Raw genomic sequence first — 144,179 nt, 5'->3', positions numbered from 1 at the left:
CCTGGTGCCTCCTAAAGAGGACCAGCAGGATGGCGAGCTGGCACTATGGGCAGGCACAGTGAGATGGCATGACAAGACGATGCAACAAGAGACACAAGAGGAAAAACATAGTGAGGACACAACAAAGCAAGGAACAGAGGTCGCTTAAGCAATTAGGTGCCTCCCTCCCACATCGGAGGTCCTAGGTCCAGTTCCCGGTGCCTCCTGAAGAAATAAGATGAACAGACACAGCAAGTGCAAACAATGAGGGGGTGGGAAAAGATAAATAAATAAAAATAAATCTTTAAAAAAGAGACGTGGTTCAGTTTTTTTCTTCAGAAACCATGGAGGTAAGAAGGCAGTGGTATGATATGTTACTGAAAGAGAAAAACAGCCAACCAAGAATTCTTTATCCAGCAAAACTGTCCTTCAAAGATGACAGTGAGTTTTGTTTTATTTGTTTATCTGTTTATTCACAGATAAACAGAAACTAAGAGAGTTCATAAACAAGCATCCAGTTCTGCAGGAAACATTAAAGGGAGTTCTCAAGTCGGAAAAAAAACAAGAGAGAGGGAGGCGTGGAGGAGAGTGTAGACATGAAGGCTATCAGATAGAGTAACCAACAAGTTAAAAAGATGGACAAAAATAAGATAAGATATGTGAAAGCTAAAGGATAAAGTAGCTGAAGTTAGTAATGTCTTTACAGTAATAACATATAATGTTAATGGATTAAACTCCCCAATCAAAAGACATAGTCTGACAGGATGGATAAGTAAACATGAACCGTCCATATGCTGCCTGCAAGAGACTTACCTTAGACCCAAGGTTGCAAATAGACTGAAAGTAAAAGGGTAGAAAAAGATATTTTATGCAAATAATAACCAAAGAGAGCAGGAGTAGCTATACTGGTGTCAGACAAAAAACACTTTAAATGCAAAAAAATGAGAAGAGATGCAGAAGGCCATTATATACTGATAAAAGAGAAAATCCACTAGGAAGAAATAGCAGTCATAAATATTTATGCACCTAAGCAGGGTGCTCCAAAATATATGAGGCAAACTCTGGCAACACTGAAAGAGAAACAGACATCTCTACAATAATAGTTAGGGACTTCAACATACCACTCACATCAATAGAACAATTAGACAGAAGATCAACAAGGAAACAGAGAACTTGAACAATATGATAAATAAGCTGGACCTCACAGACATGTATAGGACATTGCACCCCAAATCAGCAGGTTATACATTCTTCTCCAGTGGTCATATATCTTTCTCCAGGATAGACCACGTTGGGCCACAACATAGCTCTCAATAAAGTCAAGAAGAATAAATGATACAAAGCACCATCTCTGGGAAACGGACTTGACCCAGTGGTTAGGGCATCCGTCTACCACATGGGAGGCCCATGGTTCAAACCCTGGGCCTCCTTGAGCCGTGTGCAGCTGGCCTATGTGCAGTGCTGATGCGCGCAAGGAGTGCCCTGCCACGCAGGAGTGTCCCCCGTGTAGGGGAGCCCCACGTGCAAGGAGTGCGCCCCGTAACGAGAGCCACCCAGCAAGAAAGGAAGTGCAGCCTGCCCGGGAATGGCATCCACACATGGAGAGCTGACACAACAAGATAACTCAACAAAAAGAGACACAGATTCCCGTGCCACTAACAACCACAGAAGCGGACAAAGAAACAAGACACAGCAAACAAACAGAGAACAGATAACTGGGGTGGGGGGGGGAGGGGAGAGAAATAAATAAATAATCTTTAAAACAAACAAACAAACAAAAAACAAAAACAAAGCACCATCTCTGATCATAATGGAATAAAGCCAGAAAGCAATAATAGGCAGGTTACTGTACATACAGGACAACAGATCTTACAGTGATGAAAGGCAAAATGTCAAAAAAAAAAAAACAAAATATTTTTTATTTTTTTATTATCCCCCCAAATTTTTTATTTTTATCTTTAAATTTTTAGAAATATTTTATCTCTTATTTTTAAAACTATCATTATTTCATTCTCTTATTTAATTGTATTTGACTATTTTATTGGCTTCATTTTTTAAGGTTTTGGATCACAGAAAGGTTACAAGTGTGACAGGGGAGGATCACTGGTGTGGGCTGTCAGTGATGGGGGATACATGGGAAGATGCTCATCTAGTCATACCTATAAGGCATAAAAATGTGTTCAAATATTCATGGAACATTGTCATGGTGGGTGGAGATTCACAAAATAACCAAAATATCAAAGAGTTATGCATATGGAAACCATTGCTGAACTTAACTGTCACAATGGGGAACATAAATATTATGATTAGGGTCTATTGGCAAGGAGCCAAATTCTGAACTCTCTATCCTATCTTGTCTGGATGTCTCCATATCCCTGAGGAGCTTTGCTATTTGGGGTAGTATTTACTTTGGCTGCCAATGACATCCTGTTGAGATGTGCATAAGTGCTACTTCTGGGATGGCCTCCCGACTCACTTTGGAGTCTCTTAGCCATACAAATCACTTGTCTTTAGCTTTTCCCCCTTTTGGTCAAGTCCCGTCCCCCCCCCTCCCAGATGCATTGCTTCTTGATACTTGGTAGCAATCCCTCAGTGCCAGGGAGGCTCATCCCTGGGAGTCATGTTCCACACTGGGAGGAAGTTATTGCTTTTATATGCTGTGTTTGGCTTAGAGAGAGGCCACATTTGAGCAACAAGGAGGCTCCCTTTAGATAACTTTTAGGAATCCTATGTCACAAGGCTAAGTTTCAATTTCAAGAGCAAAGGCTCACAAACAGTCATCAATATCAAGGGTCCTTCAATGGACCATCCTCCTTTTCAAGTCATTGTCCCTGTACTTGGGGCATTCTTATTCCATTGGAGAATGTGGCAGAGCTCCCCTGGATGGGAATTTGATATTCTCTTGGTTATTGTGTGAATCTCCACCCACCGTGACAACGTCCCATGAACATTTGAACACATTTATATGCCTTATATGTATACCCAGGTGAACTTCCTCCCTTGTATCCCCCATCACTGACACCCCACACCAATGATCCTCCCCTGCCACAGTCAAAACCTATCTGTGATCTAAAACCTCTTAAAAAATGAAGCCAATAAAAGTCACATAAAATTAATAAGAAAATGAAATAGAGTTTTATATGTAAGAAGTAAAATACAGAAAAAAATTAATAAAAAGTAAAAATAAAATATTTTTAAAATAGGGGTATTAAAAATAGTGAAAAAATATTTAAAGAAAAAAACACTTTTTTGATATTTTGTCTTTCATCACTGTAAGATTGTTGACAGATATGCACAATGACATTTTCTTCCATTTATTCCCCCAGTGTCTTACTTTTTTTTTTTCTTCATTTTTTCTTCAAAGAAGTTTTAGGTCACAGTAGAGTAATATACAGAATTCAGGGGGTTCCCATACACCCAACATCCTCCTCCTTCCCCCTTTCCCCCATCAATGACATTTTATGTGTGGATGGTACATTTGTTGCAATTGATGAACAAATTTTGAAACATAGCTACTGTAGCAGTTTGATAAAGTTATGAATTCCAAAAATAGATATTGGATTAGGTTTGTAAACTGGTCTGTACCTGGCCATGATTAAATTATGATTAGGGCTTTGATTGAGCCATGTCAGTAGGGTGCTGAGCCCCCACCCCTTGGTGGGGCTCAGATAAAAGACATGGCAAAGGACAGAGTTGGAACTTTGATGCTGGAGTTAGTCTTAAGCTGGAGCCTAGGAAGTGAACACACAGGAGAACACAGAGGAATGGAGACAGCTCCTTAGACATGGCAGAAGCCCCAGAGAGAGAGACAGAGCCATTTGACTAAGAGTCTACAGCTGGTCTTGTGGACAGGCAAAGCCAAAAGAGCCCCATAGTCTACAGTTAACCTTATGGAGATAACAGAGCAACTGAGTCAAGGAAGAGACAAGCCCCGGGAAGAGAGGAGCCCAGGAAGCCTGGGCCCTGGCAGATGTTGGCAGCCATCTTACTCCAACACATGGCAAAAGACTTTGGTGAGGGAAGTAACTTATGCTTTATTGCCTGGCAACTGTAAGCTTCTACTCCAAATAAATACCCTTTATAAAAACCAACCGATTTTTGGTATTTTGCATCAGCACCCCTTTGGCCGACTAATACAGCTACTAACCATTGTCAATGGTTCACATTATGGCTCACATTTTGAACCATATGCTTTTATAAAATCTGATAAAATTTAAGATGGCCTGTATCCATTGTTGCAAGATCATGCAGAACACTTCCATCACCCCCAAAATGCTCCCTGTTCCATCTATTTTATTCCTCCCTCCCCCTTCCTTTCAGGCACATGGCGACCTCCTGGCTTCTCCTTGAAGGACAAGACTTGTAGTTACTTGCATCTTCACTGAGGGCTTGGTATGCTCATCTATCCTCCCCTATTAGGCACCACTGATGCTCTGAAGTGACTCCTGTCCCTCTGTTTGAGAACATAACAGGCCTGCCTAAGATGGGAGTCCAACACCTTCCTGCTCAGTATGTGGGTCTATCCACTGATGCAACATACTATGCCAAAATGATAACTCGCACACTCCCTAGAAGCCTGCCCCAGGTGCTCCCTGGCCCGAATGCCCCTCATCCAACACCCTAAACCATAACCCTTTCTTGTCATATTGTCAGATGAGTGTTCCCAACATTGTAATCTCAACCATGTACCAACTAACCCCCATGTTCACCTGCTTCCTCCCCCAATCCTCTGCCCAGTTCCATGGACCATCCAACCCACTCTCGCCACCCTACCCCCAATAGACTTGCACCACCCAACCCAGTATTATCACTATACCCTTGTCATGTCCTTTGCTGCACAACTACATGCTTCCATCTTGTCAAAGATTTCTCCTGTATGGGCATTGGCTCACAACCTTCTTCCTTTCTATTCTCTGTATACCTATCTTCCAGACTCTAGCACTGTGAGTCTGTTCAGTTTGCTTAATTTATATCAGTGAGGTCATGTAATATTTGTCCTTCAATGCCTGGCTTGCTTCACTCAACATAAGGTCCCCAAGTTTCATCCATGTTATCCCGTCTTTTAGTACTGTATTCCTTCTTAAACTGAGTAATATTCCATTGTATGTATATACCACATTTTGTTTATCCATTCATCTGTTGATGGGCATTTGGGTTGATTCCAACTTTTGGTAACAGCGAATGATGCCACTATAACATTGGTGTGCATATATCTGTTTATGTCCTTGCTTTCAGTTCTTCTGGGTATATATGGCATATATATATGGCAGATCTATAGTTAGTTTTTTGAGGAACCACCAAAATGTCCTCCACAATGGCTGGACCATTCTACATTCCCACCAGCAATGGATGAGGGCTCCTATTCCTCTACATCATCTCCAACACTTGTTATCCTCTGTTTTTTTAATAGCTGCCAGTCTAATGTATGTAAGATGGTATATCTCACTGTAGTTTTGATTTGCATTTCCCTAATAGCTAGCTAGTAATGCTGAGCAGCTCTGCATGTGTTTTTTAGGCATTTTTATTTCTTCTTTGGAGAAGTGTCTACTCAAATAATTTGTCCATTTTTAAAATGGGTTGTCTTTTTTATTTTTGAGGTGTAGGATTTCTTTATATATGATAATAGACTCCTATCAGATATATGGTTACCAAATATTTTCTCCCATTGGGTAGGCTGCCTTTTCATTTTCTTGACAAACTTTTTTGAGGTACATAAATTTTAATTTTCATGAGGTCCAATTTGTCTATTTTTTCTTTTGCTGCTTGTGCTTTGGGTGTGAAGTTCATGAAATCATTTTCTATTACAAGGTCCTGTAGATGTTTCCCTACATTATCTTCCAAGGTCTTTATGGTCTTGGCTCTTATATTTAGATCTTTGATCCATCTTGAATTAATTTTTGTATAAGGTGTGAGATGGTGTTCCTCTCTCATTCTTTTCAATATAGATATTCAGTTCTCCACTTGTTGAAGAGATCATTCTCTCCCAATTGAGTGGGTTTGGTGGCCTTGTTGAATATCAGATAACTGTATATATGAGGATCTATATTAGAACTCTTCATTTCATTCCATTGGTCAGTATGTCTATCCTTGTGCCAATATCATGCAGTTTGGACCACTGTAGCTTTGTAGTATGTTTTTTTAAAAAGATTCATTTGATTTATTTCTCTCCCTTTTCCCTCCATCCCACCCTGTTGTCTGCTCTCGTGTCGATTCGCTGTGTTCTTCTGTGTCTGCTTGCATTCTCAGTGGCACTGGAAATCTGTCTCTTTTTGTTGCATCATCTTGCTGCATCAGCTCTCCATGTGTGTGGCACTATTCCTGGGAGGGCTGCACTTTTTTTGCACAGGGCAGCTCTCCTTGTGGGGCACACTCCTTGCGTGTGGGCTCCCCTATGCGGAGGACACCCCTGCGTGACGGCACTCATTGTGTGTGGCAGCACTGCATGTGCGCCAGCTCACCACATGGGCCAGGAGGCCCTGGGTTTGAACCCTGGGCCTCCTATATGGTAGGCAGATGCTCTATCAGTTGAGCCACATCTGCTTTCCTGTAGTATGCTTTAAAGCCAGGCAGTGTGATTCCTCTGATTTAATTTTTCTTTTTCAATATGTCTTTGGCTATTTGGGGCTTCTTGCTCTTCCAGATAAATTTCAGTTAGTTTTTCCAATTCAGTAAAAAATGCTGTATTGAATTTTATTGGGATTGCATTAAATCTGTATATCAGTTTGGGTAGGTAGACAACTTAATGATGTTTAGTCTTCCTATCCATGAACAGGAAATATTCTTCCATTTATTTAAGTCTTCTTTGAATTCCGTTAACAATGTTGTGCAGTTTTCTGCATATAAGTCATTTACATCTTTAGTTAAATGTATTCCCTGGCATTTGATTCTTTTAGTTGCTATTGGAAATGGTATTTTTTCCCCGATTTCCTTCTCAGATTGCTCATTATTAGTGTACAGAAATTCCACTGATTTTTGTGCATTGATCTTAAAAACTGTGGTTCTACTGAACTCATTTATAAACTCTAGATTTGTTGTAGATTTCTCAGAGTTTTCTATGTATAGGATCATGTTGTCTGCAAATAGGAAGGTTTTACTTCTTCCTTTCCAATTTGGGTGCCTTTTATATCTTTTTCTTGCCTAAGTGCTCAAGCAAGTACTTTTAACACAATGTTAAATAGGACTGGTAATAGTGGGCATCCTTGTCTAGTTCCCAATCTTAGAGGGAAAGCTTTTGGGATTTCACTAATGTATATGGTGTTTGCTGTGGGTTTTTCATATATATTCTTTATCATGATGAGGAAGTTTCCTTCTATCCCTATCTTTTGTAGTGTTTTTATCAGAAAAGGGTGCTGTTTTGTCAACTGCTTTTTCTGCATCTATAGAGATGATTGTGATTTTTTTCTTTCAGTCTGTTTATGTGGTGTATAACATTGATTTTCTTTTTTTTAAGATTATTTATTTCTCTCCCCTTCCCCCCCCAGTTGTCTACTTTCTGTGTCCATTCACTTATTCTGTGTCTATGTCTTATTTTCTCTCCTCTGTGTCTCTTGTTGCATCATCTTGCTGCACCTGCTCTCTGTGTCAGCTGGCACTCCTGTGTGGGGCGTCTTTCCCATGTTGGGTGGCATTCCCATGTAGGTGGATACTCCTGCACAGAGCGGCATTCCCACGTGGGCCAGCACTCCGCTTGGGCGAGCTTTCCCTCACCAGGAGCCCCTGGGTATTGAATCCTGGACCTCCTGTATGGTATATGGGAGCCCAATTGGTTGAGTCACATGTTTCCCCCAGTGTCTTCTTAATATCCTTAATTCCTTCCTTCACTTCATTAAGTTGATTCATAATATTTGGATAGCTTTGATTAGTTTTTTCATGTTCTGTATCTCTTCTTGGTCTTTAGCTTGTTCATTGGACTGGGCATGTCTTCCTGTTTCTTAGTATGGCTTGTCTTTTTTGGTTGGTATCTACTCATCTGTTTGTGTGTTTATTCAGTTGACTGGCTTCTCTCTCTGTTCTACTGTTTTATTTTGCTGTTTTTGAGTGTGGTAAGGTTTCGCTTTGACATTTCATTCCTCTTCTTCTATTTCCTTGCTATTGTCTATGTTCCTTTGAAAAAAATATTCGTACCAGAGTAATAGGAAGAGAGAGGAAGAGAAAACGTATAATAGTAGTGATAGTAGTAAAAGGTAGGAGAGGAGGGACTGTACAGACATAAGCAACTGAATAATTAACCCGAGTAAGAAGTACAGAAGAATAAGATTAGAATAGTGGAATAGAAACAATGAAACATGAAACAGAATGGAGAAAAATATAGAATGAATTAGAAGTCCAGAATGATAAGAAGAGGGGAAAAGAAAAAGTAGAAGAGAGAAGGAAGGGGGGGGGGGTGGGAGAGAGAGAAAAAATAAAACACAGAAAAAGTAGGAGAGAAAAATGAGTACAAGAAAAATTCAAGACCAAGCCCAAAGAGGTAGAATGAAAGAACAGAAAACAGAAAATATAAGGATGAAGGAGGGAATAGAGAATATTATAAAACAAAAGAGAGAAAAAAGAAAGAGACACACAGAGCAACAAAGGAAGAGGAGATACAACAACACAAAATCAAGACAGCAGCCTCTCTTTTTTGTTACATTTTGTTTAAAGAAAAAGAGGAAGAAGGCAGGGAATGGATCAAAAAGCCAAGATAAACAGAAACACAGCCTTTTCTCTTGGACCCCTAGCGAGCTTCTCAGGCTGTTGCTATTCAACAATAAATCACCCTGCAGCCTGTACTCTGCAGGTTTTAAGCCAGGTTTTAGTGAGTAAAATAAGGAAAGTGAAAAAGGAATCTTTTTTTAAAATAAAGAGATCCAATCAGAGCTAATACAAAGAATATGTCAATATGTTCAATATGTCAAAGAATATGTCATAATGCTTGATAATCTTTTATCACTCAGAGAGGAGCCAGAGATTGATTTAGAGACCTTGTATATGCAAGGCTTTTCAGAAATCTATCAGCCTCTATTCCCTCCCTGTTATCTCTGCCTCCTTTCTGATGTAAATTCTCTCTTTACCTAGGCTGCTAGGTAGGGCAGCCTACCTGAGGAGACCCCCTCCTTCTCTATCCCTGTCACTTCAGGGTCCCTTCTGACACCCAAGAGGGGATCAGCTGGCTATAACACTTGCAAAGAAACTACTCTCCATACTCTCAGACCCCTCCTTCTCCCAGGAAGGTCACCGCTGCATTCCTTTTGGAGGAAGAAGCTAGGAGCTCCACTTAGGCTGTTTGTCCTGAGGGCGGGATATAAGTGCCACTTTCAGCCACAGATGGGAAAAATTCAAGATATTTTGACAGGTTCCTTTTCTTTCTAGCACCTTCCTAGATGACCCAGAGCACGCCCCCTCCTCCCCTGCCCCCCCCCCCCACTGTATATCTTGAGGTGCTGGCAGGGAGGAAGAAATCTATTCTCCTCTTAATCAGATACCATTTGCCAGTAGTTTTACCCTCACTTGGAATCTCAGGGATGGAGGAGAGGAGCCCTTTCCAGTGGCCCAGAGGATCAATAACTCACAGTTTGCTGTTTTGGCTTTCTCCTCTCTGCCCCCAACTCCCCTGTTAGTTGTGAAGCAGTGTCCTGGTCTGCTGTACCCTAAAATAGGTGGCCCTAGACTCCCTCTCAGTTGTTTTAGTAAGAGCTAAGCTTTATCTGTCTACCCCATTGGCCATGTTCCCACAATCCCTCAAACCTTTACTCTTGAAATTATAACTTAGCCTAGTATTGTAGGGTGCCTAGGAGTTACCTCCTGGGAGCCTCCTTGTTGCTCAAATGTTGCCTCTCTCTAAGCCAAACTCAGCATATAAATACTTTACCTTCCCCCCAGTGTGGGCCATGACTCCAGGGGATGAGCCTCCCTGGCACCTAGGGATACTACCAAGCACCACCTAGCAATGCAAATGGAAGACCTTGACCAAAAGGGGGAAAAGGTAAAGACAAATGAGTTTATATGGCTAAGAGACTTCAAAGTGAGTCAGAAGGTCATACCAGAGGTATAACTGCTTATGCATGTCTCAGCAGGATATCATTTACTGCCAAAGTAGCTACTATTCCAAATAGAGGGGTTCCTGAGGGCTCTGGAAACATCCAGACACTATAGTCAGGGCAGATAGCTCAGGAGTTAGGTGTCTTGCCAGTGGGCCCTACATTGGAATTTATGCTCCCCAGAGTGACTAGACTTGGACTAAGTTGTGGTTTCCTTGCACATGGCTCTTCTGTCCTTCTACTTGAACCTGTTAGTACTAGAATTGGTGGGTATATATCCAAGAGACTTAAATCTTTGAGCTGTCCACGTGCCAGATGGGTCCTGAATCTCAGTGGAGTCACAACACCTACTCTCCAGTTCGTTGGTCTTACCCAGGACAACTAACAAGGAAGTGATGATGGACAACCACCATACCAAGGAACCAAGAGAATCTACAACTGCAAACAAGTGAGTCCTGTCCATTGGCCCTATGGGATTGAAGGCCCCTCTCAACTGGAGGTGGAGTGGGTGTCACTGTCCCAGAGTCCTCAGGATTGGGGAATGAACTATGGACTGGTATTCTACTATAGACTTATTGTGGTTCTAGAAATGGAAGAAATTATATCATTGATGTGGAGGCCATGGCCTCTAGAGGTTCTGAAGGCAGGGAGAGGGAAAAACAGGTGTAATATGGGGGCATTTTTGGGACTTGGGAATTGTCCTGAATGCCACTGCAATGACAGAAACAAGTCATTATATATCTTGCCACAGCCTACAGAATTGGGTGAGAGAGAGTGTAAACTACAATGTAAACTGTAACCCATGCTTAGTGGCAATGCTCCAAAATGTGTTCATCAATTGCAATGAATATACCACATAATGAGGGATGTTGTTAATGTGAGAAAGTGTGGGAGATGTGGGGAGCAGGGCATGTGGGAATCCCATATATTTTTTTTAATGTAACATTTATGTAATCTAAATATCTTTTAAAAAAATAATAGGCAGGAAAGAGGGAAATTTGCAAATATATGGAGAGTAAACATATTCTTAAACAATCTGTGGGTCAAAGAAGAAATTGTAAGAGAAAGTAATAGGTATCTTGAGACACATGAAAGGAGAAAAAAACATAAAACTTACAGTACACAGCAAAAGTAGTGCTGAGAGGAAAATTTATAGCCCTAAATGCCTATATTAAAAAAGAAGAAAGAGCTAAAATCAAAGATCTAACTGAACACCTGGAGAAACTAGAAAAAGAACAGCAAGTCACTCTAAAAGCAAGCAGAAATAAAGAAATAACAAAAATTAGATCAGAAATAAATGAAATTGAGAACAAAAAAGCAATAGAGAAAATCAACAAAACCAAGAGCTGGTCCTTTGAGAAAGTCAATAAAATCGACAAACTCTTAGTAAGACTAACAAAGAAAAAGAAAGAGAAGATGCAAATAAATAAAACCAGGAATGAAAGGAGGGACATTATGACTGACCCCACAGAAATAAAAAGGATTATAAGAGGATATGATGAGAAACTGTATGCCAACCAATTAGATAATAGATAAAATAGACAAATTCCTAGAAATTCACAAATAACCTAAATTAACTCTACAAGAAATACAGGAACTTGGGAAACGGACTTGGCCCAGTGGTTAGGGCATCCGTCTACCACATGGGAGGTCCGCGGTTCAAACCCCAGGCCTCCTTGACCCGTTTGGAACTGGCCCATGCACAGTGCTGATGCGCGCAAGGAGTGCCGCCCAGCGTGAAAGAAAGTGCAGCCTGCCCAGGAATGGCGTCACCCACACTTCCCGTGCTGCTGATGACAACAGAAGTGGACAAAGAAACAAGACGCAGCAAATAGACACAGAGAACAGACAACCGGGGGAGGGGGGGAATTAAATAAATAAATAAATCTTAAAAAAAAAAAAAAAAAAGAAATACAGGAACTCAATCACATTTAAAGAGATTGAAACAGCCATCAAAAATCTCCCAATAAAGAAAAGTCCAGGACTGAATGGCTTTACAGGTAGATTTCACCAAGCATTTCAAGAAGAATTAACACCAATCCTGTTTAAGCTCTTCCAAAAAACTGAAGAAGAGGGCAAATGATCCAACATATTTTATGAAGCCAACATCACTCTAATACCAAAGCCAGATAAAAATACTACGAGAAAAGAAAAATAAAGACCAATCTCTCTAATGAACATAGATATAGAAATTCTCAAATACTTGCAAATTGAATCCAACAGCATGAAAAATTATACATCATGACCAAGTGGGATTTATTCCTGGTATGCAAGTCTGGTTCAATGTAAGAAAATCAATTAACATAATGACCATATTAACAAGTCAAAGGGAAAAAATCACATGATCATCTTGATTGTTGCAGAAAAGGCACTAGACAAAATAAAGCATCCTTTCTTGATAAAAATACTTCAAAAGACAGGAATAGAAGGGAAATTTCTCAACACGATAAAAGGCATATATGAATATCCCACAGCTAACATCATACTCCATGAGGAGAGGTTGAAAACTCCCTCTTTGATCAGGAACAAGATGAGGATATCCACTGTCAACAATTATTTAACATTGCGCTAGTTCTAGCTAGAGAAATTAGGCAAGAAAAAGAAATAAAAGACACCCAAATTGGAAGAGAGCAAGTAAAACGCTCACTATTCGTAAATGACATTATCCTATATTTACGAAATTTCAATGACAAAGCTATTTGAACTAATAAATGAGTTCAGCAAAGTGGCAGGATACAAGATCAACATGCAAAAATCAGTAGCATTTCTATACACTAGTAATGAGGAAACCAAGGAGGAAATAAAGAAAAAAAAATCTAGGAATTAATTTAACCAGGAATGTAAAGGATCTCTATTCAGTAAACTGCAAAACACTGCTAAAGGAGATCAAAGAAGACCTAAACAAATGGCAGTATACTCTATGTTCGTGGATTGGAAGACTAAACATCATCAAAATGTCAATCCTACCCAAACTGATATATAGAGTCAATGCAATACCAATCAAAATTCCAATAGCTTTTTTTTTACAGAAATAGAAAAAAGTCAATTACCAAATTTATTCAGAAGGGAAAGGGGTCTTGAATAGCCAAAAACATCCTAAAAAAGAAGACTGAAGTTGGAGGACTCTCACTCCCTGAGCCTGAAGTGTATTATAAAGCTACAGTGGCCAAAATAGCATGGTATTTGCGTAAAGATTGACACATTGATCAATGGAATCGAAATGAGAGTTCCGAAATAGACCCTCACCTCTATGGTCAACTGATTTTCGATAAGCGTACCAAGTCCACTTTTCTGAGACAGAACAGTCTCTTCAATAAATGGTCCTAGGAGAACTGGACATCCATTACCAAAAGAATGAAAGAGGACTCCTATCTCACTCCTTCTACAAGACTCAATTAAAAATTGATGAAAGACCTAAACATAAAGTCAGGGTCACAAAATTTCTACAAGATAATATAGGGAAACATCTACAAGACCTTGTACTAGGTGGGGGTCTCTTAAACCTTACATCCAAAGGATGAACAACAACAACAAAAAACACATAAATGGGACATCCTAAAAATTAAATACTTCTGCACCTGAAAGGACTTTGTGAAGAAGGTAAAAAGGCAGCCTACTCAATGGGAGAAAATACTTGGAAATCATACAACCAACAAGGGCCTAATATCCAAAATATACAGAGAGATCCTACAATTCAATAATAAAAAGACAAATGACCCATTTAAAAAATGGGCTAAAGACCTGAATAGATATTTTCATAAACAAAAAATACAAATGGTGAAAAAACACAAAAAATGCCTGGCATCACTATTAGGGAAATGCAAATAAAAGCAACAATGAGATCTCATTTCACACCTAATAGAATGGCCACTATTAACGAAACAGAAAACTACAAATGTTGGAGAGGATGTAGAGTAATAGGAACACTTATTTACTACTGGCAGCAATGCAGAATGGTAGTCTGTTTGGTGGTTCCTAAGAAATTTAGCTACAGATCTACTTTGTGACCTGTCAATACCACTACTAAGTGTATAGCCAGAAAGGCTGAGAGTAGGGACACAGACAGATATCTGCACACCGATGTTCATAGCAGCATTATTCACAATTGCCAAAAGATGGAAACAACCCAGGGGTCCATCAACTGAAAAATGGATAAACAAACTGTGGTATATACACACAATAGAATATCAAGCAGCTGTAAGAAAAAATGAAGTTGTGAAGCATATGACAACATGAATGAACCTAGAGGACATTATATTGAGTGAAGTATGCCAGGCACAAGGCGACAAATATTGCATGGCTTCCCTATTATAAACTAAATAAAATGAGCAAACCCATGGAATTAATAGCTAGAATATAAGTCACCAGAGAAAAGAATGTGGTTAGAGAATGGAAAGCTGAAGTTCATTTACTAATTTAAAGAGTTACCAGGGATTGAATCTGGGACTTCACTGTATGTGTGAAACACATGCTCAACCACGGAGATATACTTGCTCCACAGAGCTGAAGTTTAATCTGTGCAGAATTGGTAAAATATTATTTGTAAATGTTTGCAAATGAATAGAAATGGTAAAAGCACATTATAGGATATGTAATTAGCACTAACATATGGGTATGATAGTGGTTTGTTTTATGTTTTTTTGAATAATGATAATGCTCTAATATTGACTGAAGTGATGAATGCACAACTCGGTGATTATACCAAATGCCCTTGACTGTATACTTTAGATAAACTATATGGTTTATGAACAAAAGAAATAGTAGAGAAGATTGGAGGAAAAATATACGAATATAATAGATACAGAATACAGTTAATAATAATACTTTGGTGATGCTTTCCTAATTTGTTACAAATGATTTCGCAACAATGTAAGGTATTTGTGGTGAGGTGATGTATGGGAACCGTGTATGATATTATGCATGTTTGTTTTGTAAGTTCACAACTTTTACTATACACTTACTGTTTATGTATGTTTCTATATGAATGATATACTTCAATAAATTGTTTTTTTCTTTTTTGAGGTATCGGGGCTGGGGATTAAACCCAGGGACCTTGAAAGTGGGAAGCTGGTGCTCATCCACTGAGTCATATTGGCTCCCCTGAGTTGTTTTTTTTTTTTTCATTTGTTTTATTGTTGTTTTTGTTTTTAGGAATCACTAGGAACTGAACTCAGGACCTCCCATGTGGGAGGCAGGCACCAGTGAAACACATAGGCTTTGAATAACTACAGAATTACTGGAATAAGAATGTTGCTCCCAAGTGGACTATCTCGACTTTCTTTTTGAAAGGTTGCATTTCTATAAAATCAGCCTAGCTGAGACATGGTCAGGTATCTGCAGAGGAGCAATCCAATGAAGATTAAGTAGGAACAGATTTTCAGTGGGTACTTTGATTTCATCTAAACATAAAAATGAACATACACAAGTCATGAACTACCTAAAGTAGTGGCTCTGAGCCTCAGTGTTTGTGAAAACTCTGCCATGGTTTTTAAAAATCTTTTAAGCTCTTGTGCTTAGATTTATTACTTCCCAGGATCTTTAAGAGCCTCCAGTGAAAATGTCCATGAAGGTGTAATGAAATGCAGAGACTACTATCATTATATACCATAATTCTTGTGTTTCAACACTGTGGCCTCCACCCCTACCACACTCACTCATGTGGGCATGCCTAGAGTTCCTGACAGGGAATGGTGGGACTCAGAATCAAAGAAACTTACCTCCTCAAGAAAGGCTTTGTAGCAAGGAGTTTGAGGAAAACCCATTTTTCCTAGTGCTCCTCTTATTAGCCCAGAAGTACATGTGAAGTCTATTTTTTAATATTTAGGTCTTTAATTTCTTTCAGCAATGTCTTATAATTTTCAGAGTATACCTTTTATAATTCTTTTGCTAACTTTATTACTTTTTTTTATGTTGTTGTAAATGGAATTGATTCCTTAAGATTTTGTATCCTGCAAATTTGCTGAGCTCATTTATTAGTTCTAATAATTTTTGGATTTTCTAAATATGAGATCATGTCATCTGCAAATAGAGATAGTTTTAAATCTTTCTTTCAAATTTGGATGCCTTTTATTTAATTTTTGGCCTAACTGTTACTGCCATTTTTGAAAAGCATTTATTTGCTAGGTCTTTTTATCTTGAGGCTTATACACTCACTTTATATATGAGGAAACTTAGGGATAGAAAGGCATACTAACTTACCCTGGGTCCCACGGCATACCAAGACAAAAACCTAGATGTGTTTTAGTTTATGTGTCCCAGATAAATGTCCCCTCTGGGGTTCAGCAACACAGTTCTAAACAAAGAACAGCCCATGATTGTGAATTTAGCAAATTGCAATTTATTAAAAACAAAAAACAAAAAACAAGAACCAATCTTTTTTTTTTTAAGAAATTTTAAGTATTTTTTAAAAAGATTTATTTATTTCTCTACCCTCCCCACCCCACCCCCAACCCCCTACCCACCCCACCCTGGTTGTCTGTTCTCTGTGTCTATTTGCTGTGTCTTGTTTCTTTGTTCACTTCTGTTGTTGTCAGCGGCACGGGATTCTGTGTCTCTTTTCTTGTTGTGTCATCTTGTTGTGTCAGCTCTCCGTGTGGGTGGCGCCATTCTTAGGCAGGCTGCACTTTCTTAGGCGCTGGGTGGCTCTCCTTTCGGGGTGCGCTCCTTGCGTGTAGGGCTCCCCTATGCGGGGGCACCCCTGCGTGGCAGGGCACTCCTTGCGCGCATCAGCACTGCACATGGGCCAGCTCCACATGGGTCAAGGAGGCCCGGGGTTTGAACCACAGACCTCCCATGTGATAGACGGACACCCTAACCACTGGGCCATGTCCGCCGCCAGCACCAATCTTAACTCAACCTTCTGCCTGCTTTTTTTTGCTATACAGTTATCTAAATCCATGAAGTCTCATGATGCTAGAGAGGTGAACTCTAGAAATTGCACAATCAGGGGAGCCACAGTGGTGGGCTGAGATCCCATAATTCCAACCTCCAAATTGCAAAACTGAAATAAGCAGACATGAAGACAAGTCCAGGCATAATAGCTTTTACAAAATTTTGCAAGGTATCTTGACTAAATGTTTCTTTATTGGAAGACCTGTCCCTAAAACATTGTGTTTTGGTTCTCAGTTGTAAAACCATTAAGAGCAGCAACATTTTGTAAAGTGGAGCATATAGATTCAAAGGGCTACCTGGCCCATGGCTGCCTGTATGGGTAGGGAAGAAATTTTCTACCCTCTGAGGTGAGAACTTACCAAAGACAGAAGATCAGGAGACAGGACAATTAAATCAGAATGGGGAGGAAGGCAGCCTGGGCATCAGTATTTCTTAAAGCTCCCCAGCTGATTTTAATATACAACCAGGACCAGCAAAATGGTGAGAGGAGAAGGGCATAAAGGCCAGAGCATGGGAGACTCTGCAACAGCCCAAATGAGAAAAGTGATGAGGGCCTGAAGTAAGGCTGGGGCCATGAGAACAGAGGGAGAATGCTTCAGACAGGATTTGATTTGGGACATGAAGAAGAGGCTCTTTAACTTCCTCAAACTGGGGACAGTGTCTAAAAGTGTGGGATCTAGCCCAAAAAGTTCTGTGGACTTCTCTCCATGGAAAGGAAGAAGGACTTGGAGGAGGAGGAGGAAGAAGAAGAAGAGGGAGAAAGGGAAGAAGAAGAGGAAGAAGAAAAAGAACAACAGAAGTCAAAAGTTTGAACTGAGATGGAAATATCCAGTTTGGTTCAGGGATGCCTTGACCCAGCTCTGGAATCAGGAGCCCTAGAGACCTACCCAAGAAGTTCAAACAACCAAACCCAGGTTCTGGACAATTAATCCTGCATTTCCAAGGTTGCTGCTACTGTTCAGCTGGTACAGCTTTAGTTAAAGGTCAGACCCCATAATTAACCTCTTTTTGGAAGTTGAGATCACTGCGACCCCAGCCTGAGAGCTAGGGCAGAAATGTTCAGGCCCTGGCCCAACCCAGAGGAAACAGTCTTTATTTCAGGGTTGCAGGAAAGACAGGAAGGAACCTGGAGTTCCAGAGATTCTCATAAGTGTGCCTAGCTAGTTTCAACTCCCTCAGAAATAGTCTGAGTAAAGGAAGTTCAAAATAGCTCAAGGGTATACCCATGGAGAGTGTGAGCACAGAGCAGGGACACGCATACCACCCACACATTTAGCAAATTCTCTGTAATGAACTAAAGTGCAGACTTATATAAACCTGAGACCTAGGTAATAATCCTTCACAACTCTTCTTTCATCCAGACTATCATCAGGTTCTGTCTTGCGTCTGAAACAATTCTAAAATCTACTCCCTTCCCTCTAACTCCATCAACATCTGCCAGTTCAAGCTGCTCTCATCTCCCCTTTGGCCAATAACTGGGATGCTCACATCCCTTTTGTCATCCTTGAACCCATGTTCCACACAAGCACAAGAGGGAGATCCTCAACATGCAAACTCCCATGACGTCTCAGGGTCCTAAAGGTAAAGAGAAAACTTCATGTGGTTTCCATGGCCCTGCAGTTGTGCAACAGCTATTCCTCAGCCTCACTGCCACCACACTCCCATCATCCTCTGCTCTAGCTGCACATACCAGCTTTTGGTCCCTATGTGCACTATGCTCCTTCTGACCACAGGCACTTGGCCTAAGATTGTTCCCTCTGCCTGAGAACACTCTCCCTTTCCCCTATGCCCAGTTAACATCTACTCAACCTCAGGGAGGCCCTCCCTGATCATCCTGACTAGGTCAAATTCCATCACAGCATTGAGCATCTTCATGGAACTTACCAAGTTGCAACTTTACATTTGTGATTTTAAAAATTAATATCCATCATTTTGTTAGATTGTAAATTCCATGAAGGCAAGAATCATGCAACTGGGCACTGGTTTAAATGAAATGTTTAACATGGAACATCAAGTGATGTTCCATTCAGAAATGCCCATTATGAACTGGGTTCTGCCACAATGCCAAATCATAAAGTCAGGTGGGGCCAAGCAGTTCATTGTAAGATTAAAATGATATATTCAAAATCAACCCCAAGCTTGGTTTACTAAGTTAGCTCAGTATGTAGGTATAATGCAAAAATGGACAGTGGCTGCATTACAGTGACAGACATTAGAGGTAATATCTTTTCAATGGGCATTGCTTTAGTAAGCGATGCCCCTGATTTTCTACTTTGCATCAATGGAGACTGTATACAGATTCCTAGATAGTAGGTCTAGCCAGCTAGTAAAGGATTTGGAAGGAAAACATCTGGAAGATCAGAGTCAAGGAGGTCTCAGATAAAGGCATGTAGGTGGATATTTAGGAGTGGACATTGGTCATCCTGCAGCTGGCACAATAGGCACATGAATGGAATTGGTCACAGAGGCAGAAAGAGAGGCTATGAATGAGTTCAACAGCATGGACTCCCATGTACAAAGGTTGATTTAGCTGCAGGTACCTCAGAATGTCCAATCTGCCAGCAAAAAGACCAATTCTGAACCCCAGAAACGGTAATTTTCTTTGCAGGACCAACTCAGTACCTGGTAGCAAGTCAACTATATGAGGTCCCTTTCATCCTGGAAGGGCCAACAGTTCATTCTCACAGGCAGAGTTAACTATTCTGGAAATAGGTTTGCCTTTTCTGCCTACAGGGCCTCAGGCAGTACTACTACCCAGAGGCTTATAGAATACAATTGACCCACAGGTGTGGAATTCCACCCAGCACAGCATCCAACCAGAAACCCACTTCATAGTGAAGGAGGTGACAGAATGGGTCCATGATGATAGGGTTTACTGCTTATATAAAGACTGTACCATCCAGAAGCTGCCAACCTCACAGAGTACTGGAATGGCCTATTAAAGGCACCTGAAGCACTAGCCTGGAGGCAATAATCTCCAAAGATGGGGTGCCACCCTTTAGGATGCAATAGATACATTAAATCACAGACCTTTAGGTGGTGTTGTGTCCTCAGTAACAATAATATATAAGTCTAAGAGTCAAGGGTTGTAGAAGCAGGAGTGGCCACAATTTCCATCATTTCAAAGGACCCACTGGGGTGTCTTTATGTTTCCTGTCCCTGTGACTAAGTGTTCTGCAGAGTTGGAGGTGCTGGTCTCCAAAGGGGGCATATTCTTGTGAGGGGACACAGAAAGGCACCTTTGAACTGTAAGTTATTGCTGCTGCTAAAGCACTTTTAACTCCTTGTATCTGCAGTAGAGAAGAGGAATCATCATCTTGGCAGAGGTAATTGATCCTGAAAAACAAGAGGTGGTAGGACCACTTTTATACCTCAGGAATGGGTAAAATACATGTGGAAACCAGATGATCTTTTGGGTGTCTCTTGATACTCCCTTAACCAATTTTAACTGTAAGTGGACATGCGCAGCAACCCTGGTCTAAGAAAAGCATGATTAACAAGGGCTCAAATCTTTTACGAATGAATGTTTGGGTCATACCACCAGGTAAACCACCAAGACCTATTCAGCTGACAGCTGAGGGTGATGGGAGTTTAGAATAGATAATGTGAAAGGGAGAAAATAAGGTACCAACTGTGGCCCCAAGACTAACTGCATTGATGAAAACTGTTATCTGTCCCCTGTTGTGGAAAACAGGCTTACCTGTTTCTTATTGTAATGTTACACCTGTTCTATTGTAGATTTGCAGTTGTTAGATGTTGTAGTTGTTCCTTATTATTGTAGATGATGTTGCAGTTATGATAGCAAATAGTTGTTTGGTAGTTTCCAATAAATACGAGGTGGAAACTAGGGTCAAGGCTCTCAGTTCCAGAAGCTGTGAGTTCCCTGGTACCATCTTTATCTCCTCTCTTGTGTCTCTCTCTGTCCTTAATTTCTGTAAATTCTGCATCACCTTCCCTATGAGCCAACCTATCGCTGAGCTGATCTCAGCAGTCCCCCAAAACTCCATCTTCTAAATTTCCCCTTAGGAAACCACAGAAGGAAACATGGAAGAGGTGCTCCCCAAGCACGCTTGGAAAAGTGGAACTGTGCAGTGCAAGGGGTAGACTGTGTTGGCTGTGGAGATGCATCACTCAAATCTCATTCAAACAGACCTTCTGTGGGAGCATAATTAATGACAGCCTCAAGATGCTTCCCTTGTGAATGGTAAGGCCACACTCTCCCTGGGCTGCTTCTAGACAATGACTGAGCATAACAGGGTTATTAGTGCCAGCCCAGTTCTGACTGAGTGGGGTTGCTTTAATGGGCAGCTTTTGCTCAGGGACTGCTAATTAACTTGGCTAAGATTTTTCTTAGAGCTGAACTGCGGTCTGAGGCTCATCCTACACAATCTTTCTATCCCTCTTCCTTTTACAGTGTCATACCTCCTACATGATATGAAGGCTCTCCCTGTCTACTCTAGCTCCCTCCCCTTTATCCTTCATAGGTGCTAATCCTATCTCAGCATCTACTTCTCAGAGGACTCAAATAGACAGAAATGGCTATATAACCTGTCAAAAATGGCATACAACCACAAAAAATCAATGGGATGGGGAAAAGAATGAAGATAAAATGCTAAAATAATCAACTCTTTTCATAATCACAATTGGTGGTCGAAGTAGTAATATTGTTATTTTGTGTACATAATGTGGTATAAAGCAAATAATTATAGGATATTTTAATCTACCAATCTCTCTGCCCTTAATACATATAATTTCTAGAGCTTAACTATATATCTTTAAATATTCATAATTATTATATATCTTTTTCTTTAAATGTATAAATATATACAAATGTTACAAATAAATATAACCCAAGTTCTGTCTACTGAATAGGCTTAAAAACTATGAACAGCCTAGAAACACTGAATAGATGTAGAAACAATAAACAACCCAATAGTAATGAGTATCTCTAGTGCCCAATTATGGTCTTGAAATACCACTTCCCATTTAAAGAAACCAGGGTTTTTTTGAGATATGGCTGATTCCAAACCTAGGGAAGAACATGGACAAGATGAGCCTGGAATATCTTGGAACACCAGAGAGCAAAGACATTATCTAGGGTTATGTCAAAATAACTCAGAAGTCAACTTGAAGAAGCTCCCAATGGCCAAAGATGGTACACTAAAGATAATAATTCATATTATCAACAATTCATTATGGCATGAAGCCCATCAAATACATTCAAATTTGTAAATTCATGATAATGCTAAAAAATAACTAGTTACTAACCTTCTGAGGATTATAGGGAACCAGTTCATTATCTTTAAAGCTTCGTAAATGAAAGTAAATAATTAAACATTTATCCTGCCTTTCCTATATAAACTCTACCGGGAAATCAAATAGTAGATGAGAGAAGGAATCGCCTTATAAAATTATTCCATCCTAATGCAAGGTGTTTACATTAGGGTGATATATAGGAATTCTGTATTTTATGCATGATTGTTCCATAATTTCATTTCTCTAATAAATAAAAAAATTATTTCATCTAATAAATGAAAATAAAATGTTACGTTAGAAGGAAGCAGACTTGGCCCAATGGATAGGGTGTCCACCTACCACATGGGAGGTCCGCAGTTCAAACCCTGGGCCTCCTTGACCCGTGTGGAGCTGGTCCACATTCAGTGCTGATGTGCACAAGGAGTGCCATGCCACGCAGGGGTGTCCCCTGCATAGGGGAGCCCCACGCGCAAGGAATGCGCCCCATAAGGAGAGCCGCCCAGCACAAAAGAAAGTGCAGCCTGCTCAAGAATGGCACCGCACACACGGAGAGCTGACAAAGCAAGATGATGCAACAAAAAGAAACACAGATTCCCGGTGCCACTGATAAGGATAGAAGTGGTCACAGAAGAGCACACAGCGAATGGACAGAGAGAGCAGACAACGGGGGGGGGGGGAAGGGGAGAGAAATAAATTTTTTTAAGCAGCTAAAAAAGAAAAGAAGTTAGAAAATCCCTATGATGCACTCCCAGTGAATTACTGGGCATAGGCATGAGCATCAATGATTGCTAACATCAAAAAAAGTGAAAACCAGACATTTTTTGCCTCCTGGTGAATTAGCATGCCACCACCTAAAGTCTCCTTAGAGGGATGAAATCAGGGACAAATTGAGTCTTTGGATAGAGCTGCTAATTTGCAGAAAATGCAAAGAATAAAGGAACACACTGAACTGCACTACCAGATGAAATTAGCAAAATCCAGATGGTGGGAAACTACAGTTGAAAAGGCCCAGACTCTTTAACAGATAAATCAAAAGGAAAAGAAAGGGGTGGAAGAGAACCTTTAGCTTAAAGGAGACTTTAAGATGTACTTTCAAAAACACAACACAACAAAACAAAAAAACAGTAAGACTAAGACTAACCTAAGGAGTATAGGGATGCACACTTGGGTGATAATAAAGAAACTGAAGGAAAGTGATTACTATAAAAATCAGGAAGTTGGAAGGAGGGAGGCAGCTGGTTTTGGATGGGGTCCATGGAGAACTTCTGGGAGGCTGGTAAAATACTATTCTCATAGATTTGGGTGGTGGTTACAAGGGTGCTCAGTTTATAGTAATTCCCTAAATTCATGTGTTTGCTTGTTTATCAGTCCCTGAAATATAAGAGTCTGGAAAGCACTGATACAGAGCAGGCATATAAACTGACGCAGACATGGTTACTTGCTGAGCACACCAAATGTACCTAATTAGCTTAGAGCTGCTGGAGAGGCCTGGCCATGCCCTACCCAGAGTGTAGTTGAGTAGAATGTCCTTTAATTGCTGAGCTACTAGATGTGTCTGTTCTCTTACATGACACATAATTCCAAAAAGAACCTGCAGCCATTTGAAAACAAAACAGAGAAATGTGAGACATTCACAGCAGAATCAAAGCTGTTAGAAGCAGAGAAACAGATGGTCCCAGGTAAGCCCTGATTTATAAAGCATGATTCACATCCACCTTCCCATCAACAGCTGCTGGACAGGGTGCTGCTCCTGTTACTTAGGTTGCAGAGGCCACCAACGCCTCCTCTGTAGCACATAGCCAGGCCTGGACCCAGTACATGCAGAACCGTGAACCACCAGACAGTTATAAAAGTTAGGCCCATCACCACATACAAAAAGAGTCAGTTAACTCCAAATAAACTGCCTTGAACAGTGTCCCAGGCAATTAGCACCTAGAAACTGGAAGGTAGAGGGAAGATACTCTCAGGTATCTCTCATCATGGGGTGGGTATGCCCAGCAGTAAACCAAACCCTGTGGTTAAGAGCACATGTTGTCAGTGCCTTGTTCAGGCAGGCGTCTCTAAGCCAATCTCTCTGAGGTACACTGCATTTGAGGACATGGCTGGCATGCTGTTCTCACCTTATCCTACCCAGCCAACAGATGTGCTCTGACCACAGGTTTCCATTTCTCATGTCAGATGAGGAGGGCCCAGAGCAACAGTACCATGCCACATACTGGTGATATGGCTGTTTACATCATGTGTTTATTCATTTACTACATCCACATCTACTCTGCACCAACAATGATCTAGGCCCTGGGTTATCCGTCAGCCCTCCCCAATCTCAGACTCTTCTCCAAGCTTCCAAATCTGGCAGGCATTTCCCTATGCCCAAGCCTTTGCTCACACTGTTTTCTCCACACAATGTCTGCTTCTCTGACAATCCTCAGCCCTGAGCAGAACTCACTGTGGCTAATACTCCTCCTAATGTAATATTCCCCTATTGAACTTACCTTTGAGCTCATCGAGGGCAGGATCTTGAGTCTCATCTTCATATACTAGGAACAAGCACAGGGCCTGACATGGGATAATAACAACTAACATTCATCAAGCTTATTACAAATCTGACACTGTTCTAGGCATATATCTAATTTTATCCCCACAAGCTTATGAGGCAGCTATTATTATCATTCCCATTTGTAGATGGGTAAATTGGGGTTCGGGGAAGTTATGTAGTTTGCCCCAGGTCACAGTAGCAAAGATTCAACCTAAGGCTCCAGAGCCTGTGATCTTAACCACTGCCAATGAGTTCATTTATTCCACAGTTAGGTATTGGGAACTTACCATGTACCAAATGCTACTCAGTGAAATAAGTGGACCAAGTCCCTCTCTCATAAAACTTTTATTTAAGAGTTAATAAATACTTGGGGAATGTTTATAGGTACTAGTACAAAAAACAAAGAAGAATAAGGGGATTTAAAAGTGATGAGCTCTGTTGCTACTTTAGGGTGGTCTGGGTAGGTCTCTCTGACAGCATCTGAGCACAGACCTGAATCAAATGAGGGAGTAGTTGTTGATGGAAAAGTTTGGAGTGAGATAGTTTTGGTAACTGCAAACTACTAACTGTGTGGTCTTTGGCTAGTGACCAAACTCACCTATTAGGCAGGAATAGTCTATACTTGCTTGTAGGTTGTGAGGAAAGAGGGAGAGGTGTGTGTGTTAAGCACCCAGTTTAAGGTAAACTTAAGCTCAGGCCCACAACATGCATACATACAGCTGAGTTCCATGCTCCCCTTCCTGTTCCAGGGGTGCTGCCCACCTCCTCTCACACGTCCAGAACTAAGATTTCCAGCCTTCAGGCAGCCTATGCCACACAGCCCACTTCTGCCCCCTGTCGGCAGGATGTTGCACAGCTTCCCTGTCTTTTCTTCAAAAAACCCTCCCTTTAGTAGGCACTCACCACCTGACAGGCACCAGGGATCAAGATGAACAGGAGATCCATTCTGCCCAACATGAACGTGGGCAATGACAACCTAGAGAGGAGATGCCAACATCTATGAATCCACAGGAAAACAATGAGGGGGCAATTAATTCTGCACAGGAGGAATTTAGGGAAGACTTCATAGCAGGTTGACACCTAAAGTAAACTTTGAACAATGGACAGGAAATAAATGAAGTTAGGGCACTCCAGGCAGAGTGAACAGCACATGAAAAATCAGGGAAGCATAAAATTTGATTGGTATGAGTTCTGCTTTTTCTTGCTACACTTGGAGCTTCTTGCCAAAGCAGCTTGAAGAATAAAATCAAAGGAACCAAGGTCTTAGGACACTTGGAAAGCTCTACCACCTGCCAGCTCTGGAAGAGCAAACTCTCCCCTCAAGAGATTTTCTCCTCAAAGGGAAACAAAGTCTCATGGGCCCTGTGTTCCCACAACTGGTTTCCCTTACCCCCTCAAGAATTGGCCCATCCTGTCTTTGTCAAATGACAGTCTTTGCAACCTTGGTCACGTCTCATTACCTCAGTGGTCTAGGGAATGGAGAAATAACCCTTGTCCACAACCCTCTCAAATAGCCAGCTCCTGACACAGCCAGCAGAGAGAAGGACCCAGGAGACATCAGCCCTCAGGAGCATCCTGGGCAGTTTACAGTGTGAGGCAATGAGAAAGGCAATAGTACAGCTCAGTCTTCTCAGACTGGCCAAACTACACCCCCTGCTACCCACTGCTCACAAACTCCCATAAAAATCAGTGACCCACACATTTTTGTTTCAGGTGTTTTTATTAAGTGGGCCATACTGTAGCTGGTTTCTAAGTTGCAAAATAACATAAATATAATAACAATATAGCCAGTTAGACTGTGACAAGCTTTTTCTTTCCTGTAGAAAAGAAAAAAAAAAAAAAGAAAAAGACTTAAAACACACAATGGTGGGTTAAATAAATAAAATGTTAAAAAACAAACAAACCTGTTAAAACATGTTTTTGTTTATTTCTGTGCGACTATGTGCCAAGAGGAAATGTGATTTTCTGCACAGTGATAGATCCTGGCATGTCTCCTTCCCAAATAATACTGACAAAAACAGAAAAGATATGGGACTGACTCATCAGTGCTTGCTTAGAGGAACTACTAAAAATCCCTTTGATTGGCGCATGGGGCTTCTTGCTCAGCACAACTATGTGTGGCCCATGAAAGTCAAATATTCATAATAATGTTAATATAGAAAACATTAGTTTAAAAACAATGTGGAATGGCCTCATTAATACGACGGGGTGAAGAAGCAGAACTGCCCCACACACAGCGCCGCAGGCTCAGTCCAGGGAGGCCGCAGGCTCCCAGCATGTGGCTATGGTGAGGGCGGGCACCAGCTTCAAAATAAGCAGCACCAACCTCATCTCCCTCTCCCTATCATTCTTTCATGTGAAAGTGTTGTAAAAAGCAAATCAGCAAATAAACTCTAAAATAGATTATTTATTCCAAAAATCCTCTAGTTTTCTTTTTACAATGAGTATACATCTCCTCTCTGTCTCCTGCACAACTCTCCTAAGTCCCTTTCGGAAGAAGGGTCAGAGCTGCAGGTTGGGAGTCTTTCTCGGTCCTGCTGCTAGCTGGTACTGGGAGGTCAGATGTCAATGCCCTTGACAAGAGATGTCTCCAGTGTGATGTTGAACTCCTGCAATGTCTGCAGCACACGGATCAAGGAATTGACAAGTGTGTGGTCTTTGATCAGTGCCACATCCTCATACATGTGTGCGGTGATGGGGCAGTCAGCCAGCAAGGCAATCCAGTGGTGTAGGAGGTGATCTCTGGCAGAGTGGATGAGATCCAACCCAGATGGATCAGAAGGCAAGAGAAAGGGAAAAAACAGGGTTAGTGAAAGGCCATGGGGAAAACCAATTCTAACACTCCTTGAACTAAGTCTTCCTTCCTTTCCCTCCTTCGACAATCCCATCACCCACCTAGACACCAGGCTCCAGTCAGCATCACTCCATCTCAACAGCCAATCTCTCCCAGAGCATCATTTCTCCTCATAATTACCAACCACCAGGAATAACATGAATAGCTAACACCCACTTGATATGTAGTATGTGATAGGGACTTTTATAGGAGATTTAATTCTCACGACAACCTTATGATATGAAGTAGGTGCTATTACTATCCCCATTTTATAGATGAAGAAACTGAAGTAAAGAGAGGTTATTTGCCCAAGGACACACAGTAAGTGGCGGGCATGGTTCTAGAGTCTGTTTTTAACTCCTAAGCTAACTTCCTCCCCTCACAGGGTCTAAATATGGGCCTCATACTCCCCTAGGTTTACTTGGACTTGATAATCCCTCACATGACCTACTAGAATACCCCAAACAATCTTGCCCACTCTGATGTATACCACCCATGATATCAGATTATTATTTCAGCCCCCTGATTAACCAAGTTCATCGCAATATGGCAGAATTTTCCTCTGTCCAAGTTCAAGGCCCCTACCTTTCTTTTCATCTGTGTTTCCTACTACTGACCTTTCCATATCTTATGTGTTATGTCCTAACCCTACATCCTTTGATTCCTTTAGCACCTCTCTGCTAATTCCTTTTGGTTAAAACTCCCTTCTAAGTTCTACCTCTCCATTAAAACTCACCTCATATGTCCTCTCTGAAGCCATCTTTGATCTTTCTCTACATTTTCAGCAAAATTTATGAACATATACTTCTTTATTGGCCCCTCACAACTTTTTATTAATTAGGGACAAGTTAACTACTAAAAGGTAGGGATCATGCTTTATTCAGCTCTATTCCCATCACACCTTATATTAGGCCTGGAACATTCAAATATTTATTGAAAGAATGACTAAAGTTTGTTCCAATTTCCCCAATGGGGTTCAATCCTTTTCACCAAAATATGCCCTTTCACCCCCAATAACACATTCATTCTCATCTCTACCCTCACAGATACCATGCACATATATGGTACACAAAGGAAATGAAGGACCTCTAGGAAGCCCTCCAAGACTACCTGCCTAAGGACACCCAGTCATTAGCCACTCCCCACCCCCTGCACCACACCTGGCCTCCAGCACCACTTTCAAGGCTGGCTGCTGTGAGATCTGGGCCCCAATTAGTACCTGGCTCCCAAGCACACCAGCATCTGAAACTTGCCATCCTTGCCAATGTTCCGAGGGGTATTGTTGATTGCAGTGACAAATCGGCAGAAGTTCCGGGCCCTTGTCTGCCAATTTTCCTCAGGGACTTCATTCTGTTCCAATGTCTCATAATAAGTTTGTGCTTTTTCTGTGAAGAAGAGAAAGGCTTTTAAGTGACAAAGGTGCTCAACACCAAACTGTCTGCCTGTCCTGTAGGTCACTTGTAATGAACTTCTCCGAGTCCATGTGGTTAACTTTATGAAAATAACCTGAGTATTCTGACATCACTGATCTTTATGTTTCCTGTCCCTATTTTTAAAAATTTATTTATATGGCCCTTGCTATAAAGATGGTCTTTGTCCATAGTCTGAAGATAAAAAACCTCTAAGAGTGTCGCTTCTTACATAATAATTCTCCAAGTGGGCATGGTGCAAGGCCTGGGCTCCAGAGCTATTAACTGGTCTTTGGAACTACAAGGACTAAGTCCAAATTATATAATAGATGCCTAAAAACAATCTTTTCTGTCCATTTCTCAGGAAGTGAGGAGTGAGTAGGGTGGAGATAGGGGCTTCCATCATTCCTTCAAGGAAAAACAGAGCACACAATCAGCTCACATTTGAGAGAAGTCTGACTGGGTTCTGCACTGCAGATGCCAAGGCCAGTGGTCAGGACTCACATTATGTTGGCAAGTCTACCTATGCCTTTGTATGTTTTTTGCCTTCACACCCTAGCCCAACTTACCCAGGAAATCCCAAATGAACACATTTTTGAAGAGCCGGGGTGATTTAAATCCATGCTGGAAAGCCTGTTCCAGGGCTGAGACAAGACCACATTCTCCACAGAGTAGCAGTGTCAGACTGCCTCGCTACATAAAGAAACAAGTGTCAAGGACAATACCTCAGCTGAGCCACCCACCCACCACTGCACCCTCATACTCATAGCCCAGAATTGGGAAGGCAGCAAAAGAAAGTAAGAACTTGTCTGCTTTCCCCAGCACCTGGTATAGTGCTCACCATGAATAGCTGTTGAATGAATGGATGAAACGATAACGGATCACATACAAGGACATTCCCCACTAGGGGGACAAAGCCTGTGAAGTCATTGTTCAAGGAGACCCAGGCAAGTCTAGGGCTAGAATAGGCACTGTTCAATAGGAGCCGAGGAACTCCACTAGATCTTCAGTGTAGAGGGAAAACAGGGCCACCTGAAGCAGGTGCCTCCCAAGGAAGGAATCTGCTCAATTTTAAACTAATTGAGGTATACAATCTACAGAACTCTGGACTGGCGATTACACATTAGTCTGAATGAACACAAGGTAACTGGAAAAACAAGATTATTCCCCCTTACTCAACATAAGGCCCTGAATTTAGAGGCTAGGAAGGCTTACCTCTTTCTCAGGTTTATGGAAGTGCTTCACAATGCCATTAACCGCTTCCCCGATGGACTCCTGGATCTGCCCAGTATTCAACTCTATAAAAATCAAGGAGACATCCCTAACCAATCTCAGAGGCTAGTGATGCTTAGTTGACTGAGCAGAAAACTGAGGACATAGGGAAGGTCCATGGATGAAGTTGGGCAGCCTGGACCCTGGGAAATGATGGCTCATGACCAATCAGCTTTGCTGATCTAGCTCTTCCCAAAATAGCAAAAGCCAAGACCTTAGAGCTCTGTTTCTAAGACATGCCAATAAAATTCATTTTCCATTTTACTGTGGAATTTCTGGCAATCAAAAGAAGACCAAGAGTTGGCCGTGAAGCCTAGGAAGTACGAAGAACGCCAGAAAGGAGACCCACTATACACAAATAGTACAGAACACCTGTACTGGGCTGTTTAAGTTCCCTCCTTTCCTTCCAGGCCTCTAAAGAGGGTGCCAAATATCCCCAGTGACTCATGAGAGGAGTGTAACAAATGCCTGAGGCTGCTTTGTCACATTCCTGAGGCAACTGCAGAGGTGGGATCTAGGCTCACAGAAATCTGCTCATTCCCCAGGTTTTGTGGCATGAGGGCCCAGTTCTTCCTCCTGCTTACTGGGCTTATTGTTGGGTGAGATGGTAACAAGTCTCCGGATGACACTGGGGGACTGCTGCAGCGGTGGTGTCCGGCATGGCCTCTCGTCTACCTCAGGCTGAGATGTGAGCAGCTCCCCAACGAGGACCCGCTCCAGGCTTCCATCGTCCATTCCCTTTCCCAACCACCGGCCACACGGAAACCTGAAGGTCAGTCAATGGCCTGTCAGAATTGCCAACCCCTCTGGTGTCCCTCCCCTTACTGCTCAGTAAGAAACATCAACAAAGTCAATTCCTGGGGATAGGCTATGAAACAAGGCTAGGGACCCCCTCAAAAGACCTTACTCAGTGATCCCACTGTATGTCATCTGGGCAGCCACCTGAGTGGCATCAGTAGCCTGGGACCTGTGTACAACAATACCAAATATCTTCACTTGGAAAACCCTCCTGTTTCTTTTCAGGTACATAACGCAGAGCCAAACAGGAAGTAAATTCAACCTATCACAACCCACAGGGTCTCCTTGACAACTCCACATACGCGAACACGAAAGACAGTCCCTGATACACCATACCCCACTTTTTTAGGGCATAGCTGAGGGAACACTTACTTGTAGGTATGTCCTGTGATCTCATTCCTGACCATCACATACTCCACCAGCCATTTAGCATACAATCCAGAGTTATCATGGCCAATTTGTACAGTAGTAAGCTTCCCCAAGTTCTGACACTGTGGAAGAGTAGCCAAATAGAGAGGATGGAACAGGTCAGAAAAATAGGAGAAAAGAGCAGTAAAGCTGAGAGCCTGGAAGAACAGAAAACCCACACAGTTCTCAGGCTTGACCTCTTTTCTGGAAACTACACAGGCCCTCCTGGGGCTGCCTCCTCCAACCTTTGGAGGCATAAATCTGACTGAATGCCTGCAACCTGGCCCCTCATTATCTGCAGAGGCAGAGCTCATAGCTCCACCCATCTCCAGGGTTAGTGGTAGAACATTATCACACAAGTTGGGTCATTGCTGAGAAGATGTTACTACCTAGACGAAGAACAGGACATGCGAGCAGAAGGCTCTGGAAGATGAACAATAGCCTGCAGTTCATAGGTCTGTGAACTCCTGGGGTTAGCAGCTGAAGGAACTCTTGGAGATTTCTCAACACACCACAGACAGATAAGTATGCAAATTCAGATGCATAAGTGCCTTCCAGCCAGTGACTATTTAACCAAGGCAGGCTCACTACTCCTCAGGATCAATCCTTAGTTCCTATTTCAGATGATCTCAGGACAGACTGGCTGTACTGATACATAAAACTGCACAGAGCAAGGCCTTCATGAAACTTCCCAAAGCAGCCACTGCTGACTCAGATCCTCACAGAGCCTGAGTTGTGGGCCCTGGATAACACATACCTCAAAGGTCATCTCTAACATGTTCCTGGGAATCTGTAGGATCTGCGTCTCACCCAGTTCTCCTGAAATGCAGATCCACGGGTTGGCAGTAAACATGGAGCCTCCCAGCTTCTTGCTCGGTACGATCAGGATGTGGTATGGGATCACTGTGCAGGGGAAGCCACAAAGGCATGAGGTGGATCAGGAATCACTTCCATACCTGAGGAGGTCTTAATCTATCCCAGGTCTGTGGGCATGATTGTCATGTCTCCAGAACCCAGTCCCTGGTTGGCTCAGAATATCAGCCAATTCCTAGTCAGTCTTACCTCTTCCTGGATGAATCACCCAAACAGCAAAAATTCAAGTCCATCTGCAAGGCTCAGAGAAACTGTTTCTTAAAGAATATCACCATCTCCTCACACTGCATTGAATGGCTTCTCAGAGCACTTTTTAATCTATCATCTCATAGACTTCAATAACATTTTTGGAGAGAATAACATTCTTAGTAGGTATTACAATCCCAATTCCAACATTTCCAAGGTACAGAGAGGGAAATAATTGCCTCAGGTTTCCTGAATTCCAACCCAGTATGGATTGTATTATAGCCCACAGCCTTAATCTCTGAGAAAAAGGGTGTCAAATAGAAGCAAGAGTCCATGCTACTGAGACTACTGAGAAGTGGCCAAACAACCAGCCATGGGGCAAATTCAGAGACTACCCCCAAGCCACTAGGAAATCCTGGCATCAAAAATACAGTTAGACTGTATTAAACCCTCTTCATCACTCTGCAAACAGAGGGACTGAGGCTTATAACAGGGGTGGGATATGCTCACAAACACATCATGAGTTAAGGGAGAGCAGGGCCTGAACCCAAACCTCCTAATGCCATCTGGAAGCATTCTTTCTGCTACCTCAGAAAGAGCTGTTTTTCCTTTTGGCCTGGTCTGCAACATTCCATGATGCAGAGCATATCTCTCAGCCCAAGACAAAAGGGGGATTCTTTACAGGTGTGAAGGTAGAGCAGTGAACTTCACTATCCCATCTCACTCTACTTTCATCACCTTAGGATCCCAGAGATGTGCTGAGGACAGCACTGGCAATACAATGGCCAAAAGAACTGAGCTCCCCAGTTCAGAACAAGAACCAGAAGCTTCAGAGGAAAAACAATTTCTAAGGAGGGCAAGTGGACCTCATTCTCCACAAAATCAAAAAGAAAAAAAAACACAAGTAGTAATATTCTTTCTTTCAAAAGGGGACAGTGAGTTAGCCTCATGCAGGTTCATGAAAACTGGTAGTGAGAAGTCTGGTGGAGAACACAGGGCTACTCACAGATAGTTGTGAAGACATTGGTGAAGCAAAAGTAATCAACGGCATTGAAAGAGAGGAGATGATAGAGGAACTGCTCCTTCTCATCATCACAGCGCAGGAAGGCATAGCGCTTATATAACTTTCTGTAGGAGAGGAGGCAACACATCAGTTTTCCAACCAAACGGAGGTCAAGTAAGCTAGAATTATTCAGCCCTGGAAGGAGACAGCTAAGGTACAAATCTGTCAAGCCTCAAGTTCTTTAGGTCACCCTATAAAGGAACATAGCTAGTTACTCATCTCACTGAGGGCTGAAGGGTAACTACTTAATCTACAGAAGGAACAGTGAAAATCAAACATTACCTTGGTTCAGGGTTTGATGTGACTATAATGTCTAAGTGTAAAGTGGTCACGGACTCTTCTTTGCTAAACTGAAGATGGAATAGAATTCCATCAGAATTGACACAGGTCTTCTCAGGCTTCTAGCTGGGTTAGTATATGGTGTGTGAGCAAGCAATGACAAAAGAGATCTGTGATCACCATTTATTACCAGGTCTCAGCAGACCTGAAATTCATGAGTCAGACCACTACTCTGAATGTGAATGTAAACCCAGGACAACTTCAAAGACTGTCTCTGATCCAGATCACAGGGGAGGAATAGCTGTACAGATCATGTCCTTCCTCTCTTTTCAAACTTTCTCCCACCCCAACCCTTATCCCTACTGCCTATTCATCAAAGACCAACTCCTTTGCCTGACATTTTGGGTCCTATGCAACTGCACAGCATCTTCCCTATATAGAGGGGACAAAGAGAGTCAAATGCCCAGGCTCTGAACAAGAGAAATACACAGAGAACAAAAGAAGGCAAATGTACTGGTTGCCAAGACTGCAATCACTGTGGTGAGGTTTATATAGATTTCTCAGCAGATAATTCAAGGCCAATGTGTATAGGTGTTGGGGAGGGAAGCACAGATCCTCAAGTACAGAAGGTGAATAAATCAGATAAAGGCCACCGTATAAGACTGCCCATTAATGAGATGCCAATGACAGGCTCTATCTGGGAATTTAAAGTCATAAATTGCAATGGTCCTGGAAGGCTTTCTAAAATAAGTATCTGAAAGATAGCAAGAATGTAAGTGATATAGAGGAAAGAGAAGGACAGGGTATGAAAACTAGTTTGGCTGGAGTTGGGAAGTGATCAGTTATCAATGAGGCTGAAAGGTTAGGCTAGAGTCAAACAAAGGAAGGCTCTAAATATCCAGGCTAGAGTTTGCAACTTGCCCTAGAAATAATGGGTTTATGGGTTTCTGCAATTTGCCCTAAAAGTAAAGAAAGAGCCATGACCAACTTGCGCATGAGGGATTAAGGGGAATGGGGGGAGGGAGTGGATGTGGCTCAAGAAGATGGGCGCCCGCCTACCACATGGGAGGTCCCGGGTTCCGTTCCCAATGCCTCCTAAAGAAGACGAGCAAGACAGTGAGTTGATGTGATGGGCTGGCATGGCAAGCTGATGCAACTAGATGATGCAACCTAGAGATACAACGAGGAGACACAATGAATGACAAAACAAGCAGGGAGCAGAGGTGGCTCAAATGATAGGGTGCCTCCTTCCCACATGGGAGGTCTTAGGCTTGGTTCTAGGTATCTCCTAAAAAACACAGACAGCACACAACAGACAGACACAGAGAGCAGGTAGCAAGTGCAAATGACAAGGTGGGTACAGAAAGAAATAATAAATCTTTTTTAAAAAGGGGGGGAATATGGATTAAATGAAAGCAGTGGCAGTAAAAATAATTAGACAGATGGGAGCAGAGGCAAAAGGAATTGAAATGTGGATGTGGATGTGAATGGTAAAGCAAAACAAGGAGTCAAAACTGATTCCAAAGTCTGAACTAGGTAAGGTTAGGAGAAGGGTGTTTAGAGAATGGTAGTGACAAATTTAACAAAAAATAAGGGAGAAAAGTAGTTATGGTGAAGACTCTGAAGTTTGGTTTTGTTCTCTCTTAAGGTAAGATATTCACATGAAATAAATGTGGACTGGAGCTCAGAAGAAAGGTCAAAGCTAGAACTTCAGATGTGGGAGTCATCTGCTTAGAGGTGATAAAAGTAAGGAGAATGAATGAGATCACCAAGTGAGAGAGAGCAAGTGAGAGCAAATAAGAGAGTGAGAAAAAAAAGTACATGCATGCAAAGAGCTGAGGACAGTGTATATCAACATCCTGGCAAAAGTAAGGGGAGAAAGAATAGAATGGTATGGGGTCATGGCAGCCTTACAAAGTGAGTTTCAAGGTAGGGGGGAAACTACACAGTATTACTGCAAAGAGTTTGGGTTACTAGATATAGAAGCTAACCAGAACTCAAAGTTTAATGGTTCTCATCAATATATATTCCCCTTACCCTGCCTCCATCTTACCCATCTCAAAATGCAAACAGTGTTGGTGGCCAGTTGGAAACCACAGAGACTCAGAAAAATTCTATCAAGATACATTCTCCCAGGGATTCCCTCATCCTCTGGTCTATACAGTTACACATACATTTTAAATGTAGTAACTGAATATCTACTAGGTGCTAGGCAATGTGCTCAGTATTGGGAAAAGTAAATGATTCATGCTCTCAATAAAAATAAATTTTTATAAGCAACAAGCAAACAGATAATGATGATACAGGACATTCAATGGTAAAACAGGGAGGAACAAATGCTGTGGGTACCTGGAGGAAGAATGGGCCAAGTGTCTGGGAGAGTCTAGGCAAACTTTAAAAAAAGAAAACTTCTGACTAGGCTCTAAAGGAGCTTACCAGGTAGAAAGGGTGACAGTTTTAATTTGGTGAATCCCAGAAAAGATTATGTTTTTGAACTAATCCATTCCTGTGGCTCTGAAACCTTCGATTGCATTAGATTTGGTTAAGGGACCTTGATTAGATCTCTTTTGACTGGACTACATCAGTGAAGCATGACACAGGTTGGGTCTCCATCCTCTTGCTAGGTCTTACATAAACTGAGAACTCAAAGGGAGACACGGAGAAAGGAAGCAGGCACTTTGATCTTGCTGTGTGAGAAGGAGAACAGAGAAGCCCCAAGAGGCTGAGGAAAGTCCCAGAATCTGTAATCAGCAAAGCACAGAAACGTGGAAAGAGGCCTCTGAGGGGCTAGGCCCACAGAGTGGCTCAAGGTTGAGGTGATGAGCCACATGCCTGATTACTGTCCACAGTTGGGCTCAGGGAGAAGGCAGAGCAGCTGAGGCCGAGAGAGGAGGCCCATAAAGAGACAAGCCATATGCTTGATGGCCCACAGCTGACCTCCAGGAGAAAAGTAACAAGACCTGCAGACCTGTCATCTTGCCTCACCATGTGGAAGGACTACAAGATCTACCTTGGTAAGAAAGCATTTCTGATGATGCCTTGATTTGGACATTTTCACAACCTTGGAACTGTAATATTTTCCCCTGATAAATCCCTACTGTAAATGCCAACCCACATTTGGTATTTTACATTGGAAGTCTTTGACAAACTAAGACAGTCATGCAAAGTACAGACAAGATAGGACAAAAGACATCCTAAGAAGGGAGAAGAGTATGATGTGGGTAGAGCTTGTAAGCATGTTAGGGAAAAGTATGAGAGAGGGCAGGATGGAGGGGTTGGCTGGGTTTTGATGAAATGCCCCTTCTCTCTCCTTATACCCCATCCAAAACGCAATCTGTGGCAGTAAAACTCTTCATTTCCTACTTGCTGGAGTAGCCCAGGGGTCAGACTGTCAGGTGAGAAGTACCATGCACTGAGTACATTCTGAGTTTATCTCCTCTAACATAGTTACAGAAACCAAGACTAGCCTGCTCACCAACATCTGTGCCCTTAAGTTCATATACCTGGGCCTATCCACTGTCCTGGACTACATGAAGTTCTTGTGTTTGATCTCCTCTTCCTTCCTCTCTCTGTTCCATCCTACTGCTAACTTGCAGTCTCTTCTGACAGATGCTGCCCATACTGGCCCACAGGAATGACATCTGCCCTACATCAGGCCCTGATGCCAACACAGTTACAACTACAGACTCTTCCAGGGCAAACAACTGTCCTCTGGCATCAGACTTGCAAACATTACCCTTTCAAACTCTACACTTAAATGTTCACTTGTTCCCTTTTAATTGTCCTCCTAATCCTGAAATTTTATTCCTAAAGCTTGCAAACATTACCCTTCCAAACTCTACACTTAAATGCTCACTTGTTCCCTTTTAATTGTCTTCCTAATCTTGACATTTTATTCCTAAAGCTTTTTGTCCTTTTAGGGAAACAAAATCAAGTGCTTTAAAAAGTGCTATTTCTTCCTAGATTAGTGATTCCTCTAACCTATCCAAGTTTTAAAGCTGGTTTCTTATTATGGCTCACACATACCATAAACAGTCTAAAAATATATTTTCATTTACAATAAGGGAAAATCTGCAGGTTTAGTCAACTGGCTTACACAAATTTCCCCCAAGATCCACTCCTCTGCCTTATTCATAGAGAAGCCACATAATAAAGGGCATCATAAAAAGATGCCTGAGGAACCCCTAAAAAAGACAAAAAAAGAAGCCAAACAGGCTTGCCAATGATAAAAGTTCAAGCACATTATATACAGAAAACAACAAGCGGTGGTAGTTTAGAAGTAAAGAAAGGGGACAGCCCAGTCCTCCCCCTTTCTCCCATAGAAGAAGCTTATATATAGAGAGAATGAAGGGCATATCAAATCTGGAGAAGGAAACTGTAGGTTTAGTGGCTCCTAGGTATTGGAGTACTTTGAGATCTCTGCTTCCCTCTTTCTGGGTGAAAGATATCGAGGAAGAGAATCTAGGAGGGTTATCTGAAAGCTCCAGTGGCTCTAGGGGACTCAGACAGGGTCCAGAGAAAAAGAAGAAGAAATTGGTTGCATAAGACTGGCATTGGGCTCAGGAGAGAAAACAAGAAAGGGATAGCTCAGAGATATCCTCTTAATTCTCTGGTCTTTTCTTCCACAAGACAGGAAGTCTTCTATGCCCAAGAAGTACATATATTGCCTGTGTGCAGGAAAAAGATAAGGAACCTCAACGAGGATTCCATCCTTCCTACTACCTCTTAAAGAAAACTGTTTTTGGGCATGCAGATTGAGAGGAGAGAACCAATACACAGAACTATTCTATGGGCAAGGACAGAATACCAGAAAAAACGTCACATGCAGATTGTATGCATAAGGAATACAGCAGTGAAGACATATGGAATACTACCCCTTTCTCAAACAGGGATTTCTAGTTCCTTCCCACCATTCTTAGGAGCTTGATTTTACCTCAAATGTAGTGGCCTTACTTGGTAAGCTCATGCTCTGAGAGAAGCTGTTTCAGGTGTCTGGAAAGTAACTTTTTTTCCATGGACAGTCGCACCCATGCTCGGGCCTTTCCCACATCAGTCTTGATTTCCCCGATGTTCTGGATATGCCTGAAGAGGGAATGGGGAAGGGAAGTGGCAAGTGGGATGGGAGATGAAGTCAATGTCAATCCTTACCTGTAAAGCCAACAGGACTGGTGAAGCAGCCCTATCCCAACCTGGGAGAATCTCTCTCTGGTTTTCCAAATTCTGATAATGCATGAAGCTTTACCAGGTAGCCTCACCACAATTTGGAAGGGAAAAAAGTAGGCCCTCAAAAAGCCAGGCGAATCCCAGAGTCCTGAGACCTTAAACCACTCTCCTTTGTTCCTTCACTCTAATATAATTCTCCAAAAATATCAGGAAACCCAATTATTTGTACAGTTCTATAAATGCCTCTTGAAGTACAACAAGACTAATGAAGAGTGCACCCTGATTAGCTGAGATGCTGTAGCAGGCAAGCGCAATGACATCTTGCTATTTAAAGTGAATATCTAAGTAACAAGTGAAAACTGGATTTCAGTGGCTTATTACATGTGAAACTAACCTCATATCTTGAATGAGGGAGATTCTCAGGGGTGACATGACCGAGCTGGCATCAGACTTCCTCCGTTCTGAATCAAGAAGTATTCCTAGAGCACAAAAGTTGGTCATGTTTAAAGAGATTTGAATATACAAACAGCTGACAACAGTTCTTTATCTCAAATAAAAAATTGCCACAGAAAATGATTGTTTTGGTAATACTTCAATGAAACATCTCATAAATACTGAGTACCTATTAGATAGCAAATTTTATACTTTTACATATTATGTCATGTAATTCCCTAACTACTTATAAGACAGCCAATAAAGGGATCACAATATCCCCACTTAACAGAGGAGGAAACAATTTCAGAAAGGTTAGCTACTTTGCCCAGGTAATCAAGGGGCAAAATGAGGACTGGAACACAGATCTTGTGGCTCCTAATCCAGTATGCTCTCATCATAATCCACAGAAACAGTGCTTCTGCTTGGAGCTACTACTCATGTCCTGCTTTGGCATCAAAATGGGCTCCAAAAGAGCCAAGGGAAGTATAAAGAACAGGGTTCAGAATGCTTAGGACTTCTAGGGAAAGAGAAGATACCTTTATATCTCCATGTCTAGCCCACTGTTTATAATTTAGTATTTTCATCAGCTAGCCTAGAATTTTTGGGTAGCATTTATTCCCTAGTAATCACTCCATTAGCCTTCCTGAGAAAATTATTTGCTCCCACATCCAGAAAGCAGACAAAAACTTAAGCTATTTAGGGAGTTCTTGTCCCTGTTTTTCAACCAACTATTCTCCCCATGTTCAGTGCTAGCTGACTGTCAACTAGTACAAAGACAAAGACAGCACTGAGTTCATGCCTATCTTTCCTTCCCACTTAAACTCATCTTCACCATAATGATAAAAACATCTAAGAAAGACATACTCCCTGGTAGAAAAGGGAAAATTAAGGATGATGTGTGAAGGAGAGATGCTTCTAGAAAGTAAAGGAAGGTGAGACACTGCCCTGGAGGGATACTGTAGAGTGGCATAAAGGATATTGGACCAGGAGCAGGAAGAGGCCTAGTTTTCAACCTGGCTTTTTCCATTAATTTTCTGTGTGAGCTTGAGTAAATTCAAATCCTCTCTGGACCCCAGTTTCCTCCTCTTATAAGAGGGCTGGACTAGATGATCTCTGGAGTACCAACTCACATTTTTATCAAACTAGAAACAGAAAGGAAGTGTAAACGATTGCTCCAACAGTCTTGACTTTGAGGAATTCTAAGAAAGGACACTGACAAATAGGCTCTCTTGATAGTATGACAGATAATTTGAATGCCTGTGACAGAGAAATGAAACAAAAGACTCTAAAAATAGCTTGCTTCAAACAAAGAATACCAGTACCACAATAAAATCTGTATTGATCCTAAATTTAGGTCTTGCTGATATAAATCTATCTCTGTGATCAAAAGGGTATAAAAATTTATAATGAAAGCAAACCTCATGTTTTTTCTTTGCTCTGTGATTCAGAATCTGGTGGTTTCATATTTAAAACAGAAAACATTCCAGAGCAAAGGTTTCATTGACCTGCAACAGTTGGTTCAGATGATCACTCCAGTTGGGAATGGCAAGGTGGGTGGAAGGAGTTCTCTCCATTGGTGAAAAGGCCTTCTTACCTGAGGTACTGAGGCTTCCTGATGTGAGTTTTCTCTGCCGGTTTTCCTGATAATGTAACAGGTGGGACCACAGGGCTGATTTCCCCTGGAAACAACGCAAGGGAGAAATACCTATCAGTTTAGATTTCAGAGGCCAAAGCATCCAGTGAATTAAGTTAGAGAAAGATTGCACATAAAGATAGGAGCTTTTGTTAAAAAGTGTCTGTACTATTTCTTGTTTCAAGGTAGACCTAGATGCACTGTATGTAAGTACATTGTCTAACTAAAATCCAGGAGAAAAATGAGGAAAGGAAGGGAACAGACTGGAAATAGGAAGGAGATAGCCAAAGACAGCATAGGAAGGAACCAGCGGACAAGGAAAAAAAAAGCAAATGATGTGTCAACCTTTAAATGGTCTTTTGGTTAAAGGTCAGCTTGGGTAGACAGAGCAATCTAAAAGATCCTGTAATAGCTCCTGAATTTCCTAAAATATTTAAGGGCATTCCTGCCCTCAGTACAGGATGGGGAGAATAAGTCATTATTATGATGAGGGATGAGGATTTGCTACTGACAGTACAGTTTGAAGTATCTGAGATATAGAAACTCATCACTTTGCCAAGGCACAAATCTGTATAGCATTTGCAAACCTGATGCAAGAGAGCAATTTGCCTAGGTAGCAAGTGAGCCCAGCTGGCCACCCAGCAAATGCTTTTTATCTCTTTCTAATCATCCTTTAGTACTTTGTTTTTATTCATTATCACCAGATCATTGGTAAATGTTGCTATATAATCGATATAATATAAATGTTGTATATAATTTGTTTCAGTAATAGAATTTATAACAATTTTGTAAAGGATTTTAGTTTTGTATCTAATAAAATAATAATAGATGCTACCATGTCTTAACGATTGCTATGGATTAAGCCTTATGTGTTTTAAATACAATATTTTTGTTTGTTTTGGTGGGGCTTTATTTTTTATTAATAATTTTGTTTTATTAGAGAAGTTGTAGGTATACAGAAATATCATGCATAAAATATATAAAATAGAGTTCCCATATACCACCCTATTATTAGCACCTTATATTAGTGAAGTACATCTGTTATAATTCATGAAAGGACATTTTACAATTGTACTTAAAATGCAATATTTGATTTAATGTTCCTATAATCCTATTCCCGTTTTTTTAAGAGAAGAGCAAACTGAGAATCAGAAAGGTTAAGTAATTGTAAAAGGTCACACAGATAATAAGTGGATCATTAGGATTCAAGCTAAAGTCAGAACTGCTCGTAATAATAATGCTACAGGGACTCCTTCTGAAGCCATCATTTAACTTTTGAAGTTACACTTTCCTGAAGGAAATTTTATTTTCTGGGATGAATTTGAAGATTTAAAGCCTTAGGATTTATTCCTTGAGAATACTGATGATCTATTTTGTTCCCATCCACCAACTTGATGTATTTTGGGGGAAAAAATAAAGCATTTGAATGGCAGAAAACCCTCATTGATAGATTAGCAAGTTGTTAAAATAAACTTGGTATGTTTGGGTTTCCTACAACCTGTAAGCCACTTACAACCTCAATGGGAATCAAAAAACCACAAATTAAAACAAGAAAATACCAGTTTTTTATTAATCAAAATACCAAATATCTGTAACAACATACATGTTCAACACTGAGACTTAGAATTCCTATAAACTGTTACTAGGAAAGATATATACTATATATATAGAAGATAAGCCAAGAGCTTAATACTCTTCATGTTCTTTTACTTAGTAATTCAATTTCTAGGAACCCATTCAACCAAACATTTACCAAAACCATTAGAAGGTAGGCTCCTGAAAGGGCAGGAACTTAGTCTTATTCATCACTATACTCCCACCATCTAGAAGAGTGCCCAGAACATAGTGGGCACTCAAGAAGTGAATGCTGACATATTACTGAGCACTTCATGATAGCTCTATACACATACAGGGTATACAGTAATGAGTAAGTAAGATATGGCCCCTGCCTTCATGGAAATTACAGTCTAGTTTTAGAGTTACACATTAAACAAATAAAAGGAATAGAAGCAAAACAGAGGCAATGTACTAAGCTACATGTTGGTAAGGACACTGTGTTAGGCCTTTATAATTTGCTGTGTTTCTATGATTAGGCTTAGCTTACATGTTTGTAGGGTTTCCACAGTCCAGTGTGGGCTCAGTCATCCTCAATCTGTTGGCTATTTTAACAAAAGATCTCTTCAGATCTTGTTATAAAGAAGAAGACTGGTAGACCCAAGTGATAATGGGAGGCAAGATCTTGGTGCTTAGAGTTCGACAAAGGAAGAACGCAGTCCCCCTTAACAGTATAAGCAAATGCCACACATTAAATACAGCTGATTACAGAAAGCCCTCACAGGCAGTGATTCTGAAAAGTCAGAAGGCCAGAGCAAAACTAGGCCCTCCAAGTCAGAAGAAGAAAGCCCCTGGCTCATAGACATTACACTGATGAGGAAGAAGAGCAAAGGCAGGAGCTAAAGAGCAGTGGCTGGGCTGACATGGATTACTCTTACTCCTCTTTGCAAAGGGGCTGATCAAGACTGTAAGGTTCAATGAAAGTCTGACCACCCATTTATGGAGATGGTCAATGAGGAGCCAGAATCAGACTGGCCACACAATATACATTACCACATTCTTGCAGAATGTTCCATGCATGGTTAAACCATCTGCATACAAAAGAAATATTAATTATAGACCTTTTTCCACTGGGAATGTACAATCAATGAACTGCCCTCTGAGCATGTTTAGTACTTCCTAAGCTTCAACTTCTCTCAATCTCCAAAGTAGGGCTGGCTGCCAAACAGAATCTATAAGGTTGGCTTTTAACTCTATTTCCACAAAAAAAAGATGTAATTTTTAAAAAGCCTAACAAACACATAGACTTATGAAGTTTATTTTTAAGGATAAAGAGTTTGGATTACATTAATTTGTTTGTTTAATTATTTCCACAAGTACCGTGCACCATTCTTCAAAGCTAGCCAGCCGGACAGAGTATGGGAAGGCTAGAAAGTGAAAACAGGAAGGATGTTTGCTTGCAGGGAGAGGCTAGACATTACCTGTTTCACTTGTAGCCCATGACTCCAGATCCTCTCTAGGAGGTCACACAGGCTAGCAATCAAGGTGTTCTCTTCCACACCTGTGATGTTCACCTCCCCATGCCCTAGCTCCACAGCCTCTCGGCCCATCTTCTCAACCAGCATCCTTTTGGTCTACAAGGAATCAATCAACAGGATTAGATAACTGCAGTGAGCAAGGTCACATGCAACAGGAAAGAGTTGTGGCAGCCTATACAGAACATCCACCAAGCTAAGATAGACAAGATGAGTAAGTCCCAGGGACATAGAGTATATGTATTCTCCATCATATAGATCAAGTTTATAGTAAAATGCATTCCTTAAAAGTTTAATTAAGGGGGAGATTAAGAACACAACCACCGTTGTAGGACCATGGGCAAGTGACTTCATGAGAGGAAAGAGTTGAATAAAACGCTATAGTAATGCTCATCTCTGACATTCTTTGACTCTCACTGCTTAACTAATCTTACTAAACAAATCTTCAAGCATTTAATCCTAGGAATATATCAAAAGTACCTGTTAAGGGGACAAAAAAAACCCTGAGAATAATTTACTTTTACTCAATTTTGAATGCTTCAAGTAAAAAGATTAAAAAAAACAAGCTATGTAATGATAATCACAGCTTTTTTTGAGTACTTACTATGTGTAAGTCATGGTACTAAGCATTGCATTATCTCATTTAAGCCTCCTAACAACCCTTTAAGTATCATCATTAGTCCCAAATTACTGATAAGGAAATTGAGGCTAGAGAGCTAAAGTAACTTGCCCAAAATAACACAGCAAAGAAGTAGATCTGGCTTTGAACCTAAATCTGCCTGAATCTTGAGTCCAAGTTCTTAAGTAGGTTTTAGTCATGTTATAAATTCGTATGCCCCATCCTTAAGCCTACCATTCAGAAGCAACAACGTTTAACATTTTGGCAAATTTCTTTCCATATAACTTCTTAATTGTGAAATTCATCTCATACACATACAATTAAAATAAAAGTACCTGGAAAGAACTTTTTAGGAGTAATGTTTCTGTAACTTGTTGAGCTGTCTTTTTCTGTTATTTATTATTTTGATTTTGAAATAAAGTTATTGAACAAATAAAAGTTAAGTGAAAAAGTAAATCATAAAAGAAAACACAAGCAAAACTAAATTATTTTGTTTAGGGGTACAAATATAGTGATAATTATTTCCTTGCTTTTTTTTAGTTTTATCATGTAAGTCAGGATTCTAGAGTAGGAAGGTAATTGAGGAAGGGTATATATGCGGTGTTTCGAAATATAAATGGGCAGTATTTTATTTAACCTGCCCATTTATATTTCAAAACACCGCATATATACCCTTCCTCAATTACCTTCCTACTCTAGTACACTAATGTTTACAGCAGCATTATTCACAATAGCCAACAGATGGAAACAACCCAAGTGTCCATCGATCAATGAATGGACACACAAAATGTTGTATTATCCAAAAGGAATGAAGTTCTGATTCATGCAAAAACATGGATGAGCCCTGAAGACATCATGGTGAGTAAAATAAGAAACACAAAAGGACACTTACATGAAATAACTAGAATATGTAAATTCATTGACAGAAAATAGATTACAGATTACCAGGGGCTGGTGGTAGAATGGGGAATAATTGCTTAAGGAGTATAGAGTTTCAGTTTGAGGTGTTGAAAAAGTTGGTGTAATGGATATTGGTGATGGTAGGCACAACACTGTCGATGTAATTAACACTAATGAATTATACACTTGAAAGTGGTTAAAAAGGGAAAATTTTAATTGCATATATGTTACTACAATAAAAAGCTTAAAAAAAAAAAGAAAGTATTCTTTCAAGTTTCACTTTAGCAGCCCAGGGAACCAGCACATACAGAGGAGTCCTAGCTCACCTTGTTGCGGCATTCCTTCAGCAAGCCCTCCACGAACTTACAGTTGGTTTGAGCAATCACTGATGGGGAAAGGTTGGACAACTTGGGCTGGCGGATGGTGCTGCCCATATTCCTGGCTTCCTGGATGTACTTCTATAGCAAACAAGGAAAAATCAAAGACCCTTTTTGTGTCCAGACACAAAAACCACAGTCAACTGGTTGTGTTGGGTGCCTGTAGAGGGCACTATCACCCCAAACTTTCTAACCTGCTTCTTCCCTAGGCCTAGATAAAGTTGGGAAGCAGGAAAAGTTTTAAAAAGTAACTCTTTTAACAAAGGGAAAAAATGAGATTATAATGAATTCCAATTCCTCTAATATAAAGCCTTTCATAACTATATTTATAACAATTACTTTTGACTTAATTATACAAATAGGCAAAAAACACATGGCTGTAGCACGTGTAGCTTGGTGTACAAATCCATTGAGAAAATTATTTTCCCCCTCTGAGCTGGGAGGATTTTAACCCCTCCACCCATATCAAAGACATTGACCCTTTCCATAATAAAGAATAACCTTGCTAAATTAGGGCCTGGAAAATCAGATGTCACATGCAAAACAACAACTGCATTTTTTTGCTTTTCTACAATGTGCTGGTGATTATTTATATAATTAGATAGATATAGTCCCTACATCAATGCAGTAAATTGCACACTAACATGATCTCAGAGTCTTAGGTCCACAACCATCATTTTTACCCCAATCTTCTCCCTTCCCCGATATTTACTCCATTAGCACAATTCTGTCCTTCTTAACTTCTGGCCCTTCAATCTGCCACTTTTACCAATTCCCAAGGTTAGGCTTTAATTACTATCCCATGGACTACTGCTACCTGCCTCCTAACTCACTAGCTATCTAACTCTTCTTCTAAAACATTCTACCCACAGCCTCCTTTACACAGCCACCACCAAGTTTTTGATCTTGCCACTTCCTCTACTTGAAATGATCTTTTTTTCTCTCTTTCTAACACTGTTAAAGTAATCCAAGGTTTAAATATATGCTGGCTCTGCCAGACAGTCTTGTTTGAATACCCCAGGTAGAAATGACTTCTTCTTATAATCAGTGATTAATCATTGGTTTGCCTCTCTTATGGTCAATTCAAAAGACTCTTCTACTGAAGTTATTTGTGTACCTGGCTTCACTCCCATTAACTAATATCCCTTGAGGACAAGGCCATTTCATTGTCATATTTATATTTCATAGTGCTTGGTACAGTCACCTTGACCAAGAAAAAAGTGCTCAATAAACAATGCTGGAAGAAGAAATACAGAGATGAGGTGAAAGTCCCAGGGGAGACTTCGAAAATAACACCAATACCCAATACCCACTCATGCCAACCTCACACAAAAAAATCTAAGTACACCTGTATCATATAAATCAGTTTGTTTTGAGCAGTTAAAAATTCATAAGCGGGAAGCAGACTTGGCCCAGTGGTTAGGACGTCCATCTACCACACGGGAGGTCGGCGGTTCAAACCCCGGGCCGCCCTGACCCGTGTGGAGCTGGCCCATCCACAGTGCTGATGCACGCAAGGAGTGCTGTGCCACACAGGGGTGTCCCCTGTGTAGGGGGCCCCACGCGCAAGGAATGCGTCCCGAAGGAGAGCCTCCCAGCGTGAAAGAAAGTGCAGCCTGCCCAAGAATGGTGCCACACACACGGAGAGCTGACACAACAAGAAGACGCAACAAAAAGAAACACAGATTCCCAGGCCGCTGACAACAACAGAAGCAGACAAAGAAAAAGACACAGCAAAATAGACACAGAGAACAGACAACCGGGGTGGGGTGGGGGAAGGGGAGAGAAATAAATAAATAAATCTTTTAAAAAAAATTCATAAGCGTACTTGTAATTTTAATGTATTGCTTTAAAAATACCAAAGGTAAAATATGTTATTTCCCCATTCACTGAGGTGCCAGAAATACATGAAAAAAATACGCTTTATTGGGTTTTATCTGTATTATACAAATGACAAGGCCTTCTCTCAAAGAGAAGTTCCTGAAAAAGGTTTCTGAAGGTGAAACCCCTTTTTCACAACTTGCTGCAACTAAGTAAGGCTAGTTCTCCAACCTGAGGTTTATATAACTAGAAACTTTACTGGAAACAAGTTATGTAGTAGAACTGAAAAACTCATCTTACAAATAATGGGGATTTAGGAAGTAAATGCAAGAAGCACTAGTCTCCAAGCACTTGATAACATTCCTCTCCTTTGATACTCTGAGAAAAAAAAATCAAGATTGCCTTTTAAATTAAGATACAGAAAAAGCAGAAAAAAGGTTGTTTTCAGCCAGGTTCAGAGACTCACAGCACTAACCCAGATTCAGTTTTTCTTCCTTCTCAGTCTCACAGAATTAACTCCTTTACTACCATACAACATACAAAAAACCCCACAAAAACCTAACCAATGTTAAAAGGATTTCCCACCCCCCCACCCACTCCCACATACCTTCCCCCTCAGATTCTTAACTTCTGAGTTTCCTATCACAAACCCTAGGAAATAAGTGAGTTAACAAGCATGAATGAGTGAGGTAAGGATTTTCAAAGGCTCTCTTCTAAGTGGTGACTTATTCCTGAATAGGGATACAAATATGGCCTGGCTTGGGGAGAGGACCTAAATGGTTACTGGCTGGCTACCAAATGCAAAACATTCTATATCCTGTATTTGTCATAACCCAGGCCCTGGTATCAACCTTCAGAAACTAGTCCTATTACTAACCCTTCTTTATGGGAAGACATTATTGCTTGAACTCTTGAATCAAGGTCAAGGAAATAGCAAAGAGAAGGAGATGTAGCATGAAATAGGGTCATTCCCTGTCATACATAAGTAGTCTTACCTCTCTCTGGTCATTGTCTAAACGCAGGTGTTCTGTGTGTTGTTTCTGCCGATCTTTCCGCCTCCACTGGGCAGGGGCATTCCTTTTTGTCCACCTGACAGAATCAAAGCAGGCAATTCATAACATCCCACTAAGAAAGTAAGGCCAACTGACAGGAAAACACTTGAATGTCTATGAGCCAATGCTGGGCAAGACGACGACATAGATACCTCAGAGACTTTGAAGAAAAGTAGCTTAAACATCACTGACTGGGTAAGAAACAGATACCTCTCCAAGGAACACAGACATGCCTTGCTTAAAATACCTACAAAACATTTTCATGCAGATCCAAAACTATACTCATTCAATTGTCTGGGCTTTGATATACTCAACTATAAAAGTAACTAAGGGAGAGCAACACTACTACTGTTATCTACTTTCAGTTCAGACTCCAATTACTTCAACCACCACTTATTGAAGGTATAATGCTGGTTAGGTGATAAAGAGGATTCAGTAATGAGATGATTTTAACCCACATGCAGCCTGGCTTTTTGCAGGTCCTGTGCATGTGAAGTTATCGCAAGTGGAGACAGGAGCTGATAAATACTCTGTCACCTATTTCCTTATTCAAAATTCAGGGGTCTTCTGAGGATACCAGCTCAGGCCCAGACTAAGTAGCTAGGGAGCTGGATCAGGGAATCTCTGGGGTTGACTCACTTGTTGCTGACTGGCCCAGTGGAAAGCACATCAGATTGCAGCTTAGGGAAGAAGCCGGGCTCATACTTTCCTTGTCCAATCTTCATGTCAAGTAAATGGGGGTGAATTGCAGTATGGTCAATTTTTGCCAGACGCAGCTCAATTGCTTTCTCTGGTTCAGAACAAGAAAAACAAGTCAAATGTTTTTAAAAGCTGGATACTCTCCCACCTCCAGGCAAAATGGTATAACAGGGACTATCTGAAACAATGAAAAAAATCCCAAAACAGACAAAATATATTAAAAAATGGTTTTTAAGACATTGGCAACAAAGGGCAGGGATCCTTGAGTGACAGGAAACAAATGAGGTAACCCCTACTATGCCCCAGGGAAAGAAAATCCAGTCAATCTGGAAAATTCTCTGAGGTAAGGAAACAAAGATAAGAAACAGGGAAAGAAAATCTAGGCAATCTTCTCTGAGTTAAGGAAACAGAGGTAAGAGTTTTGAGAGACCTCGGCAGCTAAAGTTCAATAGGACAGAGTATAGAGAGGGGGAAGCTACACAGAGAATACCCAGGAGATCTGATGAGGGTCCTTTTTGAATATTAAGCAGAATAACTGATCAGTACATACAGGTAAACAAACTACTCAGGGCAAAATGATGGAATAGCAGATGCTCCCTTCACCAGAAAAATTAACGAGCTGGCAAAAGAGATTAGAATTAACTAGCTGGTAATCCTGAAACAGGACTAGACACTTGAAACAACCAATATTGTACAGAGTAGCAATATACTCAGTTCAATACCCACAGTCACAGCCTCTCCTCCATATAACGATGGCCACGTAACGTAGTTATGGCTTGGTAATTCCTAGGAAAGCTTTTGCTTTCCTGATACAAAGGGGGAGAGATACAGCTGGCATCGACCTTCCCCTCTTCTTGCTTTGAATGTGAACACAAAGCCTCTTGTAACCATGAGTCAGCAAGTATGAAGATAAAAGTCAACATGCTAAGGACAGCAGGGTAAAATGATAAAATCTTGGTTCCTGATTACACTGCTGAGCAGCAGAGTCAACACCAGCAAACACCAATTCTGTACTTCCTACTTTGAGAAAAATAAACCCCTATTTGTTTAACCCTCTGCTGACTGGTTTCTCTCTATTACTTAAAGAGGGACCCATTCCTAAGTGAGGCATTCTTGAAGGATAAGAAGTTTGCCAGGTAAAAATGACAGGGAAGAATATTTTGGGCACACATGCAAAGGCAGAACCAGGGAAAGAAGCTGGAACAGGGACATGTCAGTGATGCTATCCATAATGTATAGCTCCAAGGAGGCCTGACCTGCTTCATCCACAGTGGTACACTTCTGGTACATTGATGTGCGGAGCGTAGGTGTCCGAACATTTAACAGCCTGATCTTGTCTACTCGGGAATCAAATACCCGGAGCACAGGGTCTTTGTCATCATCATCGTGACACATGATTTTGTTGTCAATGAAAGAAGCAAACATCTGGGTCTCCAGGAATCTTGAGAGAAAGGGCAGGTAAGGTTCAGGCTGATCTGATAGAAAAGAAGCCTGGAGGGACCAAGAGGAAACACAATCATTGACAGGGAAGAGGGAAAGAATATGTCAGTGTTGACCAGCCAGGACAACATGCACGAGGGGTCCGTTGAGTCCATTCTTCCCAGGTCTTTATGAAAAGAAAACATTCCTTTTTGTTTTTAACATTCACATTTCAGATATACTGAAGCTGACACACTTGCCCAAATTTACCTAAGTAATCTAGATGGGCAACCTAGGTAACCAACCTTTCCAGAATCCTGATGGTCAATCTGCATCTTTACTTTAAGAGATGGCTTTTTGGATGGAGGTAATCATCTGACAGTAATAAACTACACATTGTTTAAAGCAACAATACCTTAGATTTTACCAACATTGGAAGAATCAGGACATACCATTATTAAGAGAAAACCCCATCTTCCTTTACATCTTCAAGAGGATTCTGGCATGTTTTCATTCCCTACTACCTTCCTAGCAGGACTATACTCACTTTATCAAAGTTTTGCATCTGCTCCCTGTTGGTAAACCAGGACTCCTTATCCTGGCTGGGTTGAATGACAAACACCTCATAATCCGCAAACATCTGAGTGAAACGATTTGCAAAGACTTCCCGGATCTGAATGTTTAGCTGGTAAATCCTGAGTTCTTCTTCATCACACTGAACTTTGAGATCCTTATTGCTGCTCGGGTCTTCACGCACTTCCAGCTACAAAAAGGAAACAACACTTAAGAATACTCAAGCTTTTCTTTTTTTCCCGAAAAAATGCAACTCAGTTGATTTTTTTCCAGTGGTCATTTACCAAGGAGCTAATGGGGGGAGTTGACAAAAGAGAAAAAATGGGAAGGACAAAAAACAAAGAAAGGAATTCTGACATGGAGAACAGGTAAGTGAGGGAGTTCTGGAAGCATCTAGCTCCTAAATGAAAGTAGAAATAAGATCATTAAGGGCAAAGGAAGAGCAGCACTAGAGGGAAAGATGCTAATTATCCCCAGGGTTAGGGGGAAAAGGAGAGAATCTGGAAAGTCAATAAGAAAATGATAATGCAAAGCAACAAGGTCAAACTCTGGCTCTGCCTTCTCCCCCTTATTACTTTCCTTATTTCTCCCCAAGGATTTTCCTTACTGTGTTTTTTTTTAAACCTTTTTAATCTCCCTAAATATTTCTCTATTCTATTTTAACTGGTTATAATAAAAAAAAATTTTTTAAAAAATCTGCTCTACTGATTAAATAAAGAAGGAAAATGAAATGTTTCACACTTCACTTAAAAAAACGCTCAACATGGAATATGGAAAAAGTGTGCCAAATGTATGCTGTGGACCATGGTTGGTGGTAACAGTCTGATGATATTATCTCATAATCTGCAGGAAAAGACCCACCATGGTGTGTTATGTCAGTGAAGTGGTGTTGATGGGTATATTCTACTCATTTGCATGATTGTTTTAAAGTTCACAGCTTCTGCAACAAAAATAACTTTTATTTTTTAATTTTTAATTTTTAAATTTATTTCTCTCCCCTTCCTCTGCAGTTGTCTGCTCTCTGTGTCCATTTGCTGTGTGTTCTTCTGTGACCCCTTCTATCCTTAGCAGCAGCAGCAGGAATCTGTTTCTTTTTGTTGCGTTATCTTGTGTCAGCTCTCCGTGTGTGTGGCGCCATTCTTGGGCAGGCTGCACTTTCTTTCGGGCTAGGCGGCTCTCCTTACAGAGCTCACTCCTTGTGCGTGGGGCATCCCTACGCAGAGGACACCCCTGTGTGGCAGGGCACTCCTTGCATGCATCAGCACTGCCCTTGGGTCAGCTCCATGTGGGTCAAGGAGGCCTGGAGTTTGAACCACAGACCTCCCATGTGGTAGGCGGATGCCCTATCCGTTGGGCCAAGTCTGCTTCCCTGAAAATAAATTTTTAAAAATGATAATAGGGTGGGTTGGGGGAAAAATATACCAAATATAAGATATGGGCTATAGTTAGTACTAAAATTTTGATGATATTCTTTCATAATTTGTAACAAATGTTTCACAACAATGCAAGGTGTTGGTTCTGGGGTGATGTATGGGGCCACTATATAATGTTATGCATATTTGTTTACTAAGTTCACAACTTTTACTAAAATTAAAAACAACAATAACAAAATTACTACATCAGTCCATTTTGTTTATATGAATTTGCAAAAGTAATTGCAGGGAAGCGGACGTGGCTCAAGTGATAAGGCTTCCGCCTACCATATGGGAAGACCCAGGTCCAATCCCTGGAGCCTACAAGTAAAAAAGAAAAAAAAAAAGAGAAAAGCGTGCCTGCACAGCGAACCAGTGCCTGCGTGGTGAGCCAAGTGCCTGTGTGAGTGCCTGTGTGGTGATTCAGTGCCTGCAAAAGTGAGTCACACAGCAAGTTGATGACACAACAAAAAAAGAGAGATGAGGGGAGAGTCAAGGTGAAGTGCAGAAGAAACCAAGAACTGAGTGGTGCAAGTGACAGGGAACCTCTCTCCACATCACAGGTCCCCAGGATCAAATCCTGGTGAATTCTAGAGGAAAAAAACGAGAAGAGGACAAAAAAAAGAGAAAGAGATACAGAAGATCACACAGCGAATGGACACAGACTGCAAAAACAAAACAAAACAGCAGGGTGGGGGAAGGGGAGGGGGAGAAAGAAAGGGAGGAGGAGAGAGGGAGGGAAAAGGAAGGAGGGGAGGAGGAGGGGGAAGGAAGGGGGAAAGATAGCTTAAATGGTACCAGTGAAATGGTGAGGGTGAAGAGATAGGTAAACAAATACAGAAAGTTGATGGTTTCATCAAAGTCAGCACATGGAAAGTTAAGTACATCTCTGGAAAAAGAATAGGACTAGAACTCAAGAGGGCCAGGTTTTCTAATCTCACTTGAGATACTCATTAGGCATTTAATCTCAGGCAAAATACTCAGGCTCTCTAAGCTTCTTTCCTCAGCTATGAAACAGAGAATATCTGTTCTGACTTCTTTAGGTTGCTGTGAAACTCACAGGCAATGAATCTGAAAGAGATCTGAACACAAGAATTACCACTATTATCTCTCCAAATCACTCTGTTGTAGTGTTCATATAAAATGACATCAGGCTCTCCTTGATATACAAGTGAGAAACTACCAAGATTTAGATTTAAGTGGCATTTACTAGGACAATGTCTGTCAGAGCTAAATCCAGAGCCTACCACACAGCACGTTCTTTCACTGCTCACAAATATGCCTTGTCCTGAACTGGGTACATTCTCATCCCACATTTTATTTTACTAGCATAAGCACCCCAGCACAGACCCGTATACAATACTTTACCTTTTCTAGGCTCACCCCAGTCCTCTTGACCAAGGCTTGCAACCGGGCGATGGTTTCATTCTCCTTAAGGAGCTCATAGGAATGCAAAGGGGAGCCAGCGATGTTCCCATTCCTCTTGTCGGATACAAACTCAGAGGCCCGGAGCCTCTTCAACTTGGAGGCACTTTCACTGCAATGAAGGTTCCCTTCAGGAGGAATGCCAAATGCCATGAGAATCTCAGAGACTTCCTGAACAAACTCCAACTTGTTGGGAAACTGAGGCAAGTCCTCTGGCAGCTCAATGAAGTGGTTGTCAATGTCCACAAAGCAGAGATTAGCCTGAAAATCAAAACAGAATAAGCATTTAGGAAGAAGCTTTAAAAAGGATAATGAACTAGAGAGGGAAGTGAAAACATCTGAAATTGGAAGACATGAGGTATGATATAAAGAAGATGGGCCTCAGGACAGAAACAGACCCAAGTTCCAGTCTTCCTCTGCCTCTTTCTAGTGTGACCTTGGGGAAGTCATTTAACCTCTCTGATTCTGTTTCCTTAGTGGTAAAATGGAGATAAAGAAGGGAAAAAAAACCCACTCAGTTTAGAAAGTGTTGAGGATTATACAATGACATAGATGTTAAGCTTCTAGCACAAAAATCTCACATATGTAAATGCTCGTTAAATGTTTAATGAACTTGTGAATTCTTACAGTAGTGAAAACACTAGGAGGCAGAAAGTCTAGGTTCTATACCTGACTCAGTTACTATCTCTTTATGGGACCCTGAGTGTACAATTATCCCTTTCTGAGCCTCAGTCCTGATTTGTAAGATTTGGTGGCTGGGATCGATGATTTCTATGCTCCCTTTTGGCTTTAAGATTGCTTTTGAGAGGATGCAGAGAGACAGGAAGCTCATAAACTGCTGGTGGTATGAATATAAAACAATTTGTTGATTTTTGTATTAAAGAGTATTTGTGTTATTTCCAGTTTTATTGCTCTTACATTGTTATACCTGTCTCCTTTTACACATGTGTAAGATCTTCTCTTAGGTATATCCTAGTAGTGGAACTGCTGTGTTGTAAGGTATGCAAATGTCCAACTTTATAAGATAATGCTTCACTGTGTTCCAAATTTCAAGAGCAATGTGATCCTTTTGAGCTAAGTCCTTTCCAAAACTGTGTATTATCAGACATCTTAAATGGTACCAGTGAAATGGTATAAAATGGTATTTATTGTACTGTCAATGTGATTTACACCTTGCTGACTTCTGGTGAAGTTTTGTGCAATACCTGTTCATAACTTTAGCCCCACTGTTTTATTTGGTTGCTTATCACCTTCTTACTGATTTGTTGAAATTGTTGCCATCCATTGATGCTAACCTTTTGTAGGTTATATGTATTATAAATAACTTCTACCTTTTATCTTTTCACTTTCTTTAAAATAAAATTATCTTTTTCTTAAAGAAATAAATAAAACTTATCAATTTTTTACTTATGGGTAGTGTTTTCTATATCTTGTTTATAAAATCTTTCCCCCACAGAGAAGCCAGAAAGGTATTCATTAGTATTTTCTTCTAGAATATTTAAATTTTTGCTTTTGACTTTTAATTTCTTAATCCATCTGAGGTTGATTTTGCTATAGTGTGAGATAAGGATCCTTTTTCAACTTTTTCCCCTATGGATAAGCAATCTTCCAGCTCCATTACTAAAGTGTCCCTCCTTTGGCCACAGTACCTCTATTATATATCAAAATGCTGTTCCATTATCCCCATATTCTAAAAAAAAAAAGAGGTAGGAGGGTAGCATGGTAAGTCTAACTTAATATAACTATTCCACAAGCTCTCACTCTACTAAAACTGTATGTTTTAACATGTCTGTACATTCATTCATTCAATAAACATTTAATAAGTGCCAAAATTGCTATGCCTACCAATCTTTAATTAAAAAAGAGAGTTTTCCTATCTCAAAGACCCAAAGACTAGAGGATTCCCTTTAAATTTCACTCCCTAGAGTTCCTCCAATAGATAGATAATAACTTTGAGTCCTTGCCTAAAGGGCCAAAAAATGTTTAGCACCTAAGAAAAGTCGTCTTCTTGCTCAGTCCTTTGAGATTTTAAATTTATAAATACTGATAGGCCAAGTCATTTAAAAAGACAGTAAAGATGGTATTAAATCATCTAGTCATGAAGACCACCTGCTCAAAAGTCCTGTCCATACAGCTAACAAAACATGGCACAGTGACCTACCAGAGATATACAATACAATCATTTATCCCTCAGTTCTATTCTACCAAGACAGAAAAAAGCAGTTTCTCCAATAGGAAGCATAGAGGCAGCTAAAAATAACTATATTCAATCAACAATGCTTGCTTCGCCTTGTTTCCCACTGCTGTGAGCCAAATATATAATGTCTTTAAGGAATTTTATAAACCCTAAATGCTGCATTGACATATTATAGATACCTCTGGGTCAGAGGTGTCTAGGGAAGGGAAAGCAGTTCAAGCTCACTTCAGAGATGGGCTAGATTAAGAAAAAATAGCCTTCTGAGCAGACAGCACTGAGTCATTCTTTGAAAAGTTAGGCTGAAGGAGGGAGGAATAAGAAAGTGAAGGGGAATAAAAAAGATAGGCAATTACTAGTCTCATACAATAGCCTCACACTGCTTCTTCCCAGCACACAGAGGACAGTGGCAAACAAGTAACTTGCAAATGTATCAAAAACTCCTCATGACCCTTTTTTTTCCAGTTGAGAAGAGGTTAACTCCTGTGTAACAACTTGGGAGCAAGAAGTAGCCTGGAAAATGCAATGAACCCTATATAGTCAGTTTCCCCCATTACTTTCCCACCTTTGTTGAGAGATGAAATGGGAAGATTTAACTTCTCTGGAGTTGTAACCACATGGATCCCCCCAATACCAAAAAGTATTCCAAATCTCTTCCAGCAAGGTGTCACAATGCCCTTTCCCAATTCTAAGTTTGTAATACTAAATCACAACCGCTCTCCTCCTGGTCTATCTCCATGATACTCATAAAATGGGAGCTCAAGACACAGATTAGTGGTTAAAGATAGATAGATAGATAGATAGATAGACAGATAGATAGATAGATAAATAGATAGATAGACAGACAGATAGATAGATATAGACAGACAGACAGATGAGGCTATTCAAGGTGTGTTCTCAGAAAGTAGGAAAAAAGTAAAAGGAAAGAAGGGCCCAAGATAGAAAGAAGTGACAACATTTCTTTAATATCATCTCCTTGATTCCCCTGACACAGCTGTGAATGAACTGCTTCCTACCTGGACAATGAAGCCCAAGAGAGAAGCACAGAACAAAGGATGCCTCACAAAGGCAGCACAGCACTTTCACTTGCTCAGGGCCAGCTGGGATTATGTGGTGGTGTTAAAAGGAACAAAAGGCTTTTTACAGAATCTGATGCCTACAGGGCAGCAACTAATGAATTCTAATTTAGGGGGCAAGGGAATATATATATTCTATTTTCCTCTCCCTGGGACAGTCTGTTTTCTAAACCAGCTATCACCCTAACCCACTACTCTCTAGCACAGATCCAGGTTAACTTCCTCAATCCTGCCTCAAAGCTTCTAACAGTATAGTTAAAAGGCAACACAGGATGTTCAACAAAATGTTTTAAGTAGTTATTTCTGGGTGGTAAAATTTGAGCTAATTTTTATTTTATTCTTTATGCCTTTTATTATGTTAGAAATTTTTATTATAAACAAGTATCATTTCTGTCAGTCATCCCCAAGATGTCTTTCACTCTCTCATCTTTACGTGTAATCTTTATGTGTAATCTTTATGTGTAACCTTCATGGTGCTTACTCCTTGAGAAAGCCAGTTCTTTTCTCCCCAGTCTGAGATTTCCTATGGGGACTATTAGACCCAAAGGTTACCTACTATAAATCAAGGTAGAAAATATCCAGTTATGTAATTACCCCCACAAACATGTGACCTTCAGCAGGCAGACTGGATGAAATGGGGACTGTGAAGCTGTAGAATTGCTGATGAAGCACACATAGGTAGTTCTATAGTCCTCTTGTTACCATGCCTTCCCAAGTAGATCACAGGAAGAAATCAGAAGCTCAGGTGTAAAGGTTACAGCAATGATGGAGAATACTGTAAAAGTGGAGTCTCTAATACCCCAGAATAGAGTGAACTTTTAGGTTTTTCAAACAGTCCCATTAAGAAAACTGCTGGTCTAAGAAAACTGCTGGTCTCCAATCAACCTCTTCATATACTTATATACAGGAGGCACACAGAAAATGATGCTAACATCCTACAGGGAACATAATTTGCCCCAAGTATACAGCAAAGTGATGCCAAAACCAAAAATAAAACTGGGAAATCTGACTTCTTGCCTAGTGACCTATTTATTAGATTATGCGTGTAACATGCCTCTACGGACTTGCACTTTCAACCATTTGTTTGTTTGTTTGTTTGTTTTTGACTTTATAAAATTATAATTAGATTTACTTGGAAGAGGTATCAATATTAAATATGCATTTGTTTAAAAGAAACAAGAAGATTCCCTTTCTCCAATCTTTGATAGCTCTTCACACATATTTATAGATAGAATACACAAGTACACATAAACACATATAAACCATACTCAACAGTTTTCTCCATCATTTAGATCTTTTCTTCCTTAATTAATCTTAACCCACACCAAATAGCACAAAATTCCACTGAATCAAAGGAGTAAAAGGGTAGAAATAGAAGAAGCTATAAGTAACACATTTTTGAATTCTAAAATCAAAGGGAAAAATAAGAAAGGAAGTAGTAAAACTCTTTCTATTTGCAGATGACATGATCCTATACATAGTCCCAAAAAATCCACAAAAAGCTCCTGGAGTTAATAAACAAATTCAGCAAAGTGGCAAGGCACAAGATCAACATGCAAAAATCATTTGGTGTTTTTATATACTAGTAATGAACAATCCAAAGGGGAAATCAAGAAAAAAATTTCATTTACAATAGCAACTAAAAGAACCAAAACTCTAGGAATAAATTTAACTAAGGATTAGGTTGGTTAAACTTAAAGGATTTGTACATAGAAAACTACAAAACATTGCTAAAAGAAGTCAAAGACTTAAATAAATGAAAGGATATTCCATGTTCATTGATTGGAAGATTCAATAATATTAAGATGCCAATTCTACCCAGAGTGATTTACAGATTCAACAAAAATGCAGTCAAAGTTTCAAAACCTTTGCAGAAATGAAACACCCATCATCAAATTTATACTGAAGAGAATGAGGCACCACATAGGCAAAACAATCTTGAAAAAGAAAAATGAAGTTGGAGAACTCACACTTTCTGAACTTAAAACTTATTACAAAGCCACGATAATCAAAACAGCATAGTTGGCACAAGGACAGACATATAGTGTATTAGAATTGAATGCAGAGTTAAAAAATCAACCTTCACATCTATTGCCACCTGGTTTTTGAAAAGGGTGCCAAGTACACTCAAAGGGGAATGGATAGTCACTTCAACAAATTATGCTGGGAAAACTCGATGTCCACATGCAAAAGAATGAAGGCAGACCTCTACCTCCTAACATATATAAAGACCAAATTCAAAGTAGATCAAAGACCTAAATATAAGAACAAAAACCATAAAACTAATAGAAGAAAACATAGAGAAGCATCTTCAGGATGTATTAGGTAATGGTTCTTAGACTTTAGATCCAAAGCACGAGCAGCAAAATAAAAAACTGATAAATGGGGACTCATCAAAATTAAAAACTTTTGTGTATCAAAGGACTTCATCATGAAAATAAAAACACAACCTAAAGACTGAGAAAAAATATATGGGAAACACACATCTGATAAGGATTTAAGATCCATAATATATAAAGAAATCCTAGAAGTAAACGACAAAAAGACAAATAACTCAATTATAATATAGGAAAGGAGCTGAATAGACATTTCTCCAAAGAAGATAAACAAATGGTCAAAGAGTGCATGAAAGGATGCTCAATGTCATTAGCCATCAGGGAAATGCAAACCAATGCCACAATGAGATACCATCTCACACCCACTAGAATGGCTACTATTTAAAAAAAGGAAAGTAAGTGTTGGACAGGATGTGGAGAAATAAGAACACTCATACATTGTTGGTGTGAATGTAAAAAGGTACAGCCATTGTGGAAAATAATTTGGCAAGTCTTCAGAAAGTTAACAATATAGAATTACCATATGACTCAGCAATCCTACTTCTAGGTATATACCTCCAAAAATAGAAAGCAGGGATGTTAACAGATATTTGCGCACCCATGTTCATAGTGGCATTACTTACAATTTCCAAAAGATGGAAGCAACCCAAGTGTCTAAATGATGAATGGATAAACAAAATGCAGTAAATACATATAATGGAATGTTATCTGCCAATAAAAAGAATAAAGTTCTAACCCATGCTATAAAATGGATGAACCTTAAGGACAGCATATTGAGTAAAAAAAGCCAGACACAAAAGGGCAAATACTGTTTATGAAATAAGCAGAATATGCAAATTCATAGTCAGAAACTAGAATACAGATTACCAGGGGTTGAGTGGGAAAGGGGAATAGGGAGATAATGTTAAATTGGTACAATTTCTATTCAGGGTGAATGAAAAGTTTTGGCAAAAGTGATTTAGCAAAGGCACAACTTTGTTAACGCAATTAACACCACTGAATTATATATTTGAAAAGAGATAAAAAGGGAAATTTTAGGTTGTATATAAGTTACCACACACACACATACACACAAATATAGAACTGTATTGCCCAGAGTGAACCCTAATGTAAATAGTGGGCTAAACTTAATAGTTTAACTATAATAATATTGTTTCATCAATTATAAAAAAAAAAGTACCACACTAATGCAAATGTTAATAAAAGGGAAAATTATGTGTGTAAGGGGGTATATCTGAGAAATCTGTACTTTCTCTATGATTTTTCTGTAAACCTGTAACTGCTCTAATAAAAAAAAACGAGAAAAAGAGTAGAGAGATGCATTTCACTATCATTTAAATAAAATGCATGGTCTAATTATCAGGGATATTTAACAAGGATGCTGACAATATGAGTTCTGTCCAAATCTAATTCCATGAGAATACTCCCTTCTCTGGGGTCTCCTCAGTGATGTTTCTCAGTTATACACAAAAATCTCCCCCCACCAAAACAGAGAGGGTCATGTAGACAACAGTGTATGTAAATTGTTAAGTCTTCTTCCCAGAACTTTCTAATGACTAAGAAATTCAGAGTAGGAAAGTCATTCCCCCAGTTGGCTTCATACCAGTCACAATGACGTAAAAAGACAGACCAGTTCTATTGGTAATTCTAGAAAATGAAAAATAAAACAATCTTACTTTTAACCATGTTTTAAATCTATTTTGTAATGAAGTAGGAAATGAATAAATACATATCTAATCAATTCATTCGATATTTAAAACAAGAAAGAGGAAAAGGTCACCACCCTCAGAGCAAGAGGCCTTCCTTATCTCAAACCAGGAAGTTTTCAAAACTGGCTCAGTACCACAAGAATCACTATGATCAGGTCAACTTTCACAGATCAACTGTGGCTCGTAAAAGAAAACCACTTATTTATTAATACATGTCTATTAACGCAGTGATAAAATTGTATTATCTGGGATTTGCTTAAAATAACAGGAAGTGGAAGTTGTAAAATGAAATACAATTGAACATGCGTGATAACTGCTGAAGCTGGGTGTTGAGAACACAGGGATTCATTATATTATTCTTACATATATGTTTAAAGTTTTATATAATAAATACATTTTTAAATAAAAGTTTTTAAGAGTGTCTAAAATACTTTTTGAAAAACATCTAAGGAAAAGGCAATTTATAAAACAGTAAAAACACAGAGGTTATAAGCATGTTAACATGTATGTCAAGTGGTAAAGACACCAGCAAACCTTAAATGATACAAATGATATAAATTGAGCCTAATGGTCATTTTCTTACTTTTTTCATTAAGTTATTTATAAACCCCAAAATAAAAGAAATAAAAGAAAATAAACTTGGTGATACCAGCCTGGGCTCATCCCAAAGCCCTTCCCTCTCTCCAATCCTGGACCAGAGGCACCAGCACAAAGTTTTTCTCACCTCTTGAGGCAGTTCTAGTTTTGACCGGTCATCCAGGCCATTGGAATGCAAGCCCATCAGGTATGGGACAGGAGCATCTAAGAAATGTAGGAGAGAGGCTGGGAGTATAGGGACATAGACATGCTGCCACTGGAAAGGAAACATGAGAGCTGTAATCGTCTCTGCCACAGTCATCAGTCTCTGGTAATCTAGGTTAAAAAAAAAAAAAAAAGACACACAAACCAAAAAGTCAAAAGGAGGCATATTTGTTCCCAAGTAATAAGTTAAAACTTTAATAAAATTTCACATTTAGAAAGGATTAGGATAAACTTCAGTAATGCTCAAAATACCTTGGAGGTATCAGAGAAACAACAACCCAGACCCCAGTAGACTACAACTTGAAATATACCTATATATAACTCCCTACTAGTAATTAAATTTCATAGGAAAACACATTAAAAGTCATAAGTAGTGTTTGCTCCAAACACTGAACCAGAATAAGATAAATACAAAGAGGAGTGGGGAAGTGGAGAGAAAAGAAAAGGAACAGTAGTCTCAATCTCCTTTCAGCATGGAAGCCAAAACAGGTGCATTCAACATGCAAATATTTTTGTAGTGCATTCTGAAAGGAGCTGATAGGAAGTTTGAGATCTCAAGCATGAGAACCAATATGCACACAGAAGATGGTTTTCCACACTAACCAGTCTGCCCTACATCTGGCAACCTTTCTGGAATAGGAACAGCATAAAAGTGACATTTGAAGAATTTAGTGAAAAGCTTTCTTATAACACAGAAGATCCAGAGGATTGACTGAAGTGACTCAAAACTCTTGTTCTAGGCCAGAGACCATAGCCTGGAAGGGAAAAGCTTGTGCTCAAAGGTTTAGCTCTTCTTCAGAATGCAGTTTTAGACTTATTTTTAAAACGTGACTAATAAATTCATTGGCTCAGCCAACAAAATGGACTGGTTAAAAGTGAACTTTACTAAATTACTATTCACAAATGGTATGATGGACAAAAAATGGTATGATGAACATTTAATAATAAAGCAGGAACATGAATTTTAAAACCACATGAACTGTTTTAAATGGAATGGCTGATGTCAAATGAGTTTTCATTGGGGTTAAAATTGTTTTATGCACAAAAATCCCAGCCCTCCATTTCAGTAAATCCCAGTTTGGTTCATAAAGGAGTTATAAATAATAAAAAGCATTCCAGAAAATGGGAAAATTTGAGTAGTAAGTGAGCAGAAGCTGGCATATATCACCTAGATAGAAGTTTAGCAAAAATTCCTGCATTTGCTCATTAACAAGCTTTGAAAGCTGCCTATCGTCTTGCTCCTGGCTAAGCAAAGAAGAACGTGACCTTGAAAAAAAATGTTTTTTCTCGTATTGCAAATAAAAGAAATTAATGACTTAAAATTCATCAGTTTAAACATTTTTAATGCACTACAGAAAAGTGCCATATGCTTCTTTGGGAAAACTAAGGCACTTAGTAATGTGACCAATTAGTGGATAAAACTGAACTCAAAAATTTAATCACCATGATCAAAAAACAAATAAAAACAAAACACAAGGCATTTAGCAGAAGGACAAAGGGTACAAGAGCTTTTCATACTGACTAAAGTTCTGTGGCAGAATTAAGGAGACAATCTATTTCATGTTTCACTGTGACTGTGAATCATTTCCACATTAAAAATATTTAGTGAGGCTCCCCCACTCCCAAATAAAGCAAGCACAAAAACATTCCCCAAATCATCACACACACACACAAAAATTCTTGCAAGAATTAAATTAGATAACTACATATCGCTTCAGAAAAAGTATTTAATCCCACATAAAAGTAAGCAACAACTAACAAAATTAAGACTATTCTAAGCTCTACCTTCAGCCTCTTTTGTCATGCCTTTGTTTACTTGCTTTGTGCTGAAATCCTTCTGGCTCTACTCTGTAACAGTTATTACTAAGAATTTTAATGATCCTTTCACATCAGATCTCAATTTATTTTTCAGCTCTTTTTATCTAGATAGGAATATCAGGAAATAATCAGTTCAAGAGTAATAATCTTGAGAATCTCAGACAGAAGAATTTAAATTAAATTTCAAAATTAAGATGAATCAGAAGAATGTAAATACATGGGGAAAAAATGGGGGGAGAATGTAATAGAGAAAACTTTCAAGTGATACTTAAAGCTGAAGGTCTGGTCTTACTATGGCCCAATACTACTCTTAAATTCATTTTGGATAGATACTTAGTTGAATAATCCCCCACCCCTTGCACTGTAGACACACGCGTGCGTGCGCGCGCACACACACACACACACATATTTTGGGATTAAAAACAAAAAACAAAAAAGGCAGGAAGTGCCAGAGGACTTTAAAATCATGAGAAAACCCAAAGGCTTCCTGCTTCCTTTATCCAAAGTCAATGAAGCAGGTACTATTGCTTTATGTGGGTGCCATCCCTAAAAGGTCTGCTCAGTGACACATAATATCTCACAGTGGGCCAGAAAACACTCTATGTAAAGGAGATACTTTTGTCATGGAGGCTTTCAGGGCCCTGGAATAAACTTTACAGTATAAAACTGGAGTGACTGGGTGCATCTACACTGTAACCATAAAGCAAGTATGCTAGAGACTAAAGGAAGGGGCATTCTCTGCTCCATAAAAGCACATTTTAAAAAAAAAAAGATTTATTTATTTAATTCTCCCCCTCCCCAGGTTGTCTGTTCTCTGTGTCTATTTGCTGCGTCTTGTTTCTTTGCCCGCTTCTGTTGTCCTCAGCTGCACGGGGAGTGTGGGTGGCGCCATTCCTGAGCAGGCTGTACTTTCTTTCGCGCTGGGCGGCTCTCCTTACGGGTGCACTCCTTGCGCGTGGGGCTCCCCTACGAGGGGGACACCCCTGCGTGGGGCAGCACTCCTTGTGCGCATCAGCACTGTGCATGGGCCAGCTCCACACGGGTCGAGGCCCGGGGTTTGAACCACGGACCTCCCATGTGGTAGACGGACGCCCTAACCACTGGGCCAAGTCCGTTTCCCACATTTTTCAATAGCACAGAAATCTAGCTTGTTTTCCCCCTAACCCGAAGGATGAATTTAATCTAGTATATGAAACTCAGACTATTTATTTCTGTTTAGCAATGGATACTTTTGCCTCAGATTAAAATCTCGAGGAATTACTTGTGATGCACTTGAAATTATGGGATTTTTAGAAACAAAACTGTTTTAGAGGTGACATAATCTCCTCTTTCAAAGTTCAACTGCTTTCCATTTATGTGGTTTGGTTTAACAGTTACTGAAATTTGGAATTTTATGGCCTTTCTGGTCTGTGTGCATTGTGGCTTTTTCACCCTGATTTTATATTAAAATAAAAGCAACATCCCACCTTTGAAAAATGGCCTAATAAACAATGCCTCAGGGATCCAGCAATCTTTTGTACCCACACTAGGACGCTGACCTTCAAGAACACAAAACCCAGTACACCAGAACAAATGAAAAAATCAGTACCCTTTACCCTTGCCTATCTCTGTACTCATTGTTCCAAGAGTGTGAAACGAAAAAATAGGAAAAAGCTAATGGTCACCTACATCGAGTTTTAGCCAATCAAAATCAAATGTAGACCCTTCAGCTCCAGGCAAATGGAGGGGTTTGCTCATAGCTCCCATAATGTTCTAATAAGAAATTATTTTATAATGCAAAACATACTAGGTGAGGAGGGACTGAGCACATTTTTTCACCCATTTACTGAGGAAGAAAATCATATTTAATATTTTTGTTGTACAATAAATAGAACCTAAGACAGGTACTTATATTCCTAACCTCAGTCCCACCCACACACTCGTGTTTTATAAAGCTGTAAGACTGGTGTTGGAATTGAAAGCAAAGGTAGGGTAGAAGACAAAAGACAAATTGGACAGGAGCAGGAGATGTAGAAAGAGTAACAGTCACACATGTGCCAGTCAAACACTTAGTACCTGCAGTAAATCAGAAAGATCCCAAGTCTGCCCTGGCTGGTGATCCTGCCATGGATGCAGGTAAAAATGTTAAAAACTAAAACTAAGGGAGTTGAAAAAACTCTGGGCCACAGCTACAGTGAGACAATCCAAAGGGAAGAGGGCAGTGCCAGATTTTGTTACTTGTGTCATACAAGCTAGAAATCTCCACCTCTCCACTTAGGGAAAGGGCAACCTACATCCCACCCATCTCCTTGCCTTACCATATCGTATATTCCTTTCAGAAAAGTGAGACTCTGGCTAGACGCTCTACTCTAGGATAAGGCTAAACAGCCCTAGGTCTCGTGAAACTTCATCTCTTACAAAGATAAAAAGATTGGACTAGGGTAAGTGAGGATGGTGAAAACTGTAAAGATTTAAAAAATAAAATAGACCCCAGAGAAAATCTCAAGGCTGCCTCCATGTTGCACCAACAATCGGTTCTTACACTTCTCTTCCCTGTCCCAGTAATCCCCTCTACAGATTTACATAATTGGGACAGCTCTTTCTTCCCTGCAAAGTCTCTGCTAGTACCCAGTTATAACCCGGACAGTGAGGAATGTCTACGTTATGCTGGTTTGTGCTTGAGACCACATTAGGTCTCCTTGAAGACATTTATCTTGGTGTAGGTCATGAGGGTAGCTTAATGTTCATGGTACTCAAGAAATATTCTTCTTTAAGTAATAAGAGAGCCTGTCCATCAATCTCCAGGGAATGAAAATGCCTCTGCAATCTCTTGGCAGCCTTGTAAAGAGGCAATGAACTCATACATCTTGATACTCCAACAGCTAGGGTTACTAAACAGTAACACAGGTTTAATACCATGTAATTCATTTTTTTTTTAAGATTTATTTATTTCTTCCCCTTCTCCTCCTCCCACCCTGCTGTTTTTGCTGTCTGTGTTGTATTCTCTTCTTATTTTCTCTCCTCTAGTATTCACAGGGATTCAATCCTGGAGACCTCTGATGGTGAGAGAGGTTCCCTGTCAATTGTGCCACCTCTTCCCTGGTCTGTGCTGCACTTCACCTTGACTCTCCCCTTGTCTCTCTTTCGATGTGTCATCATCTTGCTGTGTGACCCACTTGTGCAGGGCACTAGCTTACCATGTGGGCATGCTTTCTCTTCTTTTTTACCAGGAGGCCCCAAGTATCAAACCCAGGTCCTCCCATATGGGAGGCGGAAGCTCTATCACTTGAGTCACACAGGCTTCCCTAATGCCATGTAATTCTGGTGTAGGGAGAGCTGTGATGGGGTTATCAAGGTCACATTCTCCATGCCCAGCTCTCACTTATAAAGGTCCAGGAGATGGGGCAGGGGTCGAGGATACTAGTTCACTACTTGGGGCATTAGCATTCCCATTGGCTCCTTGTTCAGCTTTCTCTCTAAGACTGCTCTTCTCCACGGCCTTTGGGATCTCTGCTACTGGAGATGCCTTGGCAGGAAGCACTGAACTCAATGTAGAGATATCTCTTTCCTCCACAGGCTCAGCCTTGCATTTGACAGCCAAGGTCTGGGGTTTGCCCAGCAAGTGCAAAGACTGCATGTAGAAGGCAGCAAGGACTTAGGCTACAACAGGTAAGAAAGCAGTGGCCCCACCCTTTACTGTACTGTGCTACACCCTGCACAGGGGCAACAGTCATCCCAGGGGCCAATGTGAGTATACTCCTGCAGTGTACCAGGTGTCTGTCATGAAGGTGGTGAGGAGATCAAAACGGGCCTGACAAGCTGGTTACAATGTACCTAGCATTCCAAGGGAAGTCAATATAGCAGCTGCCAGCTTTGCCAACCCTAAAGCCTGTGCCTGGGCTGTACCTGGCTGTTGGGTGCCCACAACTTGCACAGGGATATGGAGTGGTGATTGCTGGGTAGTTACCATCTTAGCAGCCCCTAACTGTGGAGGCTTGATAGGTGCTACAGGTGATTTGGACTGGTTGGGGATGATAGCATATGGGTTGCGTCAGGTGGGAGGGACAAGGGTAAAGATCAAAGCATGGGTTGAATGTTCAGGGTTTGGGTTTGCTGCTGAGACTGGAAAGGTGGGACCTGCTGAGTATGTGGGATCTGTGGTGGTTGAGGAACAATGAGGTGAGGGTTATGGCTTGCTGCTACTACTACTACCACTGGGCCAACTGGAGGTGAGTAGCTGTGTGGAGTAGCTGAAACTAATGGTACTGGAACTGCTGCTGATGGTGGATGACAATCTGCTGCTGTATTACCACATGTTTCTGCTGAAGGTGGATCTTTTGCTGTTGATGAATCAGTGAATGGGGCTGGCTCTGAGGGTAGGAGGCTGAGCTAATAAGGGTCTAGGTGGGAGTAAGTGTAGCTGTCCATGTCAGGTTCATGCCCACGTTCTGACCATTCCCTTCTGTTTCAGTCTTCTTAGCCACTGCACTTCCTGCCTCTGTCTGGTGGCCCTGGCTCACAGTCACTGTTTGGCCTGAAGGCAAGGGCTGCATTATTCCTGTGCCCTTCCTGGGACAACTCCCACCACCATCCACCTGAGGAAGACAACTGATCCAAACTTCTAGGTGTCTGGCCACCTCCTCCTGTACTCATGAACCCTGGGATGCTATTCCCACTGCCTCCACCAGCTTGACTAAGGTTAAGGGGCTGGCCTATGGCCCCAGAGAAAGCCTGAGCCACAGCTTGGGCCTGACTATAGGCCTGACAAAGGCTAGAGAAAGGGGAGACTCCAAAACAAATGGCCTTCTGAGTTAAGCCTTGGATTTGGGGTCCTTGGGCTGAGGCCTTTGCTCTTCATTGCCAAGTCCTGCACCTGATATGCATCTACATGAACTCCAGGACACTGGGAAAATGGTACCTCCTGCTGGACTATAGCCACTGCCCCATTAGGCATCAGGATGGGTTGGGAGGCGAGAGGTACATTCTGGCCCAGGGTTTGGTTTACTAGCAGGTACATCTGGGCCTGGGACTAGTTAAGGGGTAGGAAGGTGGTATTCCCCCATAGCACAGATTGGGTCAAGGTGGTGGCACTGGGAGAGCTCACACTCTGGGATCAGCTGGGTGGCCAACGTGGTGGCCAGATTGATTGAGGTCTGTATGGTGCTGGTTCTTGGGGAGCTGGCTTGCCAAATGGCAGCAACTGTGGCCTACTGGACAGCAGCCATACTATACAGATGGGCATTACTCAGCTGTTGCTAGAGCATAAACTTGTGAAAATACTGAGTCAGACTGACAGTGCTTGCAGAGCTTGTACTGTCTGCTGTTCATACAGTGACATCTGAGCTATCTGGGGCCAAGAGCTGCTGGCCTTCCCAAAATGGAACTTCTCTGGTGGAGGTGGAGTTCTGCTCACTCTCAGTCTCCATGATAATGGTCTAGGGTCCCCCAGGCTGGTGCTCTAACTCAAAACCTATATTCCTGCCTCTGCTCCTAAGTCCTCCCAGGTGGCATCCACCTCATGCGCCAGGGACTTGGGTGGGAGGTGCCCAACACAGACATGGCCCCTCCTGCTGATCCTGAACACATTTTTATGACTTGTCTCTGTGCAGAAAGATAACTCTTAATACACTGAACTTGGATCATTCCAGAGAAAAGCCCACTCCCTAAACAAACTAGAAGGCAGCTCCTGTGTTCTTTATTAAAAACTGAATTATAAATTGCCCATGTATCCTCATAGTACTTAAGAAACAACTAATCTACATGTTCTGAAACAGACTTATCTTCAAGATACATTCCTAAATGAAAAAAGCAAAGTGCAAAAAAAAATGATTAGTATGCTCCCATTTGTGTTTTCTTTTATTTTAAAGTATAGTTTGTATAGAAGAGAACCAGAGGCCAGAGGTACAAGTCTTACACCTCACTATATACTCTTTTGTAATTTTTAAATTTCTACCATAGAATTAAAGTGCTCTTATCCAAGTTTTATTTTAATAGATCACACATATATCATAGCATATACATATAATTTTTAAGATATTATAATTATTGGGGGAAGGCATTAAATATATTAAGACATTGTTCCTTAGCAGTGATTACTTCTTAGGGGTAGGATTCTAGGTCAAAAAGAAAGGGGAAACTTCCTACTTTCTCTGCGTTGTTTGTCTACTTATTATTTATTTGTTAAAAAAAAACACAACCTATTATTTTCCTTAGGGATACTATAAGAAATTTGATCTTTTGGAGTACAACAGGAGAGAAAGAGGAAGGTTTCATTTTATTCCCTTTGGAACTATTTTGATTTTTTACCTTGAGCACCCATTACTTCTGTAATAAAAGTAGATCTCTTACCAATCTTCACTTAAACAACTCACTTGTATTCATTGATTTTCCCCATCCTCTCAGTAAAGCATACATTATTCCCACTCATTGAACTGTATGCTTAACAAGAATCAGTTACATTTGTTCTCAAACTTATTACTGGATGATATAATTTAACCAAATATTACATAAATAAATGGTAACAAAAATTAGGACAAAGAAAAAGAACTGTTTGGATGAAAACAAAATTGAGTAATTTAAAAAGACTCAGTAACACAAAGTCATTATAAAATACTGTAAATGAATTAATCACTCTGTGAGGCAACTAAGTGCAAAAAACTAGGAAAACTATAAAATTCTAGAGGTAGCCTCCACTCTGATTCTTTTGCAAGGGTTCTTTACATTCTTGCTCCACTTTAAAAAAAAATTACCTGGAAATCCTAGTTAATGCATTATGGGTTTTATGCAAGAAAAACAATGCAGATATCTGATTAGTGAAAACACAACCAAGGGAAATGCCTAGACCCTGTATCAAAAGACTGTGAATATGTACTTATATGTTTTAAGTTAAAATGTTTAAAGGGTATATGTTTCATTTTTAGGATTCCAAGATTTAACTGACCTTTCCAATTCTCCAATCAACTATCCTACTAGATCATGTCAGATAAAGAGCTTCTGCTCTCTAGTAATTTTAAAACAACCACTAAAAAATTATGCTATTTAAAAAGAAAAAAAAAATAGCTTTATATGACCTAAAGAACAAATATTATCCAGTAGTAAATAAAAGGACTTACACAAATAAAGGAAACACTGCTTAAAACTGCCAGTTCAGCCATCCAAAAGTTAACACTTTCAGAGTCTTACAATTTAGCCTGCATTAAATTCATTTTCCCTAAATAATACCTCTTTTCTGTTCAGGAGAACATAAGACATACAACAGGCAACATCAAATTTGAGGGGTGATATAGCATGTTTTTGGAATGCCAGAGCCTTTCTTCTATATAAGGAGAATTCAGTTGAATCATAAATACAAACTTATTTCAAGAAAACCAACCTGAATTTTTTAAAGCACAGTATTAATACTAGAAACCATAATCTACATCCAATAAAGGACAATTAACTCCATTTAAGCCTCAGTCATGCTCAGCACTGCACAGAAAGAGTTTTGGAAAAACTCTGAGTGTGACTTTAGGTCCCAAGTTCAATTTGATTCTACACACAAATCTTCTTTATTGCCTTGACTCCTCTTGAAATTCTTGTTATGGATACCAGAACCCAAACTCTGGGAATAGAAACAGCTCTATAGAAAAATGTCACCTATCATATTTCTGGTTTTAATTCTCTTTTCTCACCTCTAAACATCCCCAATGTATTAAAAATGCCAGCTGTACATTCTAATATGACCATCTAGTTTACTCTTCTGTTCTAAATCAGAGTTAGTCCTTACAATTAAACTAAGTCTGTTTCAAAATATTTTTATCAAGCTCTAGCCAATAAACAGTAACTAGGAAAGTAACATGATTTGTCCAACTCTGCATCACCCAGACACAGGAGTCTGCTACTTCATATTTTAAACTAAAAGTTGCAAAGTGAAGCCTCAGGGACCTTGTTCAACCAACAGATTCTTTCTGTTTGGCCCACGTAGTGTTTAGCAAGGACATGTTGCCAATGTTTAAAAATCAGAGATGGCACATAAAAAATCTGGGTCCCAATAAAAAAAAATAGAAGCTCTAGTAACACAGAGCTAGCACTCCTTACAAGGAATTAAATGAAAGTTAATTAGTGACTGTCCACTTTAAATTGGGTGTGTGCTCTTAAATACAACATGATCTCTGTTACTGTACCTTCAAATTATATCTAGAATTCAACCATTTCATACCATTTCACTGTTACCTCCCTTAGTCTAGTCCTAGCCAACATTATTTCTCATCTGAATTATCACAATGGCCTTCTTACTGGACTCTGCTTTCCTCGACCCACCACACACCCCCTTTGGGAATATACTCAATACAGTGGCTAGAGTGATCTCATTAAAAGCATAAGTTATTCATTTAATCACCAAATATTAACTGAGCACCCATTATATACCAGGTACTGTTTTCATTCTTGGAATATATCAGTGAACAAAAGGCAAAAATCCCTGCCCTAGTGGAGGTTAAATAGCATTCCTCTGCCCCAAATCTTCCTATGCCCACTAGCCACATCAAGGATAATTTGAGCATCAAAATAAATAATGGATTAAAACCTACTGAATAAAACTAAAATCTATGAATCATATGATAATAAACAAACAATGAAGAATGGAAAGTTCTTCCTTATAGAATGCCAACTAATAAAGAAAGAATAGTATTAGAAAATCACCATTTTGCAACAATCATAGCAATAACTGATTCAGACTATTATCTTTAATGGATAGTTTAAAAATTAGGTTAAAAAAAAAAATCCATAGGCTGGGTGAGCCTTGAATCTCTACAGAGTTGCAGCCAATACCTACCCTCCAGTTCAGCAGGCTCACCCAGGACTCCTATCAAAAGGATGATGGACAGGGAAACAGACTTTGGCCCAGTGGTTAGGGCGTCCGTCTACCATATGGGAGGTCCGCGGTTCAAACCCCGGGCCTCCTTGACCTGTGTGGAGCTGGCCATGCGCAGTGCTGATGCGCGCAAGGAGTGCCGTGCCACGCAAGGGTGTCCCCCGCATGGGGGAGCCCCACGCGCAAGGAGTGCACCCGTGAGGAAAGCCGCCCAGCGTGAAAAGAAAGAGCAGCCTGCCCAGGAATGGCGCCGCCCACACTTCCCGTGCCGCTGACGACAACAGAAGCGGACAAAGAAACAAGACGCAGCGAATAGACACCAAGAACAGACAACCAGGGGAGGGGGGGGAATTAAATAAATAAATAAATCTTTAAAAAAAAAAAAAAAAAAGGATGATGGACAATGCCCAACCCAAGAAGCAGAGAGTATCTTCAACTGCAACTAAGACAGTTCTATCCATCTGCCCTATGGGAGCCAAGTCCCCTCTCAATCAGAAGCAGAGTTGGGCATCGCAATCTCCAAATCCTCAAGACAGAGGAAGGAACAAATATCAGGAGGGAATGCAACTATGGACAAAAGTAGACTTCTTATTTTAGTAATGGAAGAACTTGTAATATTGGTATAAAGACAGTGGTCACCAGAGATAATGAGGGGATGGAGAAGGAACAATAAGTGTAGCATGGGGCATTTTTGAGACATTGGAATCATTCTGCATGCTATTACAATCACGGATACCAGCCATTATTCATTTTGTCAAGACTTATAAAATTGTGTGGTATAAAGTGTAAAACATAATGTAAACTATAGACCATGGTTAGTAGCAATACTTCAAAATGTATTAATCAATTGTAGCAAATGTACCACACTAATGAAAAATGCTAACAGAGGGAAGTGTGGGAGGGGTGGGGGTAAGGTATATGGGAATCCCCTATATTTTTTATGTAACATTTACGTAATCTAAAGCAACTTTAAAATTAAAAAATTAAAATTAAAACAACAACAAAAAACACAGCAAGCATGGTTACAACAGGTCAATTTGGTAGAAATGCCCCCCAAAAGGTAAAAAACTCAAAAGGGAATTAAAATCTGTAATATTTAACATAAGAGAACAAAACAGAAGCACAAAGAAGGTTTAGAAAATCAGTCTTATCTCATGGAAAGATTAGGAAATTGAGACTGATAAATAGCCTTTTGTTTAATGGCACTGTAGTACTGTTACCTTTGCCTGGGCTTAACTCCCCCCCCCCCCGCCCCCATCATGTATGACTGGCAAGGTTACTTCCATTACTCAGGTAAAGTAAACCAGTAATGGGAGGGTTATCACTTTGATACCAATAAAAGCATATCATCTCCACATGTCACTTTCACTGCTATTTCCTCTCTCACTATTGACCATCTTGAATCCCAGAAGGTATACAGTAATTGTCAAGTTTTGTTTTAGTTTCCTTTATAAGTACCCCTCCAACGAAATAAAACTATCACTTTCTCAGAATAAGCAACAACATAGAACTGTGTAGGAAAGAAACACTGCTGAAGAGGTAGCATTTTAGCTCTAGACAAATATGGCATTTTTATAAGGATTAATCTTAACTGCATTAATCTAGTGTAATAAATGAGACTCTGAAAGTTAAAAAAAAAAAAAAAATCCATGGAACTATACACTACATATGACCCCTAAGTCAAACCATGGACTATAGTTAATAGTACAATTATAAAAATATGCTATCATCAATTGTAACAAATGTTCCATACCAATGCAAGGGGATAATAATAGGATAATATATGGGAATCCTATGTTTTATGCATGATTATTTTGTAAAACCACAATTTCTCTAATAAAGGAGGAAAAAAAGTATTAAACACACATACAAAAAAAGGTACCAAAAAAAACAATAACCAAAAACCAAAATTCTACCTCCTTCCTTTTAATAAATTATTTGCTATCAGAAACAAAACAAAACAGATTAGGTAAAATTTTGAAGAGGAACAGGATGTTTACAGAATCTCAAAGTATCTTCCCATAAATAATTTATTAGTTACAAAGGGAAAAATGATCATTTTTTTACAATAAAAAAACCTGGAAGATACCATCTTAACCAAGTGATCAAATTAACATCACTCAAAATGGGATACACTGACATCATGTGCCTCCTAATGGAAAAATTGACACTATGCGTCTCATGATAAGATGTACTGATATGATGCATACCACCATTTTTGTGATAACCCAACCAAAAATTTATAACTTGAATCTAGTCAAGAGGAAACATCAGACAACCTAAATTAAGGAACACTCTACAAAATAATGAAAGACAGTTAAAGGCTAAGGAATCAACAACTAAAAGTAATGCATGATACTGGACTGGATCCTGTATCAGAAATTTTTAAAAGAATTATAATACACATTATTGGACAATAGAGAAATCTGAATATAGTATTGTATTACATTTCCTGAATTTGATAATCATTTTATAGTTATGTAAAACAATATCCTTGTTCTTAGGAAATAGAAGCTGAATCATTTAGAGGTCAAAGGACATGATGTCTGTAATAACTCAGTGGTTCAGTATGTTCACACATGTACAGAGACAGTGATTAAGCAAATACGGTAAAATGTTAATAACTGGTGAATTTGTAGAGGGGTTTATAAGAATTCTTTGAATACTTCTCGCAACTCTTCCGTAAGTCCTTACAATGGCCTCCAAGACCTTATACAATTTTGGCTCCTGTTAAGTCTCTAATAGCATTGCCCACTACATTCCTGCTCACTCACTCCAATCTATTCACACCAGCTTCCTCCTTGTTCTTGAGCATATTAAGCACATTCTTGGCTCAGAACCTGTATACTCCCTTCGAAATATACCTTTATATTTGCCTTTGCCTGAGATATTAACATGGCTCACTTAGAGAGACCTATGCTAATCACTATTAAAAATTGTAATCCCTCTCTCGTTTTATTTTTCTCCATAGAACTTATTACCCCCTTATATACTATATATTTTATTAACTTATTTTACCATCTCTCTTTCCCCACAAAATAAAATTCCATTATAGCAGGGATTTTTATCCATTTATCCATCATTGTGTCTTGAGCACCTGAAACAATGTCTGGAACATAGGAGGTATTCAACTAATATTCATTAAATGAATGAATTTTATGTTACTTTGTGGCTCACCTAATAAGCATTTGTTTCCTTCTAATCTACTTTACCATTTTGTCCAAATCTGCTGGTCTCAGTGAGTCATACGCTCCTTTATAAAAACAATTCAAAAACAAACAACAAAATTAAGTAACATATCTTCATGCTTTCTCAAATGTATGCAAAAATAATCATTTGTGAATCTACGATTTTACTGTCAGGTTGAATAAGCGGCAAAGAAGTAACTCTACAGAATGAGAGAACAGAATTGATGGAAGGTCACCTTCCCATACCCATCACCATCTGCCTCTCTTTTCAATATCAATCAGAAGGGACATCGTCAGGAGGTAAGGTTCCCTCAGAATGGCACAGCCAACAAATGGCCATTAGAAATGTTAGTCCTCTCATGTTCCACCAGTTTGCCATCCACCATCTACCTGAAAAAATCTGGGCTTTGTTCAATCTCTAACAGCCCTTGAACTATACAGTCAGCCTTACTGGGTCTGAATTCGGAAAGAAAGGAGGGCTTTAAGCAGACATAGAGCTCTAATAAGTATTGACTTACGTTGTGAGTACAGCAGTATTTGAAATTCCAGAAGAGCACAAGTAAAAAGCTGAAACACATTCTCCACCCCAAGTAGTTCAAAGACCTCTTTGACAGGAAAGTCAAATAGGGGGAGCTCACTGGTGCTTGGTCTCTGGCAGATTATTGGCCCATAGACTCCAGAAAACTTCAAGGACCGGCCAGGAGGTGGGAGTGGCACCTCGTAGAGTACGTTGTATATGTAGCTCTCAAGGGGCAGAGGAGGGGGCTGAGGTGAAGTGACTGCCTGGTGGAGTTGCTCCAGCACACTCCTACACGCCTTCATGAAGGACATGGGCGTGATGAGGCAGATGCACTTAGAGACGTAGAGAGTATCCCGGCTAATATCGTAGGAGTTGAAGCGCTGCAGCTTGGTTCCAGGAATGCCTTCACCATCCTCCATGGCACTCTGGTCTCGGCCATCAGCAGGGGAAGCATGAAGGACATCATATTCAGCATTGTGCATGTGGTAGAGGGTCTGCATTGCACTGCAGATCTGCTTGCTAGTCACCTCCTCATAAAATGTAAGGGCAAACCCAAATGTCCGAGAGCCATCCTCTCTTGTAATAATAAAGGCATGGAACTGGGGCTCCCTAGGATCAGATTGGGTCTTGAATGCCAGCCCTTTGGGCATGCATAGCTGCAAAAGACAATAAAGAAACAAGCAGTGAGAGTTCTCAACGCTATCCTTTTTTCACAACACTATCATTAATATTCATTTATAGAGCACCTACAGTGCTAGGTGTTTGGAATACCAAGGTCCACACAGTTAAAACACCTGCCCTAAACATCTCCTATCCCACTTAAAGCAAAATACACAAGTAAATAAAATTACACTGCAGAACTAAAAAGAAGTACACACAAAACGCTATGTGAACACTGAACAGGCAACTAAGCCTGGGAACATCAGAAAAAACTTTACAGAGAAGGTTATGTTAGAATTCATGAGGTAGACAGACAAGGGAAAGAAGGACATTTCAAGGACAGGAAGAGAATGTGAAAAGATACAGAGGTAAAAGAGAGCCTGAAGAATTTAGGAATAGTAGGTAATTAAGCATGACAGCTTGATAGAAAATAATGTATGTATTAGGAGATGCTAGAAATAGATCTAAAAATCAGAGATGCAACTCTGGGCCTAAAAATAAAAAAAAACTTGTAAATAGTTTTAGACCCTACCATCTCACAAAATTCTATCATTAAAAAAAACTCTCTCTTTTCATATCAAAAAGGGTATTCATTTCATATAAAGCAAGGAGGTGACACAATCAGGATAAAGATGTACTTTTTTTCACTTTAATTCAAATAGGTTATATGAAGAAACTTGAATAGTTAATCAAACTGACCTTATTCAATCATCACTCATTTTGCAGTTTCATACAAACCTGGTTATACAAATAAAATACCAGCAGCCTGGTAAGACAAGGACATACATTATGTTTTATCTATTAGCTTTGAACTTAATTCCCCAAAGCCTAGGTGTTTCTAGAATATAGGTTGCTAAATGAAACAACCACTGAACTAGGAGTCAAAACATTTGATGCTAAAAACAAACAAACCTGATGTTCCCTAAGCCTCAGTTTTGTCATCTTTAAAACGGAGATAAATTTACTTTGCATACTTCACAGGGTTACTGTGCACTAAACAAGATCACCCTAAATTTAAATACTCTAAAAACTACAGAATGCAGTAAAAAAAGGAAGAGACAGTACAAAGATGTGGTATATGTATGTGTGCATGTGTGTATGTATGTATGTCCATATGCACTTAATATGACCTACCTTAAGGGATCTTGTGAGGATTAAATAAATGAATTCACATAAAACACTTGAGTTCTGAGGACAAGGTGACTACTCAATACAGGTTCTTATTCATAGTGGCATTCTTCTACATGAGATTTTAAATGTCACTCTCTCTATATATATTAAAAATACCTATTTCTCCTATATTACAACACAGAATGAATGAAAATTGCTTTAAACCTCACTCATCATGAAATCTCCATGCTATAAGCAATCAATATAGCTCATTACCACAAAAAGAGATCACTTATCTAATAATATGTATTTTATTTAATTTATTTAACACAATAGAAACATATTATGACTTTTAGTATATTTTTTATATTCTGAATATTTGATACATTGATCAAAATACAGAATCATGGACAATATGCATTATAAACCCTCCTTCAAAGGTTACTGACATTTAGTGGGACCACTGCTACTGCAGTTGGGTCTCCTACCATAAATTACTCTGTAAATTATCTCATACTTGTAGCAAATACTAACCATTCCCACTGCATCTTGGTCAAAGGGATTCCATTCTACATTCTCAGGATATCGGGCAAGGACCTTAGACTTGAATGTTCTTCTCAATGGTGTCTGCTCAAAATTTTCTCCTGCAAGAAAAAGAATGAAATAAATCATCTCCACAAAGTCCCTTTAAATTACAGGGTTATAGAATGTGTGAGTTTGACAGTCCAGCAAGGTAAAGAAATGAAGGCAAGGGGGTTAGTATGTCACCCATCTAAGAAAAGGAAAGGGATTAAAGTTATTAGGTCAGTAAAGAAGCTGAAAAAGTTTAGCACGGTTAATATTGGCTACCACCAGCTGTCTTTGCTTTCTTTCAAAACAAAATTATTACTAAAAATTCAATGGTTAAATTTCTTGGGAGAGAAGGGAGAAAGCATAAGGAATTATGAAGGATTATAGTCATCTTTTTTTCCCCCCTAAAAGCCATAAGTAGTTGTTTAAAGTCAACTGATGACATCACAGAAGAGTTCTTTTAAATTCAGAATAAAATAAGCATTTCTGTAATCTCTAAAAAACATAAAGAGACAAAAAGATTTTAGGGTAAATATAATGAGATATTTTGTCAATCTAGAGTCATCTGAAGTTTCTGAAATTTTCCTATTTCTCCCTTCCCTCTCTGAAATATACCAGTGTATACCAAAATAAAATTAAAGTGGAGAGAGGAAGAACCAAACAACCCACCACCTAGAGGGATACAAATCTGGAAACCTACTGGTCAAAAAAGATATAAGAAGTTTAGAAGGTCAAAGAGTACAAAATGCCACTGGAGAGACATGTAAGAACCACCAGAAAGTTCTGGTTGTTTTCTATTATTTTGTTTTGTTTTTACCTTCAGTCGCACTTGAAATGAAAGGGCTGGCACCATCCCTGGCTTTAGAAGCCTGTATGTACTGGCATAATGCTATACGATAAATGAAATAACAGAGTATTACAATAAAGCAGCGTTATTCAAACTTGTATGACCATGACTCCCGTACAAAATACATTTTACATTATGAAGCAATAAACACATACATGTATGTATAAATATAAATTAATCTAAAACAAAAACATTATGAAGTAATACTTACCCATACTATGGATGATACACTTCCATATATTCTACTCTCAAAATAACAATAAACTGCTGGTACAGACCTACTAATGGTCACAACTCATAACTTGAAAAATATTACAATAGAGTAAAATGGGATGAAGCACTCAAGAGATACCAAATTAATGTAAAGTCATTGGTATTTTATCTGAAAGCATATTATCCCAAATATTTATTTTCCTAAGAGGGTAGGAAGTAGGAACAAACTTATTGCACACTAAATATTTCAAACAAATAAAATTAGTGCGTGTCATGGAAAAATATATGGGGAACAAGATCAAGGACAATTCAATTGAATTCTATACCTATTTACTGAATAACCACGGTACACGAGGACTGTAGGTACTGTGAAGGATAGAGGAACCAGACAAAGCATCTACTTTCAAGGACCAGTCAAATGTATAGGAAAAAGAACATACACAAACAACCATTTCAGAGGGAGGTATTATCTGGAAGGCTCTGGATCTTCAACATATGTAGTCTAACCATTCACAGCACAGTTTCACAGCATCCTGTATATGCACTCTAGATGACAGAACAAATTCTGTTCCAACCATAGTTTTTCAGAGGTGGTTTAGAATCCAAAGAGGTTAGGTGGTTATTAAGGAAGATGCATTCTTTACCATTATGGGATTATGATGGGCCTAAAGGCAGATAAACCTTCACCCTGAATTATCCCAGAGGCATCTCAAAAGCTTCTAAGAAATAGAAAAAATTATAAAATTCTAGGGCACCTGCCCAAAAAACCAATAATCTCAGTCAGAAAGTTACTGATTTATAACTAAAACCCTCTCTCCCACTTTATCTCCATCATCAGCAGAAGCACCCTGCTTCCTCACTGTTTTTCAGCTTCTGACAAGACTCAGCTTTCTTTCTGTTAATAAATCAAGTACCATCACCTCAATTCCTTTCATTTCCTGCTTCCTTCTTCCAAACTGGTTCCTCTGAAACTTTTTGTTCTAGGAAATCTCATCTCTCAAGATATTTTGGTAATCTTCATTAAAGAAGACCTGCAAAACTCAGCAGAGAGCTGGTAGCAGCTACAGCAACAAAGGCCTATAGTTTATGTTAAGCTAACCACAGAGCTTTCAGTAACACCTGCAAAGAGCACACCATGGCAAGCCTACACTTACTGTACAAGGTAATTAAGCAGTAAGCAGCTAACATAATGAACTTGTCTACAGACTGAGATTCTCAGAATGTATTTTTAAACTGCATTCAGTTCTGATAGAAAGTAACTATTTCGGGAAGCAGATGTGGCTCAACTAATAGAGCTTCCGCCTACCATATGGGAGGACCTGGGTTCGATCCCTGGGGCCTCCTGGTGAAAAAGAAGAAGAAAAAAAGGCATGCCTGCACAACAAGCCAGTGCCCACACCAGAGCCCACATGATGAGCCAGTGCTCGCATGACTGCCCGCGCGACTCCCCGCTTGGTGAGCCAGTGCCCCATGCAAGCAAGTCACACAACAAGATGACGGATGCATCAAAAGAGAGACAAGGAAAGAGTCAAGGTGAAGTGCTGAAGAAACCAGGAACTGAGGTGGCACAATTGACAGGGAACCTTTTTCCCTATTAGAGGTCTCCAGGATCGAATCCCGGTGAATCCTAGAGGAGAGAAAATGAGAAGAGAAGACAACACAGACAGCAAAAACAGCAGGGCGGGAGGAGGGGAAGGGGGGAAAATAAATAAAATAAGTCTTTATATTAAAAAAAAGTAACTATTTCATCCTACCAACCCTTCACTTTTATTTGTCAATTTCTTCCTTATTAGGCTAGAAAATCCTTAGCAAAAATGATGACATATTTGAACATGCACAGGAATCAGGGCAGCTACTATTGTCCAGAATGAAAGCCTTTGGAGAAAGATGATTCCCTAAGATGCTATGAGGTGTCCCCAAAAACATGATGAGAATTTTAAAGAAACTGAGATGAAGAATGAAGCCAGAGCTAAGCATAATGAACTGTCCTAGAGTGTGGACAAAGAGGAGAGGAAGACTGTGAATCACAGGGAAATGCTGTCTTCAGATCCTCTGTCTTCACCATCACCTTTCTATCCCTTTACCCTTCCTCAAACAAGCTGAGTGAAGGAGTCTTGTTAAAGAGTTGGGTTCTGAGTAGAAGTAGTGCAAAGGGTGCCAATCTTGGACAAAAGCCTGTCTGTGAATTAGACAGCTTAGACTATGTGATGGTTAGGCTAATGTGTCAACTCACCCAGGTAATTAAGCCCAGTTGTTTGGTCAAACAAGCACTGGGCTAATTGTAATGCAAGGACATCTTTGGACTTTAGTAATCGGTGAGTTCATTGCATTGAATGGCTGATTACTTCTACAATCAACCAAGGAGACTGCCCTCAACAATGAGTGACATTTTATCCAATCAGTTGAATGCCTTAAAAGGGGAAGTGATTTCAGCATTCAGAGAGAATTTTCCAGCTGGCCTTTAGACAGCCAATGTCTCCTGGGAACTCATCTATCAAGGACCTTCATCAGAGTCTGCCTGTGAAATTTAGACCTATGAAGTCATGTGAGAGAATTTTATAAAATCTCATACTATTTAGAAAAATCACCGGTCAATTCTATCTCCCTAAAGAACCCTAACTAACATATGTTGGTACCAGGAGTGGTTCTTACGGAACAGAATCTTAAACATGGGATTTCTGAAGTGGATCTGGGGGTTTTGCAAGAGGCTCTCTACTTTAACTGAACTCAAGGTACTAATGATGGAGTGGATGTGGCTCAAGCAGATGAGTGCCCATCTCCCCACCGGAGGTACCAGGTTCAATTTCAGGTGCCTCCTAAAGAAGACAAACAACAATCAAACATTGAGCAAAAACAACAAGCAGACAACAAGCAAAAACAATGAACAAGACAATGAGCAAGGAGGAGATGTGGCTCAAGCAGTTGAATGCCCACCTATTACATAGGAGGTCCTGGGTTTGGTTCCCAGTGCCTCCTAAAGAAAAAACAGACAACAAGGAATAAAAGAACTGAGCAGACAATAAGCACAAACAACAGGCAAAAACAATGAGCAAGCAGACAAGGGAACCATCTCAGGGGGAGTGAATAATCAGGAATTCACTCGCAGTCCATGGCGTGAATTGGCAATGGAGATATGCAAAATATCATCACTGGATTCCCATACTTCCATGCTTATAAAAGGTAAAGAATCTGGGTGAGAATGTTTTCAATACCTTAACAGAGTTTTGTGGAATCAAATGATATTGGTTGGCTCCTCCTAGATACTCTGCATACAGTTACAAAAGAAAGACATGAGCTAAAGGACTTCAAAATTGCAACTTAAAAGCTGCATGAATGATGTGAAAGTTTCTCTGTATGCTCTGAAAGGAAATCTTGTTTCATGCGGCCACAGACTTGAGATCTCTGAAAACCAGACTCAGGTTCTCATTGCAGACATAATAGAATTACAAAAGAAACTAAAATCTCAACCTTGCAGGGTATCTGCTGTTAAAATGAAGGCATTGTTTGAAAAGGAATGGAACCCTGAGAATTGGGATAGATACATATGGGATGATGTTGATATTGGTGGGGACATTGGAACCTTAAATTCTGCTGAGATTTTGCCAGATAAACCTGTGATGGCCTGCCTCCTGAGACCACACAGTGTCAAGCTTGTACCACCCAGACTCCAGCCCGCCCCAGGGAGTCTGGACCTCCTTCCAGCCCTGAGGAAGGTACCAGCCAAACTCCAACACGTACTGCCCAAGTCTACCCTGCCCTGAGGAATCTGCCTTCTAACTCCTACCTGAAGAGATTAATCCTGTCTCACAAAATGAAAAGGCAAGGAATGCCCTGAGGTCAGTAGCTTTTATTTCTCTCCCCTTCTTCCCCACCCCCCACCCCAGTTGTCTGCTCTCTGTGTCCATTCGCTGTGTGTTCTTCTGTGACCGCTTCTATCCTTATCAGCAGCACCGGGAATCTGTGTTTCTTTTTGTTGCGTCATCTTGTTGTGTCAGCTCTCCGTGTGGGCAGCGCCATTCTTGGGCAGGCTGCACTTTCTTTCACGCTGGGCGGCTCTCCTTATGGGGGGTGCATTCCTTGTGCGTGGGGCTCCCCTACACAGGGGACACCCTTGCGTGGTATGGCACTCCTTTGCAAGGCATTTCTAATCCTCTCCTTACACACCCCCACCTTCACTTCCAGACCTATTCCTAGACTAAAATCACACACACACACACACACACACACACAAAACAAAGGCAAAGTACAAAGTGTGACCCATGAGGAAGTACACTGTACTCTAAAAGAACTGAATGAGTTTTCCAACTTCTGTCTATATAGGTTGGAAAACTAAGGGTATGGGATATTAATAGAAGGAATATATAATTGGATCAGGCTGAATTTATTGATATTGGCTTGCTAAACAGAGACTCTGGATTCAAAGCTATAGCTTTGAGGGGTTAGAAAGGGCTCTAACAGCTTGTTTGGGTGGCTGACTGAAAAACGGACCAAAAGAACATCTAAAATGTCTGAGGTTGACATGCCCAGTTTACCCTGGTATACAGTAGAAGAGGGAATCCAAAGGCTTAGAGAGACTGGAATGTTAGAATGGATTTACCATTTAAGACCTGCCCACCCACCCCAGGAATGTCCAGAAGACACACCTTTAACCAGGACTGTGAGGAATAAATTTGTAAGACTAACTACATCCTCTTTGAAGAGCTCTACAGTTGCTTTTCTCTGTCATCCAGACATTACTGTAGGAACTGCAGTAATGGAACTAGAATCCTTAAACATTATGGGGAGGATCAGATCTTGGACTGGTAAAAGTCGAGTATTAGTTAATCACCAAAGATAAGGTGGGTGTGGCTACCCCCAGTGAAAGGCTGACTCAAAGCAGCAATCAAAAGACTCTCAGTTCCATAGGGCTATGGCATTGGCTAACAGATTATGGGGTACCTAGAAGTGAAATACATGGGCAGTCTACTAAATTCCTACATGATCTGTATAAGCAGAAGAGTTCTAGGTTGAGTGAATACCACCCTAACTTGAATTACAGACACAGAGAATCATGCCCCCTTAATCAATTCCCAGGCTTGAGACGGTTTACAGACCCAGAGCCCCTTGAATGAGAAGGCCAGGTCCCACTGGGGAGGGATCCTGTTAAACTGCCAAAAAATCTATACTCTTAATCTTCCTCCCAGCTTTCCCCAAGGAGACCTATGGCCTTTTACCAGAGTAACTGCATTGGGGAAAAGGAAATGATCAGACATTTCAGGGATTATTAGACACTTGGCTCAGAAGTGACATTAATTCCAAGAGACCCAAAATGTCACTGTGATGCCACCAGTCAGAGTAGGGGCTTATGGAGATCAGGTGATTGATGGAGTTTTAGCTCAGGACCATCTCACAGTTGAGTCCAGTGGATCCCAGGACCCATTCTGTGGTTATTTCCACAGTTCCAGAATGTATAATTGGAATAGACATACTCAGAAACTGGGAGAATCCCCATATTGGATCCTTGACTTGTGGAGTGAGAACTCTTATGGTTGGAAAGGCCAAGTGGAAGCCACTAGAACTGTCCCTACCTAGCAAAACAGTAAATCAAAAGCAATACCGGATTGCTAGAAAGATTGCAGAGATTAGTGCCACCATCAAGGATCTGAAGGATGCAGAGATGGTGATTCCCACCACATCCCATTTAACTCTCCTATCTGGCCTGTGCAGGAAAGAGATGATCTTGGAGGATGGCAGTAGATTATCATAAACTTATCAGGTGGTGACTCTAATCACAGCTGCTGTCCCAGATGTGGTATCATTGCTTAAGCAAGTCAACACATCCTCTGGTACCTGGTATGCAACTACTGATCTGGCAAATGCTTTTTCCTCAATTGCCATTGGTAAGGGCCACTAGAAACAGTTTGCTTTCAGTTGGCAAGGCCAGCAATATACCTTCTGTCCTGCCTCAGAGGTATATCAACTTTCCAGCCCTATGTCATAATATTGTCTGCAGGGACCTTTATCATCTCTCCCTCCCACAATACATCACACTGGTCCATTATATAGACAATATCATATTGATAGGAGCTAGTGAGCAAGAAGTAGCAATGACTCTAGACTTATTGGTAAGGCATTTGCATGAGAAAGGATGGGAGATAAATCCAACAAAAATATAGCGGCCTTCCACCTCGGTAAAATTTCTAAGTGTCCAGTGGTATGGGGCATGTCAAGATATCCCTTCTGGGAAAGTGGACTTGGTCCAGTGGATAGGGCATCAGCCTACCACATGGGAGGTCCGCGGTTCAAACCCCGGGCCTCCTTGACCCGTGTGGAGCTGGCCCATGCGCAGTGCTGATGCGCGCAAGGAGTGCTGCGCCATGCAGAGGTGTCCCCCGCGTAGGGTAGCCCCACGCGCAAGGAGTGTGCCCCATAAGGAGAGCCGCCCAGCACGAAAGAAAGTGCAGCCTGCCGCACACACAGAGTGCTGACACAACAAGATGACGCAACAAAAAGAAAACACAGATTCCCGGTGCTGCTAAGGATAGAAGCGGTCTCAGAAGAATACAGTGAACAGACACAGAGAGCAGACAACTGGGGGGGGGGGGCAGCGGAGGGGAGAGGTGGGAAGAGAAATAAATGAAATAAATGGGAAATAAATGAAAAAATAAATCTTAAAAAATAAAAAATTAAAAAAAAAAAGATATCCCTTCTGCAGGAAGGCTAAGCTGTTGTATCTGGCCCCTCCTACAATCAAAAAAGAGGCACAATGCTTATTTGGTCTACTCGGATTTTGGAAACAACACATTCCTCATTTGAGTGTGCTAATCCGGCACATTTACCAAGTGACCAGAAAAGCTCCTCGTTTTGATTGGGGACGGGAACAAGAAGAGGCTCTGCAACAGGTCCAGGTTGCTGTGCAAGCTTCAGTACCACTTGGGCCATATGATTCAGCAGATTCAATTGTGCTGGAAGTGTCAGTGGCAAACAGAGATGCTGCATGGAGCCATAGGCAGGCCCCTATAAGAGAATCACAATGCAGACCCTTAGGATTTGGAGCAAAGTCCTGCCATCCTCTGCAGATAAATACTCTCCTCCCCTTTTGAGAAACAGCTTTGGCCTGCTACTAGGCCTTAGTAGAGCTGGAACACTTAACCATGGGCCACCAAGTTACCATGAGCCTTGAGTTGCCTTTCACGAGCTAGGTGTTGTCTGACCCACCAAACCATAAAGATGGGTGTGCAAAGCAGCACTACATAAAAAAATGGAAGTGGTATATAAAAGATAGGGCTCAAGCAGGTCCTAAAGGCACAAGTAAGTTATATAAGGAAGTAGCCCAAATGCCCATGGTCACCACTCCAGTCACATTATGTTCTCTTTCCCAGCCCATGACTCTGGCCTCCTGGGGAGTCCCTATAATCAGTTGACTGAGGAAGAAATTCAGACCTGGTTTACAGATGGTTCTGCATGATATGCTGGTACCATCCAAAAGTGGACACCTGCAGCACTGCATCCCCTTTCTGGGATGTCCCTGGAGAACAGTGATGAGGGGAAATCCTCCCAGTATGCAGCGCTTCGAGCAGTGCACCTGGTTGTTCATTTTGCTTGGAAGAAGAAATGGACAGAGGTGCGTTTGTACACTGATTCATGGGCTATTGTCAATGGTTTGACTGGATGGTCAAGAACTTGGAAGGAACACGATTGGAAAATTGGTGACAAAGAGGTCTGGGGAATAGGGATGTGGACAGACCTTGCTGAGTGAGCAAAAAACATGAAATATTTGTGTCCCATGTGAATACTCATCAGAGGGTGACTTCAGCAGAGGAATATCTTAATAATTAAGTAGACAAGATGACCTGCTCTATGGTTAATGCTTATTCTCCTTTCCCAGTCACTCCTATCATTGACCAATGGGCTCATGAACAAACTGGCCATGGAAGCAGGAAAGTAGGAATGGAGGTTATGCATGGGCTCAGCAACATGGACTTCCCCTCACCAAGGTTGACTGGGGCTACTGCTGAGTGCCCAATCTACCAGGAGCAGAGACCCACACTCAGCTCCATTCCCCGAGGTGATCAGCCTGCTACCAGGTGGCAGGTTGATTACACTGGACTACTTCATGATGGAAGAGGCAGCGATTTGTTTTAACTGGAATAGACACATAATCTGGATATGGGTTTGCATTTCCTATATTCATGCTTCTTCCAAAAACCATCACTCATGTACTTACTGAACGTCTTATCCACTGCCATGGCATTCCACACAGCATTGCTTCTGATCATGGAACCTATTTCATAGCAAATGATGTGCAGGAATGGGTAAATGCCAATGGAATTCACTGGTCGTACCATGTTCCCCATCATCCTGAAGCAACTGGATTGATAGAAAGGGTATGGCTTTTTGAAGACTGAATTATGGCACCAACTAGATGGCACTATCTTGCAGGGCTGGGGTGATGTTCTCCAGGATACTGTGTATCCTCTAAATCAGCATCCTCTCTATGGTGCTGTTTCTCCCATAGCCAGGATTCATAAGGGCAGGGATCAAGGGGTGGAAATGGGAGTGGTGTCACTCATTATTACCTCTAGTTATCCACTAGGAAAATTTTTGCTTCCTGCCTCTGCAACCTCAGACTCTGCTGGTCTACAGCTCTTCGTTCCAAAAGAAGGAGAGCTGCCACCAGGGAACATAACAATGATTCCAATGAACTGGAAGTTAAGACTACCACCTGGCCACTTTGGGCTCCTCATGCCTCTGAATCAATAGACAAAGAAAGGAATTACTGTACTAGCTGGGGTGACTGACCCTGACTATCAAGGGGAAATTCGATGGTATCTACATAATGGGAGTAAAGAAGACTTTGCCTGAAATACAGGAAATCTTCTTAGGGCGTCTCTTAGTAGTGCCAAGTCCTGTGATTAAAGTCGAGGAAAAATTGCAACTACTCAATCCTAGCAGGACTAAAAATGGCCCAGAATCTTCAGGAATGTAAGTTTGGGTCACTCCATCAAGCAAAGAACCATGGCCAGTGGAGGTGCTTGCTGAGGGTAATGGGAACATGGAATGGTAGTGGAAGAAGGCAGTGATAAATATGAACTTCGACCACATGACCAGTTACAGAAATGATGACTGTAATGGTCATGAATATTTCTTCCTTGTTTTATTATGAGCATGACTGTATATGTACAAAAAGCAAATATCTTTGTTTTCTTCCCTAACTTTTTCTCTTATCACATAACATAAATTGTATTAGTTTCATGTCACAACATTTAAGGATGTCAAGTTTAAGAATGAACATTACCCAAGGACTTACACCCTATTCTGTAGAGAATTAATGTGTTTCCAGTTGTACACAGGACAGTTGAATATTATTAGGCGGGAATATATATATGTGTTATTGCTTTTATTTAGAGCCTAAGTATGGTTTAAGGTGATGTGTTTGGTTCCAAAGTTGACTAATGTGTCAACTCGTCCAAGTAATTGTGCCCAGTTGTTTGGTCAGGCAAGCACTGGGATAATCGTAATATTCAATACAAGGACATCTACGGACTTTGGTCATCAGTGAGTTCATTGCATAGATGGCTGATTACATCTACAATCAACCAAGGAGATTGCCCTCAGCAATGAGTGACATTTTATCCAATCAATTGAATGCCTTAAAAAGGGAAGTGATTTCAGTATTCAGAGAGAATTTTCCAGCTGGACTTCAGACAGCCAGTGTCTCCTGGGAACTCATCCATCAGGACTTTCATCCGAGTCTCACTGTGAAATTTAGACCTGTGCATACCTACAGTCATGAGAGAATTTTTTAAAATCTCACACTATTTACAGATATCTCCTGTCAATTCTGTTTCCCTAGAAAACACTGACTAATTAAGACTAGTAGCAGGAAAACAGTATTTTCAGTGCAAGGAAAGGAGGTACAAGAAGAGTGTAAGGGTCTTGAGAATCCTGATCATTTCAGCCACCCTGTAAGGAGTGCTAAAAAGGTAATAGAGGAAGGGATTCACAAACCTAAGATGTTCTAGTAAAACAATTCTATCTTTCATCATTTACGGGGGGCCAAGTTTTGAGAATAATCAACAAGGAGCCTTAATGCTTCAGGAACTCCTACATAGTGCCACATTTTGAAATCTGTGTATGTGTCACAGGTCCCCAATTACGTAGACCTTTGGAAATTTAAATATTAGGAATATTTAAATGCACAATACCTACAGAGTGCACATAGGTCAACAGTTCTGTGTATCAGATCTAAGACCCATTTCTAACAGCAACCAAAATGTGTTAACTAGGTAGGGGTCTTTCTTTGTGGATCTGCCCCCTGAGGAAGTACAGTTCAGATAAATTTTTTTTTTTTTTAAGATTTATTTTTTATGTATTTCTCTCCCTTCCCTCCCACCCCCACCCCAGTTGTCTGTTCTCTGTGTCCATTTGCTGCATGTTCTTCTTTTTGTCCGCTTCTGTTGTTGTCAGCGGCACAGGAATCTGTGTTTCTTTTTTGTTGTTGTTGTTGTTGCGTCATCCTGCTGTGTCAGCTCTCCATGTGTGCAGCACCATTCTTGGGCAGGCTGCACTTTCCTTCGCACTGGGTAGCTCTCCTTACGGGGTGCACTCCTTGCGCGTGGAGCTCACGTGGCATGGTACTCCTTGCACACATCAGCGCTACGCGTGGGCCAGCTCCACACAGGTCAGGCCTGGGGTTTGAACCGTGGACCTCCCATGTGGTAAACGGACACCCATCCACTGGGCCAAGTCCACTTCCCCAGATAAATTACAATAGATTTTTTTCTTAAAGCATGCATGCCTTATAAGGACTTCTAATAGGATCTTTGTTGACTTGTTCTGCTTTGACCAAGCCAGGAACAAAGGACATTTGTATTTCTGTTAGCCTGTTGGTACTAGCTTTATTGGAATAACATTACATGGGGGATGCTTAAGCTGGGAAGTTACAAAATAACTCCTGAATTTTCTGAAATTATTTATAAAATTTTATATATAAACAAGTACATTTTTCTTGGGAGAAAACCACAACTTTCATCGGCCTTAAAGTGACCTGTGACCCAAAAGAGTAAAAATTCCAACTCCAAATGTTTTTCCTATTTTGGGCAAGAAACATTTGTCACTTACAGATTAACCCAAATGGAGAGGTTTTCACACAAGCTAAAACATATGCACTACTAAGTAACTGATTTCTAAGTTGATGCTGACCCTGATTAGGACTTTATTTTTCTCTATCATGAAAAGCCTATGTTGATTACACACAAAATTCTCTCCCTTTAAAAATACACACACATAAGAGTGAAGTAAGTTAGCCAGGGAAATGAGAAGAAGACAAGCCACAACGCGGCCGACAGACAACATGGCTGCAAGACCTCGCTGAGATCTTGAGTTTAACCTTGAGTACCAGTTTCTCTTTTGCGGACCTCCCCTTGGCCCTGGATATTCCAAAGAGTCCTCACCACTGCCTTCCACTATTGGCAGGGCAACCAATAACAGCTGCGGCCCCTCCCCTTAGCAAAAGCAAGGGAGAGGAATAATTAATAGTTTAAAAGGCAAATACACAAGCCAAAACTTGCTCTCTCTGCCAGAGGAGTCCGTACCAATTCTTGGTGTGTATTTTCTCCTTCTCTCCCATTTCTTAGCAAGCTCTGTTCTTTTCCCCATTTCCCAACAAATTCTTTTTACTGGTCTAACTAAACTGGTGTGTTCTTAAATTCTTTTATGCAACAAAGCCAAGAACCCAGAGGAATCCAACACTTCCCTGTCTTCAAGAGCACATTAAAAAAGGGGAAAAAAAAGATAGGAGCCTCAAACTTCTGCCAGAAGTGATCTGAAAAGTTATCAGGAAATTTTCACCAAAAACTCAATTTGCACATTTATGGTAAATATATTACATCTGTGGAGAACAATGACAGTTTTGAAAAGGTTGCTAAGAACATACACAAAAATGCATGATCCAAACTGATACCTGAGAAAGGTCCAATGCAGTCAAATCTTGACCTGTTTTACATTAAATTACACAAAACTTCTCAAGAACATAGTGTTAGCTTAGAGTGAAGCAAGATAAAGGGACATTCATTTCCTAATGATAGAAGTTATGCCTACATATTACATTAGATAAACCAAATAAAAGGTGTATTTCAAATTTCCAAATCTATCAATAATTACAGCTGAGATATATTTAAGAAACTTTATATAAAATTTGAAGTAAAAAAAAAAATAGAGCTAAAGGCACTTTTATCTCTAGTCCCTTGGACAAGATGGAAAGGATACTATAAAGAAAGATCTATGAAACTACAACTGAAAAAAAATAAAAAAGACTTTATCAACAGAATAATGTATATCTAGTATGATAGATGTTCTGCTTCCAGTCATGGCAGAGTAGCTCCTATCAGACCAATTCTCCTGCAGATAATTATAAACCCTGGACAAAATACAAAGAACAAGTGCCTAAAGGAGAACAACAAAAGCAGGCAGCTGTGAAGAGGGAAAGATGGTTGACCGCTTGGAAGAAAGTTTCCCCCTTTTTATGTGTCTTGGCCAAGCAGGCCCCAGTCCATATCATGAGAGGTAGCTAAAACTCAACTAGAAACCCAAAGTTTTACTAGCTTAAAGAATCAGGGGACAGATTTTAAAGCAACTATGGCACCTAGGAAATGTGGAAGGGAAATTTCCAGAGAGAGTTAGGGACAGGAAGCCATAAACTCTGTGTAAACTCTGCCCATGCATCATGCGGCAGATCCCAAACATCTGAGTTAAGTCTAAAAGAACTAAATTAACATTCTCACCTTTGAGGGACAGAGTTTAACAAAATAAAATTAAAAAATCAAGCTCTTTGGAGAAAGTAACAGAATCCAGATTCTCTACAGCATATCACATGCACTGTCAAGGTCACAATCCAAAATTGCTTGGCATAGAAAGAATAGGAACACATGATCCTTTTTAAAAATTTGTCATTATTATAACAAATATACAACTTAATATCTCCCTTTTTAACCATGTTCAAGCACACAATTTGGCAGTATTAACTGCAATTCACAATACTGTTATATCACTGATATCTATTACCCCTACTTTTTTATCACCTCAACCTGAAACTCTGTACCCATTAAAAGTAGTAATTCCCCATTCCACCATTCCTACCACTGGTAAACTGTAATCTACTTTGCACCTCTAAGAATTTTCATATTCTAGTTATTTTATATAAGTGAAACCATACAATATCTGTCCTTCTATGTTTGGCTTATTTTAGTCAATATGATGTCCTCAAGGTTCATCCATGCTGTAGTATGAATGAGAACACCATTCCTTTTCACTACTGAATAATACTTCATTGCATGGATAGACCACAGTTTGCTTATCCATTCACTGGTTGTTGGACATGGGTTGCTTCCACCTTTTGGTTATTATTAATAATGCTGCTATAAACACTGCCATGCAAATATCTGTTCAAATCCCTGTTTTCAACTCTTTTCACTAGATACCAAGGAGTGAGATTGTTAGGTCATATGGTAATTCTATTTTCAACTTTTTGAGGAACTGCCAAACTGATTTTCAGTTCCATGAAAATCATCTTGATATCCTACACCATTCTGCAGTACCACCAGCAATATAAGGATTCCTATTTCTCCACATCCTCGCCAACACAATTATTTTTTTCAGATTTTTAAATTGTATCTGCAGTTTTGATTTGCATTTTCCTGACGACCAATGATGTTGAGCAACTGTTTATATGCCTATTGGCCATATTAGAAAAATGTCTATTCAAGACTTCTGCCAAACTTTAAACAAGGTTATTTGTCTTTTTGTTGCTGAGTTGTAGCAGTTCTTTATATATTCTGAATATTACACTCTTATCTAATATATGGTTCACAATTATTTTCTCCCATTTTGTAGACTGTCTTTTACTTTCTTGGTAGTGTAAGGATACATTCTTATGAGAAGAGTCAGTAAACGGAGACCAACCCTGAGTGGACCCAAATATTGGAATTAGAAAACAAGGATTTTAAAGCAGGTATTGTAACTAAGTTCAAAGATATAAACAAAAATATGGTCATAACGAATGAAAGAACACTAGATCACGCCTATAATTCAGAGGGCTGGGTATAACAATATGAAGATAACAGAAGAAAGAGCCAGTGAACTTGAAAATAGATCAGCAAAGATTATCTAATCTGAAGAAGAGGGGGGAAAATGTAGAGCAGAGAAGGAACCTCAGATATCTGTGGAACTAATCTAACATAGCAGTAAACTGAGTCCCAGAGGGAGAAAAGAAACAGCGAGGCAAAAAACAATATTTGAGGAAATAATGGCCAAATTTTCCCCAGATTTGCTAAAAAGACAAATTTACAGATTCAAGAAGCTCTGTGGGGAAGCAGACTTGGCCCAGTGGTTAGAGTGTCTGCCTACCAAATAGGAGGTCCGCGGTTCAAACCCCGGGCCTCCTTGACCCATGTGGAGCTGGCCTATGCGCAGTGCTGATGTGCGCAAGGAGTGCCCTGCCATGCAGGGATGTCCCCCGTGTAGGGGAGCCCCACACACAAGGAGTGCGCCCCATAAGGAGAGCTGTCCAGCGCGAAAGAAAGTGCAGCCTGCCCAAGAATGGTGCTGCACACACAGAGAGCTGACACAACAAGATGATGCAGCAAAAAGAAACACAGATTTCTGTGCTGCTGACAACAAAAGAAGCAGACAAAGAAGAACAACAGAAGAGGACAAAGAACATGCAGCAAATAGACAAAGAGAACAGACACCTGGGGCGGGGGGGGGGGGGGAGAGAAATAAAATAAAATAAAATAAATAAATCTTTAAAAAAAAAAAGAAAAAGAAGCTCTGTGGACCCCAGCAGAATAAATACTCCACCCCACCCCCCCAAATTATACTTAGGTGCATTACAGTCAAACTTTTAAAAAGAAAATCTTGAAAGAGCAAAAGAAAAAAGATGTATTACATTCAGGAGAACAGTGATTCAATTGTCCATTTACTTCTTATCAAAAGCTGTGGAGAAGATGGTGGCAGAGTAGGGAGCTCCAAGCATCAGCTCATCCTACACTGCACTTAGTAATCAGTCAGAGCTACCTAAATCATTTTTGGGGAGCCCAGGGGACCAGAAGAGCATCCGGCAACATCCTTCAAAGAGCAGAAGGAGGAGACTGCCCATCTATAGTGAAGATTCATGAGTAGAGCACTCCAAACCATGGAAGCTACTGCCCATACCCTGCTGGCAGGATAAGAAACCTTAGGAGCTATTCCCATGTTGGATTTGGAAGCTCCATTTCCCAATGTCAGGGGAGGAAGAGACAGTTGGGCACCAACTTCAACTACTGATTACTAAATTTGGCAGGCTAAAATCCAATCCTAAGTACAGATAAAGTTTCAAACTATCCAAGTCAGAAAGAGGCCAGTGGACTTCAGTTTAATTCCACCCCTGGTATGAAGGGAAGTGGGGCTTAGAAAATCACTGACAGTAGGGATTGGCTTTTTCCCACCGATGTCAGACTGCTGCACTAGCCTACACTCCAGCCCTGCCTCTGGGGATGATGTGCACCAGCCTCTCCAGGTAACTGTTGTCACTTTTGGCCCTCACAAACTAGATTCTTGGGCACCCATGTGGCTATAACCCTGCCCCCAAGAGGAAAGGAGGGACAGCAGTGTTCCCTCACCCTCTCTGGGAAACTGCAGGTACTTTTGGCCTGCATGGACAAGATTGTTGGGCACAAAGTGGCTCCATACCCCCTGCTCCCCCACCCCATAGGGCAAAAGGAGGGACAGTGCTCCCTCAGCATATCTGGGCAAGTGCAGTTGCTTTTGGCCCACATGGACTAGATTGCTTGGCACACCAGTGGCTCCATCCCTGCCCCTGGCAGGAGAGGAGGGGAACCAGTGTCATCAGTCTATCTGGACAACTGAGGTCAATTCTGGCCCACACCAATCACTTTACTGCCCACACCCATAGCTCTATCCCTGTCCGAGGTGGGGAGAAGGAAGAGGCATGGAGCTTCAGCAGTCTCTCTAGAAAACTACAGGTCTTAGCCTACATGGATTAGATTTGTATATAAGCCTGCGGCTCTGTACCCACTCTTGGCAAGAGAGAAAGGTGGGAGAAGCTTCTTTAGTTTCTGGAAAAACAAGACAGCTCCAACCTCCATGGTTTACAGTACCAACCACATCCTTGGCTCCTACTCCATCTCCAGCAAGGAAAGAAAGGGCAAGAAACAGATAATAATAAGAGCTGAAAATATTCAGATTGGCTAAATACAAACCACTATAAAGTTCCAAAATAAGTTGAACCTAGTGTCAAAGACAATCTAATCAAAAGCCCTGAAGTGAGAAAATGAGTCCAGAATAAATACATAAAGAAAATCAGACCCAAGACACCAACAAAAAATTTCAAACCATACAAAGAAACAGGAAGATATGGCCAAGTCAAAAGAACAAACTAAACCTCTAAATGACATAAATAAGTTGAGACAACTAATCACAGATGTTCAAACAAATCTTAATAAATTCAGTGAGATGGCTAGAGATTAAGGATATAAAGATGATACTGGGTGAGCACAAAGAAGAATGTGAAAGCATACATAGAAAAATAGCAGATCTTAAGGAAATGAAAGGCACAATAAATGAAATAAAAAATACACTAGTGGGGAACAGATGTGATTCAAGTGATTGGACGTCCACCTCCCACATGGAAGGTCCCAGGTTCAGTTCCAGTGCCTCCTAAAGAAAAAAAGACAGACAATGAGGAGACAGAAGAGGGAGCCATCTTGGGGCGGGGGGGGGGGAGTGATAAATAAAATTAAATTAAATTTAAAAACATACACTAGAGGGGAGGAGGTTTAGCTCTGTGGTTGAATGCCCGCTTCCCACATACGAGGTCCCAAGTTCGATCCCCAATATATCCTAAAAAATTTTTAAAAACCACTGGAGGCAGGTAACAGCAGATTTGAAAGGCAGAAGAAAGGATCAATGATCTTGAAGATAGGGCCTCTGAAATCAAATACACAAAAGAAGAGATAAAAAATGGAAAAAATTGAACAAGGTCTCAGGGAACTAAATGATGGGAAGAGATAAGCAAATATATGTGGCAAGGTGTCCCCAAAGGAGAAGAGATGGAAATGGGGGCAAAAGGATTAGTTGAAAAAGTAATAGTAGAAAATTTCACTTTATTGAAGGACACAGATATTTGTGTAGGTTTTAGTCTGTCAAAGGGCTGCTGATGCAAAGTATCAGAAATCAGATGGCTTTTATAAAGGAGATTTATTTGGGGTAAAATTTTCCATTCCAAAGCTATGAAAAGTCCAAACTGAGGCAATGTAAGAGGTGCTTTCTCATCAGTGTCAGCTACCACGTGGCAAAGCAAAATGGCCACCAATCTCTGCTGAGGTCTCGCCTTTCTGCAGCTATAGGCAAACCTGGCATAGAGCTTGTCTCTTACTGGGCCTCCTCTCTCTCTGGATCCAAGCTCTTTGAGCCTCTCAGGGACTTGTCTCTTTGAAGCTCAGCTGTGGGCAAAACCTCTCTCATGTGGCTGGATCAAATACAGCAGCTTCCTTTTCCTCTGTGTGTCTCTCTCTGTGTCTCCATCTTTATCTCATCTAGCAAGAGGATGGAGACACATAAATCTCGCCCCACGGACTTAGTGTAATCAAAAGCCCTAAAGTAATCTTATTAAGTAATCTAATCAAGGGAACCTCAACCAAAGTTAATGCTATCAAAGGGTATAACACTGGCAGGAATAGACTAATTTAAAAACATCATCTTTTTCTTTTTAGGATTCATAATCATCTCAAACTGCCACACTGTCCAAGAAGCACAGCATACTTCAATCCAAATAAATCAAAACAGACCTACTCCAAGACGCCTACTAATCAGAATGTCAAATGCCAAAGATAAAGAGAGAATTCTGAAAGCAGCCAAGAGAAAGGCGATTCATCACATACAAGGGATGCCCAATAAGATTAAATGCTGATTTCTCATCAGATACCACAGAGGCAAGAAGGCAGTGGTATGATACATTAATATTTAAAATACTGCAAGAGAAAAATTGTCAGCCAACATTCTTATATCCCTTAAGACTGTCTTTCAAAAATGAGAGAAAGTTTACAATATTAACAGACAACAGCAATTGAAAGACTTTGTAAACATGAGACCAGCTTTCAGGAAATACTGATGGGACTGCTAAAGCCTGAAAAGGAAAGACAGGACAGAGAGGCTTGAAAAGGGTCTAGAAATGAAGATTTTATCAGAAAACTAACTAAAAGTATAAAGCTTATAAAATAAGATATGGCTGATAAAACCCAAAGGTCAAAATGGGTGAAATAAGAACTGGTTTTACAGTAATAGCATTGAATGCTAATGGATTAAATGACCCAATCAAAAGATGCAGAATGGGAGAATGAGATAAGAAAATATGAGACATCTATACGCTGTCTACTAGAGACTCACCTTAGACTCAAGGATACACATATTCCATGAATGTGACCAAAAAAAATGCTGGGGTAGCTATATTTATATTGGATGAAATACACTTTAAAAGCAAAGTGCTTATTAGAGACAAGGAAGGACATTATATATTAATAAAAGGGGAAATTCACCAGGAAAAAATAACAATCATAAATGCATATGCACCTAACCAGTATGCACTAAATTACATGAGGCAACCAGTGGCAAAACTAAAGGGAGGGGACTAAACGTAGCTCAAGTGATTGTGCACCTGCTTCCCACGCACAAGGTCCTGGATTCCATCCCTAGTACCTCCTTAAAAAATTAAATATTAAAGGGAGAAATAGATGTCTCTACAATAATAGCTGGAGACTTCGATATACCACTTTTATCATTGGATAGAACATCTGGGCAGAGGAACAATAAAGAAATAGAGAGCTTGAATGATATGATAAATGAACTTAAATTGGTAGACATATACAGAACATTGTACCCCAAAACAGCAGGGTATATATTATTCTCAAATGCTCATTGATCTTTCTCCAAGATAGACCGTATGTTGACTCACAAAACAGATCTCGACAATTTTTAAAAGATCAAAATTATACAAAGTACTTTCTCTGATCATAATGGAATGAAACTGGAAATCAACAATAGGTAGAAAAAGGGAAAATCCACAACTATATGGAGATTAAACAACACACTCTAAAAGAACCAGTGGGTCAAAGAAGAAATTGCAGGAAAAATCAGTAAATACCTCAAGGTACATGAAAACGACAGTGCAATATATCAAAACCTATGGGATGCGGCGAAGGCAGTTTTGAGAGGGAAATATATAACCCTCAATGATTACATTAAAATAAAAGACATTTGCAGAATGGGTGTAGCTCAGTGGTTGAGTGCCTGCTTTGCATGTATAAGGTACCAGGTTCAATCTCTGGTACATACTTTAAAAAAAAAGAAGAGGAGTTAAAATCAAATAACTAACTACACAGCTGAAGGAACAAGAAAAAGAGCAGCAAACCATTCCCAAAGCAAGCAGAAGCAATAATAGATCAGAGCAGAAATAGAGAACAACAACAAAAAAAAAAATAGAGAAAATCAATAATACCAAAAGTTGTTTCTTTAAGAAGCTCAATAAAATTGACAAACCCCTAGCTAAATTAACAAAGAAAAAAAGAGAGGATGCAAATAAATAAAATCAGAAATGAAAGGGGTAAAGTTACAACTGTAACCTCACAAAAATGAAAAGTATTATAAGAGGATATTATGAGGGGAGCAGATGTAGCTCAGTGGTTGAGCACCTGCTTCACATATACACAGTTCCAGGTTCAGTCCCCAGTACTTCCTTAAAAAAATACAGACACACACACACACATATTATCAGAAACTGTATGCCAAAAATCTAGACAACCTAGATGAAATGGACAAATTCCTAGAAATGCACAACCTACACTGACACTACAAGAAATACAAGAATTTAACAAACCAATCAAATTTAAAGAGATTGAATCAGTCATCAAAAATCTCCCAACAAAGAAAAGCCCTGGACCAGATGGCTTCATAGGTGAATTCTACCAAGTATTCAAAGAAGATTTAACAGCAACCAATTCAAATTCTTCTAAAACATGGAATGCTACCAAACACATTCTACAAAGCCAACATTATCCTAATACCAAAGCCAGATAAAGAAATTACAAAAAAAAAGGAAATTATAGACATTTCCCTAATGAATAAAGATGCAAAAATCCTCAAAAAAATACTGACTAATGGAATCCAACAACACATTAAAAGAATTATTCATCATGATCAAATGGGTTTGCAAGGGTGATTCAACAAAAGAAAAGCAATCAGTGTAATACATCAAATTAATAAACTGAAGAAAAATCACAAGATCATTTGAATTGATGCAGAAGAGGCATTTGCCAAAATACAGCACCACAGTGTTTCTTCATAAAAACACTCTGAAAGGAATTGAAGGAAACTTTCTAAACACAATAAAGGGCACATATGAAAAACAAACAGCTAACATTGCACTCAATGATAGAAGACTGAAAGTTTTCTCTCTAAGATCGGAAACAAGACAAGAATGCCCACTGTCACTATTGTTTTTCAATATAGTGCCAGAGTTTCTAGGTAGAGCAATCAGGAAAGAAAAATAAATAAAAGGCATCAAAATTGGAAAGAAAGAAGTAAAATTTTTGCTATTTGTAGATGATATGCTCCTATACATAGAAAATTCTTAACACAACAAAGCTACTAGAGTTAAGAAACGAATTCAGTAGGGGGACAGGATACGCGATTAGTACTCAAAAAACCTTAGTGTTTCTATATATTAAACTAAAGAGCAATTAGAGAACAAAGTCAGGGAAAAAATTCCATTTATAATAGTAACTAAAATAATCAAATATTTAGAAATAAACTTAATCAAGGATATAAAAGACGTGCATTCAGAAAACAAAAATGCATTGCTAAAAAGAAATCAAAGAAGACCTAAATAAATGAAAGGACATTAAGTCCTTCATGGACTGAAAGACTAAATATCATTAAGATGTCAATTTTACTCTAATTGATTTACAGATTCAATCCAATCTTAATAAAAATTTCAAAAGACTTCTGTTTTAAAGATTTATTTATTTCTCCCCCTCCCTCCCCGTTCTTCCCATTGTCTGCTCTCTGTGTCCATTCACTGTGTGTTTTCTGTGTCTGCTTGTATTCTCATTAAGCGGCTCTGGGAACTGATCCTGGGACCTTCCAGAGTGGGAGAGAAGCGATTACTCTCTTGCACCACCTTAGCTCCCCTGTTCTGCTACGTCTTCTTATTTTCTCGCCTCTGTGTCTCTTGTTACGTCATCTTGCCGCGCCAGCTCTCCGTGTCAGCTGGCACTCCTGCGTGGGGCGGCTTTTCCCACCTAAGGTGGCATTCCCACAAAGGGCAGCTCTCCTGCGTGGGGCTGCATTCCTGCATGAGCTGGCACTCGGCATGGGCCAGCTCACCACATGGGCCAGCTTGCTCTCACCAGGAAGCCCTGGGCATCAAACCCTGGACCTCCTATATGGTAGACAGGAGCCCAATTGGTTGAGCCACATCTGTTTCCCCAAAAGGCTTTTTTAAAAAAAAAGAAATAGAAAACGCTCTCTCTGCCTAGAGGAGCTGCACCAAATCTCCCTGTGTATTTCTGCCCTTCACTCCCATTTCTCAGCAAGCTCTGTTGTTTCCTCCATGCCCCAATAAATTCTTTTTACTGGCCAAAAAAAAAAAAAAAAAAGGAAATAGAAAAACCAATTATCAAATTTATTTGGAAGGGTAAGGGACCCCAAAGAGCCAAGAATGTTTTTAAAAATAATAATAAAGTTGGAGGACTCTCTCTTCCGGACTTTAAATCATATTACCTAGCTACAGTGGTAAAAACAGCATGTTACTGGCATTAAGACAGACATTTAGACAAATGAGACTGAATTGATGGCTTGGAAACAGACCCACACATCTATGGTCAAGTGATTTTTAACAAGGCTGTTAAGTCCACCCAGTTAGGACAGAAGAGTCTATTCAAAACATGGTGCTGGGAGAACTGGATATCCATAGCCAAAAGAAAGAAAGAGGACCCCTATCTCAAATCTACACAAAAATTAACTCAAAATGGATCAAAGACCTATATAAAAGCTAGAACCATAAAACTTCTAGAAGAAAATATAGGGACACATCTTCAAGACCTCGTGGTAGGTGGCGTTTTCTTAAACCTTACACTGAAAGCATGAACAATGAAAGAAAAAAGGGATAAATGGGATCCCCTAAAACTTAAAACACTTTTGTGCTTCAAAGAACTTTGTCAATAAGGTAAAAAAAGTCACTTATCCAAGAAAGTATTTGGAAGCCATGTATTTCATAAGGGTTTAATTTCCATACTATACAAAAAGATCATACAACTCAACAATAAAAGAGCAAGCAATCCAACTAAAAAATGGGGAAAAGACTTAAATAGACATTTCTCCCAAGAGGAAATACAAATGGCCAAAAAGCAGATGAAAAACGGTTCTATATCACTAGCTATTAGGGAAATGGAAATTGAGACTACAATGAGATATCTCACACCTCATAAAAACAAAAAACAAAAGTACTGGAGAGGATGTGGAGAAATAGGAGCACTCCTTCACTCATGGTGGGAATGCAGAATGGTGCAGCCTTTGTGGAAGACAGTTTGATGGTTCTTCGGGAAGCTAAATATAGAACTGCCATATGATCCATATAGAGCAATCCCTCTACTAGGAATATATCCAGAAGAACAGAAAACAGGGATGCAAATAGACATTTGCACACTGATGTTCACAGTGATGTTATTCATAATCGCCAAAAGATGGAAACAATCCAAGTATCCAGCAACCAATGAAATGATAAACAAAATGTGGTATATATATACCATGATGAAGTACTATGCTGTTGTAAGAAGAAATGAAATTGGGACACATTTGACAACATGGATGAACCTTGAAGACACTATGCTGAGTGAAATAAGTCAGGTACAAAAGGACAAATATAGTATGGTCTCACTAATATGAACTAAATATGAAGAACAAACACATGGAGTTAAAATCCTGAGTATAGGTTACTAGGATGAGGGCTGAGAAGGGATGCTGATGCTTAATATATGTAGAATTTTCAATTAGCTTGACTGTTTAGGTGTGGGAATGGGTAGAGTTGATGGTTAACACATTATAAACAGTATAACTAACACAGCTGGATTAAAAATGTGGATTAAAAATGTGGCTGAAAGGGGTAGCCTAGGGACAGAGACATCAATTGAAAGAAAGAGAATAATCTAGGGACTGAATAACATAGTGAACGTGGTGGTGGATAAGGATTGTGTTGTGTTTAAAGTACAAATACAAGACCATTCTTCTATGATGTAGAACAAATGTACGTCACTATTACATGGTGGTAAGAATATAGTGATGCATTGGAAAAATACTATTAATGTAACTTATGGACACAGTTAACAGCAATATTATAATAGTCTTGCATCAAGGTCAAAGAAGGTACTCTATCAGTGCTAAGGGTCAATAACAGAAGGATATGGGATTTTTTCTTTTGGACTAGGGAAAACAAAATTTACTAACACAATGACTGAACAACTCTGTGATGAAAGTGAGGACCCATGAGTGTACACTTTGGATGGAGTGTACAAGGCACAGGACTATGTAACACAGTGAACCATGTGGTGGATGATGGATTGTGGTAACTGTACAAATATGAGAGCATTCTCTCAACTATGACAAATGTACAGTACTAAAACATGGTATTAATAATAGAGGGAGTGTAGTGGAAAAAATACATCAAATGTAAGCTATGGATCACAGTTAGTAGTAATATTTTGATGATGTTCTTTTATAATATGTAAAAAATGTTCCATAACAATGCAAAGTGTTGGTGAAGGGATGATGTATCAGAATTCTGCACATTATGCATGACTTTTTTCTAAGCTCACAACTTCTCTAATAAAAAATTTGTATATATACATTTTAAAAGCTATGGTGACCAGAAGACATGAACAACATGTTTCAGGTACAGCTTATGGGGGGAATAAATAGCCATCCCAAAATCCAATAACTGAAAAATACAAATATCGTTCAGAAATTAAGGCAAAATAAAACCGTAAAGTAAAGAGAATTCATAGCCAGCAGATCTGCACTAAAAGAAAATCTTCAGGTTGAGGAGAAATGATATGGAAACAGACAGGCAGGAATAAAATGTACCAGCATTAAAGGGAAGTGATTATTTTCCTTCTAATTTCTTATATATATTACTGTTTGAAGCAGAAACTGTAACACTGCATATAACATATATAGACATACCACTGACAATTATAGCACAAAGAAGGGGGGGAAGGTGCAAAATGGACCTATATGGTTGTAAGTTTCTTACATTTTACATGAAGTGGAACAATATTAACTCCAAGTATGCTGTAAGAAGTTAAAGATATGTTATATTTAGTGTGATGCTGTCTTCTGAATTCATCTGTGAAAGACCAAACTATCACAACTTCAGTCTGAACATTCGCTAGTCAAGATAGAGAGCCTTGGACACTACTCTGAACCTTAATTTGATTAGACAGCCAAGTAGATGGAAACCCAGGTGCTGGTTCTCCTGAGGGCTGCAGAGACCCACAGGTTCAATGGTCAAGGCAGATGGCTCTGGAGTTCAGGGCCATGTCAGTTGGCCCTACTTTGGAGTTTGTATTCCTGAGTGTGATGGAGTTGGACTCAGATATGACCTTTCTACACATGCCTCTTGTTACTTTTACCAGACCTGTGGTTGGCGTTTGGGTTGGTGTATACACAGGAGACCTGAATCGCTGGACTGTCCATGTGACAGCCAAGCCCTGGGCCTCAGCAGACTTGTGGCTCCTACCCTCTGGTTTCTTGGACTTACCCAGCCAGCTGACAGGGAGGTATAAAGGGTCAACCATCACACCAGGGAGCCAAGAGTGCCTACAGCTGCCAGCAGGAGAATTGCATCCATCATCCATGTGGAATCTAAGCCCCCTCTTGATGTAGAGGGGGACTGGACATAACCATCCCGTGGTCCACAGGATGGAGGAATAGTATATGGATTAGAGCGGACTTACTGGTGTTCTGCTGGGGAACTATTGTGATTAGTAAGGGAAGAAATTGTAGTAGTGATGTGGAGAGGGTGGCCACAGTGGCTGTTGATGGTAGGGAGATAGAGGAAGAGATATGGTGCGGGGCATTTTCAGGATTTCGAGTTGTCATGGGTGGTGCTGCAGGGATGGATGCTGGAAGTTGTGTGTCCTGCCGTGGCCCACTGGGTGGACTGGGGAAGAGTGTGGACTACAATGTGGACCACTGTCCATGTCGTGCAGCTGTGCTCCAGAATGTATTCACCAGGTGCAGTGGATGTGCTGCAATGATGGAAGAGGTTGCTGATGTGGGAGGGGTGGGGTGGGTGGGGTGGGGGTTATATGGGGACCTCATATTTTTTGAATGTAACATTTAAAAGAAAATAAAGAAGAAGAAGAAGAAAAAAAGAAACACTTGATGCCTCCAGGTAAGTCATGGACACTCTATCAAAAGTAATTACAGGGAAGCAGATGTAGCTCAATTGATTGGGCTCCTGTCTACCATATGGTAGGCCCTGGGTTCACATCCCAGGGCCTCCTTGTGAAGGCAAGCTGGCCCGTGCCCAACGGAGAGCTGACGGCCAGCAGCTGGCACAGCAAGATGACGCAACAAAGGGAGACAAGCAGACACAGAAGAACAAGCACCGAATGGACACAGAGAACAGACAGCAAGCAAGCAGCAAGGGAGGAGGAGGAATAAATAAATAAATCTTTAAAAAAAAAAAGTAATTACAACTGAGAGCAGATGTAGCTCAGTGGTTGAGAGCCTGCCTCCTACATATAAGGCCCCAGGTTCAATCCCCAGTATCTCCAAAAAAAAAAGAGAGGAAGTAATTACAACTTCCTCTCTCTCTCACACACACACACATACACACGTAGTAATAGTTCTAACTTTGGTTCTTGCCCCTTATTTTCACAGCTTTTTACACCCTTACTGTCTTGCTCCTTCAGGTACCTATCAGTGTTATCAGTGTTAATTTACCTCTCTCAACCTCAGCCTCTGAGGTAATTAAATAGACTTTTGGCCCATGTTATTGGAAATGACATATGCTCTGACAACAGGACTATATAGTACACTAGCATGCACCAAATTTCTTTTGTGTTGTTGCCTCTTTTTTTAACCACTTTATTGAGATATAATTTACATACCATAAAAACTGTCCAAGCAGATACAACCCCCAGATATTGGTTCCTATGAAGGCTAAAGAGACCCATGAGAGTTATGGTCATGGCCGATGGGGTTTACTACCAGGGCAGATGGCCCCTCTCTGGAAATGGTGTTTATGTGTGATGAATCTGGACTCAGATGGGATCTCCCTTCATAAGACTTTCATACTAATCTGCTGGAGGTGCAGTTAACGTTGGGGTTTAAGATATAGTTAGGGGATTTGAATCTCTGGACTGATAATGTGATAGCCAGGTCCTGAGCCTCAACAGACTCCAGCACCTACAATCTGATTTATTGGACTTACCACACTCAGCTAAGATGGAGTTAAAGAAGGACAATCACCACACCATGGAGCCTAGAGTGATTACAACTGAAAATGGGAGGATGGCAGCCAACATCCATGTGGAATCTGAGCCTCCTCTCGACATAGAGGTGCAATGGACACAACCAATCCAATGTCCACATAGAAGAGGTGGCATTGGATTGGGAAAAGTGGACATGGTGGACGATGGGTATGGGGAAGGGCAGGAAGAGATGAGAGGTGGGGGCGTATTTGGGACATGGAGCTGCCCTGGATGGCGCCTCGGGGGTGATCACCGGACATCGTGGATCCTCACAGGGCCCACTGGATGGAATGGAGGAGAGTATGGGCCATGATGTGGACCATTGTCTATGAGGTGCAGAGGTGCCCAAAGATGTACTTACCAAATCCAATGGATGTGTCATGATGATGGGAACGAGTGTTGTTGGGGGGGGAGAGGGGGGGTGGGGGGGTGGCGTTGAATGGGACCTCACATATATATTTTTAATGTAATATTATTACAAAGTCAATAAAAAAAAAATCAAAAAAAAACAAACAAAAAAAAAACTGTCCATTTAAAATCTACAATTAAGTAGTTTTAAGTGTATTTACAGAGTTGTGCAATCATCACCATAATCTAATTTTAGGACATTTTCATCACTCCAAAAGAAAACCCTGTACCCATTAGTGGTATCCTCCCCTTACCCAACCCTCCCCCACTCCAGGCAACCACCAGAATAGTTAACTTTCTGCCTCTATTGATTTGCTTATTCCAGACATTTCATTTAAATAAGATGTGATCGTTTTTTGGTGTTTTTTTTTTTTTACCTTTTTAAATTATCTTTTTATTTTAGAATAGATTTAGATATACAGAAAAGTTGTGGAGAGTTCCCATATACCTCTTACCTAGTTTCCCACATTATTAACATCTTATATTAATATGGTATATTTGTTACGAATGCCTTACTGATACATTATTACTATTACCTGATTCAAATTTCCTTAGATAATATTCTTTTTCTGTTGCAGGATCCCATTCAGGATTTCAGATTATATCTAGTTGTCATATCACAGTTTCTTCTTAGCTGTGACAGTTTCTCAGATTTTCCTTGTTCTTGATGACTTTGACAGTTTTGAGGAGTATTGGTCAGATATTTGGAGACTCTTCCTCAGTTGGATGTGGTATTTTTTCCATTATTTCACTGGGGTTAAGGGTTTTTGTGAGTAAGATCAGAAAAATGCCATTCTCATCATATCTTCAAACGATACCAAGGGTACATTCTATCATTGTGACTTATCACTGTTGATGTTAATATTGATCACTTGACTTAAGGCAGGGTTTGTCAGGTTTCTCCAATGGAAAGTTACTTCTTTTCTTCCTTTCTATACTTTGAAAGAAAGTCACTGTGTACAGCCTGCTCCACCTCTTTGAAAATAGAGTATCTACATAAATTATTTGGAATTCTGGGAGATTTGTTTATTCTTTCTTTCTTTATCACTCATCCATGCACTCACATCAGTACGGACTCATGAATATTTATTTCATATTTTGAGTTATACTCCAATTTACTTTATTTTGTTGTTCAAATAACAACAGCTTTGATCCCTGGGAGCTCTTTCAGTTGGCTACTATGTCTGACATATCACAATCGTTTTGTGTTTTTTAGTATTTCCTTATTTTCTTGTACTGCAAAATCCTTTAGGTTCATCTTGTATACTTCTTGCCCCGGTTGGAATTCTGATTCCTTTTATTGGAGAATTGTATTAGAAATCAAGATTAGGATGCTAGCTATGCTATCTAGGTGTTTGTTCCTTCTAGGCACTATGAAAGTATTTCAAAGTTTTCTCTTTTCTGCATAATTTCTATTTCCTTTATTTATTTAATCTTTTTTTTTTTTTTGGCAAGGGGCGTCTTCCATCTTAGAATCTTTTCCCAAATGCCCCATGATCTCTGGCTATTTACATTTTAAAAGAATTTTATTTCAAAATAATTTCAAATTTACAGGACATTTGCAAAATGTCTGTTTACAGTTAAGAATAATGAACTAAGATGCTAATTAGAAGCTCTGCACACATAGTTGGTGTTTAATGACTTGAGAGGTTCATTGTAGAATGACTTGACTGGATAGTTTCTTCTCTCTACCATCAGTACCTCTGGGTCTTTTATCTTGAACTGGTCACTTTCACAGAAAAGGGCCATCCAAATCCCTGCCTCGAGGATATAACCCTAGCTGCCAGCTTTCTGAGAACCAAGTAGTGGAAGAGCAGTGTGGGTCTCAACATTCAGTATGTAAAATTTCTCTTACATCCCTGTATTTAGAATCACACCCTTGCTCTAAACTGTGTCTGTGGTTTTCTTCCTGTTGATGCTTGACGCCACAACTATGATCCCAAGTATACATACCCATTCTTTTACTTACCCTTCCAATTTTCTTCTGGAAAGGAGGAAGCCACATGGAGTGGCAAGGGTGTGGGGGAGAGGGGCAGCTGGTATTTTTCTTTAGATATAATTCACATAATAAAATTCATAATTTTAAAGTGTACTCTTCACTGGTTTTTAGTATATTCACTATGTTGTACACCATCATCACATCTATTTCCAGAACATTTCTATCATCCCAAAAGTAAATCTCATATATATTTGCAGTTAGTACCAGTTCTCAACCTCCCCACCCACCCCGACAACTACTAATCTGCTTTTATCTCTATGTATTTACCTATTCTGGCCATTTTATTTAAATACAATCATACAATATGGGTCTGGCTTCTTTCACTTAGCATAATGTTTTCAAAATTTATCCATGTTGTATCATGTATCAGTACTTCATCCTTTTTATGGCTGAATAATGCCCCATTATATGCATATACCACATTTTATTATTCATTCATTAACTGATGCCAGCTGGTTCTTAAACAGACTTTGAACCAATCCTACTGGTTTTAGACCCATTTTTACCCCCATTTCCATAAGTGCATGATGCTACAAATTCCTGATGCGTATGTTGTCTTTACTTTCTTAAGTCTACTACTCTCAATTACCATTCATTGTTTTAATGTTGTTTTAATGGGGTTTTGGGAAAGAGAGGCAGCAGAGGGAGAATTAAGGCATGCCTTCAACTGATCAACCATCTTTCATTTGCTGTTCAAAAGGTAGGATTTTCCACGCTGGATCAGATTCTAGCACCAAGAGTCATTAAGCATGGAGTGATCAAGTTGGAAAAACCTTTAAAGATCTGCAAGTAGTTTCTCTAACTTAGGGGTTCTTAACCTTTTTTGTTCCATGGACCCCTCTGACAGTCAGGTGAAAACCACGGACTCCTTACTAAGTCCACACTATACTGTTATTTTATTTAATCAGTAGCTCACACCTGTACCAACACATCCCCACAAAAATAATGTTTTTGAAGTTCAATTCAAGCTCACAGTTCCCTTGTTAAGAACCCCTGCTCCAACTTCTTTATCTTTCAGGTGAGGAAAGGGAGACTCAGAAGATTAAGTAAATCAATTAGCTAATAAATGGCCAAGGTGGGACCTTAACCTGCCTTCTGCCTTAGGCTAGTTATTCAGACTTAATTATGACTTTTTTTTTTCTTGAGAAGAACATGAGGACCATTGCTCAGATTTGGCCCTGCTACTTCCTACTTAGTGATCCTAGTGGAATGGGTTTGCTAAGTTTTCTGGAGTGGTTACTGTTTAGAGAAAAACACCTGTGTGGCTGTATAGCCTCTGGGAACCCTCATCCTAAGTGCAAAACAGGGTTTTCAAACTAAAGTCTGACTCCTGACTAGGAGAGTCAGCTGGTGATGTGGGCTAAGAAACAGGCTATCTCTTCAATGAGCAGTTACCTTCTTTACTTCATATTGCAGAATTATAAATTTCCCTCAATAGCCTATGTAGAAATGGTGGGGAAAAGTGATGAATATAGTGTTGGATGTTTCTCTATAGATTCCAAAACTGTGAAAGCCTTATTGTGTGTGGGTGTGTGTGTTTTAAGTGTCTCCATTTTAAAAGTGCTTATAGTAAAGAAATTTTTTTTAAAGATTTATTTATTTCTCTCCCCTCCCCCCCAGTTGTCTGCTCTCTCTGTCCATTCACTGTATGTTCTTCTGTGACCACGTCTATCCTTACAGAGGCACCAGGAACCTGTGTTTCTTTTCATTGCATCATCTTGTGTCAGCTCTCTGTGTGTGCAGCACCATTCTTGGGCAGGCTGCACTTTCTTTCACACTGGGCGGCTCTCCCGATGGGGCGCACTCCTTGCACATGGGGCTCCCCTACGCAGGGGGCACCCCTGCGTGGCACGGCACTCCTTGTGCGCATCAGCCCTGCACACGAGCCAGCTCCACACGGGTCAAGGAAGCCCGGGGTTTGAACAGCGGACCTCCAATGTGGTAGGCGGACGCCCTAACCACTGGGCCAAGTCCGCTTCCTTAGTAAAGAAGCTGTCATCTAAAAGTAACAGCAATGTTAGTTTTCATCTAATTAGAAACTTGCATTCCCTTTCCTTACTACACCGTGTCCCATCAGTCAAAGACGACTGGAGATAGTCTCTGATTTGTGCAGGGGTTCAGAAATTATCTGGAAGACAGGGAGAATTGAAATGCTGAGGCAGCAACGAGTTATAGACAAAATACAAGCCAATTCTTCAACATATACCAAAAATAAAAGTGTGAGTGGACAGCAATACTATTCTGTGGACAGGCTGTTTCAGGAGTGGCTGGTAACAGCAAAGATACACTGACATTTTTTAGTACAGGAAGTAAACTGATCATAGCATGAGTGGCACTGAACTAGTGACTATGGTCAACAACAGGAACAATTCTAGGATATCCGAGAAGGTCAATATGCAAAGGATAGCATAATAACCTGGTTATAAACCTTCCCAAAGGAAAAGAATTTCATCTTGCTGTAGATAACGTAAAATATAGGATTTATGTGGTGAGGTGAGGCAGTTTATGTGTTCAATGGCACTTTTTTCTTGGGCCCATAAAGAGACTGCTGAGCTGCCTTCAAAGAATTCTGTCCATGCTATAGCCTGAATGTTCGAAATACTTTGCCTACAACCTTTTGCTTTAAAACCCTGACAAGGGAAACGGATATGGCTTAAGTGATACGGCCTCTGCCTACCATATGGGAGGACCCAGGTTCGATCCCTGGGGCCTCTTGGTGAAAAAAAAGAGGAAAAAGTGTGCTTGCGTGGTGAGCCAAGGGCCCACATGGTGTGCCAAGAGTCCGTGTGGCAAGTCAAGTGCCCATGTGGGTGTGGCAAGCTGAGTGCCCTCATGGTGAACTGAGTGCCCATGTGGATGCCTGCATGGAAAGTCAAGTGCTCATGTGGTGAGCCAAGTGCCTATGTTGGGTGCCTGTGTGGCAAGCCAGTGTCTGCGCAAGTGAGTCACGCAGCAAGATGATGACACAACAAAAGAGAGACAAAGGGGAAAGTCAAGGTGAAGTGCAGCAATTGAGGTACAGGAACTGAGGTGGCGCAATTGACAGGGAACCTCTCTTCACATCAGTGGTCCCCAGGTCCCCAGGATCAAATCTCGGTATCTGAAATGATAAAACATGGTCAAGAGACCTGGAGAATATAGAAATGAAGATTATTAGGAAGATTAACTTAAAGGGTAAAAAGACAGATAATGCTAAGATATGACAAAGGAAAGCCAAAGGATATAAGGGAGGAAGTTAGCAATGCCTTTATAGTAATAACATTGAATGTTAATGGCTTGAACTCCCCAAACAAAAGACATGGACAGATAGAATGGATTTTTAAAAATATGAGTCATCTACATGCTGTCTACAAGAAACTCACCTCAGACCTAAGGCCACAACCATGTAGAAAGTGAAAGGTTAGAAAAAGATATTCCATGCAAATAGCAATAAAAAAATGACTGGAGTAGTGATACTAAGATTGGACAAAATAGATTTTAAATGCAAAACTGTTATATAGGATGAAGAAGGTCATTATATATTAATAAAAGGGGCAATTCACCAAGAAGAAATAACTATACTAAATATTTATGCACCTAACCTGGGTGCCCAAAGATACATGAGGCACACACTGGCAAAACTGAAGGGAGAAATAGATATCTCTACAATAATTGTGGGACACCTCAACACAACACTCTCAGCACTGGGTAGAACATCTGGACAGAAGATAAATAAAGAAAACAGAGCTTAAATAATAAGATAAGTGAACCAGACCTAACAGACATTTATAGAGCATTACAACACAAAACAGCATGATATACATTCTTTTCAAGTGCTCATGGATCCTTCTCCAGGATAGACCATATGTTGGGTAATAACAAGTTTCAATAAATTTTAAAAGACTGAAATTATACAAAACTCTTTCTCTGATCATAATTAAATTAAGCTGGAAGACAATTTCAGACAGAAAAAGGGAAAATTCAAAAATATGTGGATATTCAACAACACACTAGTAATAATCAGTGAGTCAGAGAACAAATTGCAAGAGAATTCAGTAAATATCTTGAGATGAATGAAAACGAGAACACAACATGCCAAAGCCTATGGGAAGCACAAATGCAGTGCTGAGAGGGAAATTTATAGTCCTCAATGACTACATTAAAAAAGATGAAAAGCTAAAATCAAAGACTTAACTGCATACCTGGAGGAACTAGGAAAAGAACGGAAAACTAATTCTAACCAAGCTGAAGGAAAGAAAGAATAAAGATTAGAGGAGAAATAAATGAAATACTCAGATATGTATTCACCAAATACAATGAATGTCTCATGATGATGGAGGAGATTGTTGTTATGGGGGGAGGAGTGGGGTGAGGGGGGTGGAGGGTATATGTGGACCTCTTATTTTTTTAATGTAATATTTTAAAAAAAGAAAGAAATGAAATTGAGAATAAAAAAAGCAATAGAGAGAATGAACAAAACCAAAAGTTTGTTCTGCAAGATGAACAAAATCTACAAATGCTTACCTAAACTGACAAAGAAAAAAAAAATAGAGAGAACATGCAAATAAATAAAATCACAAATGAGGGGGGAGATACTGTCACTAACCCCACAGAAATAAGAGCATCATAAGAGGATACCATGAACAACTGTATGCCAAAAACTAGACAATGTAAAGGAGATGGACAAATTCCTAGAAACACAGAAACAACCTATACTAACCCTAGAAGAAAGAGATGACCTAAACAGACCAATTACAAGTGAAGAGATTGAAAGAGTCATCAAAAACCTCCCAAAGATGAGAAGTCCAGGACCAGATGGCTTCACAGATGAATTCCACCAGTCATTCAAAGATGATCTAATACCAATCTTGCTCAAGTTCTTCCACAAACCTGAACAGGAAAGAATGCTACCAAACTCATTCTATGAAGCCTAAAACATTACTCTAATACCAAAACCAATAAAGATACTATGAAAAAAGAAAAGCACATTAAACGAATTACATATTTTTTGGAATATGCACACAATGGAATACTATTCAGCTGTAAGAAGAAATGAAATCAGGATGCATATGACAACATTGAGGGTATTACGTTGAGAAAATAAGCCAGACACAAAAGGACAAATATTGTATGGTCTCACGAATATGAACTACATACAATAAGTAAACTTACAGATAAACTCTAATACGTTACTAGGAAACGGAAGGTGGGTTGAGAATGGGGGATGATGCTTAATGTACATACCATTATTAAAAAGGTTAACTGTAAAAATGTGGAAATGAATAGAACCGAGAATAACACATTATAATGCACATAACTAACAGTGCTAATCTATAAATATGATTGTGGTTGAAAGGGGTAGTCTGTGGAAGTAAATGTCAATTGAAAGGAAACTAGAGAACAACCCAGGTATGTATAACAGTAATGTCACTGGTAGATGAAGACTGTGGTTAAAAGTATAAACATAAGAATGCTCTTCTTTTACAAAGTACTAAGAATGTGGTGCTACATGGGAAAATAACAACTAATATAACTTAGGACTATAGTTAACAGTAAAATTGTAATATTATAATATTTTACAACAACGGTAGGTAGATATTTTTTCAGTACAATAATAGAAGGGGGTTGGGCCTGGCTCGGAGAAGGCGTCGCCCGTGCCGTTGCTTCTGCCGGGGAACACAGGAAGCGTGAGCAAGCGCAGCGTGGCAATGGGCGGGAGTAGAACCCCGCCGGAGGGGCTGGGCGGCCGCCGGTGACAGGCTGTGCTCTGTCCACTGCGCCTCCTGCATGTCCTGCTGTCCTGAGCTGCCCCAAGCTAGGTGACAGCGTGTCACGCTGCCACCATGAACGAAGTGTCCGTCATCAAAGAAGTCTGGCTCCACAAGCGTGGCTAATACATCAAGACCTGGCGGCCCCGGTACTTCCTGCTGAAGAGTGATGGCTCCTTCATTGGGTATAAGGAGAGGCCCGAGGCCCCTGACCAGACCTTACCCCCCTTAAACAACTTCTCTGTGGCAGAATGCCAGCTGATGAAGACTGAGAGGTCCCGGCCCAACACCTTTGTCATAAGCTGCCTGCAGTGGACCACGGTCATCGAGAGGACCTTCCACGTGGACTCTCCAGACGAGAGGGAGGAGTGGATGCGGGCCATCCAGATGGTCACCAACAGCCTCAAGCAGCGCGGCCCGGGCGATGACCCCATGGACTACAAGTGTGGCTCTCCCAACGACTCCTCTGCAGCTGAAGAGATGGAAGTGGCGGTCAGCAAGGCGCGGGCCAAGGTGACCATGAACGATTTCGACTATCTCAAGCTCCTTGGCAAGGGCACCTTTGGGAAGGTCATTCTGGTGCGGGAGAAGGCTACCGGGCGCTAATACACCATGAAGATCCTGCGGAAGGAGGTCATCATCGCCAAGGATGAAGTTGCCCACACGGTCACCGAGAGCCGGGTCCTCCAGAACACCAGGCACCCCTTCCTCACTGCACTGAAGTACGCCTTCCAGACCCACGACCGCTGTGCTTCGTGATGGAGTACGCCAACGGTGGGGAGCTGTTCTTCCACCTGTCCCGGGAGCGTGTCTTCACCGAGGAGCGGGCCCGGTTCTACGGCGCAGAGATTGTCTCAGCCCTGGAGTACCTGCACTCACGGGACGTGGTGTACCACGACATCAAGCTGGAAAACCTCATGCTGGACAAAGATGGCCACATCAAGATCACGGACTTCGGCTTGTGCAAAGAGGGCATCAGTGACGGGGCCACCATGAAAACCTTCTGTGGGACTCCGGAGTACCTAGCACCCGAGGTGCTGGAGGACAACGACTACGGGCGGGCCGTGGACTGGTGGGGGCTGGGCGTGGTCATGTATGAGATGATATGCGGCCGCCTGCCCTTCTACAACCAGGACCATGAGCGCCTCTTCGAGCTCATCCTCATGGAGGAGATCCGCTTCCTGCGCACGCTGGGCCCCGAGGCCAAGTCCCTGCTTGCTGGGCTGCTTAAGAAGGACCCCAAGCAGCGGCTCGGCGGGGGGCCCAGCGATGCCAAAGAGGTGATGGAGCACAGGTTCTTCCTCAGCATCAACTGGCAGGACGTGGTACAGAAGAAGCTCCTGCCACCATTCAAACCTCAGGTCACATCCGAGATCGATACCAGGTACTTCGATGACGAGTTCACCGCCCAGTCCATCACCATCACCCCCCCGGACCACTATGACAGCCTGGGCTCCCTAGACCTGGACCAGCCGACCCACTTCCCCCAGTTCTCCTACTCGGCCAGCATCCGCGAGTGAGCAGCCCCCGCCGGCGCTTCAGGAGACACGCACGGCTGCCATCCCCTGCTGGGTGGCGTTAATTTTGCCTTTTTTGTTTGTATCCCTGTCCCTCCCCTCCTCACCCCACTTCCAGTTCTTAGCCCTCTCCCCAAAGCTGGGGTCCCTGCAGCCCTTGCCTCCAGGGAGCGCCTGGTCCCACCCCTCTCTGTACCCAGACTAGTATTTTTAAGACTCTGCACCTCTTGCCCCAGGACTGGGCCTTGGGGGTTGGGAAGATTCAGGTTCTTAATCAACACCAGCCCCAGTGAGGGCGAAGCCTGGAGCCTCGGGGCCTGCCTGAATTTCTGCCCACCTGCCGCTCCTGCTGCTCCAGACAGACAGAGGCTGCTTCTCGTGGGACACGGCGATGCCTGGCAGCCAGGGCTGTGGTACTCAGGCCTGGGTGGGGCAGTCCAGCCCCTTCCCCCCATGGGGGCAGAAATGCAATAATCCCCAGGGCCAGGCAGGGGCCTCTGGACGCTGTGGGATCGGAGTTTGGAGGCCCCTCAAGTGCCCACGGCCAGGTCCTTGGACCTGCCCTGTGGGGAACCAGGAGGGACCCCGGGGGCAGGCACTGCCTCCTGGCCCTGCCTCCCTCCCCCACCCCCAAGCTGCTCTCCCGATCCCGGGGAGGAGGCAGGAGGAACATTTGGGGGCCAGGCCCCCCGCCCACCCCAGCCCCGTGCCTTACCAGGCCTGCCTTCAGCTGGCCTTCCCTCCCGCTGGACCTCGGGCCTGGGCCTGGCCCTGTCGGAGGGGCTGGGGCCGCCCTTCCCTCTGCTTGGGCGGAGGCTGCCCCCGCGGCTGTTACACGTTGCACCAAGACAGTATTGGGCCCCGTGGACTTGGGCCGGGGTCTCTGGTACGCATGTGGTGGGGGTGCCTCTGAGAGGGGAGGCTCCCGGGCCGCCTCGCCCCTGCCCACTCTCCAGGGCCTGTTCTGCAGCCTTAAGGTGAGCATGAGTCCGTCAGTGCTGTGGGCACACGTGTGCGTGCCTTGGACTGTGTCAGTGGGCATCCCTGTATCTGGGATGCGGATGCACGCTAGGGTGTGTGTGTGTGTGTAAGAGAGAGAGAGAGGGCGTGTGTGGGCCCTCGAGTGTGGGTGCGTGGTGCGTGTGGGCTTGGGCCCCCATCCCTGGCCTAAGCAGTTCATTCTGTGGGGAGAGGGGAAGGGAGGGTGCTGACGGAGTGGGAGGAGCCACATCTGGGAGCCACCTGCTGCCCTGCCCACCACTCCCCTCTCCCTGCCCCCAACATCTCCAGGTGTTTGCATTTAGTTTTTATGGTTTTGATCCCCCCACCCCACCTCGTGTACTAGGCAGTTCACAGAAGGGCGTCACAGGGTGGGGTGGGGGGCCTTTTTCCTCTTTGTGAGTGTATGTTATCTGACAGTACTCCCCCATCCCCACTGGCCTCTCCCCGATCCTTGTATTTTTACGGTACAAGCAATAAAGACACTCGTTTCAGAAAATAAATAAATAATAATAATAATAATAGAAGGGTATAAGGGGGAATTGGATTTTTTCTTTTGGAGTAATGAAAACGTTCTAAAATTGACTGAGGTGATAACAGCATAATAACTCTGTGATGAAAATGAAAGCCACTGAATGCACATTTCGAATGGACTGTACAAAGCATGGGACTGTTTAACACAGGGAATCCAGTGGTGGATAATGGACTGTGGTTAAAGGACAAATATGAGAACATTTTCTCCTGAAAAATAATAAATATATAATAATAATAGAGGGTGTTAATAATTGGGTGCCTGGGGGAAAACACACCCAATGTAAGATATTGGCTAAATAAATACTGTAAGTGTAAATATTTTGATGATGCTCTTTCATAGTTTGTAACAAATGTGTCACAACAATGCAAGATGGTGGTGGTGGGGAGATGTATGGGAGCCTTGGATGATGATATGCGTGTTTGTTTTGTAAATTCCAAATTTTACTATACATTTATTGTTTATGAATGTTCATGTATGAATGATATACTTTAATAAAATTTTATTAAAACAAAAACTCCTGGATCCTGTCATTGTACCAAACTCCATGTTACCCTACCTTCTAGCTATCAGTAGGACAAATATGGCCCTTAATAGCTTTCCCTTACTGCTGGAATGATAGAAAGTTAATAAATGAGGCTAAAACAGGGAGCCCAAACTGCCAATAAGTGACCTTAATAAGAGGAACATGCAGATATAAGGCTAGGACCTTCTAACAGTCCTTGAAAGAAAACCAAGACTAAATTAAATCCACCGCTGTTTCCAAAGCTTTAAATGAAAAACTAGTTTTGGGAAAGAGCCCAAGAGAGCAAATGCCATGTAAATTTCTTTCTCTCCAGCTTCTTAAGGTCCAATGTCTTCCACATCTCTCATGCTCTCTTGTCTGTTCAGATTCTGAAAATTAATCAGCTCCATTTAAATAGCAACCCTACAAAAACTGCTCCTCCTTTTAAGGAAAATCATTAGGTCTGCTAAATGCTAAACTGGGGACCTAGCAGAATAATTAACAGTACAGTAATTCTCTGGTAATTCAGTTATTTATAGAGGTAATAGAGGCAGCTGATAATCTTCAAGCTATTACAGCCAAATACCATTATCTCTCTTTTTTTCCCCACTATTCTTTTTTCAGTGTATCTTGGTACATCCTTGTTTGTTTTCATTTGTCCCTCCAGCTACCTCTTTAACCCTAGCTCCCATTACTATCCTCTAAATATCATATGTTCTAGCCAAACAGGATGACTCGCCATTGCCTACACATGCCCCATGGCTCACCCCACTTCTACCTGGTCACATTATCCTGGTCAAGGTCTTATTCAAATGCCACTTTTATTGCGCAGCCTTCCCTAACTATTGCTAACATACGTGATTGCTCTCCCTATCTAGAATCATGTATTCTGTAATGGAGTTAAATGGTAATATCTTACCGAACTGTGACTTCATTGAAGGCAAGATTTACATCTAATTCATTTCAATCTTTCCACCTCCATTTCTATTGAATGTTAACGTCTCTTGAATAGAACTACATTTGCTATTCTTTCCAGAGACTGATAAAATGCCTTAAAACCTTGGTACAGGAGACAGAGAATTAAACATTGAAAAAGTCCCAAATCACAAAATGATACCTTTGATTAAAGCTCAACCAATCGGCATGATATTATAAAGCAGTAAAAAAAAAAAAAATTCATTATCTTTGATTTACTAAACACACTAAAATAGCACTCCCAAAAGCATAAAAAAAGTATAGCCACTAAAATAGTACCACCCCAAAATAAGTAATTTCTCATATATACATATTTATGACTGCAAGAAAAAGAAAAGCAAATGCCTAATGACAAGAGAATAGTTTGGCTAACTATTACACATTAAGGCTAGAGAAAACAATTTAACCACTAAAGCAAACATATGGATACATTGAAACACACATAAGAAAAGAAAGAAAACTAAAAATATTTAATTTTTAGAGTCAATGGCTTCCAACTAGAGGATTATAAAGGATTCAGTAATGACAGGGGCATCATTTTTGATATTTCAAAAGCTATACTGAAAATACATATATATATATTACAAAAATTAAAAGATCAAATTTCTTTGCATTAATTGGAATTATATTAACCTCATGTTGTACTTCTAATGATTTCAAAACAATCAGAAATTATTATTGCCAAAAATGTCTTTAATCAAGAATTTTAAAAATCCAATTGTAATTTTATAAATTCAGAGGTTTTAGAAAATAGCTTTTTCTAACTATTTACTATGGAAAGTACAATGAATTGTTATATACCCATCACTCAGCTTTGAAAATTACTAAGTTGTGTCCAGTCTTGCTTCATCTGTATATTCCCATCCAAGTTTATTTTAAAGCAAATCCAAACATATCATTTTATCTATAATATTTCAACATATTTCTAAAAGGTAAGGTCTTTTTTTTATACTATAACCACAATATTACCAAAGAAAAATACACCTAGAAAAAAATCCTTAATGTGAAACTTCTAGTCAGTGTTCAAATTTCCTTGTCCCATCATTGTTTAAATGTAGCTTTTAAATCTCTGAATGGACCTAAAGGAAATATAACAGTACTTAATAGTGAAAAAACATATGCTTCCTGGAATTTTATGTTTCCTATAAAGTTTTTTAAGGGCATGAAGACTAAAAAAGGCAAGACATTTTTTGTGTATAAATAAACCACAGCCAAATCATAGAAACTAGGTCCCCTGGTATAAGAATCAGGGAAAAGAGATGGATAGAGCCAGGTTAGATTTTCAAAATATTTAACTATCAGTGCAGTATAGGTGCCAACCAATTTTAACATTGGTTATAAACATATGGCATAGAAGATGGATATCAACCCAGGACAGCGTTTTGACTAAAGAACAAGCAAAGAGGCTACAGGAACCTACTTTCCATGCTCTGAAATCCAACCCTGCCTGCAGTGGAGCAATATGCTACAAGCACATCAGTCAAAATCACAAGGAAAGTTGCCAAAGGTCATGATAAACCTTTCATCTACTTGGCACAGCTGTTATCTGCTAGATCAGTACAGTTGCAACTGATCATCCTATCATTTATCAGTTGAACTAAGCAAAATAAGTATCCTCTTTTAAGCAAATAGCATGGTAAAGTAGAAAGAGTTCTCGATTCTACCATGACCTGGAATACAGGTGCTGCTGCCTATCTCTAAAAGTAAAAACTGTGTATCTAGCACTGATAACTAGGAATGTTAATACCCCCAACCCCTAAAAGTACACTGCTACAGGTCACAGCTTTTCTGATGTGCTTTAGCTTGGTAAAGAATGTTGAGAGAATCCTGTGTGACTGTTATTTAGAATCTTTTCCTAAACCAAGAGTACTCCATGACCATTTAAAAATAAACCTACAAAAACATACTTGAAAGAAGAGGAGAAGGAGAGAGCTCTTGAAGGAAAGTGAGAAAGCCTGGGTTCTAGGCCTGGTTCAGTACAATCTAGCCTTACACTCTGGACAAGTCACTTTTATCCTCCTGGGCTCTAGTTTCTCTACCTGCATATATAGCACCTACCAACTTCCCCAGTCTCATCTCTCACCACTCTTTCCCTACCTCTTTATACATTATTTGCACTGACTCACTTGTAGCTCCCCCAATACAGCAATATACCAAATAGAGCTTTATCATGCCTTCACTCTTATGCACATGCTATTCTCTGCCTGAAATGACTTTCATACTGGTCTTGCCAGGTTGGTCAACATATATTTATTCAAGTGCGCATTATCAAAATTCACATATCCAACAATCTTGCCATTTCCCCGAAGTTCCTGTGGTACTCTTTTGAGAGAGCTATCTTCAGAGCCATATACCAGCCCTAACACAAAATCTACTCCTTCGAATGTAGTTCATATGACATGGTTTTCAGTTCCCTCATTACTCTCGTTCCCAGAACTGAAATCAGTACTCTAAGTGTAATCTAATACCATTTAAACTCATACGATCTTGGAAATGCAAAATGATGCAGCTGCTTTAGAAAACACGATTACAGGGTCTGGCAACATGAATTGCTCAGTTTGTGAAAATATACCACAGGGTACGCTTTTATATGTACATTTTACTGTATGTATATTTGTTTCAATTAACTTTTTTTTTTTTTTTTAAAGAAAAGAGAAACTCTGGATTCTCACAGATCAGAATTTGAATCCCAGCCTTTCCAGATACTAGCTGTGTAACCTTAGGCAAGTTATTCAACCATGTTGTACTTGAGTCTCCTCATCTACAAAATGGGAATAATAATAGCATTTTCCTCTGATGGTTGCTAACAGACTCAAATAACATAGCATATGTAGTAATATTACTTTATCACCACTTCCCATCAATGTCAAAATTACATAAAAAATTAAGTAATGGAAAGAATAGAAATGTTAGCAAGAGCGATTATTTTATGGGTACTCATCATGTGCCAGGCACTGTTCCAAGACATTTAATGTATTAACCCATTTAATCCTTACAACAACCCTATGACAGCTTCTATTTACATTTCCATTTGAAAGATGAAGAAACTGAAACACAGAGAAGTAGACTGCTCGAGTTCACACAAATAGTAAATGGAGGATCTGGGTTTGAAACCCAAGTTACAGACATAATCTTTTGATTCTACTCTCCTTTACTATTCCAGGAAGGAATCTTATCATTAGGAAAAAAATCACAAATCTTTATTTTTAAACAGTTTTCTCAGTTTGTACATTATATCATGGAAAACTGGATCCCAAATTCAAGCCTCAGCTCTGCCACTAATCAGATGCATAAACTTGGACAAACCTCACAGAGAGAAGTCCAACATACTCCCATCCCCACCCACAGGTACCCATATCCACCAACTTCAACACTTTGATACTTTGCAATATCATTCTATCCACCCATCCACCCACCCACCCATCCATTCATCTTCTGAACATTTGAGAACAGGTTGCACACATTATATCCCTTGAATACATAACACTTTCATGTACATTTCCTACAAACAAGGATGTTCACTTATATAATATCCTTAATTGGAGTTATCAAGCTCAAAAAACACATATAAAGCTTACATCCTGTTTTCCACTTTTTTCTCGTCCCAATAACATCCTTTTGAGCCTTTTTTCTCCTTTCTTAGATCCCATCCAGTATTATGTATTGCATTTAATTCTTTCTCTGTCTTTCTTTCAATTGTAGATACATATATACAACATAAATCTTCCCATCCCAACACCCCCGCAAGCATACCATTCAGTAAGATTAATCACATTCACATTGTTGCAGTACCCTTACCACCATCCACTACTAGAACTTTCCTTTCACCCCAAACAGAAACCGTATACTCATTTTGCATTAAGTCCCCTTTGCCCCTGCACCCCACCCCTAGTAACCTGCACTCCACTTTCTGTCTCTATGCATTTGCATATTCTCTTCTATTTTCTTTGGGGTTACCATGGGGCTTTGATATCAACAACTTCAAGAGCACACATACACTATGTTCCTATAGTCCTCCAATATCCCCACCTTTATGTAGTTCATGACACAAATTACATATTGGACAAGTTTCTCAGATCCCTTCTGTTTTAATTTGCTAAGCTGCTTAAAGCAGATACGATAAAATTGGTGGCTCTTAACAATGGGAATGTATTAGCTTACAAGCTTACAGTTTTGAGGCTGAGAAAAACATTCAAATCAAGGCATCATCATGGCAACGCTTTCATCCCAAAGACTGGCTACTGTCAATTCTCAACTTCTCTGCCACATGGCAAGGCACATGGTGGTGTCTCCTGGTTCACTGTTTTCAACTTCTTGCTTCTGTGGCTTTCTCTCTGTATTCATCCTTTTAATAAAGGACTCCAGTAAGAGGATTAGGACCTATCCTGGGCCACACCTGAACTCAAATAACCTATTCAAAAGGTCTTACTTACAATAGATTTACACCCACAGTATTTGATTAGCTTTTTTTTCTTCTGTTTGTATCGTCTTTTTGGTGTGTCGCTTCCCTGTGCGGGGGACCTGCACCTCTGAGTAGGTCTGGGACACCTTTTTTCTTTTTTTTTACCAGGAGGTCCCAGGGACCAAACCCAGGTTTTCAGTATGATAAATGGGAGCTCAACTGCTTGAGCCACAGCCATTTCCCTTTGATTAGCTTTAAGAGCATGATTTTCTGGGGTAGATACAGTTTCAAAGCACGACAACTCCCATCTACACTTTCTCTATTATCGTGTGAGTCCAAAACCATTGATGTATCATTACATTTTATGCATTTGTCTTTTAGAACCTGTAGGAAGTAAAATGGATTTACAAATAAAAAATATATTACTAAGTTGTTGCTGTTTTTTGACCCATGCCATTATCTTTGCCAGAGCTCTTTTATTTCTTCATGTGGTTCCAGTCAAGTGCCTATGGCCCTTTCCTTTCAACCTGTAGAATTCCCTTTAGCATTTCTTGGAGGGCCAGACTAACAGTGACAAAGTCCTTCAACTTGTTTATCTGGGAATATTTTCTTTTCTCCCTCATTTTGTCATTTTTAAGATACAGAATTCTTGGTTGGCAATATTTTGCTTTCAGCACTTTAAATATGTCATCCACTGTCTTCTTGCCTGCATGGTTCCGATGAGAAATTGGCACTTTATCTTATGGAGGCCCCCTTGTATATGAAATATTGCTTCTCTCTTACAGCTTTCAGAATCCTTTTTACATTTGGTATTCGATAGTTTGAATTGTACCATGGTGTGGTATGGGTCTATTTGGGTTTGTGGACTGCCTACTTTAAAATACAATCTAAAAAGGGAAGCGGATGTGGCTCAAGTGATAGAGCTCCCGCCTACCATATGGAAGGACCCAGGTTCGATCCCTGGGTTCTCCTGGTGAAAAAGAAGAAGAGAAAGCGTGCCCACATGGTGAGCCAGTGCCCGCGCAAGTGCTCGTGTGGTGAGCCAGTGCCCGTGTGAATGCCTGTGTGGTAAGCCAGTGCCCGTGCAAATGCATGCATGGTGAGCCAATGCCTGCACAAGTGAGTCACACAGCAAGATGATGAAGTATCAAAAGAGAGTCAAGGGCGAGAAGCAGATTTGGCAAAAATGGACAGAGCATACACCTACCACATGGGAGGTCCAGGGTTCAAACCCAGGGCCTCCTGACCCATGTGATGAGCTGGCCCACAAGGACTGCTGATGCGCACAAGGAGTGCCATGCCACTCAGGGGTGTTCCACGCGTGTGTAGGGGAGCCCCACGTGCAAGGAGTGCACCCCGTAAGGAGGGCCACCCAGTGCGAAAAAAGTGCAGCCTGCCCAGGAATGGTGCTGCACACACGGAGAGCTGACACAACAAGATACGCAACAAAAAAAGAGATACAGATTCCCTGTGCTGCTGACAAAAATACAAGAAGACACAGAAGAACAGGCAGTGAATGGACACAGAGAGTAGACAACTGGGGGGGCGTTGCGTGGAGAGAAATATTTTTTTTTAATCTTAAAAAAGAAGAGTCAAGGTGCAGTGCAACCAAAACCAGGAACTGGGGTGGCGCAATTGACAGGGAACCTCTCTCCACATCAGAGGTCTCCAGGATCGAATCCCTGTGAATCCTAGAGGAGAGAAAATGAGAAGAGAAGACAACACAGAAAGCAAAAACAGCAGGGTGGGAGGAGGGTAAGGGGGGAAATAAATAAATCTTTTTTAAAAATACAATATAAATACAAGGCAGCCTAGGGATGATGATGATTATTGATGATAATGACAACAGTATCTGACTAGTTCCTTCACTGCTGTGCTACTTAAGAAATATTTTATTATAGATAAGAATGTTCTACCTTTGCAGAAGTTTGATTTTTGTCTGAGTTACACAGCTTCTGTCAAATAAAGTAAACCAAAATCATTTTTACACTAAAATCCTATGACATCTCTAAATGAAAAGTGTAAACTAGTACAGAGCACTGGTGGTATTAATCTCCTTTCCCCTTAACCGTTCTTCCTGCTCCTCTCCCTTTTACTCCTCTCTATTTCTTGTTCACAAATGAAGAAATTCAAGACCTATACTTTAGACTTCCTGTGGTGGGTCATATGGTGGTCCCCCAAAAGATATAACCACGTCCTATGTGATGGTTAGGTTTGTATGTCAACTTGGCCAGGTAATGGTGCCCAGTTGTTTGGTTAAGCAACCACTGGTCTAACTGTTACTGTGAGGACATTTCATGGACTTAAATCATTATTAAGTTGACTGCATATATGGCTGATCACATCCACAATCAACTGAGGAGACCGCCTTCAACAATGAGAGACATCTCATCCAAACAGGTGAAGGTTTTAAAAGAAGAAGTGATTATTTCATCTCTACTTCAGCCAGCCAGCTTCTCCTTGGGAATTCAATGAAAACCTTCATTGGAGTTCATAGCTTACAGCCTGCCCTGCAGAATTTGGACTTATGCATCCCCACAGTCACATGAGACAATTTTATAAAATCTTGTAATATTTGCAGATATGGGTCCTGTCAATTTTGTTTCCCTAGAGAACCCTGACTAATCACTCTAATCCCTAGAACCTGTGAATGTACCTTATTTGGACAAAGGATCTTTGCAGATATAATTAAGGATCTTGAAATGAAGAGATCATCCAGCATTATCTGGGTGAGCCCTAAATCCAGTGACAAGTATCCTTATAAAGTAGAAAGAGAGGGCACATATACAAGAGAGGAAGAAAAAGACTGGAGAGATGTGGCCACAAGCCAAGGAAGCCAAAGAATGCCAAGAGCCACCAGAAGCTGGAAGAAGCAAAGAACGATTCTCCCCTAGAGCCTCCAGAATGAGTACAGCCCTGTTAACACCTTGATTTTGGACTTCTAGCCTCCAGAATTATGGAAGAATAAATTTCTGTTGTTTAAAGCCACTTGGTTTGTGGGGATTTATTCCAGCAGCTATAGGAAATGAATATACCTGCCAAACCACATTTCCCCCCGACTCTGTAGCAAACTCACCAGGTTTTCTAAGCAAAAAAAAAAAAATCCATGATTACCCTTCAAAAATACCCCAATTCCAAAAATCCAAATGAACAATAACAGGAATTATAACAGGCATTAAGAGACAATTCACAATACAAATAGAAAGGGTTAATAAATAACTTTTTAAAAAAATCTTCCTTAGCAATAGTCAAAGAAATACAGATTAAAGCATAATAAAATCCAAAAAATGGGAAATAAGGAGTGTTGGTAAGGATGTGGAAAAAGTGAAACCCTCATTTACTGCTAGCAGGGATGTAAAAATAATGCAGCCATTGTGAAAAACAGTTGGCAGTTCCTCGATAAGTTAAACATAAGCGTTTCCACATGACCTAGCAATTTCATTGGGTATATATCTAAAAGATATATTACATGGGTGTATATCCAAAAGAACTGAAAACAGGTGTTCAAACAAAAACTGGTACACAAATGTTCACAGTAGCTCTATTTACAACAGCCAAAAGGTAGAACAAACCCAATGTCTTTCAACTAATGGACAAACAAAATGTGGTATCAGGATTGACATTCTGATACATGGTACAACACAGATGAACCTTGAAAACAATATGCTAAGTGAAAGAAACCAGATATAAAAGGCCACATAATATATGATGCAATTTATATGAAATATCAAAATAGACAAATTCATAGAGACAAAAAGCAGATTAGTGGTTTTTGGGGCCAGGGGAAAGGGAGAATTGGGAGTGGCTGTTTAATAGTGTAATGATATGAAACTGCTGGACCCAAAAAAATTATGTTTTTAAAGTTAATCCATTCTTGTGGGTGTGGACCAATTGTTACGTAGGATCTCTTGGTGATTTAGGGTCTTGAGACGTGTCCCACTTCATTCAGGGTAGATCTTAACCCTTTTACTGGAGACCTTTACAAGAGGATGAAATTCAGAGGAAAAGGAGAGTCACAGAAGCAAGAAGATAGAAGCAAAGAAACAGAGAAAAGAAGGGAGAGACCAGCAGATGCCACCATGTTCCTTGCCACATGACAGAGAAGTCCAGGATCACAATTGGCCTTCAGGAAGAACGTATCATCTTGATGATGTCTTGACTTGGACACGCATGGCCTCAGAATTGTAAGCCTGTAAGCTAATAAATTCTCATTGTAAAAGCCAAAATATTTCATGGTATCTGCTTTGAGCAACTTAGCAAACCAGAACAAATGGAAAGGACATTTCCTTTTGGAGTGATAAAAATATTCTAGAACGAGAGAGTTGTGATGGTTGCACAACGCTGTGCATGCACTAAATGCCACTGAACTGTACGCTTTAAAATGGTTAAAATGGTAAATTTTGTTGTGTATTTATTCACAATTTTTCTTTAAACCATAAAGACTGTAAGTTAGGGGTAAGTGTAAATTGGTATAGCATTTCTAAGAAATTTGTCATTACGTATGAAGTATTTTCAAAGGTTTATTTAACTTGACTGAGTTATAGATATTTATACTAAAGCAACACATTCAAAGGTTTATATAAAGCATATTCATTGCAAAATTAGTTATAATAAGGAAGTATAAACCTACAATACAAAGAGTGAACACTAATGTAAACTACGGGCTATATAGTTATTATTATAGTTATAATATAATGTTTCATCAATTGCAGCAAAGGTATTACACTAATACAAAATTTTATTACTAGGGAAAACTGTGAGTTGGAAGTATGTGTGAACGCTGTACTTTCTACATGATTTTTCTGTAAACCTACAACTACTCTATTAAGAAAAAAAAGTATAAACCACCTAAATGCCCAATAATCATTAAGTAATTTATAGTTTACCCATATTTGGGAAATAAACAACAATTAAAATCATGTTTGTAAAGAAAGCTTAATGATATGAGAAACTATCCAAGATATATTTAATAACACGGGGGGAATCATTAACATATAACAGTAAATTAAAAAGGCAGGAAACAAACTATATCTTATGACCCCAGTTTTATAAATATATACTATGTGTGCATATAGTTTTTTCACTGCAAGTATTTATGAAGTTTTGATGTATTTCCTGACAATCTTTTTAATATATACATATATATTTGGAATATATATGACAAAATATTCCTTACAGACAAAAAGCTTCCACAAATCAATGAGAAAAAGATAAATAATACAATAGAAAAATGAACAAAGGATCTAAATTGTTAATTCATAGAAGAAATATACAAATGTACATGAAATATATGAAAAGATGCTCAACTTCACTAATAACTAAATTCAAATTAAAACAAGATATTTTTTCTAGCAACTGGAAACAATTTAGAAAAGCAGTCACTTTTTATTTATTTTTAAAAGATACTTAGATTACATAAAATGTTACATAAAAAAATATAAGGGATTCCCATTTGCCCCCTTCCCACACCTCCCACTTTTCCCCATATTAACACCCTCTTTCATTAGGGTGGTACATTCATTGAAATTGATGAACACATTTTGGAGCATTGCCACACAGCATAGATTATAGTTTACATTGTAGTTTACACTCTCTCCCACTCCATTCTGTAGGTTATGACAGGATATATAATGGCTGGTATCTGTCCTTGGAATGAACAGTCACATTTTATTACAGATGCAGAGAAACGAAATCTTATACAGTGATAGTGGGAGTCCAAATTAGTGCAACTTTGAGGAAGGCAATTTGGCAATATCTACTAAAACTTAAAATGTACATTCCTTGACTCAACAAAGTCCAGATTCAACAATTAATCATACGGAAAGACTCCCACATATGTGCAAAAATGTATGTACAAGGATATTTAAAAATAGAAAATGTTGAAAAAATGCCCATCAGAAATCTTCACACTGATGTGGGATATTCTTTTAGATTATATGTAAATACATAATATATTACTATATATATTCTTTTAGATACCTACTTTTTACTTCACCTTAAGTGGGTTTCTCTTCCTTATATTTAGCAAACAGATTTAAGATCAATGGAATTTTGAGAATATTTCATGATACTGAGAAATATTCATGAGAGTTGGAACATTAAGTGAAAAAAATCAGGACACAAAATTTTACTTACATTTCACATTATCACAAAATATAAAAATACATACAGATACACCCACACGTAGTAAAAATTGGGCAGAAATAGTTTGTGTGATAATTACACACATATATACACATATAAAAATTAATCAAACTATACACTTAGGATTAGTACATTTTACTGTGTTTAAGTTAACACCACAACAAAAAAATGTTTTTTGTTTTTGTTTTTGTTTTTGTTTTTTAACAAAAAAATGTTGACACTGGAAGGAACTACATAAAGACATCAAAATGGTGAAAGAGCAATAAAGAGGAATTACAAGTGACTTATATCTATACCTTTCTATAATTTCTAAGTTCCCTATAAGACATATGCATTTTATAACTCAGAGTTTAATTTTTAAAGAGAGAAAATACCACTGGCCTATAAGGCCCAACATTATCTTTCCCTCACATCCTCTCTCCTTACCTCTTCTGTATCATCTTCTACTATTTCCTACCCTCATTAGCCTCACTGAGTTCCTCTAATAAAGCAATCAAGTTTAAGGCCTTTGCACTGCCTACTTCCTCTGCCTGAAATATTTTCTCTCTATATATATACACACGGCTCACTCCCTTAACGCCTTAAAATTCTTACCCCAAATGTCACCTTCTCAATGAGGCCTACCCTGACAGTCCTATTTAAAAGTGCAACATCCACCTCCACCCTGCCCTATCATTCCAGATCCCATTTATCACACTATACTTTTTCCATGACCTTTTTCATCTCCCAATATACTATGTAAGATACTTTTTAATTATATTTATTGCTTAATGTTCTCCCTCCACTAAAATGGAAGATCCACAAAGGCAATCACATTCATTTATATGTCCCAAGTACCTAAAATAGTAATTGGCAATTAAGTAGAATTAAAAAAATAATAGCTGAATAAGTGAATGTAAGACAAATATAGAAATCTAACTTTGAGGTCCTCTAGACAATAACTGCCTGTAAGACAGTAGCTCTCAATTACAAACATAATCTCCATCATGTCATCACATTTATTGCAATCATTGCTATATGTCCGACTCCTCAAAATACTATGAGCTCAGGGGCTGTATCTCATATATCTTTTTAAACAAGTGCTCCATTACTAAATTAGTCTTTCAATAACAGAAAGATATGTGGGAGAGGACTTCAGGCACAGGGAGAACAAGCTTTCAATTCTTGCTGTGTGATCTTGGGCACATCATTTAAATTCTCTGCACTTTTGTTTCCTAATCTATAAAATAAGGAAAATGCAATCTAATATCTAGAACTGAACTGTATTCAATAAAAAATGGCTATTAATTTAATCATCGTCTATTAATAACAGGGATGGTGTACTAATCTAGCCTCTCTTTCTGGCCTGTGTACCCCATGACTCACAGAGTACCAGTGAACTGACAAGCCAGCTGAGACTAGCACAAAAGTGAGCAGAACAAAGCTAACTGGTCCTAATAGACACTAATTCAATGGCCTTGGCCTTATTAGTACCACACACAAACCAACTGAGTCAAGCAGCCTCCAACAGAGCTAGATCAGCAAAACACAAACCCTCCACAAAACACTAAATATTCTTCTAGTAGAAAAAACTACCATACCACTTTCCACACACAGAAAAGGAAAGTATGCTTCTTACAGAAGTTGTGAGAAAATATGGGGAAAAGATTATTAGATAATTATTTAGCAAATGGACTTAACACTATTTGGACATACACAATTTATGAGTTCAGCAAAACTGGATGTGTAACAGGTGATCATTTATAGTATTTCCAAAGGATATTTATCCCAACAAAAGATTGTGACCCTGGATCAACCAAACTGATTAAATAAATTAAAACTCAATTCATTAAAAAAAAAAAAAAAAGGCATTGTGAGTTCCTGTTGGAATTTCTAGCCATCCGGCTTATCCCAGGGAATTCAGATCTTCACCTTTATCAGCATTTCCAATTTGCTGCCTTCCCTACAGAGTTCAGACTTGCCAGCCTCCAAGGTCACATGTACAAATCTATTTATGCACAAACACACACACACACACATACACACACACCCTCTTGGCTTTGTTTCTCTGGAAAACCTTGATTAACATAAGTACAAAAATACCTCTACATCACCATCTTAGCTTTAAGTCTGAGTCTGGCTCTTGGTTTTTTTGAGTATGGTAATACAATTACACTTCTTGCTACTCCTCTCTTCTGTGTCACCCAAATTCTCTTCTTACCCAGTACTCAGAAAAGTTGCGGAGTTTGGTTTATTAAGTTCTAAAAAGTTAAGTGCTATGCCTTACATTAGAAAAAACATTGTTACATATAATTTTTTGAAAATCAGAATATGCAACCTCTGTCCATAATTAATACGATAACCTTTATCAAGCACCTTCTATGTAAAGTACTGTCTTCCAGCAAAGCTAAGAAATTTCCCTACCTGACTCTGAGACTAGAATTTATAATATATTATAGATCTGTAATGTTTCACTTTTTTAAATGACCTACGGCTTTTATAATCAGGAAAAAATAAAGAATTTTTTTTTAATGGTCACTGTCAAATAAATAATCTCGGGCAAACAAAAAGGTTTATGAGACACATAACCTACCCAAAATAAAATCTGACTTTCTACAACAATGGAACAATATATCCTACAATTAATATCTATCTTTCTAATTAGGCTAAAACATTGTTAGGGGGCCATTCTAAATCTACAACACAAGGAAAGGAAATCAAGGACGATGCAACTGAGAAAAGGAACAAGTCCCTTGACATTCCTGCAAAGTAATTTAAAAAATGGATGTAATTTGTTACAAATTGGGTTTGTCTATTTATTTGTCTTGTAAATTGTGGCCTATGATTACTATTTCTAAATCATTTGCTCCTCTATCTTCCTATCTTTAAAAATTGGATAAGTTTCCTTCTATCTTCCCATATCCTTTCATTTTAAAACAGGGTAAATCAGAAATCCCAGACAGTCCCCAAACTACAACCACAAAAGATCCAAAATGCAGGGTATAATGAGGAATTTCCAAGGTTAACAGAGGTAAACCTTTTTTTTTCCCCAAAGAAAAGAGACGTCAGGTAAAAATATATATATAACATCCTGAAATAGTCACACCAAAAAGAGCTGCTTAGAAGCAAAGTCTGGGTAATTTTTGGTCTAAGAAAAACATTTCCAGAACTGGTAAGAGGGGAGAAAGCAGCAAAAAACAACAAAACAACAAGAAACAGCCTTACTACAATTAGTAAAGGAGTGACCTGGCTGCCCTAATGACACAGCTCCTCTATTGCAAGATGTGTTAAGAGGCTGAATCAGAGAACCCAGGCCATAGCTCTGCTATTCAATGGTTAACAATGATTTTAGTCCACAATAAGTCATCAGCTTCTGAAAGGCAAGGCATTCTCTCTCTCATTGGACCTTGTTATGTCCTGCAGATACCTAAAACATATAGCATATAACAAAAATATATAACATGTTGGTTCCCTCATGTGTATCCAAATTCCTCTAAACCACTTGAGAGAGATTCTAATCCAGGGGATGTCAACAAGAATTTGGAGGTGAGCCAAGCCCACCAGAGTTAGCTAAAAAACAAGCTTATAAAAAAATATAGAAGGGAGTGGATACAGCTCAAGTGACTGAGTGCCTGCTTCCCATGTATGAAGTCCAGGGTTCAAACCCTGGTACCTCCTAAAAAAAAAAGAAAGAAAAAAAGATATAGGACTCGAAACAGGTAGTGTTGTACCAAAGGAGGCCTCAAACAAAGAAAACTTTATTTTTAAACTAGAAAGAAAGAAATTGCTGAGCAGAATCTAAGAGAATTTAGTTTAAGTACCAAACACTGAGACTCAGGATTTCAGTGTCATCAAAGTAAAACCAACGTACTTTCAACATGACCCTCCCTACCTGAGGGAGTAAAATGGAGTTCTCTTAAGTTCTAAGAATATACATTCTTTTTTAACTAAATTTAGCATGGAATTTTAAACTGCCTTATGTGGGTCTATAATTGTTTTCTCTGTGTGTTGGTCTTTCTCCTGACTTTTTATTTGTTCCATCTTAAAAAAAAGAACACATGAGCTAACTTAGGAAACCTCCCTCTGCTAATGCAGGCCTGACCTGCTCTAGAAGTATCCACAGATGCCTAAACTATGCCATCAGGATTCTGACTCTTGCTGCAGCTAGGCCACTGGGTTTCAGGGTGGATTTTATAAAGTGACCATGACGGAATCTGCCCTGAATCTATCAAACTGGTAGAAGAAAATAAAAACAAGTTTATGACAGGGAGCTGTACAGAACATATGTCCAGGGTGCATGGTAATGTTTGGATATACTCATAGTGGCAACAATTAAAAACCACAGTAGGGGGGGTACTGGGTTCCTGGCCAGTGGTGCTCTGTCGTGGTCCCTAGGGGAGCAGTGACAGTCTCCCAGGTACAGCGGCGGGGACCGGAAGGGAGTGAGGGTTCAACAGTGAGCCCCTGATGCTAATGACTATGCTTGTGAGCTGATAAGCCTAAAATAAGAACAAGGCCTAGAGCAGCATTGTGCCTGGGAATTTCCTCCTGTCAGCCTTCATGTTACTCAAATGTGGCCAGTCTCGAAGCCAAACTCAGCATGTAAATGCAATGCCTTCCCCCCAGCGTGGGACATGACACCCGGGGATGAGCCTCCCTGGCACCGAGGGACCACTATCAACTACCAACTGATGATGCAACTGGAAAATGACCTTATATGGAAGGTTCAATGCGGATCAGCAGAATATCCCTGTCTACATAAAATAACATGACTTTAAAATGCTGTTTGACCTAAAGTAAGGGGGAAATGGAAAGGAGAAATGAGTTTATATGGCTACGAGTTTCTAAAAAAGAGTCTGGAGGCTGGCAGAAGGATTGCCCTCATGCGCAACTGAGCAGAGTCAGAGAGACAGATAAAGCAGATACAACCCCCAGATATTGGTTCCTTTGAGGGCTAAAGAGACCCATGGGAGTTATGGTCATGGCCGATGGGGTTAACTACCAGGTCAGATGGCCCCTCATTGGAAAGGGTGTTTATGTGTGATGAATCTGGACTCAGATGGGATCTCCCTTCATAAGACTTTCATGCTAATGTGCTGGAGGTGCAGTTAATGTTGGGGTTTAAGATATATTTAGGGGATTTGAATCTCTGGACTGACAATGTGATAGCCAGGTCCTGAGCCTCAACAGACTCCAGCACCTACAATCTGATTTATTGGACTTACCACACTCAGCTAAGATGGAGTTGAAGAAGGACAACCACCACACCATGGAGCCTAGAGTGATTACAACTGAAAGTGGGAGGATTGCATCCAGCATCCATGTGGAATCTGAGCCTCCTCTTGACATAGAGGTGCAATGGACACAACCAATCCAATGTCCACATAGAAGAGGTGGCATTGGATGGGGAAAAGTGGACATGGTGGCTGATGGGTATGGGGAAAGGCAGGAAGAGATGAGAGGTGGAGGCGTCTTTGGGACATGGAGCTGCCCTGGATGGTGCTTCAGAGCAATCACCGGACATTGTAAATCCTCACAGGGCCCACTGGATGGAATGGAGGAGAGTATGGTCCATGATGTGGACCATTGACTATGAGGTGCAGAGGCGCCCAAAGATGTACTTACCAAATCCAATGGATGTGTCATGATGATGGGAATGAGTGTTGCTGGGGGGGGGAGAGGTGGGGTGGGGGGGTGGGGTTGAATGGGACCTCACATATATATTTTTAATGTAATATTATTACAAAGTCAATAAAAAAATAAATTAAAAAAAAAGAAAAGAAAAAAAAAAGGAAAAAGGAATGGATACAATAAAAACTCTAAATGTAAAAAAAAAAAAAAACAAGTTTAGTTCCTACTGACTCCCTGTTGGAAAGTGGTGCATCAAACTTTTTATTGCCACTTTATCCCTGGGAGTATAGCCTTTCCTCTTTTAAAAAAGATACACTTCTTGGCTATCAGGGATATGCAAATCAAAACCACAAAGAGATGCCACTTCACACCCACTAGATGTGATACTAACAAGTGTTGGCAAGGATATCAAGAAAATGGAAACCTCAAATACTGCTGGTAGGAATATAGAATGGTGTACTATATTTCACTTTGGAAAACGGTCTGGCAATTCCTCAAAAAGGTGAACACAGAATTACCAGCAATTCCACTCCTAGGTATATATCCAAAAGAAATGAAAGCATACATTCCCATGAAAATTGAACACCTTTTGGTTCATAATAGCCAAAAGGTGGAAAAAGTCCAAATGTCCCCTCAACTGATTGATAGAAAAAATAAAATGTGGTATATTTATATAATGGAATATCATTCAGCAATAGAAAGGAATGACATACTTGCCAAATGCAATGTACAAACTTCACTTGGATCCTAGTTAGAACAAACATAAAATAAATGGACACAAATGGGGAAATTTAAACTCTGACTGAATATTTAATAATATTAAGTAAGTGCTGGTATTCTTTAAGATGTGAAAATGGCATTGTAGTTTTTAAAAAGCTCTTCTCTTTTAGAACTATATAATGAAATTATTGACAGATGAAATGATACCTGAGATTTACTTCAAAATAATCCAAGCCATGGTGGGCAGGGAGTGGATTGCATAGGAATGAATCACAATTGGCAGTGAATGATAATTATTAAATTGGTATGATGGGCACTTGAGGCTTCATTATCCTATCTTCTCAATTTCTGTATATATTTTAAGTTTTCTATAATAAAAAGTTTAGATAAATGTAACCGATGAATATATGCAAACAAAAAACTGCTCTGAACTTAAAAAGAGAAGGAAAAAAAAAGAAATGACGTACTGATACAGTACAACAGGGATGAACCTTGAAAGCATTATACTAAGTAAAAGAAGCCAGACAGACAGACACAAAAATCACATATTATATGAACCCATTTATATAAAATGTCCAAAACAGGTAAATCTGTAGAAACAGAGAAATTAGTGGTTGCTTAATGCTGGGATGGGGGAACTGGAAGGAAAAGAAGAGTAACTGCTAAGGGGTATGGGGTTGGGGCTGGGGGTTGGGGTGGGATGGAGTGAAGAATATATTCCAAAATTGAGCACGGGGATGATTGCACAACTCTGTGAATATACTAAAAACCATTGCATTGTACACTTTAAATAGGTGAACTGTATGTCATTTGAATTATATCTCAATAAAGCTTATTGATATATACACATATATATGTACGGAGAAAGAGAAAGAGAGAAAGTACACACACATAAATGATAAATCAAAATGTTAACAACTGGTGAATCTAGGAAAAGGGTGTATGGGAGGTTCTTTGCACTATTCCTATCAGTGCTTCTTTAAGTGTGAAAGTATATAAAAATAGTTTTTAAAAGTACTAAGATAGCCTTCATGATAATCACACAGTATTCTTTCTTGACCTGAAACAAGCCTGCACTAGGAAAAACTACCATAACGTCTGCTCCTGCCACATCCAAACACATAACTTACTCATCCTCCCTACTCATCATATTACTCCAAAATATGCAAAGCATCACATTAGTGGAAGAAAAGACAGAGGAATGAAATGTGGCAACAGAAATAAATGTGCTCCAACTTTCTCAGGGTCTCAGTTTCTTCATCTATAAAACCAAAAGGTTATAAAATTTCTAAGGGAGCTTTCGCGTTTGACATTCCATGATCTTGAAGTTCTAGAAGTAGGACCTGACCAGTCCTCTGATTTCCCTGGACAGTCAGCCTTTTTTCTCTCTCCCAGGGATGACATTAAGAGGCTATTTCCATGTATTCTCAGTGTTGTTAAGTAGAACATACAGGGCACTTAACTGTCTCCCATTTATCCAAGTCCCCAGCCCCAGCTCCTTTTCAATTCTTGACAAGGGGCCCTGCCCAGAGCCTGGATAAAGTTGTAGTAATGGATGCAAGAATCTAGGAGACTTACATCTCAATACTGGGTACAGGTAAGTTCAGAGCACTTAAAGACTCGAAGGTAAGAAATACGTCATAAACATTCTGGAACCTTAACTTTCAAGCACAGATAGGGAAAACAGACTCAGGAATACCACTTTACAATAATTCCTTTTCCTGCCGTCACATGGTGAGGTATCACCTCTGCGATAGGAAGAAACAAGAAAAATGAAAATGTACAGGACACCCACCCAGAAGTTGTGGAAAGAGGGACTGGACTCTGGCACCATATGCCTCCTCACTCAGGATAGGCCATGGAAAACTTAAGTCAGAAGCAATTCTTCCAGATTTGTTCATCTAACTGACAAGTTCAAGAAGCCAACAACCCAGTTCACTTCGCTGATAACATTTCCTGAGTTTGGCTAATAGAATACCTTTCTCTCCTTCCAACCCAAAGAACTTTCTCTATTAACTAGAAAAGAAAACAAAATTAACAATTTTCACACTTTGCTCAGTTCCTTATACAAGATATAGCTGCATGACTGCTTGAGTCTGCAAGGAAGAGGAAGAGCTGACAGAGACTCCTATAAAATCCACTGATCTGCATCTATATTCTATGTTTACTCTTGCAGGGAAGAATGAATCTTAATCCTTCTCCACAAAACCAAAAGAACACTAAGCATCTTTGATTTGTTCATTCTGACTTCACTTTTAAAGAGTATAAAGAAGCTATCTGGGGCATAAAACTTAATTTGCTTCGAGAGACTGCAGACTCCTCAGTACCTCCCAGGAGAACCTAGGTGCAATTCACAATTTCCTGTAGTTTCGCTTACTATGACATCATCAATTTTGAAGCTATAAAGCAGGCTGAAGAGAGAAAATGCACCCTGGAGAGTCTCAGAGAGTCTCAGCACAGACACCTATAGAGTTACTTGCATTCTGTGTTGTTTTACTCAATGATACACTCTGGGTGGTCCATAGTTCCCAACTAACCCACGAGAAATGAAATGAAGGTTTAAAAGAAAAAAAAAAAAACCTTCAATCAGAATCTATTTTAACAAAGGCCACCTACTGGATAAATCGTCTTGGAATTCTACTACTGCAACTACATTAAACAGAGAGAAAATATCATCTTTATACAGTTTATACCATTTGTCTCCCTTCCTTTATTCCCAATATGCTTTCACAGGGATAAATGTAAGCTTGCTTAAAAGCCAGATAACTAAGATATTCATTAAAAGAATTAACATTTTTGAGGGTTTACTTGGTAAGATGCTCTTTATTTACATTCTCTATTGTATAGATGAGAACCCTGGCAGAGTTATATAACTTGACCCCAGTCACAGAGATGGTTAATCATAGGGAGAAATTGTTTGACACCAAATCCAGGCTCTCACCAACACTTTCCACTTTCCTTCCTAAGCTTTATTATTTGCAAATCATTCTCTAGTTTCTAAAGCCAAATGTCTATACAATTAAACAGACACTCAAAAGCATAGCACAAAAATATTGGTTTATTCTACCACATTAAAATTTATTTTATTGGGGAAGACAGTTTTATTTTTACCCTTTCTCAAAATGTTAGTGTTCTCTAAAAACCAGTAAGATGCAGTTGAGTGTCAGAGAAGAGCAGTGGACCAAGAGTCAGGAAATTAACTAGCAAAATACAGGCCCTACCATCCTTTTTGAGCCTTATTTTCCTGAGTTCCATTTCAGTTCTAATACCTTGGCCAATGCTTTGAACTGAATTCCAGCAACTCCATCACAAAGCCAAGCATTTAATACATATGAAACATAGATGAAAAATTAACATCTGAATTATATGAATTTGAAGAACTAAAAAGTGAACTCAAAACAATAAAGTTGCATTGACGGAAGGCCTAGTATTAATTACATTATTGCTTCATGATTTTTTTCCTATACTGGTTACTAATTTTTTGGTATTGTTAAATTATCAATTTGTCATGCTCATTTAAAAGACAGTCTATTTTTGTTATCTGAAGGGCGTACCTAGTTTGTTTTTTCATTTTTAAAAAAATGAATTTTTCTGGTAACCAAAAAAAAAAAAAATGTCCTGTCAATTCTAAAGCAAAGCAAAATTAATCAAAAGAATAATCACTTTTAGGACAGATACTTCACAGTGAACACATCCTGACAGAAAAGTTGGAAGGAGTTTCCCTCATCAAATCAGAAAGGCTGCAACTTTCAATTATAACACAACAAACCTCAACTCTCAACAAAAACTTTTTCAAAACTGGTGGGACTGAAGGACTCCAATGACAGTGCTGTGGAATTCACAGGGATTTTACCATGCTGATGCCTTTCTGCAAATCGTGCTAAATCTGGTCAGGACACCGAGTTCACTTCCCCATTACTCCCTCTTTGAACTGTTACTTGAGAAATTATCACGACACAACCTAGGCTCCGATTACTTAGCACACTGCTTTTATTCACAAAATGGCCCTGGACTCATAAAGGATACAAATTACTATTAAAAAGGCTTGGGCCCCGGATACCAGCCATTTCTAGCGCCAAGGGAGTTCCCACTCTACTTGAAGCGGCCCGAGTTCACTTGATACTTCATTTTCCATTGTGATGGCCAGAACTGTAATCTGTAGGCGGCCCAGCCCAGGGCTGAATTATAACGGTTTTGAGGAACTGTTATCACAGGTTTTTTGGGAGGAAACCGGATAAACTCACCCAGCTTTCTGCGTTTTGTTGTTGTTTTAAAGTCCGGGTGGAACTTACTTTCACTAGGACGTGGGATCCTTCTCCCCTCCCTAATGTGTGGTCAAGGACAGGCTTCCCTTTATTTCACACTAAGTTACTCCACCAGACTGAGAATACACAACCCTCCCCTCTTCCTCGTCCCAGACGACGAGCCCACAGCGCAAAGGATCCCTCCCTCCCCGCTCAAGGCCCGCATTCATCTCCCTTCCCTCAGGCCAATGTCCCTCCCTTTTCCCTGCTCCCCACCCGGGTCCTTCGGAATGACCCCCGCCCGAGTCCCGGGACAAAGCGCGGGGGAGGGGGGTCTTCGGGGGTCTCCAGCGCTGCGGGTGCGGAGAAGCGGCCCCAGGCTCTGCGCGTACTCACCCGACAGCTCGTCCGGCTCCAGCCCAGTCTCAGTATCCAGCCCGCAGATGACAAAGTAGTCGGCGAAGCGACTGGGCGCCAAGCCCCCTCCGCCGCCGCCGCTGCTCATGGCGCCGGGGCCGAAACCGGCCGGGCAGTGCGGAGCTGCGCGGAGCCCCCGCGCCCGGGAGCCCGCCTGCCCTCAGGCCGCCCCTCCCGCCGCCGCTACCGCGGCTCGGGCCGCCGCCCCCGGCCCTTGCAGGGTCCCCGCGGCCGCCGCGCCTGCCGTAACGGGGCGGGGGGGCACACGGCCGCCCCGCGCCACATCCTGGACGCGTTCCCCTCCCCGCCGCCGCCGCCACCAGACGAAAGCGCTGTGGCCCGAGCGAGCCAGTAGAAGGGCTGAAAGCGCTGAGGAGCACCCCCACCGCGGGGCCCCACTCCCGCTGCGCCTGCGCAGGCGCCGTCGGGGAGGGGCGGGCGCCTAGCGGAAAGGATGACGTGATGCTCTGAGGGCCCGGCTGGCCGCAGTCTCACCCGCTGTCGCCGCAGCGCAACCTGCAGCTGCCTGGTTGCCAGCCGGCGCCAACCACGGAGCTACAACTCACCTTGGGAGGGCTGAGGAGATGCGGGATGAGTGGGCACGTCCCGCAGATTCTAACACTAGCTGTTGCTCCGCCCTACGCCATTACAAGAGGTCCTGAGATCTCTCGGTAGCCTGACCCTGTCAAGGGGCGCAGGACTGAGCTCAGAAGCCCACCCCATCATGCCGTCGGCCTACACTCCAGATAGCACTTTCTTCCTGCTTCAACTCTAAAACATCCGTGTCGGACCCCTTCCGCAACAGAGCTGAGGATGCCCAGGCTTTTGGTAATGGTGGGTCGGCTTGTCTGGTATTTAACCTTATTTCACAGATGGGTAAACTGAGGATCAGAGAGAAGCAAGAATTTCCCCCAAGGTGACATTGAGTTAAGAGACAAAGCCTGGACAGAATCCTGTCCCCCTTCCCCCACCTCCCCACGAGGCAGGCCTTTTCACTCGGCTCCTCTTTTCTCTCCCAAGACTTCAGAGGCCAGGCTCCTCTTTTCTCTCCCAAGACTTCAGAGGCCACCGCTGCTTGGGAACTTCCCTTCCACTTCGCGCCTTTGAGAATTCTCAAATCCACCCCTAGGCAGGTACTCCGGTAAGAAGGTTCGGAGGCAGAAGGAAACTTGCCGCCAGGTCCTTGTTCGAGACCCTCAGATTTTGTTTCTCACAGAAGCTAGACAGATGAGTCTTGGTTGAAACTGGAGACCAGAGACCAATAAGGCAATATAATATAGTGGTTACTAACATGTTTTCTAGAAACAATGCTTAGATTTGAATCCCAGCTTTTTATCATCTACTGTATGACTTTGGGTGAGTTACTTAATCTCCTAGTGCCAGCAGTCACAGTTTTTATGAAGATTACATAAGATAAAGGGACATATAGGTAAAGTGGTTAGAATAGTGCCTGGAACTTAGAAAGCATTCAATAAATATTTGAAATTATTATTAGTATTCTGGCAAAAGGTATGCTCAAAATCTGCTCTGGCAGGCTGCCCCTAAGGGTCCCAGAAGACAGCTGGCCTCCCCAAAGACTGTGCCTGGGCTCTCTCCTGGGTATTTCTCTCAAGTATTGGTTCCCATGGGGAGGGTGGCCTGGAGGTCACAAACAACGTCACTCAGAACCATAGCACCTGCTCCTCCCTGCACCTAGCCTGCCTTACCTGGTAGGAGAAAAGTAGGCAGAAGAAGGGGGAGCTTCCCAAAGTCCATTCAAGGTGATGCCTGATCCTATTGGGTGTGCTGGGGAGATAGTAAGTGAGGGCTCAGAAATGGTTACTGAGCACAGAAGGGGATGAGTCACTCCAGGCTGGAGTATGGTCATGGGTGGGTTTCCAGAAAGCTTCCAGAAGGATCTGAGTTTCAAAGGATGAACAGCAATTTCTTAGGTTAAAAAGAGAGGGGAAGATGTTTTAGGCAGCATGTATAAGAGGAAGATGACAGAATGGTACACTCAGAGAACAGCAAGTAACTCATTACGATGGGAGATAGAAACTAGGGAGGGAGGAAAGGGTCAGGGCAAGAAAGGCCTCAAATGCTGGGCTAACAAGTTTATCCTATAATGGGGGTTGGGAGTGGGAGGTGGAAGGGGGGGATGTAAATGAATGGATTTTAAGCCAAAGAGTGTCAAGATCTGATCCACATTTTAGAATGATCAATCTGGGTGTGATGTGGAGGAAGAGACTTGAAAATGGGATAACTGTTCTCAGCTTGAAAGTCAAGACATTTTTTTCCAATTTTCCAGGTGCTAGGAAATCTCTCAAACTGACTAAACTCATAACACACAAGTTAGAAACAAAAGAATGATTGTATTAATTTGCCCTGGGAAATGTAACTGCTCAGAGGCCCAGAATATTTAACTGTAAAGTGATCTTCTCAATAGGAAATACAATTGGCAGAATGATTGCTTCTTAGAGAGTCAGGGAAAAAGCAGAGCTGGATGCTTTTAAGAGACAGTGTTTAAATCCCTATTCCCACTCTTACTAGCTGTGTGAGCTGAGGCACATCAGTTAACTTCTCTGGAATGAGAATAATCATTCTTACCCTTCATAGAACTGCTTTGAAGATTCATAAATAAATATTTAATGAAAAAAGGGAATTTTAAATATCTGAGACATAATATGCTTTTTCTTTTTAAAGAGGTACCAAGAATTGAACCCAGGACCTTATACATGGGAGGCAGGCACTCAACCACCGAGCTAATACACCCTTAATAAATGACAATCTAGTGCAACCATTTCAGCATGAAGGATATGAGAAAGAAAGCTATGTGGATATCTGAGGGAAGATAATTCCAGGAAGGGCCTGAGACAGAAATGTACCTGGAAGGTTCCAGGGACAATAAGGAGGTTGGGGTGGCTGGATGGGGGTGGAGGTGGAGGACATAGTAAGATGGTAGAATATGTAGAGTTGGCTTGCATCCATCAAGGAATTATGCTGTCCCTTTTATAGTGTGTAGAGTTGTCCCTAGGAAACTGCTGCCTAGTCAAGGACAATTCCCAGCCCCACATGTATCCTGATGTGTTCAAGTCATTTCTTCCACCAGTGGAATGTGGACAGGAG

At 40.4% G+C, this 144,179-nt stretch overlaps 1 protein-coding gene and 2 pseudogenes across 3 annotated transcripts; 1 reads left to right on the top strand and 2 right to left on the bottom strand.

Moving 5' to 3' along the window:
• Positions 1-26,379: 26,379 nt before the first annotated feature.
• DENND5A (DENN domain containing 5A) lies at positions 26,380-141,399 on the bottom strand. Of its 3 annotated transcripts, none has more exons than XM_004470256.5 (23): positions 141,054-141,399; positions 80,046-80,117; positions 79,193-79,302; positions 76,887-77,544; positions 62,456-62,643; positions 54,360-54,677; positions 51,554-51,769; positions 50,844-51,078; positions 49,528-49,678; positions 48,832-48,925; positions 45,965-46,096; positions 44,066-44,218; positions 40,992-41,076; positions 39,357-39,441; positions 38,753-38,881; positions 33,464-33,585; positions 32,156-32,301; positions 31,363-31,481; positions 30,777-30,958; positions 30,136-30,218; positions 29,490-29,613; positions 28,731-28,896; positions 26,380-27,420 (listed from the first exon to the last, which is right to left on the bottom strand). In XM_004470256.5, exons 1-23 carry the CDS (start codon positions 141,160-141,162, stop codon positions 27,237-27,239), a joined length of 3,861 nt encoding a protein of 1,286 aa, XP_004470313.1. In that variant the 5' UTR covers positions 141,163-141,399; the 3' UTR covers positions 26,380-27,236. The 3 variants fall into 3 exon arrangements, with proteins under 3 accessions (XP_004470313.1, XP_071074317.1, XP_004470310.1); XM_071218216.1 differs by lacking the exon at positions 141,054-141,399 and adding an exon at positions 140,658-140,892; XM_004470253.4 differs by lacking the exon at positions 80,046-80,117 and having other exon boundaries at positions 141,054-141,264.
• Positions 66,770-69,755, bottom strand: LOC111767001 (polyhomeotic-like protein 1; annotated as a pseudogene).
• Positions 114,984-116,557, top strand: LOC101425013 (RAC-beta serine/threonine-protein kinase pseudogene; annotated as a pseudogene).
• Positions 141,400-144,179: the final 2,780 nt, after the last annotated feature.

The sequence above is a fragment of the Dasypus novemcinctus genome, chromosome 10 (assembly GCF_030445035.2).
Source record: "Dasypus novemcinctus isolate mDasNov1 chromosome 10, mDasNov1.1.hap2, whole genome shotgun sequence".
Classification (NCBI taxonomy): Eukaryota; Metazoa; Chordata; class Mammalia; order Cingulata; family Dasypodidae; genus Dasypus; species Dasypus novemcinctus.
Note: the sequence above shows the minus strand (reverse complement) of the source record. Positions and strands in the feature narration are given on the sequence as shown.

Coding starts and splice junctions, on each gene's coding strand:
- DENND5A (XM_004470256.5), bottom strand. CDS start 141,162: ATGAGCAGCGGCGGCGGCGGAGGGGGCTTGGCGCCCAGTCGCTTCGCC. Junction 46,097..48,831: donor TAGACAATGACCAGAGAGAG/GTAAGACTACTT, acceptor TGTTTGCTATAG/AAGTACATCCAGGAAGCCAG. Junction 30,219..30,776: donor CTCACCCAACAATAAGCCCA/GTAAGCAGGAGG, acceptor TGATTTTTATAG/AGTTGAATACTGGGCAGATC.